Source organism: Schistocerca gregaria, chromosome X (assembly GCF_023897955.1).
Source record: "Schistocerca gregaria isolate iqSchGreg1 chromosome X, iqSchGreg1.2, whole genome shotgun sequence".
Lineage (NCBI taxonomy): Eukaryota > Metazoa > Arthropoda > Insecta > Orthoptera > Acrididae > Schistocerca > Schistocerca gregaria.
Window position 1 is genome coordinate 255738915 of NC_064931.1, and position 144179 is coordinate 255883093.

The following is a 144179-nucleotide window of genomic DNA, read 5'->3' on the forward strand; positions in this document are numbered from 1 at the left end:
CTCTGCCATAATCCTGGAGCATTAACTGTTGTACAAAGGCTATGTGAGCAACAACCATCCAAATTCCCAGCGTTGGGATTAACCCATTTCCAGTGATGCCGATCGTCTCTCCATGTAGCTGCCCAGAAACCGTCAACTAGCCATGCTGGCCACAGCGTGCCCTGTGCCTACCTTCATTCAGCCATGCAACAATTCATTTCTCCTCAATGCCATATCTAGGTGGATGAATAACTCGCCCACACACACGTAACTTCACAAACTATACCAAACCGGCAATCATGGTAGACACCAACCAGAAGGCAATTGGCGTGACATTACAAAAGAGGATAAATGATGACTGACAACCTTTGTCTTTTTTTCTCGCCTCTTGACAGAAGCAAAGCATAAATTGAGCGCTACAGATGGTAAATTACTAGCCATTGACAAAGCGGTAAGTTCTTCAAAGAATACCTGTACGGCAAGCACTTCGCAATCCATACAGATGATGCACCTCTTACAGTGTTCTTTTCTAAAACAACAGACCTAGCATCGGCCTGTCAATGTCGCATAGCGAACTTCATAGCACAGTACCCCACAGACGTTAAACACATAAGCCGCATGGATAATGTTGCAGCTGATTATTCATCACATAGTTGTGCCAGCATCAAGGCGGTCTGCTGGGAGAAAATAGCAGCTGATCAAAAGGAAGACTCTGAGCTGGCTCAGTTGTTCGCTAATCAATCTAATTATTGTTAGGCCTTCGATCAGGAAGGAAGACTTAGGTTGTTCACTGGCAGAGGTGATGTCTGGCGAGCAAGTATGCCTACCTGCCTATAAAGTGACCGACAAACCTACAATCCTACCGTCTGAGGAACACACGCCCAGTTTTGGTAGACAGTTGAAAGAGAGAATGTCACGGACCAACATAAGTCCTCCGCAACATAAAGGCAACAAAGCAGTTTTCATACACAAGAATCTGGTCATATCAATACACGTCTGGCTATGGGATGACACCATGCATCCCCTCTCTGCCAACCATAAACAGGTCCGTTCCGATTGCAGCACAAATTGCCAAATGACTGCGTGATAGACTGGAACAGAAATCATGAAATGGAGCAGCTGAACCCTCTCACCTCAACGCACAGAACAACGAGACTGTAAGTGCGGCTACTAAAAATCACCACCTTCATGGATCACACAGACCTCGGGCTACAGACCACACCGTACCACATACAGATCCTCGACCTATTGCTCCAGTGATCACATGGGCCGGAAGAACCATTCGCCACCAGTACCTGGACATAGACGGCAGTAATATGTCTCATGTGTTTTATCTTTTGTATATACTTCTTTGTTTTATTGTGCTAGTGCTCGCTGTCAATATGTTTTGGCACTAATCCACCATGTTTGTAATTTGTGCTTTAGTGCAAATATATTAAGTTATCTTACAAGTGTGGAGATTATTCTTTCTCGCCATCAGTTCTGTTTAGTTAAGGTAGATAACTAAAGACTAATAGAAAATCCAGATCATATAACTTAGTGAATGAACGAGTGCAGAACTTCCGCTGGTTTCGAAAATTTTGGATCTCTTCTGTATATCACTCTCTCAAGCTAGATTCACACACGCAACCAATGTGATGCTACAGCTTGTGGCTTTCTATAGTGGCATCGTCAGGTACCGTTCACATAGGACGCCACGAATTCTACATAGTTGTACAGCTTTCAACATCGTGTCGACTGAGAACAAGTGAGTAGGTATTAATGTTATAGTGCAGATTACAGCATTACAGCTGTGACAAGAGTTAAATAAAAGGAAGACGAAACCCAAATGTTATAACCAACAATATATTCCGCACAGTTCTAAATCAGGGACCAAAAGCACATTTACAAAAGAAATAACATTCAAAGAAGAAAGTGCTGTCTGCTATGGCAAACTAACCAACAGCTGGCACCTAAATATCATTTGTAGGCACATAACTCTTCTTAGAATCTCATTGTATTCGTTAATGTAGGTCTCACAGATCACGAAGCTCGTACGACTCGTTTTTTTTGGTAACTTATTACATTTATTTGGGTAGGCCTACATCGTCGGTTTACAAAAGTGCACACACATACACACACAGCTACAGAAAAATAAACATATATTGTTGTTAGTTCCAGAAGCTGCGAAAGTGTACCTGCCGACCACTCTTTTAGTTGGTTGGTTGATTTGAGGAAGGGGACCAAACACTGAGGTTACTGGTCCCATCGGATTAGGGAAGGAAGTCAGCCATGCCCTTTCAAATTAACCATCCTGGCATTTGCCTGAAGCGATTTAGGGATATTACGGTAAGCCTAAATCAGGATGACTGGATGCGGTTTGAACTGTCGTCCTCCCGAATGCGAGTCCAGTTTGCTAACCACTGCGCCACCTCGCTCGGTGCCACCCTTTTGACTTTTTTCGGTAATAAGACGAAACCACAGCGAACTGTGACAGAATGCCCGTATTTCGAAATACAGCCACCAGGGAGCAGTGGTGGAAGGAAAGTGGCGTGACAAAGTACAACCAAGTCGAACATTTTGTGTCATGACAAAGGATGCATTTCGTAAGTTGCGCCACTAAAAACTGAAAGATCGCGTATGCAACTGCTGTATGCCAGTAGCTGTGCGACACTTTTGTTGTGTTTGTGAACCTGGCTTTACGTTATTTCTTTAAAGTAATTTATATTATCAACATAAGATCGATATAAACCCTGCAGCTCGAGATTCTGGTCGTTGTTCACGATTGTTTGTTTCTATTGGTTGTTCTGCTATTTCTCTCTGACTCAAAACTCAATATGTCGGTATACATGATGGGAGTAGTCAGGTGTCGGATAGGTGGGTAGTGTACTGGTTGTGGGACTTTCTTATAAGGGTTCAGGTGGTGGTAACTATTTGTTGATAAATAAAGTGTGCACATTACAAAGAATGGCAAACAAACTAAGCGGGGATGTCAAAGGTTAGTGTTCTAACTCTAACAGCTATGTGTTTTGTATATTGGCGGGCTGGCCCCTCAGAAAATACACATTTAATATGTCAAAAACCATAGCACAAGTCCGTTTATAACCAGTGTACAAATAATTGTCATCTTGTGCGTAGAGTTCGTTAGTTCAGAGTATTTACTTGTGCATATTCTGCTGGTTTACGTGATTAGCATAGAGGTAATGACATTTGTCAGTGACGTTTATAGTATAGTTTGAAGACATGTTTACCAGCGAACGTGTTTTCTACTTCATATTTATTTACATTTTGTGAAACCCCATCAGAGATACAAGATGAGAGTCGGTACATAATTTTACCGAAAATTTACATTACTTAGCTGCATGTATCTGGAAAACGCGTAAACTGATACAAATCTTTTTTTATATCACAAACGATAATCGTGAGTGAGAAACGTCCAAGAGTAAATGTATTGAGGTTTTGATGTTAGTGTGCATGGCTGCTTCCCAGGGTGTGCCGATGTTTTGCCTTCGTATTGTTATGTCCGTAATCAAACGTTAGGTATAAGTTTCAACAGTATGAAATCGAATAATAAAAAAGTGCATAATACATGTCTGTAAAGACTTTATTTATTTATTCCTTCATCCAGTCATATAAATTCTCCATTGTATTTATGTGGTCAAAACAAACACTATTTCTTTAATATTTATACATAATTTCACAAACACCCATAAAAATATAAATTAAACTAAGTAACTTGTAGAATGTATACACAAAATCAATCCAAAATTTTGCACACATCCTTATTGAGATCGAAACATGTTTAAATCCACTTTTGCAAGTTCACTTCTGCAGCTGTGCACTGAACCATACTGATAAGAGAGGGGGGGGGGGGGGGTGTTTCAAAGTGATAGTCTTCATAATGGGGCATGGGACTGGATTCAGGATATGATGCCTCCCCTGCCCCCCCCCCCCACACACAACCCTCCTCCTCCTCCTCCTCCTCCTCCTCCTCCTCCTCCTCCTCCTCCTCCTCCCCCCCCCCCCCCCCCCCCCCATGCCTGCACTTCAGTAAGAATAATCAAGAGCAGTGGGCAACTGTGACACAGTAAACGTGACAGTAAGTTACATCTGGGGAAAGGGGCGATACAGTAAAAGACTGAATCATGGAATCCTAGGTTCCATGCCTGTCTGCAGCATCATTGTGCCTGGAACATATTAGAAAGAGCAACACCAGGATATTCCATTCTTTCTTTCATTGACTAGAAAGTGTACAGTTCTTGTTTTATGGATGCCCAGATATCTTAATTTCTCCCGCTGTCTAGTTTGCATGTAGGCATAGTCTTTTAACCTATGTATAGAAAGTGAAACTAAGTAACATCTAAATTTATTTCTTAATGTGGGTTTCTTTTCTGTGCAGTCTTTTCCTTGTGGTCTTTAATTGGATAAAACACACCAAACTATTAAGCGTACTTATTGTTTACTTTAAGCACTGGAAACGTGTATATGGTTATTTAACTGAGCAGTACAGTTTATTTTCAGATGTATGATTTTTTTCATTTTTTGCAGTTGTGTGTATATGGTGTAAGGCAAATATATTAATTTGTACAGTTTTATTTGTATGTACGGATGTTGTCTAATTTGCATTTACAAACAAGAGACAAGTTATTCTCACTGAAATATTTGTTCAGAGGCTGCTGTTCCAATTACACTTCAGTGTCTCCTTTTTGCTATGAGTGAAGCATTGTCTACATGAATTACTAAATTGTCATTTATGTTGGCATTCCATTGTAATGATTATTACATTTGCAAGCATAAAAAGCTCAAAACTCTCACATTTATTTATTTATTACACCATGGATCCAACTGAGAGAATTTCACATGGATGTAGTGTGTGTCAATTTTTATTTTGTCAATGACAAGTATGTATACACTGTGTTTACAAGTAAAGATTAGAAAGTTATGTAACTATTACAATGATCCATAACACAATATGATGAAATGAGAAACCTTAGGCCTACAGACTGCAAGGCTTAAAACATGTTGTTGTTTTGTTGTTGTTGTTGTTGTTGTTGTTGTTGTAGTCTTCAGTTCTGAGACTGGTTTGCTGCAACTCTCCATGCTACTCTATCCTGTCCAAGCTTCTTCATCTCCCAGTACTTACTGCAACATACGTCCTTCTGAATCTGTTAGTGTATTCATCTCTTGGTCTCCCTCTATGATTGTTACCCTCCAATGCTAAATTTGTGAACCCTTGATGCCTCAGAACATGTCCTACCAACCGGTCCTTTCTTCTTGTCAAGTTGTGCCACAAACTTCTCCCCAATTCTGTTCAATACCTCCTCATTAGTTATGTGATCTACCCATCTACTCTTCAGAATTCTTCTGTAGCACCACATTTTGAAAGCTCCTATTCTCTTCTTGTCCAAACTATTTATCGTCCATTTTCACTTCCATACATGGCTACACTCCATACAAATACTTTCAGAAATGACTTCCTGACACTTAAATCTATACCTGATGTTAACAAATTTCTCTTCTTCAGAAACGCTTTCCTTGCCATTGCCAGTCTACATTTCATATCCTCATCAATTATTTTGCTCCCCAAATAGCAAAACTCCTTTACTACTTTAAGTGTCTCATTTCCTAATCTAATTCCCTCAACATCACCTGACTTAATTAGACTACATTCCATTACTTTCATTTTGCTTTTGTTGATGTTCATCTTATATCCTCCTCTCAAGACACTGTCCATTCCGTTCAGCTGCTCTTCCAGGTCTTTTGCTGTCTGATAGAATTACAATGTCATCGACGAATCTCAAAGTTTTTATTTCTTCTCCATGGATTTTAATACCTACTCCAAATTTTTCCTTTGTTTCCTTTACTCTTGCTCAATATACAGATTGAATAACATTGGGGAGAGGCTACAACCCTGCCTCACTCCCTTCCCAACCACGGCTTCCCTTTCATGCCCCATAGTAAATTAAATATGAAAAGGTCATATAACCCAGAGAGTTAAATATAAGCAGTTAACACTATGTGACATGCATGTACAGCTTAATGTTCAGTTTATGTGATAATACATCTTATTTTATTTTAAGACAGTTTCTCACTGTGTTTCATAAACTCTTCCAAACTGTAAAATGACATGGCTAAAAGAAATTGCCCCAAAAGCTCTTTAAATGTATATTTATTGGCTATTTCACAAATATCTGGAGGAAGAGCATTAAACATCTTTATACCAGAGTAATGTACACCCATCTGCACAACCTTCAGTTTTTTACCTACAGTATGGAAATCATGTTTCCTCCTTGTTTTGTACTGATGGTATTCACTGTTACATTTGTATAAATCAGTGTTTTTACTTATGAAACACACAAGTTAATATATATGTTGAGAAGTAGTTGTAAGAATTCCCAGATTCCAGAATAGGCTTCTGCAACTGCATCTACACCACACATCACTCTTACAACACACTTCTGAGCATTGCTTATTTTCTTTGCAAGAGGTTGATTTCCCCAGAAAATAATTCCATATGCTATCGAAGAATGGAAGTAACCATAGTATGCTGCTGTTTTAATGCTTAAGTTTGCACTGTCAGAGATGATTCGCATTGCAAAAATTGAAAAGCTGAGTTTCTTGTAAAGAAATAAATTTAAAATAAGGTTATTGATAGGAATTGCCTGTGTAAGCTGGCTTCTGTAATTGAGTTTTGATGAGAAAAGTGTATAATCTTCTGAAAATAATGTTTCTTTTTTTCCGTGAAGAAAGTAGTGTAACAGGTGTTAATTAAAATGGACTTCTAAAACCACATCAGGGTAAGGGAGTTAAGATCTTCAACCTTAATGATAAAATTCTGAGGTACAAGTAGAAAATGGATTTACTATTTATTGCAGAGCAAGTAATTGTAATATTTAACAAAGTGTTTAAAAGGTAAATATAGTGCATCGGGTATTGCACAGATGGTAATTGGTGTTAATGAACATCATTGTTATGAATTCCAGATTTGTTTCCATTCTAAACTGTAACTCAGAATCTTTTTGACATTAACATTATTAATTCAGTTTTCTAGAAGAAACAAAGTTGCTGAGAGCAGTACAGTTGTATTAAGCCTATGTTTATGAAACATCAGTATTTTTGCATGATTCATAAAAAAACCTTCTTCCTTTTATTGTAATATTTGGCATAGGTAACATAGCCATAATATTACTTAATTCTGGATAAGAAACATAATTTTCTTTTGGTTTAATTAATGTTTTAATGCTTTCTCAAGATTGTGAAAACATCTTCATGTCACAGTCTTCATCCACAGCACCTTGTCACACACCAACATATTTATATTAGTTTAGATTCCTTAAATTCTCTTTGCAGCTTGCAGCAGCAACTTAAACTAAAACAGTCTGCATTCACTTCCTCCACTTTTACTTTGCCAAACTCTTCTTCACAATCCACAATCAGAGTAGACTTGGGTTGTAGTGAACCCTTGTACTTGCACTTAGTTTCTCAACTTCCAGGGCACAAATACCAACTTTCTTTACTTCTGACAGAGATGCATTAGATATTGAGATACTTTTCACATGCATCTTAAGGTAAGCATGGGAATCTTCTGCTGATGAAACAATAATTCTTCTACATTTCACAGCCATCCAAACACTATGCTTTACATTGACACCAATCCCATCCACAGCAGTATGTGTCATTGTTTCAGTTTGCTGATGTGTGTATGGTTGCTTGCATCATGTGAAGCAGTCAACCAGCCATGTACCCACAAACTGCCACAATTACACTTACTATAACAAAGAATTAAAATGCAATAGAATTTCCTATTCTTTATCGTGCTTACCCCTTAGACTTCAGCAATAAAAATTGTACTGTGTAAATGTTGCTCATTGTATAAAAATGTAATTTACAATGTTCATTTGCACAGCATAAGTTATTAATGCTCAATTTCATAGCTCTTAACCATTGTCACTTCCATACAAACCTATGCCATCATAACCTTTAATACTGTAAGATTGTGTAGTTTAATTATTGTGTATAATACTGTGCATTGCCTAAAATTCAGTTACAATGTTAAAAAATGTTTGTTGCCCAACATAAATGAAGAGTGCTCAGTTTAACAGTTTCTCAGCCAATCTCAAGACCTCACTAAATTTAGCATTATAACAATTGAAACTCTAATATCGAGTAGTTTAATTATTTATTGTACTTAACATTGTCCATTGTGCAAAATGTAATTTCAACATTAAGAAACAAGTTTGATGCACAAAACACTATGCAAGTGGATTGTATCTTTGCTTAAGATTCAGTTACCTTAGAACTAGTGTCCCATTCAGACACTAGGCATTTGTTTCCTGAAGATGGCTCAATAAGTCGAAAACTATTTTGAAATAAACGAAAACAATGTACTTGTTATTCAACCTTAAAAATATCTCTTCTGCACATTGGATCTTTTTCCAGATAAGAGATTTTTGACTAACTTAACATCCTGTCTGCCAGGTGTGTGCCCACTAATTTCATCACTGCAGAACAACTCCTGATTGGCTAATTTGACATTATCCATCAAAGTTGATAATTTGCTGGTTTTGCTGGGGGCTGAAGGCATTGAAGGTCCAAAAATGGCAACTACAATTTTTTTTAAGAAATCTAGTTACTTACTGGGACTAATTGGAAAACATTTTTAGCTTTATACGCTGCTCATCCAAAAGACTGAGCAGAAGTCCTAATAGATGAGGCAGAAGTGTGTGCAATTCAAACTGCACCTTTTTTTCTTTTTATGCCTATGCAGCCTTTCTCTTTCTTGAATCTACCTATGCAGCCTTACTCTTTCTTGAATCTGTCTTCTATTTTCTTCTTCAAGCTTACCCACATTTTCCTTAGCTTTCAGTCTTCTAGCTTTGTCACATTCCTTTTCTTTTTCTGAATATTACCTCCACTTCACTGGATCAGATTTCGGCTTTCCCTGATACTACACCATTTGGTCAGAGTTAACAGCTATTGTCGAAGGCTCCATTTTATTAAAATGTAATGTAGCAGACCATTAAAATAAAAAATATGCACATTGAATTATTCAGTTATTAAAATTTTAATTAAAATTTAAACTAATTAAATCATTATGTAATTCAGCATAATATTTTTAGGTTATGTAATATTTTATCTCGAAACCACACATAAATGCTATGTGATTCTCAGTACAAAATTTTCTCAACAATCTTCTCTGACTTACTGATGCTGTGAAATAAGCACTGTTACAGCTAGTTTGGGTACAGGGCAGACAACATTGTGGTATGTTTACAGTTTGAAATTAGTTTTAAAGTTAGTCGGAAGTCAGTAAGTGCCCTTAGTATCTAACACTATGAGTATAGTCTCAGTAATTTGCACTCAGTTTTAAGGAAAGGCTATTTTTCCGTGCCTCTCAATATTTATGATGAAATATCTACTAAACTATCTAACAATGAAAACAGCAAATTGTTGACAAAATTATTTAATTGGATAGATAAAAAATCTACTCACCAAGCGGCGGCAGAACTCACAAGTAAAAAATGGTTGTAAGTTGTAATTACCAAGCTTTCGGAGCCAGTGGCTCCTTCTTCAGGCAGAAGGGTTGAAGGGGAAGGAGGAGGGGTGAAATAAAAGGACTGGAGATGCCTAGGAAAAGGTGTAGATTTTGGGAAAGTCCCCCAAAACTGTGGGTCAGGGGAAACTTACCATTCAAGATGAGAAGGAAGGGCTATCTGTTGTGCAGTGATAAATTTTTGCAGGCTCTGAGCTATCATCTTAGTTTCCTTCCAGATGATGCTGTTATTTATCATGTAGTAAAGTCATCAGAAGATCAAATCAAATTGAAAATAGATTTAGAAAAGGTATCTGTATGGTGCGAAAATTGGCAATTGACCCCAAATAATGAAACCTGTGAGGTCATTCACGTGAGTGCTAAAAGGTATACATTAAACTACGGTCACCTGGTAAGTCACCCAGATGTAAAGGCCAGAAATTCAACTAAATATCCAAGAATTACAATTACGAACTACGCAAATTGGAAAGAACACAGAAGATGGTATTGGGAAGGCAAACCAAAGACTGTTTTTTAGAGACTGCCTACACAACACTTTTCCATTCTCTTTTTGGCGTACTGCTGTGCAGTGTGGGATGCTTACCATACATGTTCAACGGAGTACATTGAGAAAGTTGAAATAAGGGCAGTATATTTTGTATTATCGAGAAATAGAGAAGTGTGTGTCACAGACATAATACAGGATTTGGGGTTTCCATCATTAAAACAAAGATGTTTCCAATTGCAGTGTGATCTTCTTGTAAAATTTCAATCACCAACTTTCTCCTCTGAATGCAAAAATATTTTTTTGATGCCGATCTACATAGAGAGAAATAATCATAATAATAAAATAAGGGAATCAGAACTTGCATGGCAGGATATAGGTGTTCGGTTTTTCCCACACACTGTTCTTGTGTGGATTAATAGAGAATTACTGTGAAGGTGGTTGGATGAACCCTCGGCCCGGCATCTCAGTGTTATTAGCGGAATAGCTATCCAGATGTTACAGTTACATATTTTGTTGAAATCTGACCAAAAAAGATATATTTTTCGTAATTAAAATACTACATATTTTTTAAAACAAAGCTTATTTGGAAGAAGTACAGTCTTTAAGCTATTTATGAACAGTTTGTAATTATGTAAGTCAGTTTGAAAAAACCACTCACGAAGGTTCACTTTGAGGTGGATTGGCTATATGGGAGAAGAGGATAGAGAGAAATGTTCAACAAGTCATCAGCTTTGGCCAGTGATGTAATGTTGATGGCTGGAGTCACATAACCTTTTGGATAATGTATTCAGTTTTGTTTTTAGTTTGTGAAGTCAACAAATGTGATAGTAAAAAACCTGATTGTGGTGTCAGAATGATCTGTTACTTAGCCCACTTGGAAATTCGCCAGCAACATCATATTGTAGCTACCATATTTTTTACAGTATCTTTCTCGTGTTTCTTATGTCACTGGTCGAAGCTGACGACTCTTATCAGACATTCCTGTGTATACAGTGAAGGCATGTAGTTGACATATAGAAAGGAGGAAAGGTGTCATGGAGTTGATCACTGAGGTACACCACACTTCACTAGCTATAAATGAGAGGGCACATTTAAAGTAATGTCATTCATTTTGCATCCAATTGCTCTTAGTCACATAGATGATTTTAGGCTGATAGCCTCTTTGCCCATGATGCAGTAAAAGTTTATTTTGTTTATTTTATATTGTAACATACATGACAGAATACTATTGAAAGGTTAGGGAAAACTTGAGACACTCTTCTTACCTTATTTAATGCATCAGTTACCTTAGCTATAAAGTTAGCTGTTGTGGTTATTGTAGATGTATGTTTTCTAAGGTCATACTGTGTCTTGTAGAGTAGACCAATGTTATTTCACGTAAAATCTAACGTACTATCATTCAAGACATTTCCCACAATAGACAATACAGATGTAATAGTAATTGGCCTGTAAGTTTCCAGATTATTCTTATCACTGGCCGTGTACAATGAGGTGATAAAAATTGTGGTTTACGTCTTAATATCGTGTCGGACTTCCTTCTTCCGGCGCTGTGGGGCATGGACTCGACAAGTCATTGAAGTACCCTGCGAAAATATTGAGCTGTGCTGCCTCTATAGCTGTCTAACATTGCAAATGTGTTGCCGGTGCAGGATTTTGTGCACAAACTGACCTCTCAGTTATGTCCTGTAAATATTTGATGGCATTCATGTTGGGGGATGTGGGTGGCCAAAACATTTTCCGGCCTGTTCTTCATACCAGTCGTGAACATTTGTGGCCTGATGACATGGCACATTGTCATCCATAAAAATTCTATCCTTGTTTGGGAACATGAAATGCTACAAATGGTCTCAAAGTTGCAAAACATAACCATTTCCAGACAGTGATCGGTTCACTTGGACCAGAGGACCCAGTCCATTACACTTAAACATGGTCCACACCATTATGGAGCCACCACCAGCTTCCACAGAGCCTTGTTGGCAATTTGGGTCCATGGCTTCACGGGGTCTACCCCTAACACTCAAATCCTACAGTCAACTCTTATCAGCTGAAGTCAGGATTCACCTGACTAGACCACAGTTTCCTAAGGTCCAGCTCATACAGCCACAAGCCCAGAGGAGCCATTGTAGGCAATGTTATGCTGTTAGCAAAGGCCTTTGGTTGGTCGTCCACTGCCGTAGCCCATTAACACCAAGTTTCACTGCACTGTCCTAATGGATACATTTGTCGTATGTCCCACATTGATTTCTGTGATTATTTCTAGCAGTGTTGCTTATCTTTTAGCACTCGCAACTCTACACAAATGCCACTGCTCTCGGTCATTAAATGAAGGCCACCGACCACGGTGTTGTCAATGGTGAGAGGTAATGCCTGTAATTTGGCATTCTCAGCCCACTCTTGACACTGTGGATCTCAGAATATTGAATTCCCTAACAATTTTTGAAACGGTGTGTGCCATGCATCTAGCACCAGCTACAATTCCATGTTCAAAGTCTGTTCACTTCTTTCGAGTGCCAATAATCGTGTTGGAAGCATTTCCACATGAATCACCTGAGTACAAATGACAGGTCCACCAATGCAATGCCCTTTTAAACCTTGTGTATGCAATGCTACCGCCATCTGTATTTGTGCATATTGCTATCACTTGACTTTTTGTCACCTCAGTGTAAATAGGCACAACCTTATTATTTTTCGGTTATTTAAGAAATATCCCATTTTTCATAGTTTAGTTTATCAAATCGGAAATGTGTCTGACTGACCATGAGCACAACTACATTAGTAGGTTTTCCACAAAAATCCTGAGTGTTTTTGGGCATCTGTGTGTGTTTTAAGTTTGATACTGGTGATTCATTTGTTGGCCACAGAAAAATGTATTCTCTGACAACGAAAATGTTCATATTCCTTGATTTGTGGAAGCTACTGGTATCTTTTATGAATTTTTGTTCTACTTCAGCATAGTGTTGATTAAAAATATTCCTGTCATTTGGATTCCTGCCTGCCTGTCCCTGGTATTCAATTACTGCCCCCTTTCATATCAGAAAATTTTATCAGAACATTTTCTGTATGCATTTATGGGAGTGTTTATATTTATATGTCACATACAGTCTTGGAGATATTACTCGAATCTGAAATTTCATTTTGGTCAAAACTGAATTGGGTTTCTCTTATTAGCCAACAGTAAGCTTTCTTGTTGTTACAAGTGGGCCGTTCCAGACTGAATGCCCTTGTGATCACCACCTGACGATCTCTTGTCTGAATAAGATTTAGCATTGATGTTTCTTACAGAAAAAACTAGGCTATGGACAACTTAAGCTCAAGATAAACAAAATCCTATTTTTATGAGGATTTCAGTAGGGGGCTGCAAAATGTTGTATGAGCTTAACAACTACTATGGGCACATTAAACCCAGCTTAAAATAAAAACTTTTTGTGCCCATTGTACTGTTAAAATTTCAAGGTTGCATTATACATCATTTTTATGGTACATGGAATCAATTTTTATTTTTATTTATTTATTTTTTTTGGGGGGGGGGGGGAGAGATCAGTTGCAATTTTTAAGCCATTTTGTAACTGCAATAACTTTTTATAAAAAAGGAATACTGGGTCCCCTTTAGTAGTCTCCAGAGAATTTACCTTGGAAAAGGTTTTATATAGATAATTTGCGCTTCCTGCCATTTCCGCACATCAAACTGTATTACAAATAATCTGTCGTGGAGTGATGTTTAATGCAGTCTATCACTGAAACTGCATAGTTTTGTAATACACAAGCATAAAAACAAAAAGCTCCAAATATGTCACATTAGTGTCATCACTGAATTCAAGATGGCAGCTGCTAGATTTGCGTTTGTTAACCAATCACAACACAGGAAACATGGTCACATCAGCCAGTCATAGTCTGCATTTATATTATTGCTCGTCATGAAAATTTTGGCATCAGATTTATGCATTTTAGTGGTACATTTCATATTGATAAATATTATTACCTCATTTTTCACTAAATAGCTCCAGTATACAAACACAGCATATATAAGTACGTTTTAGGGTAGGTCAGGTGGTTGACAGTGTCCCGTAGAAGGAATCATAACCCCATACTTCCAAGTAAGAAGGTAGTGTCTTTACAACTACACTGGTTGGTTGCCACATAAAGTAGTGTGTTCCCTTGATTGTAAGCAAGTTGCACCATGGTGCCCTCAGGACCATAGAACACCCACATCTCTATGTTCACCCTTGAGCCCGTCCAAAAAAACAGTGTCAACAAAACACACTCTCTCTCTCTCTCTCTCTCTCTCTCTCTCTCCCTCTCCCTCTCCCTCTCCCTCTCCCACCCTCCCTCCCTGAGTGAGTAAGTAAGATGTTGAGCTCAGGAGAATGTCACTACATTACTGTCATGCACTGTTGATCATGGCATATTTGCTATTGATGTGACAGTGTATTATATTTGTCCTTTTTCATTACTAAACCCTAATCTGAGACCTTTAAGCAATCTTTGATTGTGTAATATGCATTACTTATTAAGCATGTTTAGCTGCCTTTTGGAACATATGTATGTTAATCTAACTCATCTCCCAGGGCAATTTATTAAACAGTTTAACTCCCTGATTTAATGCTGTTTTGTTTTTCTTGATAAATGCAAGTCCAATATGGCTCTTGTTCTTTGATCACTTATAGAAGTGCTAGTGCATTACTAAGTAATGTTTTCCCTGATGTGCAACCAGGACTGATAGATGTACTAATCTGGTGCAGTAAGTATACCAAGTCTTTTGAACAGTGTTTACAATGAGCCCAACTACTGCTTTCAGTTATTATTCTGATGTTGCTTTTCTATGATTTGAAAACGATGTCCATAGTTTGCACCTTTGATCCACAGAAAAGAATCCTTAGCAAAGAACTGAATGCATGGCTGAATGGTTCCTCAGGTAAAAGTGCAGTTAATGGTGTCAGCAGCTTTTCTGTTGTTTGCTGCTGTTGGTAGCAGTTTGTGGGATAACTCGTGGGAAGTTAACGTGACAAATCGAGTCAAATGTAGGAAGTGAATCTCTCATAATTTCCTATGGTTCATAAATGGTTAGCTGGTATTTTGTTCTATCCAAGTAGTATGAACCACATTGTCAGAATTTTCAGCAAAAGTGGAAATAAGGCCTAAAAGTAGATTTTTGCAATGACGGATGTTCATATCAGGCTGTGCGGTTATGGCAAGCATATTTTCACACTGAGATTCACTGGCTTCACCAGTTCACAGCCAGATTGCCCCACCCCATGCTAATTTAGGAACCAGGCCTCGCTAAGGTCAGTCTGTCAGAACATCTACTTTTTTTCTAGTCCCCAAAGAAATACAAAAATATGTAAGCAATCTTAAAATTCATAATAGCCAGACCAGTAAAAGTTATTGTGGCACACACTATATCAAAAGGAAATGTAATCAATTCATGTATTCTGTCAAAAGAAATCATTAGATTCAGTGATTCTCACCAATTGGCTGTGACCAACCTGAACAATTTGCCAGCATCAGCACACAACACAAGAGTTTTCAAAATTGTTAGTGCACTTTAGCCAGATGTCACCAGATGTCAGCTCTTACAAACTGCTGCTGGAACACTAAGCTCAATAGTATGCTGATGACAATTTAACTGAAAACTAAAAACTTTTTCTGTGTTATATTATCTAGAGGTATGTCATCTATGCTTGTCCCTACAGTTCTTTTCCTTTTTTGTGCAGTGAAGCTTGCAATTTGTTTCCTTTATGTTCACTCTTAATTTTTTATATACTGGCCACTTGTAAGCATCCTTGGGCATTTGATTTAAGTTCTCTATTAGGAGCTACAGTGTTTCAGCATTGATTATGGTGTTACTGTCATCAGCAAAAAGAATTTTCTCTCCACATCTTATACCGTCTGGAAAATCACTGATATACGCTGAAGTGCCAAAGAAATTGGTATAGGCATGCATATTCAAATACAGAGAGATGTAAAGAGGCAGAATACCATGCTGCGGTCGACAACACCTATGTAAGACAACAATTGTCTGGTGTAGTTGTTAGATCGGTTACTGCTGCTACAATGGCAGGTTATCAAAATTTAAGTTAGTTTGAATGTGGTGTTACAGTCCCTGCATGAGCACTTTGACACAGCGTCTCTGAGAGGTTGATGAAGTGGGGATTTTCCCATATGACCATTTCACAAGTGTACGTGAACATCGGGAAGCTGGTAAAACATCAAATCTATGACATGGCTGCAGCTGGAAAAAGATCCTGCAAGAATGGGACCAACAGCAACTGAAGAGAATTGTTCAATGTAACAAAAGTGCAACCCTTCCACAAATTGCAGCAGAGTTCATTGCTTGGCCATCAGCAAGTGTCAGCGTGCAAACCATTCAATGAAACTTCATCAACTTGGGCTTTTGGAGCTGAAGGCCTACCTGTGTACCCATGATGACTGCACAATACAAAGTGTTACGCCTGGCTGGGCCTGTCCACACCAACATTGAACTGTTGATTACTGGAAACATGTTGCCTGGTCTGATGAGTTTCATTTCAAATTGTATCAAGCAGATGGATGTGTGTGGGTATGGAGACAAGCTGATGAATCCATGGATCCTGCATGTCAACAGGGGACCTTTCAAGCTGATGGAAGCTCTGTAATGGTGTGGGACGTGTGCAGTTGGAATGACATGGGACCCCTGATACATCTATATATGACTCTTGACAAGTGACATATGTGTGTTTATCCTCTCTGATTACCTGCATGCATTGATGTCTATTGTGCATTCCGACACACTTTGAGAATTCCAGCAGGACAGTGGAACACCCCACACGTCTAGACTTGCTACAGAGTGGCTTCGGGAACATTCTTCTGAGATTAAACACTTCTGCTGGCCACCAAACTCCCCAGATATGAACATTATTGAGCATATTTGGGATGTCTTGCATTGTGCTGTTTAGAAGAGATCTTCACCCCCTCTTACGGATTACGGATTTATGGACAGCCGTGCAGGATTCATGGTGTCAGTTCCCTCCAGCACTACTTTAGACATTAGTTGAGTCCATGCCACGTCATGTTTTCCGCACTTCTGTGTACTCGCGGGGGGCCCTACACGATATTAGGCAGGTGTACCAGTTTCTTTGGCTCTTCAGTGTATAGTAAGAACAGAATTGGACCCAATAAACTACTTGAACACATGTGTTTGTATGTTTCTTGTCTGACAATTGGCTCACTAAACATTTTATCATTATCAGATGTGAGAACAAGCTCTATATTTTACACTCTGTTTTCCAGGTAAGACTGGATCTACTCATTTGTTATTGCTCTTATACCGAATCCTTTTAGTTTGTTTAATAGTATTTTATTTTCAATAATGTGTGAAGTCTTGGACTAGTCTAAGAATATGCATGTTACAGTTCTGGTTGTCAAGTGCTTAAAGTGCCACTTCCGTAAACTCCATAACGGGTGATATTGTTCCATGCTTGATTAGAAAGGTGATGTTTATTCATGTAACTAATTATTCAGTATATGACTGATTCTGTTATTTTTGAGAATGCAAGCAGTAGTGAAACTGGCCAGTAGTTGTCAGTATTTCTGTACTAGTTTACATTTCTTTAGTAAAGACCCAACTGGTGTGTGCTTTAGTTACCCTGAAAAAATATCTGAGCTGAAGGGGCTCATTTATTACCTTCGTTAAGAGAGTGTGTATGCTGGCTAACCACAACTTCAGAATGGAGACATCAACCTTATCTACATCTGCTGACTTAAAAATTTCTGTATTGTCTCTCTCTTCTGAGAAACATCATTGTGCTTCCAGTTTAATTCATTGTGGGTCCCTCATGCGTTTTAGAAATATTTTGGTGCAGCTTCTCTGGAATACCACAGAAATAGTCATTTACAAAATTTGCTAATTCCATGAGAATTTTGTGTTACACTATTCCATTTTTGATTTGCATGTTTGTGAGAAAAGTTACAAATAATACCAACAATAATGAAACTCTAACATTCCACAACACTTTCTCACTATAAATTTTGCTTCTTTTTTTCCTTTTCTGGAAAAAGCTACTCCCAAAGCTATGCAGTGTATACTACTAACACCTTATCCTCTTTCTGAGCTCATTATAGAGGGGTACTGACTCAGTAGAAAATGAAAAGTTGCAATGTACAAAATTACAAAATTATAGTCTGTTTACTGTTATAAAATAATGTGTGTAGTGTGTGCTTTGACTGGGGGGGGGGGGGGGGGTGAGAAATAAATGAATAGTGTAGCATTATCCTGTTATCATTATTACATAACTTATTTATAAAACAGTGTTATACACTATGGTAGCACTGTTTTAAACAGTTTTGCTATTTTGCAGGTTTTACCAAGCCTTTCTTTAGCCTTATTGTCTGTCAGTAATGATCAGAAATGCCATCATCTTTTATAAATACTATACAATTTTCCCTATCAGTATCTGTAAGTACATGGTCTAAGATTGATGCTGAACTTTTTGATGGCCTTGAAGCAGTGTTCCCATTTGTACCATGCTAAAAGTATTCAGGAAGTTATTACTAATGTCAACCTCAACATCTGTATAGTCATTTCTCAACCCAATATTATGATGTTTAATGTTTTCATCAATTGAGAACCCTACATCTTCTACCGGTTTGCATCATCACTGGATGTATGGCAAAACACGTCAGTTAAAAACAAATCTCATTTTCCTTTTAAGCTGGAGAAGCATAAAGAATGTCACAGTGAAACCACCCAAACAACTATTGTAACCCGTTCTTGAAATGAACATTCTACATCCTTATTCTTCAGGTCTACTTATGTATTTCTCAACATAGTCACCTCAGTGACAAACACATTTCTCCCAACAAGAGACCAGTTTGCCAATACCTGTAACTTTATGTGTATGTAGTGAGTTAATCAGCTGCTTAGAATTGGTACGAGTTGATGTGAATTTGTTTGTGCTGTGGAGTGCTAGCCAGAGGGCCCAGGGTGCACCGCAGCCAGTCCAGCAAAGCATCTGGTATCGTCCGGCACAGATACAAAGGCAGTTAGCATGGCCGGAAATGTGAAAATTGCCAATGCATGCAATTTGGATGGTCATTGCTTGTTTAGCTGAAGAACAGGTGATGCATCACAAAAGGTGGAGTGTCAGCCCATCTAAAATATGGCTACTTGCAACTCTTAGAAGTACTATAATAAATAACAGTCACATGTTAAAGCAACCCAGATAATTACCGTGGTATCTCTCTCTTAGACTGCACATACAAGATTTTCTCCAGAATCTGTACAAGAGGATCAAAGAACAACTAGAGGAAGAATTAGGTCAATACCAAGGAGGCCTCAGACCTTGGAGGAACTGTGCAGAACAGATCATCACTTTAAAATTAGCCATAGCATATTACAAGAAACGAAATAAACCTCTTGTAATAACCTTCGTGGACATTTAAAAAAGCATATGTCTGCATCCATAGACCTTCAGTGTTAAAAACCTTAAGAAATTTCAGGCTCCAACCAAAATTAATCAGATTTATAGAAATCACCTTAACCTACACTGCATCAAAAGTCAGGTTCAGGGGTGAACACTCTGAACCATTCATCGTAAAAACAGGTTTAAGACAGAGATTGCTTGGCATGCCTGCTGTTCAACTGTGCTTTAGAATACATAATGAGGGAATGGTACAAGACTAACCCAAAGAACATCTGAATTGGAAGGCCCAAAGACTACATAAGTTTAAATTGTCTAGGATTTGCTGATGACCTTGCTCTCTTGTCCAACAGTATTCAGGAAACCAAACAACAAATTATCTCACTATAGAAATAGCACAGAAAATTGGTCTTGGATTATCCTTTGAAAAAACAGTTATCATGTTAACTGACCCACCACTCATAAACAAAATTGACATAGGAAACCAAGAAATCAAAATTGTAGATAAATTTAAATATCTGGGAGAAATCATAACATATAACCTCAATGAAAAGACAACATTGACAAATTGACTAGAGCACAATATATCACCAAGAACACCCACAACAAAACGAGCCTGTCAATAGCAACAAAATTAAAACACTACAAAACAGCCACTCGACCAGAAATAACACACACAAGTGAAACCATCTTCAAAACTACTAACACTGCACAAATAGACAAAGTACTCAAAATAGAGAGAAGAATCATCAGAATGTGCATCAACAAATCATACCAGAAAAATGGACACTGGAGAGTAGCTACAAATGAAACACTCTACAAGGAAATAGAACTGGTAATGAGTACAATCAGAAAGAAACACATTTCATTTTTTGGACATCTAATCAGAACATCAGAGAACATGATCATCAGGAGAATAATAGAAAAATTCTGGAATAGTAAGTGCAAACTTAAGTGGATTACACAAATCAAGGAAGATGTGGATGAGCTACAGATTACATTGGAAGACCTAAGAAACAAAACTAACAAAATCAGGAAACTCACAGACAAACAAACCGGACTGCAAACAAGAATCAACAAACAGGCAATAGGAAGGGTGATTTCCGACGAAGAAAGAAGGATGAGATCTGAGAGAATGAAGTAGTACTGGGCTGACAGGAAACTGAAATATTCTTTGTATAAAGTTGGCTAGAGTGGTCCGATAATGGCCATAAACTGTAAATAATAATAGTAATAATAATAAAGCAAATATGAATGCATGGATGATTTTAGAAAGTGAGGCACATTCAGTGAAACAATAATGTTTTCAAAATCATAAAAAATACCAAAGATAATAACTGACAGTGTCTAAATATTGTCATAATGAACCTTAGAATTATTAACTTTTAAACACTTCATGCTATAGCTATCATCCCGGCACACTACGTATCTGTATCTATTTTATTTATTAATTAATTACATTTTATATCCCTTTTCATTATGCGAATGTTTTCCAGAACTTTGTATCATCCACAATAACATAGCAACTGAATGCAGCATCTTAGCAATCACTATATTTAAATATAATTAAGTTGATAGTGCAAAACAATGATAATTTAAGAAGTGGTCAGTCACATGTGTTAGCTAACAGCACTATTGAAAAGAGTGCTAAGACACTTCTATCTGGCAGACATAATTGTTTAAATAATATTTACCAACAATTTTTTGTAATTTAACATGAGTGCACTTGGGCAAGAATGCTGGCTTATTTTTTGATGAGAAAATCCTTATTTAATTATTTGTGAATGGTCTAATTGTGGACAAATGTTTATAACATTTCTTTTATTGCAATATTGTTGTAATGTATAAGTTTAATGCAGAAAGTGGTCATGTTGAGTCAGAATAATGTCTGTAGAGCTTTCAAACTGTGTATTTTGGTGGGGATGGCCTTCAGCCAATGAGAATTAGGCAGTGGCAGAACACAACTGGAGTAAATTGGAGACAGACACTGTTACAGTGGTGCACTGACAGGAGTGATTGAGGACACTTTATATCAAGTACTTAAGGAAGGTAGACCTGCTTGTGGATGTAGTGTGATATTCGGTCATGTGGGTGATAGATTCTGGGCAGTGCACAGCTGCTACAATACTTTTAATTTTTGAATGGACCCTGACTTTTGTGAGGTCGTTATGTGCTCCAGTGCAGAACCCTTTAACTTATCAACTTGCGTTATGGAATTGAGAATAGACGGAGTATGAGTTTTTACTTGTTAGCTCTTGCGTGTTATTGTGTAAATTGTCATATTGAACTCTCAATTATTTTGAGCTGGCAGATATTTCGTGTATTGTGATCATGAAATGGATTTAGTTTTTTGGCTGTCTTGGATGACAATTTAGCTTGGGAATTTTGCTACCATACTCATAACACTCTCAATACAATTTTGTTGCATCTGGTAAGATTATTTTTTGTCTGTATTATTACTGGTTATTTTAAGACCACTTTCCGTGTATTTGTGATGTACTTTCTTAATAAACATTATTCATCAGAATTCACTGATGATGTCTACACCAGTTTCTGATGTTAGAATAGAACTCTTTTTTTATTAAGTTATTCACTTATCTTTTATTTAAAATTCTGTTTATTTTGTTAATTTGCAATTCTAGTCAAAGCATAGACTTTTGGACTGCAGGATCACAGCTACAGTTTTTTATTTGTTGGGAGTTAGCTGTTGAGAATGGAAGCAAACATGCAGCTCGACCCTATCATGTTATTGAGCTACTGATTTTAAACAGAGACGTACATAACCTAGTTACCCTAAGGCTTGAACAGAATCAGGTAAAGTTGCAGTTGGTTTGCCCATATGGGCTGCTGATTAGGAAAGCTACCCAGTGAAGTAGCCACCATGCAACGTCGCATACCACCAGTGTAGAGTGTTTTACTTTGTTGACAGAACCACAAACTGGTGTTCAGAAAGATGGTGGTTCAAACTCGCATCCAGCCATCCTGATTTAGGTTTTCCATGATTTCCCTAAATTGCTTTAGGCAAATGCCGGGATGGTTCCTTTGAAAGGGCACGGCCGACTTCCTTCCCCATACTTCCCTAATCCGACAGGACTGATGTCATCACTGTTTGGCCCCATCACCCCAAATCAACCAACCAACTAAGTTTTCTGTTAGTGCGTGACAGGCTGTAACAGTAATATCAAAAAGGAAACACATTTTGATATAATGCAACTATTTAAATTTAATCACATACCAGTTTCCTGCTTTTTAATCCAACATGTGAAGTGGAAAACTAGTATTTCATCTAATGTATTAAATAAGATAATGTTTAACAGAGATGTAATGAAAGTTATTCCTTGCCTTTTCAGATACTTCAGATTTACAGAAGGAGATGTGCATGAGTTCACTGAAAAGAGCATTGGATGATGTAGAATATAATTCTTGTGGAGCAGAACCATTGAGAAAGAAGACCCGGTTACCTGTTTTAAAAAGGCACATACGGAGCAGCACAAATGGTAAAAAAGCCAAAGTAGGTGCCCGTACTCACTGCAGATTACAGAATAATAAGAAACATTTTCAAAAAGCTCCTCCAAATCATTCATCAAATGGATTGTCATGTACTGCAACCTCACAAGGTTCCAATAATGAACATAAAACAGATGAATCTAGTGATCTTGCCATTAAAAAGAAGCGAGCAAAGCGTTCAGCAGATTCAGATTCCTTGCCAAATCACACAACAGAGGAATCAGACATAAAAAAGCGTAAAGTTGACCAAACAGCCACAGAAACAGAATCAGAAAATTGTCAGGATTCTGCCAAACCATCTAATGAACAGAATACATCAGAGGCAACATGCAGTACATCACAGCGCACAGAATCTCCAAAATTGGTTGCGCGTTTGTGTGGAATTGCAGATTATATGAGAGTACAGCAGAATTACACTTTTCGGAAGAATGTTGCTTTTGCAAGAAAAATTTTCGTGTATTCAAGTGATGGATCTGAATATGATTATGATAACAATGGTACTGGTGATAATGACGACGATGATGGTGATCTGTATGACGACGATGATGGGGATCTGTATGACGACGACGATGATGATGATGATGTTGACAATGATGATGATGACGATGATGATTATGAAGATGTTGACCCGGATGCAGAAGTTGTTTCAAAACGACTTAATTTACAGATTGCTGATTTCTTCAAACTGCACCGAAATCGTAAGTGCAAATGTTTTCATTGAATTTTTGTTTTCTGCACTTGTAGTCATGTTCCGTTTTGGACGTTCAAGTGTGTGTGTGTGTGTGTGTGTGTGTGTGTGTGTGTGTGTGTGTGTGTGATAGATAAAACTTTCCTCTTACACTGGATTATGAAAATATCTTTCTTAAAAGTACATCATATGATTTACACCATGAATTCAACTCCCTTGTTAGCTATTTAGACGGCAGTTTTACATCTGTGGAGATAAATTATTTGCACATCAGTAATGATTGATTGCTATATTACTATACATTTTATGGATTCCTGAGGCAAAAAACAGCCAAATTTGTATCTGATGTTTCAGACTTCCATCCCTACTTTAGAAGCAGTTACTAATTATGAACTTTTCAGGTTGATTTTATGATACTTCAGTATGACCGAAAATATGTCTCTTCAAAATGATAGATCTCTCGAACAACAATATTTTTCTCACAAGCACATTGGTATAACTTTACAAATGTCCTTTGAGATACATAGGACCAACATGAAAGAAATGGAACATTTTTATAAAGATGTAAAACGTTTAAACATTGCTAGCATTAGCTAGGACAGTTGGTAGAAAAGCACAAGGTTGATGGTTCCCTTCCCAATTCTGATCCAATCCCAGAAAATGCTCCATTTCTAACAAACTCATATTCAACAGAGTATTAAGCTCTTATCTTCCTTCCCTCCAATTTCATTAAAATATTTGTTAGTGCTACTGCAATATTATGCTTGCTTGATACTCAGTTGCTAGCAATGTAACACATCAAGAAAAGATGACACTTCAATTGCAGAAAATAAGAACATTCATTTGTAAAGTATATTTGATACATATATGTGTAAAAATTGATTTTGAAGTGTTGAGTGAAGGATATTGTTGCCATATTCTTCACGGAAAGGAAATGACCATTGTGTTAAAGAAGTAATATATGGCAAGTTTACTGAAATAAAACTTGTCTCACAGCCCATATCTAGTAAGAAAAATTTTGAAGACGATCAGAAATATAAATTTAGCTGTAAGTTAGTAATATTTTCTCTTACGTTACACACACCTGCTTAATAGTGTGTAACACTCCTTTCACTCGGGTTGATCAGGACAGTGAGACACAAAACAAAAACAGTTGCAGAGCCATTCTGATCCATGATAGGTCAGCCAATAACTCAAGAGATGGGTTGCCTCAAGGACTTTCACATTTTGCTTGAAGCTGTCTGTAGGACTGATGTGTTGAATAGACATTACATCCCTGGAGTGTTCTTCAGAACACTTTCATACAATGCAGGAGAGAGGGGCTAGTACAGTTGGTTTATTAGGGTACAGGTGGCCTGCAGGAGGCACCCAGGCAAACAGGTGGAGGGAAAATATGATGAAATAGTAGATTCTTGAATTATCTGCTGCTGAGGGGTAATACCAGATGTATCAAAAGACATGTTTCATCCTCTGTAATCACTCCTGTTTGAGTACACAACTACCATCTGTCAAGATAGTGCCATTCCAACAAATTGAGTTCTTTCTGCTAATGTGTGCCTTGGGTGACATACATGGGGAGGTTTCTTGTACACTCCATAGTAAGGATATGGTGTTGATGGTACGGCTCTTCACCAGTTGTAGGGCATTAAGTTTATAAGTGATTTGCTGAACTGTGACTCAGCTATGTGCTGTTACAGTACATAGTATTCAATGCTGACTCTGGTCGTGAACGTATTGCCCACAGCTATTGATGCTATCTCAGGGGTTTTTCTGTGAATATGGGTACTGATTGTGACATATAAGATGATTAGTGGCTGCAAGACATTGGTAGTGCAGTATCCCATGCATAAGCCATCTATCATACGACACAGTCCAATGTGTTGATATTCTGTGTCCTGTCCATCCAGTGCTAGACTGTCACCATGACAATCAGTGCTAGGTCCGACAGCATTTCGGTCACGTGACATACACAACTATTCTGTTCACCATGAAGACAAGAGTTCCCTCTCAGCAGCTATCTCGAACTTGATTATTTGTGAGTGTATAGTGTAATTTCATGGTACACTGACTGGGAAAATTAGTTCTGTAAGTGAGACGCAGATGTATGTCAACAGAAAAAGAAATACCAAATAGTAGAGCAGCCATTTGCCTTGGTGATGGCATATCTGGAAATAACCATCAACCTGGTGTAACAAGAAACATGATTCATCCAATCAGGCAATGTGTTTCCACTGATTCATGGTCCAATCACAATGATTCCAAGGCCACTGCAATTTAAATTATTGGAGTCCTTGGGTCAGCATGGAACAAGTAGGGGTCATCTGTTGTGGAGTCCGATGTTCTCCATTTGCAGCCCATATCATCATTAGGATTCCGTTTCATCCGTACTCAACTTACATACTTTCCTTATTGTGTCATGGGCCCCCAGTGCCATGAGGTGGTGATTAGTTTCTCAGTGGGCAGTGGGCATAATATTTCGGCTCATCAGTGCATACCACAAGCAATAACAAACCCATCTCTATAGTCCTGTAGAAGTGCACCTAAAACATCTTCCATATCTGAAGATTTCTTTCTATTGAGAGTGACAAGCTGATTTCTGTTTGAAAACCCTAGTGTTTAGTCACAAGGCAGTCCCAACATTTCATTGCCTCATTCTTTTTTTCCCACAGAACAACAGTGTATTTAACGCTTTTCTTTTTAAAGGAACGCAGTATTTCAAATGGCTCTGAGCACTATGGGACTTAACATATGTGGTCATCAGTCCCCTAGAACTTAGAACTACTTAAACTTAACTAACCTAAGGACATCGCACACATCCATGTCCGAGGCAGGATTCGAACCTGCAACCGTAGCGGTCATGCAGTTCCAGACTGAAAATGCAGTATTTACTGGATAGTACTTACTCATATTTCCTTCTTCATCCTTGTCACATCTGTACGTGTGATCAATCTCCTTAATAGGATGTAAAACCCTAACCTTTCTCATTCCCTTACTTTTTCAGTCCCCTATCCCTATCCCTTCTTCTCCCCCTAACCTCATATAGCTTTTAATTCATTGACTTCTAGTCTTGCTCTTCTTACTCCCATTTTAACTTCATTCAGATTATGTTTTTTAACAAAACTCTGTCTTTGTTTAAACATTGGGTAAAACTATCTGCTTTTGTTGTAACTTTCTAATGTAGCTGTTGAAACATGGGTCTTTCCCTCTCTCACAACCTTGCTTGCCACCTGTCTTTTTGTAGCATCCTTCACAATGCTTTATAATGATTGCCATTGGTCTCCCACATTTTCAACTCCAGATATGAATTTTCATGTAGGCTCTGCAGATAATCAACAGTCAGTTTCTAATAGCACTATGTTTTCCTACATCCCTGAACATCTCTGTCAACAGCCATTGTCATTGGCTCACACTACCTTACAGCCACTATTCCCTTCTCTACAGTAACTGATGTGAAGAGACCAGGTCAGTTTGTTACTTGTAGATATGCTGCCAGCCTGATTCCCAAAATATTCAAGGTATTTTTCAGATGAGCCAATATTATGTGATGATCATCTTGATTTTCCACAGCCCCAAAGATAAAAAAAATACTATGAATTGGCATGTGAATGCTTTTTCTCAGATTCAGGTGAATGACTAGACAGTAACTGAGTTTTGGAGTCAAAGTTAGTTCTTGTTTTTGTTCTTTTAATCATGACTTACATATATCAAATTAAAGAGAGCCTCTTATTATGTTGACATGTTGAATAATCGGGTCTTAGGCTTGTTGTTCGCATCGGGTATTTGTATGGCATGAGCCACTGTCTTCTTCAGGTGCTCCCTGAGACAGGTCCTTGGGTGGATGAAGTCCAGCATTTATGCCTGGATGGTGCTAGGTGCTCAGTTGTTGCTTCTCATCACATCAGGTGCTCCGTCTGTGGTCTGTGCCTAGCAGGGGTAGCTCTAGTTGTCGTCTCTTGCTGCTGGTGCTTTGGGCACTGTCCGCATCCATCTCAGCTGTCCTCTGGTGCCATGTCCATGGTCTGACCGTTGCTTGTAAAATATTTTTCATGCTGGTGTCAGTAATTTAGACATCTAAGGATCATTTTACAAATATATGGGATATGTCAGCTTAGTACAAAGAAAACATATGTCATATATACAGTGATAAAAATACACACTTTTTTAATGAGAAGAGGACAAGAAAAATATTTGGCCACAGTTTAGTTGAAAGAATCATAATGGCATTTGTCTGAAGTGGTTTAGGAAAACATAAATCGGTATGGTGATAGCACGAGCCACCATCTTCCTGATTCTGAGATTGTGTCTTAACAAATGAACTACCATATCTCATTGAGTTATATACTACATACAGTTCTCTTGTATTTGCACATATTTGAAACAAGTTAGTTTAATGTAAATGATTATACACTGTTAATGTAGTCTCTTCACGGTTTTCACTGCCCACAACCCCACACACACATGCAAATGACTTAAGACCATGCCCATGCTGCCACGTCTCTGTTACATCTCCATGTCTTCCTTTCCGTCTTTCTGAAAAACCAAGTGAATGTCCATTCATGGAAGGCATGATGTTGCGTGGTGAGACATAGGTGTTATGCACTAACGATCACCCTTTTTATTACTAATTCATACTCTTGAGATCTCTAATGTTTAATTATGTTGTATCCAAAATTTAAGAGATAGGATTTGGCTGCATTTAAAAATAAATGTATTTTAGTTATCCCTTTCATCTTTTGGGGCAAACTATTTAAAAATTTTAATCTGTGATAGAAAATGCTTTAGTTATTATGTAGATATTTTTAATACACACAACAGAAACTACCATATATCTTAACTGTTTTAATGCATGTAGGTAAATCTATGTTGTAGCTGCATTTGTTTCAAGAGTGGTTAAAGTATGTTCTGCTTCAGTTGTAGCTGCAGATTTTTATTAAATTACCATGTGTTTTTGTATTGATATGAAATAAACACTGTAAGTAAACTAACATTTCTGAAAAACACTTATTTGGTCAGAAATATATTCAACCCCCCAGAAATAAATTATTTGGCTCTTGGGGGCAGTTTAAGGTGTTCCTGGTATTACATTGTGTGCAAATAAATTCTAGTCTGTTTTGCAGTTTTGCTGGAACTGTAACAATCTAAAACTTGGCATGGAATGAGATTGTCTTATGTCCCAGAGTATTCATTATTTTTAAGATGTCCAGCATAAGTGGTCATGGAATTGGACATCATTAATAACAATAATAATACAAATTCTGTACATTGTTTGATAGGACAGAGCTACTGATCACAGAAAAGCATATTACTGTGACTGTTCCTGTAGCATTTTTATGAAATATTGTTTTTATGTAACAAAGGATTTAGAAACAAATATATATAATGAACTTGAGCATGAAATGTCTTTCAGACCGTATCCATGTCCTGTTAAAATTAATATTAAGTAATGGAGAAACTAAGACCATGAATAGTATTTGATACAGAAATGGGACAGCTACTTCCAAATTGCTGAAATATAATTCTGTGCTGAATCATTTATAAGAAACTACTTATCTACATGTCCCCGAGTGAATATACTATACATATCACATCATTCCAAGGAGATAAAATAACAAATTACAAAAACACCATACAGGTTTTGCAGTTACAGGAAACAATTGCGCAAATGGCTGAAGGGGCCTTGAATTCTGTCCTTCATTGAGTGTCTTTTTAGGAGCCATGATATAAATGAATTTATTGTGCTAGTAGCTCAAAGTTCTCTGTTTTCCCCCCACATGGAGTCTTGTGGGGTTATTGTAACACATGGTGTGTGCCCCATGCCATACATGTGGTATGCAGTGTTCTAGAACATGTAGAAGTAATTCAACTACCTGTTCTCAAAATTCGTATTTTATGTCAATACTGAATGCTACAGTAGACTTGCTCGTAGAGTATAATTCACGTCATGCTAGTTTGCAAGAGAGGAAGGTAAGCCAGACCAAGATCAAATCCGCGTGGCACGGTAACGATCAAGGATGTTGCACTGGCCAGCCTTAGTGCGGCTGTTATGCAAGTTTCCACACTCCCCCATTTACCCCTTTGAATGTGCCAGTTGATAGTATTGCTCCAGTGCACTGGACACTTATTGCTTAGGTTCAGCTGCTGAGAGAGATTTTCAGCAATGTCACATTATTTCACGTCGTCCTGTACCGTTTGTTTTAAAACTACCTCTGTTTCTGGGAAATTTCACTTTTGCATGTTTTTGATAGCAGTAAATAGCAGATGCATGAACTCTTTCAATTGTTCATAATTGTATGCATACAGCAATTTGCAAAGCACTCACTAGATATTGGTTTTTCTGATGTCACTGTTTTAACTGCTTCTGTTTTCTTACGTCTGCCATGTGCAGTTTCTTTATCCCATACGTGACTGGATTTAAATTGGCTGTCCACTTAACATGTTGTTAAGCAACAAAATACATGCTCAAGTTGATGCTGTGTTTACTTTCAAACATCCTAACTGGAAGTTTGAAGTCCCCTGGTCAGATACACAATGGATATTTAGCTTTAAAAATTGCTAATATGACATTCTTTTTCCACAAAACTTTCTATGTTATCAGTTCATTCTCTATAATTACAAAATTGGGATGTTGTTATAACCTTACTGCACAAAATTTTATACACCATTTCAAATGAGCGCACTCGTCACATTGGAGTGCTGTGGATATTGTAGAACTGGTACCAGGTGGTCATATGACCCTCCACTGCTGACTTAAATCATGGGGGTGAATTAATGTGTATGTGCCATTTGGTTGTATGAAATCAGCTCAGAAAGATGGGTCAACACATATGCGTGACAACTGCAGAAGGGAGCTATTGTGTTTCGACTTGCTCATGATAACAATGTGAGTCAAATTGCCAGATTTTTTGGTGTATCTAGGGAGACAGTCCGACTTAGAGCAATGGTGAACCTCTTGTAGCCATGCAATACAGTGTAAGAATAGTGGTCTTAAAAAGGTATGAACTGATGAAGACCGTAGAGATGAATGGCACATCAGTTACAAACCCGGCAGGAACTGCTACTGTAAGTGAATGCAGGTCCATCTCAACCAGTTTGTGAGTGAATGTTGCAAAGGTAACTGCATGCGATGGACATTTGGAGTCAGATACCTTGCATGAGACCATTGCGTTACCGAAAGTAGGTAGTATCTGGCTGGAGGCTTGTGGTGTGGTCTGACAGTTGCGATACTGGCTCTTTTTGTACGATATGAGGTATCAAGTGCATTGACAGTCCAAGAAGGTGTTTGATATGCAGTTGGTAGTATGTGTAGTTTAGAGCAGAGTTAGTTCTGTGATATTTTGGAGGTATTTTAAAAATACTGTGACTTGGGCACACTCAGTCCACACTCCCTCTCCCCCCCCCTCTCTCTCTCTCCTGGGTTGATGAACACTTGGCCTTTCTGTTGCACTTTGACTGGCTCCCTACATCACCCGATCGTAATCCCATGTAATATAACTACTACTGTTTTGAACAACAGGTAAAATGTAGCAAGCAACATTCTCACAGTTGGGATGCTGAGGGATCTGATCATTGATGAATGGTTTCAGCTGGATATTGCCACACCTGAAGAAATTCGCGAACTCTCCTGCTGAGGGATCTGATCATTGATGAATGGTTTCAGCTGGATATTGCCACACCTGAAGAAATTCGCGAACTCTCCTGTTCGCTGAATTGAGGACATTGTCAAGACTGGAGGCAGAGTTGCACAGTATTAATGTGTTTCCTTGGGATGATCAGTTGTTTGTTTAGTTTGCTTATTAGTGCTATTAACATCAAATGCACTGAATGTACTTTTATAGAATTTTCTGGGGTTATTCATTGGAACTCTCGGTAATGCTAAGTAGGAGTGTGATTAGTCACAGAAAAATTACTTATGATTATTTGAATTTGATATGGGCTAGTACGGTACCGCATGTATTTCAGTATGCGAGTGACAGACACAGGATGCTCCTCACCTTTAGGGTTAAAGTTGTGTTTATGGTTGAGTATGCTACGCTAAGTATTTTGAGACCAGTTACCAAAGTTTAGGAATGAATATTTCAGGTAGTATAGCTCTTGGGTGAGCAGTGCGTGTAAGCTGCTTATATTTCATAACAAACAATTGCCTGCCATATTGACATCAGTGATGCTACCGTGAAAAATAATACACAGTTGTAAGTGATATGTCTATGATAGAGTGAACTACTGAGAGTATTAATTGTTGCAGCAACTCATAGATATGCTTTCAATGTTTGGTACAGCACGTTATAGTGCTCAGAATAATGAATAAATGCACAGATCAATTTTCACAACAGTGTGAAATGGGCACACTCCCAGTTGCAAGAAATTAATTGCTGTTTGTAGACACTTACTAGAAACTGTGTCATTCGAGCCAAAGAGAACTGGATATGGTTATCAACAAAGAATTGTTCACACAGCAGAGTTTGAAGAGACGACATTGGATCATGTGGAAGAAGATGCGTCAATTTCTACCTATAAACTTTTGCATGAAATGCAAGGAATACTGTGTGGACAGTAATGGTGGAGCAGTAAATGCATCCCTATCATAAAAATAATGAGAAAATTATTTTGAACCTTGATTCAGTTCTACCTGGTGTACATCATTTGACTTTGCCTAATTGACTCATGGGTATGAGACTACGTAGTCACAATTCTTTTTTTGTTTTGTTTTGTTTTTCTAGCATGTAGCATGACTAATTTTTCTGGCAATGCTCTGCATATACATATGTGAAATGACAAGTTGCATCTTAGTTTGAATTTGTATGCAATATTGTAGATCTGACTTGTGTCTGTGCATGTCAACCTATAGGTAAAATTAAGACGAGGGCATAAACTTTAATTGTGTCAAATGGAGTAAAACACTGTGGTGTTCCAACCAACCTTTGAACTGATGACTGTTTCACTTAGTTACTAGTTGCCTTCGCTGAGAATTACATTGGTTCAGAATTATATATTTGATTTCAGGCTTTGCTGACAACCTGTGACAATGTGAGGTTTATGACCAACATTTTGTTTTTCCTTTCAAATGGTGCCTTGTAGGGATGAATCAAACATTCTTCAGTTATTAAGAAATTCTGAAAGTGTGGAGGAATTTTGAGACCAAGAATGTGAGGACAACTGTGAATGCCTGAATTGCGTAGAATAATCCAAAATGAGATTTTGGCTGAGCAGTGCAGCCGTGTGCAATATTTGGTTATTTGTCACAGTATTAATACTGATTATGAGTAAAATGCCTTTCCTACATCCACCCAGTGTTAAAGGAAAAACTTTCCTCACTAAAGTAATACTGTCACATCTAAGCAGCCAATGCAAATTAGCACTGTGTGATCTAATAGGGGATAGTAGCTGTGGTAAAATTATGTATTGATTTGTGATTCCTCAATCAGATAATATAATAAAGTGCATAACAGTGTTACATAACAAGAGAGATATCCACAGTTATTTTCGTAAATTGTGTGTGATGACTGCATTATTGTACTAAGCAAGACAATAGATTACAGAAGTTAACAGACAGTGCTCACATATATTATTTATTGGTTAAACTGATCTCAACACTTAAGTCATTCTCAATAGCCCATATTACTTCTGAGCTGGTGACTACATCAGTATGTAGTGGAAGTGTGCATCTCCTCAGGTATCCTTCTAGAGTCCTCTCTGAAACTGGTGTAGATGAACACTATTGATAATTACATAAGTAGCGGAGCTGGCTTAGCTAATGAAGAATATATGTGTACATTGACTGTTAATCTCTGCAGTCATTTAGTATGCTCACTGGTGCTCTATGCCACTAACATGGCAAATATGAGAAAGGCAATCATCATACAAAATTTTCTGACCACAGTGTTATTAGAATGACTTTTTTTTAGTATTCAGTACCTCAGTTGGTAAAAAACACAACTGTTACAGTATCACTTTGTTCTCTGGGCAGTTTGTCGGATTGTTAATTTCCCTTTTTGTCAGTAATGCATAGAGGTATCGAGTTGAAATTCATGTCAAGTAGTCGTGCCTGTGGCCTCTTGGTGATTTAAACAATTTATGCTTTTAAAGTCATTGCAATAAAAAATATGGCCATATGTGTCACATATTTTGATACTCACAAACTCGCTTACCAACATCTATAGATGATCTATCTATATACACACACCAGGCCTGGTCATCTAGCAGTATGGTGTGTGCTTGGAAACAGAGAAGCCAAAGAATTGAATCTCAATTGAACTTCGAATTTTTCACTCTTTGTTTTTCTTGTCAACAGTGTGAGGATTTACCAGAAACAACAGGTGGTTCAGATTCCAAGTGAAACTGACGGTTCCTTTTTCCTGGTTGGGTAACTGAGGTACATTAGTGACATGCAAGTCACGAAAGGGCATCCAATACAAAGACATGCACCAGGCCATAGAGCCACATGGAAATATTATTATTATTATTATTATTATTATTATTATTATTATTATTATTATTATCATTATGCACAACTAAGTCTTTAGGGAACCCTCAGGGTGTGAGTCCTACTCACACTTTTCCAGTTTTTTTAATAGTAATCACTAAATTCATGAGGAACAAGAATTTGTGAGTGGGTTTTGCTATGAAATTTTTGCTAGACTATCATGTATAAGTGTTGGCAAGTAGAATACTATAATAATGGTGGTATTTGTTGTGTTGCCAATGCCTTGCTTTTATTTTGGCACGTATTCTTCAGCTGTTTAGTGATTTTAAAATTTCGGAAATTGGTTTCTCTAGATGGTCAATCAATCAGGTCTTGTCAGAATTCTAAAAGCAGCAGCCACTAAGTTGCAAAGTGTTCGGATAGTAAATTGTCATTAGGATTGCTCTCAAATAGCTATGCAGTCCATTACTGATGATCATGATCAAGCTGTAGTTGGACTCTTCTCTTTTAAAGTGAGATGAAGTTTATCGGCTCCACAGTGTTGCATGATGGTTCATTGCGAATGATCGGACTTCGAGTATCTGTAATTTTCACCAAACTTCTGTGAGACGAGCAAGGAAAAGACATATGTAGAATTTTTAAGCTAAGTGGACAATACTGTTACACTCTGTAAGAGAAAGTGCAATAGCTACAATGTTATAGCATAGCATTCTTGTCAGCCTGTCAAAAGGAACAGTTTTATGTGTCACATGTTTGGAGTGCAATCATACTTTTTCCTGGCAATTAGTGTGATAGTCAAGTGCAGTGTGATCAAAACATGATGTCAAGTGTTTGATCATGGACAGATTATAGGTGCCCAGTGCATAGAGCACTTGATCTCCTAGGTCATGCAAGAATTGGACTTTTCATCTGATACTATGGCAAGGGTGTGAGGAGCTTGAGCAGCAGCAAATTACTGCCATCAGTCGACTGTTGCAAATTTTAATTGGAGGTAAACAATCCACAATGGAGCAGATGACTAAGGGTGCATTTATGCTTCTCACTGCTCACCGTTTGTCCCACTGCATCTTACCAGTCCATTTAACATGCACCATTGCTGCTCGCCACGATCCTCGCCAGACGATAATATCAAGCTGGTTTGTGTTTTGCGCTGTCACCATTGCCGTATGCCCTGAAGCTTGAGCTGCCATTGGCTGCTTCAGGATCACTCCAGCGGCACTGCATTTGACTCTTCTAGTGCTGTGCTTTATATGTGAACAGCTGCAGGGGGATTACTCCTGGTGGCAGGGAGCAGTGTGGTAGCAATGTAAATGTAACAATGATACCAGCTGGCAGTGACATGAGATGTGCCGGAAGTGTATAGCAAGGTGCTAGCAGCATGGGTGCAGCGTAAATGTACCCTAACAGATTCACTAGTGGAAGATCACCATCAGTGAGCTATTGTACAATCCAGAACCACAATCCCACTGTGTGGTTTAGAATTCATCACACTCAAAGTGTGTCATTACACTTGCAGGACACAGTGTTCATTATCAGTACAGAAACACTGCCAGTGGATGATCGAAGCATGAAAAAATGGTGCCTGTACCAGCAGTCAATGGAACTGATGATACATGCTGATGGCTAGGTATTACTACCAAGCAAGGTGGCGCAGTGATTATCACACTGGACAGGCACTCGGGAGGACAAAGGTTCAAATCTGGATCTACCCATCCTGGTTTAGATTTTACGTGATGTCCCTAAATCAGTTCAGGTAAATGCTGGAATGGTTTCATCAAAAGAGTATGGTCAGTTTCTTTCTCCATCCTTGAAACCATCTGTGCTTGTGCTCCAGCTCTAATGACCTTGATATCGACAGCGTGTTAAACCATCATCTTCCTTTGTAGATATCAGTAAATTGAAAACCATTTGAGTTGATGTATATCTCTTGACAGTAGGATACTGTTACGGCAGATAGTGGAAGTGTTCTTATGTGAGGGATATGTACATGTGGTGAAGTAGGGAACCAATAAATTCAACAACAGTGTGCACAAGCCCATCACTCCTGAATTGTCATAATGATTTGAGGAACACACAACACCTATGTGGGTGTTTGCATGCATCCTCCCTCCTCTTCCTCACTCAACCACCCTCTCTCTGTGAAGCACTGTGTGTCAATCCTAGTGATCGTACATGGTACACACAATCAAGAGATATGTATTCACCGTAGAGCCTGCTCCAACCAACTTCCTTGACTCTTGGACAGTGGTTGACTTGTAGATTAGTATGGCTGTCTGTGCTTTCATTGTCTGATGGAGACTGTATATTGCCACTGTCATCAGGTGATAATAGGTTGCTGCATTATGTGCTATTATGTGTTTCATGAGTGTAAATGGTAAATCATAAGTTTTCTCCAAGACAGAGCTTATCTTCAGGAAATATAGCTTTTAAAAGATATGTAAGAAACATAATATATAATGATCAAGAGTGGAACATAGATTAAGGGACATGATTGAAATATTTCATCTGTTCAGAATATATCACCAAATTAAATTAGTTTCTATTTTCAATAAGGGGACTGAAGCACTAACTAAAGGTATCCATTGAAAACACTGGGTTTAATTCTAAACTGCCTCGTAGGACTTAACCGATGTTGTATCCACATTTGCATCGAGTCTTGTCTGGAAGGTAAGGGTGAGGCTTAGCTGTCCACTATTGATTTATTACTCAGTTAGTCTGGTTCAGATATTGCTAGCAGTTTATACATTATCATATAACCCAGTCTTTTCACAACATTTTTAAGCAGATTGACATAGTCCCGAAAGCCTATACTGTAATACAAGAGAGAGATGCCACATGCCAGTCTTATAGTGCATGCAGAATACCATGGCTGGTAGATGCACAGATATCAGGTTCTGCATAGGAAGAGTGGTAGTGATGGGAGTTATGGACAGGTGCTGTAGGGGAAATGTCGAGTGCTGGAGAGGAACTGCCATTCTAAACTGAAGCCTATGCTCACATTAATATTTAAGGGGTGCCCCTCCAAACTCACACTTTCATGGTGACCATTCAAAACGATCTACTGTCACCTCTGCTTTGGTTAATATCTAAAAAGAATTTCGCCAAAAATGTAGTGATTTATTTTTGCCTGGCTTGATAACCATTTGTAACTCTCAGAGAAGCATCATGTGTGGCAAATTTTGAGTAAAACCCACACATTGCTGTGGTTGTCATGTTAAAATTTGCTTCTTTTGCCAAAACACAGTGGAGTTTACACTGTCTCACATCACTAATATGTTGTGCAGACATAGTTGCGAAAGAATTGTGAAAAAGAGGTTTATTAAGTGAGAAACTGAGGAAAAGTAAGGTCATTAGCTTAATAAAAAACACATTCTCGGTACAAAATAAACTTGTCTTCATTTATGTTGTTCCAAAAACTATGGCATTTCTCGTTTCACCCTTAGAAATTGCATTCTTTCATAGAAAAAGTCTGTAGTTACTGGAATAACACGGTAGATAATAAAGTTTCGCAAAATAACCATATGTCAAAATACTCTCCTCTTTGTGTGCTATCATAAATCTCATTTTCATATCTCAGACTGTCAATGAAATATGAGGAATGGTGTGGATATTTCACTCTAGCTTTATCACTGGTGTGGCATGATCACAACCGAGTGTGCTACATCAGATCAATTTTCTCGAGATTGGTGACAGATAGAGACCTCCACCCAAGTCTAAAGAAAAATGCAGTATGTTAGCTAAATAAATACTGTGCAACATATTATGCAATATGCACCAAACGCAAAATCATAGCGACATCTATTTTTCATCGCAAGCTTTTCAAATTTCGCGCAGTGTCTTACTTCCACGTAAATATCAGAATAACTATGACCATTAACAAAATGATGGACATGTCATCATGAACGTGACATATAAAGCTATAAGTAAACAACAAATTATTTTTTTACTGAATAGTTGTGTAAAATTGTTTGAGAAAGATTGCTGGGCGTGCACCTCAGATCTGTCATCGCTGGCCTGCCAAAAGGTTTCAGACACTGTCGGCCTCCCCTTCCGAACAAATGAATGAACTTTCCCAGCGCTTTGGACAAAAACTAGACACTGCGCATCACGCACCGTATCCTGTGTGGGCCGTACACAGAGATTCCCATCATTAAACAGCAGCCTGGTATATAATTTTAAGCGTAAAGGTTTCTTAAAACTGAATTTTTCAGAATTTTTAGGTAGACCAATTGGATATTAGCAAAAAAAAATCTATTAGCAAAAATGTCAACTAAAATTTACAAATTTCTTTGTTTCCACTATGCATTTTGGAGAATGGCCTATCACTAGAATTACTTTGAAGAGAGATCAACATAGATCTTCATCTTTTTCTGTACTATTTGTGGGTAATCTATGGAACTGCCTGGGAACAGAAACATTTTAATTCTGTGGATCTGAATATTTCAGTTACGTCGGTTGTTGCATTTGTGTGAGTCTATAAGTAAATATCAGTATAAACAACTTTCAGTGGTCACCAGCTTTTTCCAGAAACATACTCACTTTATGCATTTCTCTTTTTTAAAATGACATGTTATAAATTCTGTAGTGAGGTGCAAATATAAAAAATACTGCAGTTAGTAGCAGAAAAGATATGAAAAAAAATCACTTTTTACTCATGAGTGTTTGCAGGGGAGGTTTACTGCCCCTATTATGCTTTCCATGTGGCTAATTGATCATGGGAATAAACATGTTAAAATTGACTGAACACTGTTACTTTCTTTGTGCATATTATAAATTGGGGCTATAAATAACATAATTTTTTGTGTGCTTCAGTGATTAAGTGCCAGACTATCCATCCAAAGATTTTGGTAATTTTTGAGAACATTTTTCATGGAGAACTGTTGTTTGGAAAAAAACTACTTTTAAAAATGAGCACACAAAGTCTCAACCACAAAAAAAATTATTTTGTGGTAACCAGTTTTGATTAGTTTTTGACCATCTTCAGACCCTTATACAATAACAGTAGGCAGTGGCAGTGAACGGAGTGGGTGATGTAGCTCCTCAAAAGTCAGCTGCTCATTTGTATAACTTCACAAACATCAACTGAGCAGTTGATGTTCGTGGAGCTATAAAACCCACTCCATTCACCACCACCGCCTTCAATCATGATGGTCTGAAGATGGTCAAAGATTTTGTGTTTCATACCAGTCAGTGTGGGATTTTTGTCTGTCATTTATCACTTGTTTCTTCATGTTAGAGTTGGGCTCACACAAATGCAGGTAAAGAGGTAACGGAGAACATATATTGCAGAAAAAATGATTAATCATGGTTTAATATCAAGCCTGTGTAAGGTATACATTAGTTGTTTTCTACAGCTTGTGTCTGTGTGTCTTAGTGTGCCTAGTGGTTGGACATGGGGATAATGGTACTGATGTTACCTCGGTGTTTCATTTCTCATGTGTGCGCCTACTGCAGATATTTTGAACTTTTTAATTTTTTGCTATCTGTGCTGCTATATTTTCTTTAAATCTGATAAAGTATTTACCTGTTTGAGGAATATGGGAGTAGTCATAATCAATTTATTTGATTATTTATGTGCCTGCATTTTGTACTGTGTTATCGTTTTGCTACTATAGGGTACTTTCTGCTCAAGCTTGTTCTTGATAGTGAAATCTGTTTTGAGGTTTTTGCATTTTAAGACATTGTAAACTTTATATGATGATTTTATCACAAGGATAGTGCCCCAGCTCGAATGGCTAAATCTGGATAAAAATGATTGTAAAATATGGAGATGTGTTTATTCTGCTACTCATCAAGGTAATTTATCTGTATAATTTTGCGTCTGCATAAAATCAATCTTGGTATGTTAGCAAATTTTAAATTCGTTACAGTAGCAAAAGTCAGTGAACATAAAAGGTGCATAACACAGTTATGACCAACATATTCACATAAGTCATAAATGAGATTTTATACTGCAAAAAGTTAAAGATTTTCTTGAAACAACATTTGAAAAACATGCAAGCCATTTTTTCCAAAGTGGAAGTTATTGTGTGTTGCATGTTCTTGTCTTGCTCAAAATCAAAGTGCAATGGAAGAGTTTCAGTAAAGTGGTTAAAACACAGCGTAATGGAACTGTATGCTCACTTCACAAAGGAAATATGGAGAAATGGTGTGTAAAGAGCATTAGTTTAATATTGAAAGCCACAATGGCTACATTTGTTATAAGATGATGTAACAGGAATATCCAATTCATAACCAGATATTCACCACACACATGTTAACGTAGCTTTGTATATTGGTGCAGAAAGTGGGCTGTAATTGACAAAATGAAGATGTAAGATGAAACATTGATTGTGTAATATGACATGTGGTTTGACAATTTGCAAGATGTCTGGCATGAAGTTTGTACTGTGCAAGGAAATATGACCATCTGTTATACAGTATTGGTTCTTCAGCAAGAATTGGAGAGATCAGTTTTCAGATAACGATAGATGAATCATTCTGTGCATCATATATTGTGGTGCTGCCATTTTACATACAGTGAGGTGGCAAAGTGAGAGAAAGGGGGGGGGGGGGATGCTGCTCATTAGCTCTCAATAAAGCAGCTATATCTTAGGTGTGTTAAAACTAGATTATTTATTATGCTAGCAACTGGTATATAGTAACAACCCGTGTGGTTATATACACATTATTGTTACTTCTGAGGTACCTATGATGTAATTAAAGAAAAAAGAACTGTATGTGTGAAGCCTTGGTCCGATGTAAGAGGGAGCCTGTAAGCTGCCACCTTTTTGTATCAGTTTGCTGGAAACGTTTCAGTCTGGCTGTCTGATATTATTAAATACAATGGACATCTAGAGTAGCCAGTTCCTTGAGGCGAAAATTACTCCCAAGGTACATGTGTCAGTAATTACGTTCTCAACCATGTAGCCTGAGACACATGCCCTATCTGCTCCATTCACATTAACACAAATCGGTCCCAGCCAAAAGTTATGAAAGTGGTTTAGATTATAAATTAGATAGCACATTTCATGGAACACTCAATTTTATTCGTTCCTTGATAGCAAATAACTACAAAACTGTTTCTAACTGCACCTGCACTACACTTGCATATACTCATCATTCACAATATAAAATGAGTTAGCCATTGCCATTCTTCCTCTGTATGGTCACCTTTTCAATAATAAATGTTTCATAATTGACAAATTAATATTTTTAACACAATTCCCATAGTTGCACTCTCATACATAATTGTGTAGGGCTCATGTGGTGGCTCCAGGTATGACTCAAGTGTGACTGACTCACTGCCTCTCGCCAAGCGATCTCTAGGTGCCAACTCACACCTTCCAAAACTATGGGGCATCCCTGTCAGCGCTGCCTTTGCGCCATAGCGAAGAGGCACACTGTGTGTAGTCAATATGTGTATGGGGGCAGATACGATCTTTCAAATGCTGGATCGATATTTTTACCCTACATCTCAAACTAATTTTTCAAAATCTGTGTGCAACAGTGATTTTTAAAAGAGAAAGAAATTCCCTTCTTTACTGGAAAAGAAACTCGCCACTAACTGTATTTAATGAAAAATGGCAATACTGTCCCCACCTTTAGATCGTATCACTCTTCAGTAACAATAGATTTGTTTCATACACTCTCCACATGCATCCATACCTGCTAATTTACAAATTTTTTACAAAGTTTGAAATACTTGACAATATTTAATAAAATCAGTACATTCTTTTCAGTGTGATATGTCATGAGTCCAGTTTCGTATTTATGGAATACTTTCAAGCTGAAAAAGAAGTGTGCAAAAAATATTGAAATTTAAAAACAAGTCTACATCTACATTCATACTCTGCAAGCCACCCAACGGTGTGTGGCGGAGGGCACTTTACGTGCCACTGTCATTACCTCCCTTTTCTGTTCCAGTCGGGTATGGTTCGCGGGAAGTACGACTGTCTGAAAACCTCCTTGCGCGCTCGAATCTCTCTAATTTTACATTCGTGATCTCCATGGGAGGTATAAGTAGGGGGAAGCAGTATACTCGATACCTCATCCAGAATCGCACCCTCTCGAAATCTGGCGAGCAAGCTACACCGTGATGCAGAACGCCTCTCTTGCAGAGTCTGCCACTTGAGTTTGCTAAACATCTCCGTAATGCTATCACGGTTACCAAATAACCCTGTGATGAAACGCGCCACTCTTCTTTGGATCTTCTCTATCTCCTCCATCAACCCGATCTGGTATGGAACCCACACTGATTAGCAATACTCAAGTATAGGTCGAACGAGTGTTTTGTAAGCCACCTCCTTTGTTGATGGACTACATTTTCTAAGGACTCTCCCAATGAATCTCAACCTGGTACCAGCCTTACCAACAATTAATTTTATATGATCATTCCATTTCAAATCGTTCCGCACGCATACTCCCAGATATTTAACAGAAGTAACTGCTACCAGTGTTTGTTCCGCTATCATATAATCATACAATAAAGGATCCTTCTTTCTATGTATTCGCAATACATTACATTTGTCTATGTTAAGGGTCAGTTGCCACTCCCTACACCAAGTGCCTATCCGCTGCAGATCTTCCTGCATTTCGCTACAATTTTCTAATGCTGCAACTTCTCTGTATACTACAGCATCATCCGCGAAAAGCCGTATGGAACTTCTGACACTATCTACTAGGTCATTTATATATATATATTGTGAAAAGCAATGGTCCCATAACACTCCCCTGTGGCACGCCAGATGTTACTTTAACGTCTGTAGACGTCTCTCCATTGATAACAACATGCTGTGTTCTGTTTGCTAAAAACTCTTCAATCCAGCCACACAGCTGGTCTGATATTCCGTAGGCTCTTACTTTGTTTATCAGGCGACAGTGCGGAACTGTATCGAACACCTTCCGGAAGTCTAAGAAAATAGCATCTACCTGGGAGCCTGTATCTAATAATTTCTGGGTCTCATGAACAAATAAAGTGAGTTGGGTCTCACACGATCGCTGTTTCCGGAATCCATGTTGATTCCTACAGAGTAGATTCTGGGTTTCCAAAAACGACATGATACTCGAGCAAAAAACATGTTCTAAAATTCTAAAACAGATCGACGTCGGAGATATAGGTCTATAGTTTTGCTCATCTGCTCGACGACCCTTTTTGAAGACTGGGACTACCTGTGCTCTTTTCCAATCATTTGGAACCTTCCGTTCCTCTAGAGACTTGTGGTACACGGCTGTTAGAAGGGGGGCAAGTTCTTTCGCGTACTCTGAGTAGAATCGAATTGGTATTCCATCAGGTCCAGTGGACTTTCCTCTGTTGAGTGATTTCAGCTGCTTTTCTATTCCTTGGACACTTATTTCGATGTCAGCCATTCTTTCATTTGTGCGAGGGTTTAGAGAAGGAACTGCAGTGCGGTCTTCCTCTGTGAAACAGCTTTGGAAAAAGGTGTTTAGTATTTCAGCTTTACGCCTGTCATCCTCTGTTTCAAAGCCATCATCATCCTGGAGTGTCTGGATACACTGTTTCGAGCCACTTACTGATTTAACGTAAGACCAGAACTTCCTAGGATTTTCTGTCAAGTCGGTACATAGAATTTTACTTTCGAATTCACTGAACGCTCCACGCATAGCCCTCCTTACGCTAACTTTGACATCGTTTAGGTTCTGTTTGTCTGAGAGGTTTTGGCTGTGTTTAAACTTGGAGTGAAGCTCTTTTTGCTTCCGCAGTAGTTCCCTAACTTTGTTGTTGAACCATGGTGGGTTTTTCCTGTCCCTCACAGTTTTACTCGGCACGCACCTGTCTAAAATGCATTTTACAATTGCCTTAAACTTTTTCCATAAACACTCAACATTGTCAGTGTCGGAACAGAAATTTTCGTTTTGATCTGTTAGGTAGTCTAAAATCTGCCTTGTATTACCCTTGCTAAATTTTCCTCCCTTTTTTTATATTCCTATTAACTTCCATATTCAGGGATGCTGCAACGGCCTTATGATCACTGATTTCCTGTTCTGCACTTACAGAGTCGAAAAGTTCGGGTCTGTTTGTTATGAGTAGGTCCAAGATGTTATCTCCACGAGTCGGTTCTCTGTTTAATTCCTCGAGGTAATTTTCGGATAGTACACTCGGTATAATGTCACTCGATGCTCTGTCCCTACCACCCGTCCTAAACATCTGAGTATCCCAGTCTATATCTGGTAAATTGAAATCTCCACCTAAGACTATAATATGCTGAGAAAATTTATGTGAAATGTATTCCAAATTTTCTCGCAGCTGTTATGCCACTAATGCTGCTGAGTCAGGATGTCGGTAAAAGGAGCCAATTATTAACCTAGCTCGGTTGTTGAGTGTAACCTCCACCCATAATATTTCGCAGGAACTATCCACTTCTACTTCCTACAGGATAATCTACTACTAACAGCGACAAACACGCCACCACCGGTTGCATGCAATCTATCCTTTCTAAACACCGTCTGTGCCTTTGTAAAAATTTTGGCTGAATTTATCTCTGGCTTCAGCCAGCTTTCTGTACCTATAACAATTTCAGCTTCGGTGCTTTCTATCAGCGCTTGAAGTTCCGGTACTTTACCAATGCAGCTTCGACAGTTTATAATTACAATACCGATTGCTGCTTGGTCCCCGCATGTCCTGACTTTGCCCCGCACCCTTTGAAGCTGTTGCCCTTTCTGTACTTGCCCGACGCAATCTAACCTAAAAAACTGCCCAGTCCACGCCACACAGCCCCTGCTACCCGTGTAGCCGCTTGCTGCGTGTAGTGGACTCCTGATCTATCCAGAAGAACCCGAAACCCCACCACCCTATGGCGCAAGTCGAGGAATCTGCAGCCCACACGGTTGCAGAACCGTCTCAGCCACTGATTCAGACCCTCTACTCAGCTCTGTACCATATAAAATCGACAAATCTATAAACGGTTTGTATTCTTAGCAAAGTACTTTATTTGTAGACGAATGCCTTAATTGCATCATAACAATCAGTCATATTTAATGTAAAAAATTTTTAAAAAACCAATAAACATGAGAGAGATTTGACAGTTCAAAAACTTTTCTGAATTTTTGGTCTTACTAGAACAGAATGCAATACAAAACACTAAAGTGATTCTCAGAATTCCAAATGGTTTTTTTTCTTTCTATGGGCTCTGATTGACATAAACGGCAACATAGACAAACAGAAATAGGAAATTTTCCGGTTTGCTGTAAAGAAAACATGACAAATACATAAAAAGACCATATTTGTGCATTTGTATGTATGTCTTTGCAAAGCATAGTAAACATGGAGGGAGGGAGCAAGTGTTATGAAAGGAAGCGGGTGGGCGCGCGCGCGCGCGCACACACACACACACACACACACACACACACACACACACACACACACACACACACACACTCTCTCTCTCTCTCTGCTTGCACTCTGCTTGGTCGCCTTGGGTTGGCATTGTGTTACAATACAAAACACCTCAGCAGCCAGCTCCTTCAATTATCTCCTGAAGTCTCATCCACTGTGTAATTTGTCACTTCCTTACGTCGTTCGGCTGTGCCATGCCGTTGTGCCATCAGACGCAGCACACAGACACCGTCAGCTCCCAGTGTGAAACAAAATATTCCGTACGAACTGTCAGCTCTTGGGGCTAACACGTTATTGTTGCTCCCACCTGCCACCCACTCTAACAAGTGTCACAAGTGCTATGCCTGCCTATTGCTTGACATCACTGTGCTTTAAAACACAACAGTCTAAATATTTGGCTGCATAAGCTTGCATTCACAATACACTAGTGTAACAATATGCATTAAACACTTCCTGTATTGTTTTTAATCATAATTAGTATGTCCATAGAGCTTTGTCTTTCTGAAAAGAGTTATTTCATGACAACTATGTGTCACTGCTAATTACAGTTTACAGTCACACTTTATTTATAACGCTAATGGTTTTCACTGCTCTGCTCCTCTTTCTCTTTAGAAAGAGACTGTTCCTTGGGAAACTATTTCTTCACATTTTAAATGCGTTCATTACAATAAGGCTACTACTCCTGCACTCTTTAAGATCCAAAGTACTTGGATGCTTCAAAGAGAAAACCTCATAGGGTCCCTTATATACATGGCAAAACTTTTTTTCTTCTATTTATCATCCTTTTCTATTGAACGTGGGTACATATTAACACAAGGTCACCAACCCTGTACACTATAGGATGCACAATCTTGTCATATTGACTTTCTTGTGCATCAGCTCTCCTGATAAGCGTTTTCAGCCTTTTAAATGTTTTCTTCCCACATCCCAGGCCTATATCTGGATATGTATGTTGGTTCTAAACCATATTGCTACAACACGTCGATCCATACCTTACTAGTGGACTGATTCCCATTGTCACTGATTATGCACTTTGGCATGCACACTATATGAAAGTAGTGCTAATTTTTCTGCCATCTCGTTGCCTTCCTCAAAGAGTACAAACACATGTATCAAGAGAATAAGTAGATTGCCACTAATACACACATCAAAAAAGTTTTGCATCACTCCGGTTCTGAGAGTTCCAGAGCCTGTACAGAAAACTGGAATAGAGATCAACATAAACATTATTTCCTCCCTTTTTATTACTCATGAAAACCACACATTGCATGTTGTACCACCATACAGTGAGACCTTCAGAGGTGGTGGTCCAGATTGCTGTACACACCTATACCTGTAATACCCAGTAGCACGTTCTCTTGCCTGTATTCATTGTGACATACTATCCAGAAGTTCGTCAAGGCACTGTTGGTCCAGATTGTCGCACTTCTCAAGGGCGATTCAGCGTAGAGTGGTTGGTGGATCACGTCGTCCATAAACAGCACTTTTCAATCTATCCCAGGCATGTTCGATAGGGTTCATGTCTGGAGAACATGCTGGTCAGTCTAGTCAAGCGATGTCGTTGTGGTGAAGGAAGTCATTCACAAGATGTGCACAATGGGGCACAAATTGTCATCCGTGAAGACTATTGCCTCGCCAATATGCTGCCGATATGGTTGCACTAACAGTCGGAGGATGGCATTCACGTATTGTACAGTCATTACGGTACCTTCCATGACCACCAGCGGCATACATTAGCCCCCGTAATGCTACCCCAAAACAGCAGGGAACCTCCACCTTGCTGCACTCGCTGGACAGTGTGTCTAAAGTGATCAGCCTGACTGGGTTGTGTCCAAACACGTTTCCGATGATTGTCTGATTGAAGGCATATGCGGCACTCATTGGTCAAGAGAACGTGATGCCAATCCTGAGCGGTGCATTCGTCATGTTGCTGGACATATCTGGACCGCACTGCATAGTGTTGTGGTTGCAAAGATGGACCTCGCCATGGTCTTCGGGAGTGAAGTTACGCATCACGCAGCCTATTGCGCACAGTTTGAGTCATAACATGATGTCCTGTGACTGCGCGAAAAGCATTATTAAACATGGTGGCATTTCTGTCAGGGTTCCTCCGAGCCATAATCCGTAGGTAGCAGTCATCCACTGCAGTTGTAGCCCTTGGACGGCCTGAGCGAGGCATGTCATTGAGAGTTCCTGTCTCTTTGTATCTCCTCCATGTCTGAACAACATCGCTTTGGTTCACTCGGAGACATTTGGACACTTCCCTTGTTGAGAGCACTTCCTGGCACAAAGTAACAATGCAGACACGATCGAACTGCAGTATTGACCATTTAGGCCTGGTTGAACTAAAGACCAAGCTGTGTACCTCCTTCCTGATGGAATGACTGGAACTGATTGGCTGTCAGACCCATTCCATCTAATAGGCGCTGCTCATCCATAGTTGTTTTCATCTTTGGCCGGGTTTAGTGACATCTCTGAACAGTGAAAGGGACTGTGTCTGTGATACTTTATTCAGTCAATGTCTATCTTCAGGAGTTGTGGGAACTGGGGTGAAGCAAAACATTTTTTGATGTGTGTAGATATATAATTAGACCACTAGATTTCAGGAGTGGGCCAAGAAGATCCCTTGCAGTTCATTCTGTGTGTTTCTTTTCCAGTACGGCATGCAAAGACCCTTTGTGCTGTGCTGTAGTAGTCTTCATTTTACTGACATATCTCTCAATTTGTCAACAGTTTCCTTATCCATCTTGTCATGTTGTAAAACCAGCAATCTCACTGTAACTTTCTGTGCATTTCCTTGGACCAAACTGTCCGCAACTGAGATGGATATACCATATGACGTCATTTATAATTTGTTCCAGAATGGACACCCTCCTTATCTTTTCATCTACATTGTTACCATCACGCAAGAGGTTATGTGCCTCGATCTTGTCTTCCCCAGGTTTATTGTATTTCCTTTTAAGTAGCAATTACTTTTTGTTCTTGTTTTCTCTCCTCTGGTGACCTTTATTATTCTGCATGCTGACCCTTTGTGTGAAACCCCTTTTGTGAGACAAATACTGTTTTCCTTTGGCATTGGAGGTGCAGAATGTTCTTCTGATCCTACCAGCATTCGACATAGTGCATCTGGCACTCTCCACGAAATTCCTGCCTGTATTGAACGCTGAAATCAAATTCTTGCAGAGCAAGCATCCACCTGATTAATCTATAGTCTGCATGTTATCATGAAATACAAAGCCTTGTGATCCATTACTACAGTAGATTTTCGTCCAGCTAAATAATATCCAAATATGGTGAAACCATACACTACTGCAAATGCTTCCTTCTGCGTTATTGAGTACTTCTGTTCTTGTGCATTCAACACCCAACTACCGAAACCAATGACTCTAATTACTTCTTTTTCTTGTTCCTCATCTTTTTGATATAAATGGACCCCTAGTCCATAATCCAACATGTCACACCCTAAGTAAAACATCTTTGACATATTGGATGAGCAAGTATTGGAGCATTACAAAGTTTTTGTTTTGTTTTTTCAAAATCTACTGTACACTCTTCTATGCAGGACTATGTTTCTTTCCTTCAACAATCTATGCAGTGTGTCCCACTATTTAATGTTTGCTCACCAATGAATCAGTGGTAGAATCCACAGAGACCAACAAAACTTTTCAACTGCTTCCTGTTTCTTGCTGTCAGCTTGTCAAGATCAGCTTTTATTCCTTCTGGCCCACTAATGTGCCACAGGATAGGTATTTCCAGTCTTCCAAAGTCTGACCTATGAAAATTAATCATGGCACCTGTTTGTTTATATCTTTCTAATATCTCCTCCGGAGTACTTAAGTGTTCTCCTATGTTGCATTGGGTACTAACATGCCGTCTATGTAGATTGTAATTTTCTTCAGCGAATCTTCTCCTAGCACTTGGTCTAGCGTTCTAATAAAAGGAGAGACAGGTATATTCAGTTTGAGAGGCAGCACTCTATATTGATAACATCTCCCCCCACCCACCATACAGAAATGCTGTAAATGGTCTTGACTCTGGGTCTAGCTATATTTGATGACCTCCAGCTGTCATATCCAGACTTGTAAATATCTTTGCTTCTTTAAATTTCTGCAACAGTTTGTCAATGTCCCTTGTTCAAATACCCTGTTGGCTTGTCATGCATCCAACACAAGCCTTACACTCCCATTCTTCTTATCCACAATAACTTTTGGGCTGTAGTATTGACATTCAGCTCTCTCTATTACTTCATTTGTTAGCATCTTCTGTAATTCCCTCACTACTGCTTCTTTTCTGGCATGTGGTATTGGATAAGGCAGCTTAAATATAGCTTGTGAGGCTTTATTTTTATACAGTATGCTGGACCTTTTATTATTCCTGGTCTATTTCCAAAAACTTTTCAGTATCTTTTGGTTAATTTGGATAGTGTTTGAGCTGCTCTTCTGTCAATATTCCTAATCCCATGTATTTTGCTGCTGACTTCTTCCCATGTGAGTTCACTTTTTGCTTCTGTACTGACAGGAACTATACTCTCCTGGCTATGGTTTGCTAAATTTTCCTCTTTCATTAAACCTTTACAGGTTGTTACTTAGTACGTGTGGGAAAGACTTCATACTCTATATACTCTCATTGAAAGTTTTCATTTTGTCTTTTTCTCCATCACGAAATCACACCTAATTTTCTTATAATCCATTTCTACTTTATGCTCCGTCAACCAGTCTGACCCTGTAGTAACTTCCGCTCGTAAATTAGCAGGACTTCTACATCCATCCTATTTAAATATGACTACTGTATCCAGCATATTTACATCTCCTCCATTCTGAACTTCCAACATTACTTGACTGTTTATCATTTTCCCACATTCCCCAACTACTCATTTTATTTTGAATCCACTAACTGGTAAGCTCAGTATGTTGCTACCTGATTACAAGAGCTCAATATGTACATTGTTAGCTATAGCACATTGCTGGCTTCCCGAACATACTGAAGACTTAATTACATGCCCAGATATTTTAACTTCAGTTATCAGAATAATGACCACCTTACCTTTTACTACTACATCTTCTTCAAGTAGATCTTATTTGTCACTTAGTTGTTCAGCCTTTATTGCATAAATATCTCTTTCTTCTCCATTCGTGTTTAGAGGCCCCGCGATGTATGTTTCAGGTCAGGTCACTCTTCCATTCTCGGCAGGTTCCATTCCACCTCTTTCCATTGGGTAGTCTGGCTTCTCAACATGGCTAGCTGACAGGTCCCACCTCCTGCATTTTTATAGGGTATTTGTTCGATCACGCTTAGATTATGGCAGCGTGGGCTACGGATCGGCCCATCCTTCCTACCTCCGGATGTTAGATGCTGTCCATCACGAGGGCATTCGGATATCGACTGGAGCCTTTCGGACTAGCCCAGTTCAGAGTCTGTGCGCAGAGGCTGGTGAACCACCACTCTGGATTCGGCGATGTATCGTTTGGCTTGACAGGTGCTGAAAATCTCAGTGTCACCTCAGTTATTGGCATTTGGTTCAGTGATCCAACCTTCGAACGACTGTTCAGGAATTGGCCCCAAGTGACTCAGCCATTTAGTATACATGCTACAGATTGTCTCAAAGATATGGATCTTTCGAGCATGAAAATACACGCCCAGGGATGGAATGCACTGCCACCTTGGTGTCGTCAGAGGCCCAAAGTGATTTTAAGCTTGACACAGTACACAGAAAGTTGTACCCCAGATTTGGTTTATACAACTTTGTTTTTGTCTATTTTAAGTATGTACCATAGATTTATCATTATTTATACAGATGGATCCCAGCATAGGATTGCTCTCGGTTGTTCTGCTGTTTTCCTTGATAGGGTGTTTAAAGTGCGTCTTCCAGAACAATTTACAAACTATGATGCAGAGTTATACAGCATTCTGATGGCACTGGAGAGGCTTCACAGACATCACCGTATGAGTTTTCTTGTCTGTTCTTACTCTCTTAGTGCGCTGCAGGCACTTCACCAAATGTATCTGGTAGACCCACTGGTTCAGCTCATCCATGACTCCTTACAGGGGCTCCAACACAGTGGTAAGGTGGTGATGTTGTGCTGGGTACCTGGCCACATTGGGGTACAGGGTAATGACATGGCTGACAAAGCTGCCAAGGAAGCATGTTGAGATGGTGCTGTCTATCTATGTCCCATCCCATTGCATGCCATTATCTCATTTTCTGACAGATGCGTCATGCGTCAGTGGGAGACTGAATGGTTGCACGTGACAGACAACAAACTGCGGTTGCTCAAATCGACCAAAAAGGCTTGGCAGACTTCATGTCAGCCTCGCCGCTGGAGGGAGGTTTTGCTTACCAGAATGCGCATCGGACATAGCCCTTTCACACATGGCTTCCTCTTCCAGTGGGAGGACCCACCATTCTGTGAAGTTTGTGGCGTGCTGTGTTCAGTTCAGCATATTGTGGCTGTGTGTGTACTGATATTAGGGCAGCCATCGGTCTCTCTGGAGATCTGCCCACCATCTTTGCAGATACTGATACCATTGTTACAAGAGCCACAGAGATGATTCCATAGTAATAAAGCTTCTACGTGTTGTGGTATGGACGGTGGCAGTTGTGGAGAATGTTTCATACCTTTGTCTGGCATATCTCAATGGTTGCAGGCAACTGCTTGGTGCTGATACTGGGGTCACTGTAAAAGGTCTTTTATCTCCACTTTCAAGTGGCGAAACATTACTTAGAATACATTTCTGATTATATGCACATATGACCTTTTTTTGGTTCTTTATCCCGTGAGGAATTGTTTCTTGCAGCTTGTCCCCATTTAGCGAAATGACCCTGTGTAATGTAACAAAGTACATAAATGCTAAATGTCCAAATTTTCCAATATGATTGTTGGTTTGTTTATTGTCACAGACAGCTAAAATAGATAGTTAACAGAGGCGTGTGTTTTTTATATTTGAAATTACCAGATCATTAAATATAAAATTCAAATTTAGTTTTGCAAAGAGGATTGCAGAAAATAGTTTTGTTTTCTTCAAATAGCAATAACGTTTTTCTGTTGGAGAGTTTTTAAGAAATCAAAAAAGTTAAATTTACATGAAAATGAGTTCTCCATAATTCTCCATAATTTGTTTCAGCATTTTACCACTGCATAACTTTATCTTTATTCATTTTCATCTTATTTGTGATTTCTATCTTGAGTATTTGTTGTTGAAGTAGCAATTTGCCAGTCCTCAGTATGGAAGAAAATGTTATTTTTCCATTTGTCTTTTTCTAGATCATGGTCAGTCAATTGTTAATCCTCTCAATGAAATTAGTACATTTCTTACCTTGACACACTTGTTTTGGGGAATTATAGGGAGGCAGCATAGGCTGGATTTTTGTCTAACATGCCATTTAATGTTACATTGCTGTGTTAAATATCATCAGCAGACTTTTCAACTGGCATTTACTTACTTTTTGTTGCAAGCTGTCGGACATGATATAATTTTTATTTTAAAATATATTATCCTGTTCTAATTTCTGGTGTGAGCATATTGCTTTTTGTCATGTTTCAGGTGAGCCTAGTGCACTGAACGCATCAAAGCCCCAGTCTGGGGAGGTGCGAGCTACTGAGCAACGTCAGACAACTACATTTGGAATAGGCTTGTTCTGTAAGCAGCCTATTATTAATACTTACTTTAATTAGGAGAGAACCAGCAGTGAAATGTTTGAGCATTGAGAAACTTGTAGAGGCAAGATATTTTCTGCATAAGTACTACACTTTTTTTTTTTTTTTGACTATGCAAGCATATAATCCTTTTATTTTGTTGCAAAGCTTTAATGATACATTGCAAGTAGAGAGCTAACAAGTATTTTAGAGAACTGCCTTATGACAACTGTACACATAACTTAAATTGTAAGTGTCTCCACCTTTCAGATCTAAAATATGGCACCAAGTGAGATGACACAGAACTTGGAATCTTGAGTTGGAGTTCAGATCCCAAAGTGACCATTCAGATTCAAGTTTTCTGTGGTTTCCCCAAGTTGATTAATGCATATGTGTAGACTTCTTTTGAGATGGACACAGCCAATTGGCTGTTCGGTACTCAAGTCTGAGCTTGGACTCCATCTATACTGACAGTCACGTAATAGGACACCAAATCCTAATTTTCCTTCCCCCTACCAACCCTCAGCCCCTCCTCCTCCCCCCCCCCCTCTCTCTCTCTCTCTCTCTCTCTCTCTCTCTCTCTCTCTCTCTCTCTCTCTCTCTCTCTCTCTCTCAAATGTGGCAGTGTCAGGTATCGCATATTGCACAGACTGAGCTATCCCCAATAACCTTGCCAAACCAGAGCTATTTCTGTATGGCTGCCTTCTATTGGGACCAAAATAACCTTTCAGCCAGGTTGGGTAAGTGATTGTGTATAAGAAATTCTTGTTAGAGCTGTCAGAAGTATAATCCTCATTGTGAAAACAGGTAACCTTTGTTTGTTCCAAAAATTTTCATAAACCTTGACAGGAAAAAGGATAAACTTCATAATAAGCTTTGAACAAGAGAAAAGAGTAGCACAAAGACATTGCACGTGATAATACTGTGAGGCAAGAATATTAAGAAGAGGGCTGTTTGTGTGTTGGCATTTAACGTCTCTCTTCTACCAAACCCTTTTGCAGTAGATGTTATGTGCCCCACATTAAGTCTTGTAATCTGTGGACATCAACACTATGGCTGTTTAACAGTAGATGTTTGGCTTTTGTATATTAGCAAAAAATCTGTCACTACTCAGGAATGGGGGAATGCTGCAATTGCTTGCTTAATTTGTTTGGACTATTGAAATAGTTATCTATTTCTGGAAAAGTTTTGTTCTAGAAGTCAAATTTATTTGTATGCAGTTCGCACAATAATATGATGTTAATTTTCGTTACATTTTGCTTATGAGTTCCTCTTTCTCCATGTGTGTGTGGTATTTCCTGTTTCGGTTGAATTCCTTCCCCAGAGTGAAATGGTTTTCAGTATATAGTGCTCAGATAACTGAAATGGTTGTGGCAAGTGGGAAGAAGACCTGAAGCTCTATGAAGTGTTACTTCCTTTGTATTTCATTACATAGTACTCTGCAATAGAAATCAGAAATTTCAGAGTTGTCTTGCTGCTGTCTAATTGCTTGTAAATTACAGATGAATTTCATACCACCAGTTTAAGCATTAAAAAAATATTATTTTATCTCATTGTTTGGTGGTACTTGATACACTTACATTGCTGCCTGCTTGACCCACACCTTATATTGTGTGATTGCAACAATAAGTGATGCAGGTTTCTTGATAATTTTCCCACTCTGTTAAATTTCTATATCATTAATTGCAACATCCTTTTTGTCCTTCCTTTGTAATACAAGTATTTTTCCCCCTTCTGCACACAATCTTTTTTCTTTCACCTAGTCTGTGTTTCAGAGGGAATATTGTATATCTTTACTTGACAGTTTCGTCATGCATTACAAATCTGTCGATTTTGTTTATAGCCGCCCCTCCCCCCCCCTCCACACACACACACACACACACACACACACACACACACACATGGGCAAAACTGAGGACTCCGAATATGTTAAAGAACTTCATCTATTCTATGACAAAAAACCACACAGGTTACTGAGGTTGCCAAATTTGCAGCATAGTCAGTTATACTACTATAATCATTAGTTCCAAAAATGCCTTTATATGGTGAAGGAATAATCCACTCTCTTATATGAATATTTTACATTACAGGTTAGATGTGGCTATGAAACGTTAAAAAAGAATAACCGAGTGGAAAAATACATTTTATTAATTATAAAATGTTCAAATCATACTGTACCTGTTTTTCAATGACATATCATTGCAACATCACACTTCATAAATGCAATTCCTCAACAGTTATTGACATTTATTTAACTGATGAGCACTAAAAAATTTCACACATATAAAAATGTGTAACTAATAGGTGACATCAGGTTATATATGCAATGTTACTTAACAGTTTTCTGCTGAGTAGTTGCTCTCTAAACAGCATCTCACATGAGCAAAGCAGTTATGACTTTAACTTGATGTTACTTGCACATTAGGTAATTGGGCTCTACATGGCTTTGTTTAAAGGGAATATATCAGTGTAACCATTGAGTCAAGCTCTGCATGTGTGCTTTCATGCCAAGCTGTGATCCTGTAGTCAAATACTCCGTGCATTGGCTAAAATTATGAATTAATAAAATACACAGGAAAATTAAATAAAAGATAAATTAATAAACTGATTCTATTGTAGTATCTGTAAGTTATGTAGATGACAGAGAATTGTGTTTAATAATGTTTATCCACTGAAGTACAGCTCAAGTAAATGGAAAGTGGTGCTACAATGGCCAATTAGAATACAGACAAAAGTAACTTTATCAAATGCAGTAGTTGCATTGAGAGCATTACGATAATGGTAGCAAAATCCCCAAGCTAAGTAGTCATCCAACACACCTAAAAACTTAAGTCCATTTCATGATGACAATACATGAAATGCTCAGCTCAAAATAGTTCAGAGTTCATGATGATTTAAAAATTAATACATGTGAGAGAACATGTAGGAACTCATACTCTGTCTACTCTTGATTCCGCAATGCAATCGGAAAAAGTTAGTGTGTAGTAGTGGCCATTCACAGCCCAGAATCAATCACCCACTCGACTGAAAAACACACTATATCACCAGCAGGTCTTCCATCTTAAAGGAAAAATTTAAAAGTGTCTGGAATTGCTTACTTGAGCACACCACCCAAAAAAAATCTCTCTCCACTTGACTCCATTGATGTTCTGCCACTGCCCGCTTCTCCATTGGCTGAAGGCCATCCCCACCAAAAATGCTTCATTATTAAGTTCTCCAGAAATGATTTGACTCAACTTGACCGCTTCCTGCACTAATGTAATACATAATCAACAATATTTAAATAGAGAAATGTTGTAAACATTCGGTCACACCCTGAACGTTTACAATAAATAAAGATTTGTTCATAAATAAATAAGCTAGTATTCTTGCCCAAGTGTGCTCATATTAAATGACAAAAAATTGTCATTAAATATTGTTGTAGCAATTATTTATGTCTGCTTGATAGAAGCATCTTTCAGTTATCATTTCAATAGTGGTGTCAGGTAACACACGATTGACCACTTCTTAAATTGCCAGGTTTTTAGTGATTGTAATCAATAGTTCAATAAACATCTCGCAAATAGTAACATATGCAAATAAATTCATAAGTATGACAATCTGTGAGATACTCATGCTGCATTCCTTTGCTTTGTTATTGTGGAGGATACAATGTTCTGACAAACCTGTGCATAATGAAAAGAGATCAAAAATGTAATAAATCAAGAAATAAAATTGATACAGACAGGTACAATAGGTGCAGTGCGGTACTATCATCTGAAATAATGTTTGTTGAAGTCACATTAAGCATTTAAAAGTTTTTAATTCTGAGGGTTATCATGAAAATATTTTATCACTGTAATATATTAACTTCTGTATTTTTAAAGGTATTGAAAATATTGTTGTGTCAATGGATGCACCTCATTTTTCTGAAATTACGGGTTTATTCAGATTTGATTTATTATGTAACTGTGCCAATGGCCTTGCCACAGTGGTAACACCAGTTCCCGTCTGATCAGCAAAGTTAAGCCCTGTCAGGCTGGGATAGCACTTGGATGGGTGACCATCCTGTCTGCAGAGTGCTGCTGGCAAGCAGGGTGCATTCAGCCCATGCGAGGCAAACTGAGGAGCTACTTCATTGAGAAGTAACAGCTCCAGTCTCGTAAATGGACATATGACTGGGAGAGCAGTGTGCTGACTACATGCCCCTCCATATCCACATCCAGTGATGCCTGTGGACTGAGGATGATATGGTGGCCGATTGGTACCATTCGGCCTTCATGACCTGTTCAGGCAGAGTTTAGTTTTTTACTTCTGTAACTGTTATTGATTGTTGAATTCTTAAGAACTGTAAGAAGCCATCTATCAGCTTTTCTGGCTTTCTTAAGTGATTGACCGTCATCCAAATTCCCTGTACCAGAATTTACGCATATCCTGCCCTTCGCTGACATTTTTGCACCTGGGCTGACCTGGAGTAGTTGCTGCAACTGGTCAAGCTTCAGTGCTTTGGCTGAGCTGGTCAAGCCCCACCCTGAACCCCAGGGCACTAGCATTCAGCCAAACACACCAGTTCATCTTATACCAGTTCTAGGTGGCCAAATAATTCAGCTACATACACATAACTTAATAGGTGGATGCAGAAGTCTCTGATATGGAAGACTGAAATTTTTAAAAATTCATTTCTTTTGGAAAAAATGAGGGTGCTTAGTTCATAACTTCCTGTGAATTTCATTCTTCAGATGACAGTAGATGTCTGGTGTGATTGTTTCACATTTTCTAGGCCAGATAATCAATAACAGCAACACTTGCTGCTAGTTAGTTACCCCATACATCATTGGGTGAAGGTTCAGTTCAGACTGTGCATTGAGGCCTCAGCAGCAACTGACTGTTGAGGAGTAGTGTACCTGGTTTTAATGTCATTTAACAACTCTGCACAAAAGTAACAGAGAGCAAAGACAGGCACCAATGGATGTGAAGGGTTGTGTATTTTCCATGGGGCTTATAGCGAACTCAAGAGTTTGTGATGTTGCCAGTTTCTGCAGAGTGATAGAAACTGTGAAAAATGTGTGCCTGACGTAATGATAATTTCCTATGTAATCTGGGAAACTTTAACTTTCACTGTTGTTTGCTGTTAATCATTGACTGATGGCTATTGCTGTAATTCACTTTTAAACGATATATCACTGGGGATTGGAATTATTTTGGTATATTTATGTGATATGTTTGCTTCAGTGTATTGTGTTCAAATGCTCTCTCCATGTTTCTGCCTGGCTCTGCTATACTCTATTAACGAAGTCCATCAGAATAATCATATGAAGAAACCTACTTCAGTGAGCTGAGAATCCGTAATAAACTACTCCCTGTACCTCAAAGGCTGTATATTATTAGAATAGAAGCAACAAGGAAAACAGTATTCAGTTTCTTCATTATAAGAATTTAGAGGGGAAAAAAACTACATACAACTTGCTAAGCACTTTTGCAAGTCATCCATTAAATTTTGGGAATGCAGTCACATAAAATTCTTACTTTCTTTCTATCTTTCCTCCCCTCCTCCTCCTCCTCCTCCTCCTCCTCCTCCTCCTCCTCCTCCTCCTCCTAATATTTCGGTCGTATATATTCTGGTTGTCTTAAGAGAGAGCCGGCTTTAGCTACAGTACTGTACAGTACTTGTTCCATTGTTTTAAACCACATGAAATCAGCTTTATATGGCTGAACTCCCGAAATTTAATGGATAAATTATTACACTACAAAAACATCGAGAACCGCACATAAGCAATTTCTTTGAGCACCAATGTAACCTAACATATTAGTCGACTCTCTCTCCAATGGAAATCGTTATGCTTGAATTGCAAAGCACCCTTGTTAAAATAGTAGTAGTGCATGGTGTTTAGATGTAATGCATACAGAAATCTATGTCATTCAGCACAGGGAGCTTGACCAGTCTTTGCTCTGAGAATACTTCAGAAACTGTGGGTCATTTCAGGTCACCAGCAACAGGCATCGTGGCTTAACACCCTGGATTCATAAGGCTGTCAATAACTGGCAACATACAGACCGTCTGCTACACCTCAGTTTTTTTGGCTAATTCAGATATGTGGAACCCTGTCTGAACTGACTCAGCTGCTCATGGGACGTTGGTGAATACCACATTTACTTCCTGTAACGCTCACAGTGGTTCGGGTGGCTCATCGGGCAGTATTCTCACCTAAGCAATCGAGAGATTTTGCATGGCTGGTTAACCAAAGAAGTCTCAACTGTAAAGAAAATAAAACATCCAATGGAAAAGAATGTATTTGTTGTGATTAAATGATAGGAATGTACTTTTGAACAGTTGTCACCTTTCTTGCGTCATAAAGAATAAACGAGACTTGGTAGGTCAATAAATCGAAGAGGCAATATAACAGTACACTCCTGGTCAAGACAAATAAAAGCTGCCTAAAGAAGAAAGCTTAAAAGCAAAAACCTTCTATGAGACTATGACATATTACTGATCTACAAACTGCTTTATTTGCAGTAACAGATTGTTACAGCAAGAACAAGAAAGGAAACTGTTGGTGTAACTTGTGTCAAGAACATTGTGAAGGGAGTAAACAATAACTTAGGAAAGACTGCTGCTTTGTTGTTATATTTAATACACTGAAGTCACCAGAATACATTGCAGTGGATCTAATTTGTTAGAATCTCCCATATACATGCCCAGATTAGTGTGCAAAGGGCAGGTGACATTTGGTACAGGCAGTACAGCCACCACTGAAGCAATCCAGATTGAAGCTGAAATTATCATGTCTTCATTAAGAGAAAGGAAATCAAGGTTACTCACAAAATCTAGTATGCTAAGATGAAAAAGTGTAGTCCATTGTTGGCACTCACACTGACAGGTAATAAGTGCACTATGACCTGCACCTGTACATGCTACTGTAAATTTGCACTTCTGATTCAACCAACGAATACTCCTAGAATGAACTCAGTAAGAAGGAGACTGTATTGGTAATGAGAATAACGCATCCTCCAAACAGGTAGACTAATAGAAGGTTAGTAACACCACCTCACCAATGTCTTCAAATTCAAAGCAGGGGATCAGGAATAATGAGCCTGCTTCAAAGCAGTCAGGCCATGCTACCTTGCTCCTGTCTTATGGAAAGACAGGAAAGAAAGAGAGTTCTCACAAGTGCACCACAAGGTTGGCTCCCATACTGCAGTGGGGCATGAAGAAGTTCAGGAAACATATGGATGAATTGAAATGTCAAGCACAGGGAAGACTGTTGTATGTATGTTTCCAGGAGACAAATTTTAAAGTTTCTGAAGTCATATTCTGTATCTAAACACTCTACGAAAAGGAATGCCGCAGCAGGAGAGAGCTAAAGGAGGAATGACGAATTGTGAAACTGATGAACACCTCATCTCGTCTTATGCCTTACCATCAACTTACAGACAGCTGCTGCATCAGTGCATGCAGATCATAGCGTGCCCATATGTTCTTTTACCTTACGTGAGCTTATGTTACTTTCCTTGATCAAGATCAAGAAGCTCAAATTGAACCTAATCATACAGCCACCCAACCATTCCTCCCATATTGTACGGGATTCAGCAACCACTTACCCTGGGGGTAAGCACAGGGAGCTTGTTATCACCAGAGACATGTTTATTGGACATAGGCAGATAGGCAGAGCAAACACGTCAGCCATGCCATGGGATCATTCTGTATCATTTTTCTCTCTACACACACACACACACACACACACATTCCGTCTCTCTCTCTCTCTCTCTCTCTCTCTCTCTCTCTCTCTCTCTCTCTCTCTCTCACTCTCACTTACTTTTTATAGATGCTTTGCAACCACCACCTTACCTGAAGACGTCAGCCAAACATAGTAGGTGCAGGATAAAGTAGCCAAAATGGGTGCTCAGGTAGACAAATTGGATACTGCGCAGTCAACTTGCTGTCATTGAACATCACAACAATGTCTAGGATGGGTGGGTCATATTAACAAAATAAATGACTACACTGCTCAAGTATCCATTCCACAGTTTTGCTGGACATCTATGAAGGCACCATGCCGCTGGACAATTAAAAAATGCAGGAAGTGGCTCTGCGTAAATTTGAGAGCCACCTACAGAGGAGCTTAAGCCTTTTAGAAAATGAGGGAAAATATTGTTGAATTATTAACAAGAAAGACAACAGGTTGCAACTTAACTGGTGTGTGTGTGTGCTTTTACTTTGCATTAGTGTAGATTATCTAAACTAGAAAACAAATTACAACACACAAGAGTGGTGATACACTTCACACACTCACAGTTGAGCAATGCACAGCTCAATTTGAAATACTGGTTAGATATTTATTTATTTGTCTGTTATTAGACAGACAATTTTAATGTAACAATGTTTTAAGTAACAGTCTTTTACATCACATTTAAAATTTTACCATGTTATTGCTAGAAATTTCCACAGCACTGTCAGATTGATGTGGTGTGCTTGGGACTGATAAGAAACGCTAGACACACTCTATGTTATACAAATCTGACCTTTTTTCATACACTTTAACAATTTGAGAAACACAAAATATTGAATTTCTATTATCATCTTAGCTTAATAATTAAAGTAATTGATAGGTTTGAACAACATATGGGGATGATGAGATTTACTGTGAGCATTCAGATTCCTTAACACTGTAAACCCACTTATCAGCTACAATTTATGAAGATGCTTCTCGAAAGTATCCTTAGGTAAACGGTGGTAGCTTGTTATATAGCTTGAGTCTTATGTGTATAAAACTGCTTTGCATCTTTCACAGCCTTGTAAATTTTACATCTAGCTTATTTCTGTTTCTAGTTTTGTGAGAAAGAATAGCTGTTCAGCAAGGTAAAGTATTTATTTGTGGAAAAAGATATGTTTTAAAATAAAGTGAAGGTACAGTCAAGATGTGTAGGTCTTTAAAATGCGTTTGACATGATTTTTGTCTTGTAATTCCTGTGACTGCTATTATAGCTTTCTTCTGCCAAGGAAACACTGTTTGAGGAGCAGACGAATAGCCTCATAGTTTTATTGCATATTGCAGATGAGACAGAAATAAGGCATAGTAATAAGATAGTAGTCATTGTTTACTGACTAATGTTTTTAATTTGCTTCACAAAAAGGCTACTCTAGATAACTTGGTGCATAACTGTTCAGTGTAGCTTTTCCAGGTCAGTTTTTGATTCAGGAGGATTCCGAGAAGTATTATAGAGTCACATTCCTGTACTTCTTCATTTAGCGTGTGCAGGAAGAAGCACATAGTTTGTCTTGCTATTGCGTCGGATAAGCTGCTTATTGTTGAGCCCTATGGTGGACTTTTCAAGTATTGCTCTTTTCTTTCTCACCTCCTCCTAGTCATTATCCACTGTCATCAGGGTAGTGTCATTGGCTTATATTATGGACTTGTGAGGCAAGGAAGTAGGAAAGTCATTCATGTACACCAGAAAAAAGAAGGGTGCAAGCACCGAACCTTGTGGTACACCTGTAACAACTGGTAGGGCATTGAGCTGATAGTTATATACTGTAACCACCTGCATTCTGTTAGTGAAGTATGAGCTAATTTGTAAAAGTGTGTTATTCTTGATACCATAGCACTCTAGCTCACGTACTAGTATTTCATGTGACATAGTGTCAAATACTTTACTCGGGTGTAGTAGTAAGGAACAACTGAAGGAATTTTTCTGAAAACCTTCAAGAATATCAGTAACAAGAGTTTCTACTGCATTTATTGTAGACAAACCTGGCCTAAATCCAAGGAGCAAAGTGGAAAGTAGATTTAATCCTCAAAATAGTGGAAAATTTGTAATTTAATACAACATTCTATTACCTTGGATGTTATAGGTATGAGCAATATTGCACTGTAACTTTCAGGTCTCTTTTTATCTCTTTTCTTACAAATTGTGATAACAATAGTGGCCTTCAGGATCTGAGAAAATTTTCCTGTCTTAAATGTATTATTGATCATAGAGGTAACAGGGGCGACCATAATGTTGTAAAGACGGCATATTAAGTTACAGACAGGCTGAATTAAAAGACAGTTACACATTGTCTTTTGGCCACAGCCTTCGTCAGAAAAAGAAATGCACACCTTTCTCCCACTCACTCACTCACTCACTCACTCAAGCAAGCACACCTCATCAGACATGACCACCAACTCCGGCAGGTTGGACCAGCTCTGGTCTGAGCGGTCAGAGTTGGCAGTCGTGCGTGCAAGGTGTATATACCCCAGGACAACTGGGAAATCACAGAAAAATCTGGGAATTTTTTCATCTCGGAAAAACACAGGCATTTTTAAGAAGTCTATTACATTTTTATAATTTTGAATCATAAGAACTGATACTGTAACAAGGAATTTTGCTGTAGCCCATAACTGCAGAATAATACTGCAACTATAAAACTTAAATGAGACAATAACACTAAAATAAAAATTTTGTTGCGGAGAAAACACAGTGCACACACAAGCGTCTGCTAACAGCAAAATGTGTCAAAGGCTTTAGGACAGAGACTGTGCAATATGCTGTAACAACAAACTGCTTTTGATGAACATGACATCGCAAATGTTACATGAAGACCTAAGTGTCTTTCTCATGAGCCTTGTGTTTACAGAACTATAGGTCAAGGGGAAATATTGTGAATGGTGGTTTGAGGATTTTGCGTTACATGTGAGAATGTGTGAAGAATTTCTTAACTCATAGAATGTTTGATTCTCACTCAAAAACACTGTGAGGACAACTCACTTAGAAAAATTTCAAACCCAGAAATTTTACTGACATATTTGTTTTTGACTAACTTCAAGGTTAGTTTTGCATATTTGTTTTAGTTCTTTCATAGATTACAAATTATGCAGTGATGACAACAAAAAGTATGATTATCCTTCAAAAAAAAAAAGTTGTGAGGTAAGTTCTTGAGCAATCTCACACACATTGGCTTTTCTATGGAAAAATAGAAGTGCTCGGAAGCTACCATGCTGTATTTGGTTAAATTCATATTTATACTTTTGTAATACAAAAATATGCAGTGTACATGTTGGTGTACATCAAAGATCCTTCCAAAACAAGCTTTTTTGCAAAGTTTTGTTTTGTAACGTGCCACGAAGGTCTACACCGGTCTATAAAATTTTTACCGCTCAAAGGATTAATAAGATTTACAGCTCTGAGGGAAAGTATATAGTCACTTGCCATGGAAGAAATGTACTTTCACCTGGGGTATGGCATATTTTCACCCACAAAAAAAATTATTTTTAACCAGGAAATCCGTGAAAAGCAGGGTGATTTGTTTTCCTCGTCTGCGTGTACATCCTGGCGTGCGAGCCAATCTGAGCTGCCAGAGTTGGCAGTCAGGGGTGTGTGTGTGTGAGGAATGCCTGCTTATGTGGATGAATGGCATGTGTTTCTATTTCTTTTTCTCATGAAAACTGTGGCCAAAAGCTAATGTGTAAGTGTCTTTTAATTGTGCCTGTCTGCAATCTAACGTGTCATATTTATGGTAAGTAGCAATCTATCTTTTCCTTACATTGTCGATATTCCAACCTGGATTTTCCATTATTTAAAAATTTTGTTGTGTTTAAGGTGCCATAGAGATCTTCACTGTAAGAGCTATGTAGGTTTGTGTATAGTTTGGTAGGTAATTCACTGTAAGAGCAATGTAGGTTTGTGTATACTTTGATAGGTAAACTATTTCCATTTGAAAGATAAGTTATTTGAGTCAGATATGTTATGGGAAGTACTTCTAGAAGTTGCATCATTTGTGTGGAAGTAGTAGGAGCTTCACACTTAGTGCTGTTTACAAAGAATTCATTTAGTATTTTTGGCAATATTGGAGTTGCATGTCTGTTTTTAAGGGTCCCAGCTATTGTGTTTATTGCCTTCGAGGCAGCTTTACATTTGTTGCTGGAATTTTCAATGAAATCGTCATTAGCTTTCTTCTTTACTGTCTGTATTTTGGTCCTGTATTTCATCATGGCTTCTTTGAACCTGTGTTTCAATTCTAAGTCACCAGTTTTAGCCATTTTATGTAGGGCAACAACAATGTTTCTCTAGTTATGCAGCTCATGTGTGAACCAGTTGTTCTGCTTTATCTGTTTGGTGCATCATCTATTTTCACCTTTTTAGTTACTTGTGGGCAACAGATTTGAATTAAGTTTGTTAGTATGTAAATAAATAAGCTTAAAGCATTATCATTGTTGTCTCAATTATATAGGCCTACTCCATCCCACTTGAGTCCTGTCATTCCCACAGTACAAGATGTTTTATCTTAACAGGTTTTGAAAAATGGTGACAGTGAGTTTGTATGTGTAATGTCAATATTAATATCACTGACATATGTTATCTTGTGGTGCCAATATTTTGCCAGCAGATATGTATTTAGAATCTCCATTTGGTCAATAAACTGACTCATATCAGAGACTGTGGTGCGATAAATAGAAATAAGCACCAACTTTGGTTTTGGACATATTTTTGCAACAATTTTAAAAAGTTGTTTCTTACAAAACTGATCAACTTTTTGTGTTATGTATTCAGTGTAAAAGTTTTTGCTTATTAAAATATCAACTCCTTCATTTCTGCTTTTGCTTTTACAGTGTGAAATTGCTAATTCATATCCTTCTGGGATATGCAGACTAGTTTCTGAAGGTGTAAGCCAGTGTTCATTTGCACAAAAAACATGGTATAGAGGGCTGAGTGGAAACACCTCTGTGTGAAGACAGGATAGCTCTTGGGAGTCTGTGAAGCATCAATGACACTAGTAAAATTTCATTAGAGTTCAGTTATTTATTCACAATGGTTACAAGTCGTCATACCTTCACACCAACCTCGGCTGTTGCTCATTCAGCTGCACATTGGATTCTAGCTGACGTTTGTCATGTCAACTTAGTGTTTGTATACCCAGGAGATTATGTCAGCAGCCCTGGCACCATGGTGGACTGCTGGTGAGCAGGCACAGCCACTGTCCAGTGTGAAATGGTTCTCGAGCTGGCTGCTGGGGTGTACTAAATCTCACTCTGAATTCTATGATGGCCTTTGATGATCCAATGGTGATATACCTGGTGTTGATGATCTTGTGTTCAGTTGATCTCCTCCCTACCTTTGGTAGGTGTCAGCATCTGAAGGTGCCTGTGTGTTGAAGAGGAACATGGATCCTAAGAAATCACCCTTTTGCTGGCTTCCAGAGTGATATCCGGTATTGGCAGCCCTCTGGGATGTAGTGTTGTCAGAAGAGAGTCAGTTTCACCATCAGTAGATGGTAGACGGTGAGCAGCATGAAGTTCATCAGGTGAAGCTCATCATTTTCAACACATCTTTAGTTAGTTTGTAGAGGGTGCTGGAGCATCTAGGACATAGATTCACTACAGTTTCGTAATCATGGAATTGAGTACTATTATTGTGAATAATATAGATCCCAATGATCAACTCATGATGAGGCGCGAAGTATTTAAAAAGAGCTACGATGAGACTGTGACGTGGGGCTTGGTTCATAATGACTGAATGTGTCCTTATTCTGCTATATTCACTTAACTGCTGTGTTATCTTGTGGTGCCAATAATATAGATCCCAACGATCAACTCATGATGAGGCTCGGAGTATTTAAAGGGAGCTAGGATGAGACTATGACGCAAGGCTTGGTTCATAATGACTGAATGTGTCCTTATTCTGCTATATTCACTTAACTGCTGTGTTGTCCATTGCTATTTGCTGCTCTGAAAGAGATACAGTTTCTTGCTATGTGTCTTATGAGCTAACAAATATGGATGTCTTGCTTTGCTCGGTTTTCTGTCGCAGTCTCATTTCTGCTGAATGAGTACCCTTGTTCGGCAGACATTGTTGTCAATCTGACCACCTTGCGACATACTGGCTTTCTTCCTGCTTCTGCCTCTGTTTCTGGCATGACTTGAGTTTGCCTGTGTCGATATGAGTGAGTTTTAATAAATTTTTTATTCTAAATTCTGCCACTTATTAGTCTGTGCTGCAACATGTCACTCTTCTTTGGAAAAAATTGTTAGGGATTTTCCTTTTATTTCACTTATTACTAATTAGTGTATGCCTGCCTTGTATTTCTTTTTTTTTTTTAAGTTACTCTATAACTGTTTTCTGGGTTGCTTCTCAACCTAAGTCCTGAATCTTAGTTAGCTTAATTAATCTACTTTGTCATTCTGTCTTGGTTGCATACACTATTTACACTTTCCACTTACATTACTTATTACTAGTTTGTATCCATTCCACAGGTATCTGATGGATGGTGGCCTCATTTGAATGAGATATCTTACGCTTTACACAAAAGTAAGTTGCACAAATGAACACTTGAACCAAGATTATGCTTGTCGTTGATACACTGAAAATAATTGTATTTTGTCTATGTTTCTCACGCTATTGTATCACGTGTTGTATTATTTGACTGACTGAAATGTGTCCTTTTCTGAAGTTAATTATTCGTCTAGGTATTGTAGCAAAGTGGAAACTAAGGTATTGCTAATAAAAGTTAGGTTCTGTTTAGGTAATATGTGTGGTGGTTCCTCCGGACAATACAACATTGGTCAGAACACTTTAATCATTGTTGTGTCCATGATGGTAGATGGAAGGTGAAAATGTGTTTCTCCTATTTCATATCTAGTTCCATTAATTAACGATCTATTGCCCTGCAATTCTAGTTTCGTTATCCTGGTTGGTTTACAATTTTTATAGCAAGTGATAACTACTGTTTATGCAAGAAATCCATTTATCTCTAATTTTCTGGAATTTTGGCAGTGGATCTAAAACTTTTTTCCTTGCGCTCTACTGCTTCCATTTTTCCTAAGAACAACTGCATTTCACTTGACAGATTGTTCGTTTGTATAACCCTTGTTGGACAAATAAAAACATTTTGCCTAATCCAATCTTTTAAATCTACTGCAGACGTAATGACATTAGCATCTCTTTGTCTAGAAAGTAATAATATTTTTGGAGTTTGTATGTGTATCCATTTTGCAGTTGCGATCCATTTAATGGGATATAGATGAACATTGTAACACTGGTATTGTGCGTTATATCTACTACTGTGAATTGTATTTTATTATGTAACCTGGCTTGATCAGTATGCACTCTTACATTACATACATGAATAAATAAAACTATATTCTTACTGGTTATAGGCATGACATGTTGTAGTACCTCTGGAAAGTCTTTTTGTGCTTTCTGTAATATCATCTAAATTTAATGTGGATTTAATAACGTTGCACTCAGTTGTCCATGAGCAGCATGATGGACTGCTTCATGCAAAGTTTTGACCTCATCCTTATGTTGCTAAGGTTTGTAACAATGTAGCTGTTACATCTGGTGTGCTTAACCAGGTTTTTATTTTCTCTAGGTCACTGTTTAAGACAGTCCCAGTGTTCTGTGCATATTGTTCTAATTTTATTGTTAAGTTCTGTACTGTTTCAGTAACATTGAGTATTCCCTTCCTCATGTTTCCTATGCATGTTGTGTGCCAATCTGTTTTTGCTTTCGTATCCTCTGCTAACTCACTAACTCTTGTACATTGCCAGCTGTGCTGTTTAAATTTTTCATCATCCACTGTTCCAAACATTGTTTTAAACAGTTTCCCTCCTGCATCTCACCAACCTTGTTTTTTAGTAATTACCGTTCATTGTGCCATTTCTGTTAACTGTTGCAACTGAGTCTTCAATTTCTCATATGAGAGTTTTAATCCCAGATACTCATTCTGCATATCTTCCCATAATCCTTCTGTGTCTACTCCTTTTTGTAACACTGTAAACCTATCCTGTAGTCTTCGTACATCATTCCATATTTTCCAAATATTGAATGTAAACACTATTGTCCGTCTGTGACTCATTAGTAGAACATACTTTGTACAGAGGCTGATTCCATATCACACCTCCTCTGCAATAGTATGGGAGTACTAGACTCAGAAAAAGTTTAGCGGATAACATCTTCGTAAGCCATCAGAGAGAGAAGGAAGTGCTGTCAACCATTCCCTCCTTTATACAAATACATAAATACAGAACATGACCAGTAAAGAAAATTAAGACTAACCTAAGTAACTAACAAATACCATATGGACATTTGCATGAAATTTACGCTATTTCCTAGACCTAATGAGGTAAGGTACATTGCCTAATGTTCCTTTTGCTTTGGAGATTCTTCTTTTTCTGCAACAGTTGAAGGAATGTGTGCAGTGCATCAGTCTCACCTGTAATCAGTGTGACTCTGCTCACATGGACTACAGGAATTCCAGTTGACAACTGTAATTTTATGTTGACTGATGAGGTTATTTCGATAACTTGGTAAGGTCCACGATATTTCATTAAAAACTTTTTCATTTTGCCCTTTGGGGTATATGGATTAGCTAGTAACGCCCACTGTCCTGTTCCGTATTGTGGCAGTTTACTCATTCATTGCCCAATATGTTACTGGTTCTCTAAAGCTTTTGTGTTGGCATGCTTTACCCTTTGCCAAATTTCTCTCACCTTCTGCACAAAATTTTTCACTGATTCACCCTGTGGACCCAGTTTTGGTTGAATTACATCAAAATGTGATGGCATTTTTCGTCCAGATACTACCTCGTACAGCAAGAGGCCAGTTCCAGTATGAACTTTTGAATTACATGCACTGAGTAACTTCTTAACTGTTTCATTAGGTCCAATATAGAGTTAGTGCCCTGGTCAGTGATAATGGTTTCTGGCATGCCAAATTTCAGTAACCAGTTGTTTACCATGGGGTGCGCTACTCGTTTCTGATCTGGGATGGCTACCATAACCAAATATCGTGAGAAATGATCTTACATCGTAAGCACACATTCATTACCTGCCTGTGTTATATTGAAATGTTCGAAAATATCAAATCCTAGCATAGAAAATGGTTTGTCAGCTTGTGGTTGTGTCTGTAACTGAACTTTCTGATGATTTGAATCTGCTCTTTGCACATGTGAGATGCTGTTTCTTACATATTCTTCTACATCACTGCAATGCGTTCTCCACCAAAATCTTTCGGCTACATGTCTGTCAGTTGTTGTTTTCCCTCAGTGTGACATGATAAGACATGGTTGTGTGCTTGATGCATTACTTCCATTCTCAGTAATACAAGAGCTACAGTGCAAGAACCACACTTAGTAAATCTGCACAGTAAGCCTTCTTGTGTTTCAAACTGAGGTTGCGGCTGAAACAGTTGATACTCACTGTCAGGTGATTGTGCATTTATTCAATCTGTGTGGCTTCCATCTACCACTTGTAAAACTGTTATTTTCCTACTTAGGGTCTCTGCAGTCGTGTGTTTCACTCCTGGCTTACTTCATAGTTGAACTCACATGATTTTAATGCCTATTTCGTTAATGACTTTATGGACCTTTCAACCCTAACGACCATTTTAAAAGACACATGGTGTGTAACCATTTTGAATTTCTGACCATACTAACAGTGACAAAAATAAGGGAGTCTGTAAATAACCGCAAACTTTTTTTTTTCCAACTGTGAAATAAATAGTTTGTCTTATTCAATTGTCTGGAGGCATCTGCTGTGAGATTATCTTTTTTATCAACGTTATGTCTTAAAATACAGCCCAAAGCATTGTTGGAGGCAACTTGTGGAAGTATGAATTCTTGTGCAAAGTCAAGGAATGTTAATGTAGGATCTGATATTAATATTTTCTTGAGCTTGGCACCTGATTCTTGACACTGTTGTTTACTGAAAACAAACACCTTTTTTAGCAAATTATCTAAGAGCTGGGTAATTTCAGGGAATCCCTTCACAAACTTATGATAATAACTGCATAATCCGATAAACAACTGTAATGTTTAGTAGTATGTGGTATTGGAAAATCATGTACGATGGAAGTAAGTCGAGGATATGTCCTCACTCTGTCTTGTCTGATGATGTGCCCACTTGTGTCTGAGAAAAATGGCATTTCTCCACGTTAAGTGTAAATACTTCACCCAGACGTTTAACATAATCTTCTATAGTTCTCGTTGAAATGATTATATAATCAAGATATACCATACAGATTATTGGGTTTAACCCACGAAGTACCCCATCTAATAGGTGCTGCAATGAAGCCAAACCATTTTTCAATCCAAACAGCATTCTTTGATATTGGTAACGACCTGAAAATGCTGTGGAAGCTGTTTTGGTTCTATCTGCAGGAAACACTTTCAGTTGGTGATAACCATCTCTAACATCAATCGCTGAAAAACATTTATACCTTTCTAGGTTGTCTAATGTATCCATGATGTTCAGGATCAGATACACATCTGTTGTTTTTTGTGTGTTCAGGTAATGGTAATCACAACAAAACTGATATTTTCGAGTACCATCAACTGACCTATTTGGTACAATAACAATATAACAATGCACAGTTCAGTTGGTGACACATTAGGAGTCAGTCTACCATGCAACACCTAAACATTTACAGCCATTGGACTCATTTGAAAGAAGTTCAGTTGTGCACTGAGAAAGATTAATTTTTGCATGATGCCTACCCACGAAGTAAAGTCCATGAATCACAGAATACAGTTGCCCCACAGTTGGCAACACTTCCGCGTGATCATGAAACTCTACAGTTCCAGTCCTAAAAACAAGCTGCATTGTCCCCAGTAATAACAAATCATTATTTCCCACTCCATGTAAGCTATACCTGGAGGTCACTAGTGTTCCCCTACCCGTGAGGTCTAATACTGATTGCAGATACATTTGTACCAATATCGACTAAAAATGTATGTTGTTTACCATTTACAAAGCTCATCAAACAACAATCCATCTACACATTAGTGTCTGCAATATTCTTTGCTGGGAATGTTTTCTGACAGGCAAAATACGCTTGTTCATGTTTAACATTTTCCGTTGCGTCTTTCCATTACACAGCTTCCTATTTCCACACTCATTTTCTAATGGACGAAATGCCCACAACTGTAACAGTAGGATTCATTGCATTTTGCCTTCTAATGCCCTTTTTTCCCACAATGATTTCTTTCCAGAAACAAAAATTTGCTTATCATTGTGTACTTGGGTAGCAATGTCTATTTCCTGTAAATGTGTGTTGTTGCTGAATCCTCTGGGTGTTCTGTTAGTACTCTTTGCAAAAACTCTGCAGGAATTCCTAGAAAAAACACATTGAAGGCTCTGTTTTCTGCCTCCTTGAGTGTGATGTGATCCGCTTGGACTCCATGTCAGCTCATATATGTGCACATTTACTTTATGGATTTTATCTGAAAAAGTGTCCACCTTCTCATTTGCCTTTTGTGTCATGCCACCCAACTTTTCTCTAAAAGACCTAGCACTATTCTGATTACAGTGTCTTTGATGTAAACCTTCCACTAAGTGTTGAAATGTATTTGCCCAGCATTTTGTAGTACATCAAGTATGTCTTGGCTGAACCCATAAGATGTAAAGTGGTCATCTACAAAGTAGTGTTATGTGACCAATTACTCAACCAATTACTCATCCTGGCCACATCCAATACATCATTAATGAACACTGTTATGTCATCTGTTGTTTTGGTGGGGAAGGGTGTGATTAGGTTAGTTGCTCAAGGATATATTGAAAACTGGGGCTTTGCTACTGGAGACTTAAATTCATACGAACCGACTGTGACTCTCGCTCAGACCAAAAAGATTCTAATTGAACCATCAATTCATCATGGCATAACTTTTGTTGAGCATTTTACTGTAAAAACTGCAGCACTTGCTCTGTCAGAGTGATTATGCTATCGCTAATAAGTAGTTCACTTAGTGCCTAGCATTTTCGTGTAATTTACCACTAACTTATATTTATTCTGAAAATATGCTCCCAACAGAGCAACATATACCAAATGAGAAAAATACGACTTACAATGTATGAACCTAGACTCAACTACTACTTTTGCCTATCAGCATCCAAGAGACTCGCAACACTTGTATGCTGCATGACTATTTCTACAAGTAGAACAAGTTACTGATATGAACTTACTGCTTGGTTCACTATGACCTGCTAAATTGCAAATAGTACATCTCACTGGTACTAAATGTCTTTTTACAATTTCGTATCACTAAAGGTGCTTTTTTGACATGTGTCCCCATCAGCATGCCTAAAATTTGCCATATAATAACCAAAAAAGGTAAAAAAATCTCTTTTTTTACTTAATGCACTGCAGTTACTGCTGCGATGTGACATATGCAGACCAATTCCTCTGAATTCCAGATGTTGGGTTCGAATACTTCTGCCAAATCCACTAATGACAGCTACGGAGACCATGCTTCTGGCACCAGTTTACAGAGGACCAAGCAGAGACATCTCTGTGTGGAGTCAGGATAGCTGTTTCGGATCTAAGAAGTGTCAACAACATTAGTAAAACATTATTGGAGTTCAGTTATTTGTTCGCACTGTTTAAGAGTCATTGTCCATTTGCATCAGCCTCAGCTGTTGCTCATCCAGCTGCACGTTGGATTCTAGCTGACTTCTGTAGAGTCAGCTCAGTGTTTGCATCCCAAGAGAAGACATCAGCAACCCTGGTGACTACATGCAAGCAGGCGCAGCCAGTGCCCAGTCTGAAGGGGTTCTCTTGCTGGCTGCTGGAGTGTACTCGGTCCCACTCAACGCTTGATGACCCACCCACAATGTTGCTGGTGCAGGTAGTTGGGTGGTCAGTGATCTCCTCCCTACCCCTGGTAGCTGTCAGCACCTGAAGGAGTGTTGAACTGGAATGTGGACCCAAAGAGCCCCTGTTGCAGGCTTCCACAGTGAAGTCTGGTACTTGCAGCACTTTGTGATGTGGTGTTGTCAGAAGACAGTTTTTCCATCAGTAGATGGTAGATGGCAACCAGCATGAAGTTCATCAAGTGAAGACCATCATCTTGAGTATATTAATGGCTAGTTCATAGAATGTGCTGGACATCTATGTCATAGATTCACTACAGTATTGTAATAATGAAGTCTTGTGCTATTACTGTGAATGCCTTCAATCTCAATGATCAACTCATGACGAGAGCTGGAGTATTTAAAGGGAGCTATCGTGAGGCTATGATGCAAGGCTTGGTTCATAATGATCGAATGTCCTCTTTATTCTGCTATATTTACTTAACAGGCTGTTAACAACTGCGCTGGTCCCTTGCTATGTGCTGTTATGAAATAGACACAGTGAATGCTAATTAAAATGCTTGTCTCGCATTGCTTGGTTTTTCTGTATATCCTTATTGGGCAGACAGTGTTGTCGATCTGTCCTACTTGTGACATACTGGCTTGCTTCCTGCTTCAGACTCTGTATCTGGCATGACTTGAATTTGCCTGTGTCAGTACGAGCGAGTTTTAATAAAATTGTTCATTTTTCTACCCCTTACTACAATGTGCAACAATAATAGCATGTGTTTGAGTTCAGGAATTAATCTATTTTGTTTCCGACTGTTTGCCCATTGAGATGCATAAGTAAAATTCTGTCATAAGTAATGATAGGTAAGCAACTTAATGCATCTGTATTTACTGTTTCATTGACATTGGCTGGGGCGTGATGGTCCATAAAAAATCTTCATTGCTGCTCCTCCTCACATCCCTGCTACTGATAGAATAATAAGAGGTAGCACTATCCTTCCTCTTGGCTACTGATGTGACTGTATCTGCAATTCTGGCTGGTCTACTGCTGTTGCATTTTGTTGAGCTGGTTCCTCTGTTGGTTCAGTAGTGGGTTCTGTATGTGGTTCATACCACTCCAGTTCTACCACAATCTTTTGGAACTTAGTTTTAATTGCGTCACTTATCAACTTTCCTAACATGGAATATCCTTTACTGTTTTGGTGAAATTCAAGTCTGAAGAAACATGCTGTATCAAGTTTGCTGACTTCTAGTGCTCTAACATTACTGAACATCTTACATGGGCTTTTGTTTTTTATTTATTCTGTGAATTTCTTTGTTTACAGGTGAGCATCCTAGCATTTGATATTAGTGGCCGAAGTTTACGAATATGATATTTGTATTAAGTCTCGAGCTGTTTAAACAAGTTCATTGCTCTGTTTTTGTAAATGTCATTTGCTGCAGCAAAAATCTCTACACTGTCCACTTCAGATGGTCATTTTTCACAACACTTCTTGTCACTTCTTTGAAATTGGCACCTGGCCTTATCATACCTGTTACTGCCAGTGAATTACTAATGCATTTAAGTTCTTGAGAAAGTCCCTTCGTGTGGTTGTCTCAATATACATCAATTTTTGTTTCTTTCTTCTTCCCAGCATGTGTTTCATTTTTATGTACATTTTTTGTCTGTCTGTCTGGGTCATTCTTCATGGAGATATTTGTAGTACCAGTAATGGTATTGTTCATTTGTCATGTTATCATTCTGTTGTTCAATTCTAGACGAGGAAAAACAGTTTTATCATTGTTCATTTCGCTGCATTTTTCTTTGAGCTCAAGAACAGCGAACATATCTGTGACACACGATATGTTCACACTTCTTGTTTTGTTTCACACACCATTTAGTGACACACTATTTGTAGGTCAGTGCCATGTATCACTATATACATCTGAATTGCTCGAATGACAGTGGTCTTTAAGAGGTAGCTTCTGCTTTAAATTTGCATCTTTTTACTTGGACAACTGTATTTCTTTTTTAAGTTGTTGATTTAATTTTTAAGTCCTTTTGTTAACTCATCTTTGTCCCTTAAATGCTTTTAAATTTCTCATTTGCATGTTTCTGTAATACAGTCTGACATGACCACACGAAATCATTTGTTATAAATTTTATGGACACTTTTGAGCGCGCGTGCCCACCCACCCACCCACCCACACACACACACACACACACACACACACACACACACACACACACACACAAACACACAGAGAGAGAGAGAGAGAGAGAGAGAGTCACTCTTTAGACTTATTACCAGTATTAATTTCATTTTTTTTCACTATTGTTTTCACTTAAAACTTGAATCTGTGCTTTTTTTTGCAAAAATTGTAAGGTTGATCCATGCATAGTCTGCTTTCATGACCAGAAGCTAAACCTGCTGCAAAACTTGTATGAATTCAGATAAAATACAAGTTGAAATAAAATAATATATTAATAAAAATGACAATTAAAATGGCAGTCCTACAAATGTGCATTTAACCACAAAATAATAATAATAATAATAACAAAAATAATATATTAAATACACCAAAGATTGCATGATTGCATATTTAAAGAGGGTAGCAGATTCCCCAGATACTGATTAAACATTACCAAATCATACTATAAACAAAAAATATCTAATATGGACCTCCATTTAGAATCTACACTGTTCACAAATACAGTATACAGTATATGTTAAAAAAAGCTTATTTCCCTTCCGGTCTCTCTCGGACCATATGCAATGTCATATGTCAATTGAAACATTAAATTTGCACACACTTGCACAATATGAATCACAAATATATTTTTGTTGATACATGATAAACAATAAAGATGACCTACTCAATAGAAGTCTCTCTTTGTGCTGCATTTAATGGTGGTTTTAGGTTTTATGTGCATGTTATTACTTTCAAATGAGTGTCTTTATTATAGGTCAAATTAACATTTCATTACTTAAATAACATATCACATAATAAACTATTCATTGTTACATAGGGAAAGGTGCAAGGGATTTCATGTTGCATTCATTTTCTGTGTAAGTGTGGAACATGTGATGCTCTGACACATTTACCTGTTCTTCAGTACTGGTTTGTTAAGATCACTTGAAGTGCTCAAAAGTTATTAATTTTTAATGATTTGTTCATTATCATTCAGCTATGGTGACAATGTGACTCCTATAGTTTTATTGTTGTTGTTGTTGTTGTTGTCTTCAGTCCTGAGACTGGTTTGATGCAGCTCTCCATGCTACTCTATCCTGCGCAAGCTGCTTCATCTCCCAGTACCTACTGCAACCTACATCCTTCTGAATCTGCTTAGTGTACTCATCTCTCGGTCTCCCTCTACGATTTTTACCCTCCACACTGCCCTCCAATGCTAAATTTGTGATCCCTTGATGCCTCAAAACATGTCCTACCAACCGATCCCTTCTTCTAGTCAAGTTGTGCCACAAACTTCTCTTCTCCCCAATCCTATTCAATACCTCCTCATTAGATACGTGATCTATCCACCTTATCTTCAGTATTCTTCTGTAGCACCACATTTCGAAAGCTTCTATTCTCTTCTTGTCCAAACTAGTTATCGTCCATGTTTCACTTCCATACATGGCTACACTCCAAACAAATACTTTCAGAAACGACTTCCTGATACATAAATCTATATTCGATGTTAACAGATTTCTCTTCTTCAGAAACGCTTTCCTTGCCATTGCCAGTCTACATTTTATATCCTCTCTACTTCGACCATCATCAGTTATTTTACTTCCTAAATAGAAAAACTCCTTTACTACTTTAAGTGTCTCATTTCCTAATCTAATTCCCTCAGCATCACCCGATTTAATTTGACTACATTCCATTATCCTCGTTTTGCTTTTGTTAATGTTCATCTTATATCCTCCTTTCAAGACACTGTCCATTCCGTTCAACTGCTCTTCCAAGTCCTTTGCCGTCTCTGACAGAATTACAATGTCATCGGCGAACCTCAAAGTTTTTACTTCGTCTCCATGAGTTTTAATACCTACTCCAAATTTTTCTTTTGTTTCCTTTACTGCTTGCTCAATATACAGATTGAATAACATCGGGGAGAGGCTACAACCCTGTCTCACTCCTTTCCCAACCACTGCTTCCCTTTCATGCCCCTCGACTCTTATTACTGCCATCTGGTTTCTGTACAAATTATAAATAGCCTTTCGCTCCCTGTATTTTACCCCTGCCACCTTTAGAATTTGAAAAAGAGTATTCCAGTCAACATTGTCAAAAGCTTTCTCTAAGTCTACAAATGCTAGAAACGTAGGTTTGCCTTTTCTTAATCTTTCTTCTAAGATAAGTCGTAAGGTCAGTATTGCCTCACGTGTTCCAACATTTCGACGGAATCCAAACTGATCCTCCCCGAGGTCTGCATCTACCAGTTTTTCCATTCGTCTGTAAAGAATTCGCGTTAGTATTTTGCAGCCGTGGCTTATTAAACTGATAGTTCGGTAATTATCACATCTGTCAACACCTGCTTTCTTTGGGATTGGAATTATTATATTCTTCTTGAAGTCTGAGGGTATTTCGCCTGTCTCATACATCTTGCTCACCAGCTGGTAGAGTTTTGTCATGACTGGCTCTCCCAAGGCCGTCAGTAGTTCTAATGGAATGTTGTCTACTCCGGGGGCCTTGTTTTGACTCAGGTCTTTCAGTGCTCTGTCAAACTCTTCACGCAGTATCGTATCTCCCATTTCGTCTTCATCTACATCCTCTTCTATTTCCATAATATTGTCCTCAAGTACATCGCCCTTGTATAAACCTTCTATATACTCCTTCCACCTTTCTGCCTTCCCTTCTTTGCTTAGAACTGGGCTGCCATCTGAGCTCTTGATATTCATACACGTGGTTCTCTTCTCTCCAAAGGTCTCTTTAATTTTCCTGTAGGCAGTATCTATCTTACCCCTAGTGAGATAAGCTTCTACATCCTTACATTTGTCCTCTAGCCATCCCTGTTTAGCCATTTTGCACTTCCTGTCGATCTCATTTTTCAGACGTTTGTATTCCTTTTTGCCTGCTTCATTTACTGCATTTTTATATTTTCTCCTTTCATCAATTAAATTCAATATTTCTTCTGTTACCCAAGGATTTCTAGCAGCCCTCGTCTTTGTACCTACTTTATCCTCTGCTGCCTTCACTACTACATCCCTCAGAGCTACCCATTCTTCTTCTACTGTACTTCTTTCCCCTATTCCTGTCAATTGTTCCCTTATGCTCTCTCTGAAACTCTGTACAACCTCTGGTTCTTTCAGTTTATCCAGGTCCCATCTCCTTAATTTCCCACCTTTTTGCAGTTTCTTCAGTTTTAATCTACAGGTCATAACCAATAGATTGTGGTCAGAGTCCACATCTGCCCCTGGAAATGTCTTACAATTTAAAACCTGGTTCCTAAATCTCTGTCTTACCATTATATAATCTATCTGATACCTTTTAGTATCTCCAGGGTTCTTCCACGTATACAACCTTCTTTCATGATTCTTAAACCAAGTGTTAGCTATGATTAAGTTGTGCTCTGTGCAAAATTCTATTAGGCGGCTTCCTCTTTCATTTCTTAGCCCCAATCCATATTCACCTATTATGTTTCCTTCTCTCCCTTTTCCTACACTCGAATTCCAGTCACCCATTACTATTAAATTTTCGTCTCCCTTCACTATCTGAATAATTTCTTTTATTTCATCGTACATTTCTTCAATTTCTTCGTCATCTGCAGAGCTAGTTGGCATATAAACTTGTACTACTGTAGTAGGTGTGGGCTTCGTATCTATCTTGGCCACAATAATGCGTTCACTATGCTGTTTGTAGTAGCTTACCCGCATTCCTATTTTCCTATTCATTATTAAACCTACTCCTGCATTACCCCTATTTGATTTTGTGTTTATAACCCTGTAGTCACCTGACCAGAAGTCTTGTTCCTCCTGCCACCGAACTTCACTAATTCCCACTATATCTAACTTTAACCTATCCATTTCCCTTTTTAAATTTTCTAACCTACCTGCCCGATTAAGGGATCTGACATTCCACGCTCCGATCCGTAGAACGCCAGTTTTCTTTCTCCTGATAACGACATCCTCCTGAGTAGTCCCCGCCCGGAGATCCGAATGGGGGACTATTTTACCTCCGGAATATTTTACCCAAGAGGATGCCATCATCATTTAATCATACAGTAAAGCTGCATGTCCTCGGGAAAAATTACGGCTGTAGTTTCCCCTTGCTTTCAGCCGTTCGCAGTACCAGCACAGCAAGGCCGTTTTGGTTAATGTTGCAAGGCCAGATCAGTCAATCATCCAGACTGTTGCCCCTGCAACTACTGAAAAGGCTGCTGCCCCTCTTCAGGAACCACACGTTTGTCTGGCCTCTCAACAGATACCCCTCCGTTGTGGTTGCACCTACGGTACGGCCATCTGTATCGCTGAGGCACGCAAGCCTCCCCACCAACGGCAAGGTCCATGGTTCATGGGGGGAGGATAGTTTTATTATATATATAATATTCAAGAGTCATTACATGCACCTTAGGACCATGATTATGCTGATGTGGTTGGTTTTGGGATATGACGAATGTGTGAATTACTATTTAATTTCAAAATATTTAAGAATATCCATTGTCTGCCATGCTGCTGAAGCCACCGTTCTCAGTGTCTTTACATTCCTCCACATGCTAGTTCTTAAGCCAACTACTTCACTGAACTCCACCAGACTGTGATAAAACTTGGCTTCAGAGTGTCCCAAGTTGCTCGCCATGGCTGGCGCCCACCTGGCCCTGGTCACTATGACTGGCTCATCCTCCACGGGCTCGCTACAGCCCAACCTTGGCCTCCTCAGGCAAGCCAAACTTAGAAATCCACAGTTTCACTGATTTTATACAGCTGATAGCTTGTCAGCATACCTTTTATGTTACAAGATCATGACAACAGTTCCTGAACATGTTTGCATGTAGAAAGACTAGGAATCAAACCCCATCTAGCCATGAAAATTTGTGGTTTTCATTTTTTCCTGAGTCATGTAAGGTAAATCGCAGGCTGGTTCGTTTCGTAAAGGATATGGCTGCTCTTCCTTGCTATCAGCGTGCAATCTGATCTTGTTCTCCATCTCTAAGGACCTTGCCATCAGTGGTATGTTAAACATTAATCTTCCTTCATTTTTAACTGTAGAACAGTTCCTTACCTGATTCAGTGTGATTTCAGGAAATTTGTATCCATCATTTATAACCTGAAAACTTTTATTTTTCCCTCATATTGATGTGCGAAATTATTATGTCAGGCAGTGAAAAAAAAAAAGAAAATTGTTTACATTGTGACAATCCTAGATTGTCCTCTCAACCACAAAAATGCTTATGTGCATGGAGTGTAGCATAGGTTTCGGCCACAAACAAAATGGCAATAGATCCATCCATCTTACTCCCTGCATCTGGTTCTGTTGGATTTCTATCACTTTTGTAGAGTGAAAAGAAGTCTGAAAAGAAAGTATTCAGAGGTATTATGTGAATTCAGATCAAAATTACCATTTGCAACAGACAAACTTTCAGACAAGCTTATATACAGTTTAGGGCAACAGGGTAAATACTAAGGCAATTATACTTTTATTGTAAGTTCCCCCTTCTATATGCTACATTCATTCTTTAGTTCAGTTTTGGGTACTTGCACTGTTATGGAAGTACTTCATTCTTCTGGGAAATCTGCCAATGTTTAATGTCTTTTCTACATTATTTAACCCCACACTTTGTTGGTACTGGTTGTAGTCACAATCTACCTCAGCTGAAACTTCTTAATTTTAAGTGGTTTCCTAAAATACTGATACCTCATACTGTCATTGAGTATACAGAGTTCCACAAACTGCTTCTATTTGTGGAGTCATAGAAGTTTAGAATATGATACCTGCATGTATTTCATGTTTCACATGTGGTGGCAACAAAGTACATACAATTTACAAAGTTAAGAGTGACGATCACTGGTATACTCACTACAAAATTGTTGAAAGTGCTCCAGAAAACCTCAGATAAGTAGCAAGCTGAAAGCACTTGGGATCATTTAGAAGCTTTAAGGCAGCAGATATCATTAATTTTCCCAACAAATTTTATACCCAATTAGAATTAATACATCACAGAACAGCTTTCTACCATAATAATCAAATTTGACATATTTCAAAAATTATTTTTGCAGAAGTGTTGCGTAAATTAATCATCTGGTCCTAAAATCAGCAATATCAGGTTAAGCAGGTACCTGCACATTTCATTTCATATTTACAAATTCTCCATTGCGTCATTCATGGAATGATTACAAGTCCTAATATACTCTGTAATGTGATTTTCCGACGTGGTTTTTGCCATGTAAACACAAACACCTCACTGGTTGCTTGCTTGTAGTCAAAAATATACACAGCTGGGAAGAAATAAAAAGGTCATAAATAAGATTACCCATACTAAGTTATGCAGTGAATATTGTCTCTGCATGTGTGTGAACCATATACAGAAACTGGCTACTTCACCTGTACCAATGCACATGTGACAGATGGCCTGGCCCACAAAATTTAGCATATGTACACTTACTTGCTGCTTTTGTTTGCCATTTTTCTTGACATTAGCAGAACAGTAACAAATTTTACTATCCTTGGTGACGAATGCTTTTATACATCAAAAACTGTTTTTAATGAGTCAACATAATAGTTGTTGAAGATTATTTGAGTACGTAAGTTGGGTCAGTACGTAAGTTGGGTGAGTCATCAGCATAATAGCCAGGCGATTAACCCATGTCACTACTGAATCAAATTGTAGAGGGTTATGTAGTCTGGTGTGAAGGAGATAAAATGCAGAAAATATTGCCACATGTGGCTTAGTGGTTAAATGGTAGTCCAATTGTCAGACACTGGTCCTTATCACTTTTCCTGCTCTTGTGGATGGCAGTAATTTTCATTCATTTTCTAAATACATCTGAAGGACAGAATAAACTCCAAAAGGAAGTCATTGAAACTGATGTTGTGAAAAATGGCTTGTGTGTACTGCAATCGGGTAACTAATTTTCAACCAAGGGGCTTTCCATTGTTATCTAGCTCACACAATTAGACTGGTTCACTACACTATTGATGCATCTATTCTAAAATCTTCAGGCCATGTTAGAAGACACCCTTTTCCACATTGACCAACGGCCTTGCCGCAGTGGTAACACCCGCTACCGAGATCACCGAAGTTAAGCACTGTCAGGCTGGACTAGCACTTGGATGCATGACCATCCGGTCTGCCAAGCGCTGTAGGCAAGTGGAGTGCACTCAGCCCGGGTGAGGCAAACTGAGGAGCTACTTGATCGAGAAGTAGCAGCTCTGGGTCTCGGAAACTGACATACAGCCGGGAGAGGAGTGTGCTGACCACATGCTCCTCCATATCCGCATCCAGTGATGCCTGTGGGCTGAGGATGACACGGTGGCCGGTCGGTATCTTTGGGTCTTCAAGGCCTGTTTGGGAGGAGTTTAATTTAGTTTTTCTTTTCCACATTGGAGTGAGGATGGTGGCTGAGCAGACAAGGGTAGGCTGGCAACATGAGTGATGCACAACACTGTGTAGAAAACCTCATATTTGTTTGTGTTGTAGGGATCAAAAGCAAGAGGTATGGCTGAACAAAGCAAGAAGAGGTTTTAGCCAGAGTTCCTTAAAGAGATAAATAATTTTCAGATATCCAATCTGTAAAGGTAACCCAGTAGGGATTTTTGGTGTGGAGGGAGTTAATGGAACCATATATGATTTCGTTTCAACCAGATGTGAAGTAGCCTTTTCCCCATTTGAAAACTGGTTTCTTTGTGGTTTCAGGCAGGTATTCAATCATATACATTAAAAGAATGTGAGTGTGATAATTTGAAGTCCAGTTAAGGTAGAAAATTCTGTCAGGGTTCTAAATGAACTAACACTGACAGAACCCTACTAACTCATGAAAAGAGGCAATTCAGATCTCTCTTCCCGGTCCAAGGCCATGATATCTCTTTGATGATGGTAGACTTCACTGTCACTTAGATTTTGAAGCATTAATCCAACAATTAATACTCTGTTTCAACCTCGAGGTAATGATACTGAATGGTAAAGTCACCATTTACGGAAATCCTGGAGACATAATCTCAGATTTATATGACTATGTTTCTACAAAGCTGTCCCCAATACCAAGATGGAGACTTTGCCTATTTTGAGCACTCTAGTGTACATTTCAAGTTTTATTAGAGTTAAATTTTCCTTCAAATTTGAGGTTCCTTGAGACTGACTGTATCAGTTGGATAGGGGAATTAGCAGGAAACTGAGGAGACTTCATTGAAGTCCATAGTTTGGACAATTGTGAGGAGTGATGTAGAGAAACAATTGCAAAATGTAAATTACTTTGGCTGGATTGAGCTTTCCTTACAATTTCAAACAATAATATTTCACAATCATAAACAATGCATCACATCAAATGATGTTGCAGTGGCCATGATTCCTGTGTCTATGGCTAAGAGCATTGTATTCATGGAGAAATTTTCAAGTTCTGGAAGTCATTGCTTTGATTGAACCAGTCTACTGTGTCCTGCAAATGCATAGATAGTGTCCCTAAAGGGTCTGGATGTGCATTCTGGCACTAAGGGCACAAATAAGGTGTTTGGTGCATTTGAGACACCAGCTTGGCTGAAATTTTTGTGTTCCGTAGATGACATCCCAGTAATGCTGAATGTATCAACTAATTTTAAAGATTACTTGCTTTTGCTTTCAAAATGTAACTACATGTTAACCATTTACCTAATAAATTTTAAATGATATTCACACAATACTTCATCTGTATCTAAAACAAATTAATTCTCTCTCTCTCTCTCTCTCTCTCTCTCTCTCTCTCTCTCTCTCTGAAAACTCATTGTAGTAGAAGTACTTGTCAAACAATAATTCTCAATTTATGTTTAATATTGTTTTTATTTTCTGTCAGCAGAAATGTGATCAAATATTTTTCCTCGTTATAAAACTGGGTTAGAAATAAAATGACTTGTTTTTTTGTATGACACAGTGGTAAGCCTAAGACTACTGATTCAAAGTTTTAGGTCTGATACCTGGTCAGTCTTGTGATTTTTATCTGTCATTTATCATTTGTTTCACCGCAATCAATGTTTAAAAAAAAAAGTTATGTCACTGTAGTTCAGAATGCACATTAAACTGTGGGTCAAGGATGCTCATACCCAGGGGCAAGCACCCTTCCCCCCCCTCCCCCCCAAAAAAAAAATCTCTAAGGGAAAGGAAATATAGTGAGGTGTTTTTCTTTCAAGAAAATTATTTAAAAGTCTGCAGTGTGCAAATTTTTAACAGGGTCGGAACTGGAACTTTTTAATGGTTACTTACGAGTCACCATTCGTCTTCCAAAATATTAAAAATACTCCATAGCCCAGGTCTATACCCCATACCCCTACAGACTACAGCATGGACACCCTTGCTGTAGGTCACTGTATAATGGGTCAGTCAGTCAGTCAGTCAGTCAGTCCAAAGACTGAAGGAAGACAAGTTCATACCAATTTCAGTAGGACTATGCATAATAAAACACTGTGGTGCTGAGGACGGCTTTGCTTTCCCCTATATTTTTTATGAAAAATTTGCAAATTAAATGAATGTTCTGTTGCTATGTAGAGTCATAAAACACTGGCATATTGCATCACAAAAGACATCACTACTTTCATATAAAATTTTTAAACTTTCGCTTTACCGTTATGCCACTATGTTTTGAGTAAAAATTAACACGACATTCTTGCTTATGTTTAGAAAGACATAATGATGGTGCATTTTAATTATAAGACAATTTATCTAGTCTTGCCTTATGAACTCAGGTGGGCTTAAGTTCATATTTCACAGTAATAATCAGTGAAAGGATTTTAAGGTGCAAATTGTGGACAGAAAAGGTTCTGAAAATACATACAGAAAGGTGTGAAAAAGGGTGGTGATGAAATTATTCTATTCAAGTTTAAACCAGCTGCATGAACTTCCTTTGTCTCATTCACAGGGTTCTGTTGTACTGGATTACATGCATTATTTCAATGTTTTTGACACTAAGTCACTGGCACTTCGAGCTCAGTAGCTCATTATATGTGGAGAAACTCTGCTTATCATCTTCAGAAACCAATGGAGCTTGTCTTGTCAGTACCTGCAAAGGAAGTTCTCAAAGTTGCAAAGGTTTCCACATCTGGATTGTTCTTCAAATTTAATTTTAATTTGTCTTTAGAATATCCGTGAAGGGTGCTCTGTACATTCATTAACTTCTACCACTGCTCCTCCTGCTCCTCCTGCTCCTCCTCCTCCTCCTCCTCCTCCATACCTTCTTCAAAACTCTGAATTACATCAGTCAAATATTGTAACCACACACTGCCAAAAAGTTCCAACTCTAGGTCTTTGTTGTTTACTACTTGTTGGGCCTGCATGATGGCTGCTGCATCCACGAAGTGTAGGGCACGTATGAAGTGTTTCATTTTATCAAAGTTTTCACACGAGAGAACTGTGCACCTTACACCAGTACCCCGTCTTTGTGATGACAGGAAACTATGGAAGGTTTGTTGATGCAAAGTTTGACAACTGGGAGCCCTTACCAAAATGATTGTCACAGCAGCAATGAAGCCATTTATCATGCAGTAATTTTCCCTAATACTTTCTCAAACACGGTGTAGACTATGTGCAGTAAATGTCACAAGGTTGAGTTTGTGATACATACCCTTCAGTTGTTGGAAATCCAGAAGCAGTGGTCAGTCACCACAAGCCTAACTTTTTCGTAATGTATGCCCCTAGGCACAGGTTCGTACATGAATCATTGAATGATTACTTTATCATCCATTCTCAAGTTGGTACATTTTAAAAAGCATAGGTTTTACCAATTCAGCAGATAATGGAAAAACCAACATATTCAAAATATATGTTTGCAGCTCATCAGTAGTTTCACCTAAAATGAATCCCAATTCATGTTTGCCAACCACTGCTTTCTTTTTCTCTAAAATGTTGTCATAATTTAGGTGTTTGTAACTTTGTCAGAGTGCTCTCTCATCTGATATTGACCTTTGTGTGTACTTGCCATGAAATGGTCTGAATGCAGTATTGTTTACCTTATGGATTGGAATCCTGACTGGATTAATACCATGGCAAGATCTGCACTTAACCCATTCAGTGACTGCTGCTTTTCAGATCATGAAGTGAAGGAGTGTACCAGAGTAGTTTGTTTCAATTCCAGCTTGTGAAGTTCAATTTTTTTTTTAAATGTTTGTTGCTCTGGATGTGGTGATTTATTCTCTTTCTTTGATGCCTATCATCAATTGCAATATTTACTTCACAGGTGGCACATTGCAGAATGATGCCATCAGCTTCAATAAATTGAGTCTTGAACTCTTCTGAAAATGCACACAATTTCTCCTTCTTAACCTTCGACATGATTTTTTGCCTTCAGGACCTCGGCATTCATTTGCTGGGTAAGCACTTGGTGACCTGGGGACTGCTGAGCTCCCCAGCTCAGGTAAGTGCTGCCAGTGTCCCCTGTCACCATAAGCTCTATGCATGGTGCAGCGTGGCAGTGGAATGTTGTCTCTCTCAGGGAACAGGGATCGCCTGGATCATGAGGACACAATAAACCTGTATTAAAAGCCCCTCAATCTCAAGGTTTGCTGTGCGGTGATGGAATGCATGGCTGTTGAGGTGGAACACTCGTTAGCGGGCAACCACTGGGGAACCTGCGACGCCTCAGTTGTATACGGCATACTGGAGCATGCCGGCCCTGTCTGAATGGACCCTTGTTTCCCTAGCTAATTGTGGGACTGAGATGGAACCCTCGAAATCATCTTCTCCTTCCACCAGGAAGGGTGTACCACCTGGGAGTATTAACACCCATTTATCCAAGAGAATGATAGAGGCTAGTCCTCCTGATATTAAGAATACTTCGGCCTTCAGTAACAGAGCTCATGGAGTTGTGAATAATAAAGTGTCTTTGGTGATAAAGAGGAAGGAGGGGACATTTGAGAAAGTGTCCCCCTTCTATATCCGTAAGAGTTTGCAAGGTGTTGCTGGCACTTCAAAATCTATATAACAACCGTGTAATGGCTCATTGTTGGTCAAAACTAACAGGTCAAAGCAGGTGCAACTTCTTAAGACATCGCAGAAACTGGGTGAATATGACATCATTGCTGATATGACACCTTTCTCAACTCCAATAAGGGAATTTTCATGTGCCAAGATATCATGGACATGGGCATAGTGGAACTGAAACAAGAATGGGCATCCCAGGAGATAGTCGATGTGGAACAAAGAATGCGATGGACTGATGGAAACACGGAAAAGTGCCACTTTCGTTGTCACATTTAATTCTCCAACACTGCTGGAACATATCTACATCTACATCTACATCTACATCCGTACTCCGCAAGCCACCTGACGGTGTGTGGCGGAGGGTACCCTGAGTACCTCTATCGGTTCTCCCTTCTATTCCAGTCTCGTATTGTACGTGGAAAGAAGGATTGTCGGTATGCTTCTGTGTGGGCTCTAATCTCTCTGATTTTATCCTCATGGTCTCTTCGCGAGATATACGTAGGAGGGAGCAATATACTGCTTGACTCTTCGGTGAAGGTATGTTCTCGAAACTTCAACAAAAGCCCGTACCGAGCTACTGAGCGTCTCTCCTGCAGAGTCTTCCACTGGAGTTTATCTATCATCTCCGTAACGCTTTCGCAATTACTAAATGATCCTGTAACGAAGCGCGCTGCTCTCCGTTGGATCTTCTCTATCTCTTCTATCAACCCTACCTGGTGCGGATCCCACACTGCTGAGCAGTATTCAAGCATTGGGCCAACAAGCGTACTGTAACCTACTTCCTTTGTTGTCGGATTGCATTTCCTTAGGATTCTTCCAATGAATCTCAGTCTGGCATCTGCTTTACCGACGATCAACTTTATATGATCATTCCATTTTAAATCACTCCTAATGCGTACTCCCAGATAATTTATGGAATTAACTGCTTCCAGTTGCTGACCTGCTATTTTGTAGCTAAATGATAAGGGACCTATCTTTCTATGTATTCGCATCACATTACACTTCGCTACATTGAGATTCAATTGCCATTCCGTGCACCATGCGTCAATTCGCTGCAGATCCTCCTGCATTTCAGTACAATTTTCCATTGTTGCAACCTCTCAATACACCACAGCATCATCTGCAAAAAGCCTCAGTGAACTTCCGATGTCATCCACCAGGTCATTTATGTATATTGTGAATAGCAACGGTCCTATGACACTCCCCTGCGGCACACCTGAAATCACTCTTACTTCGGAAGACTTCTCTCCATTGAGAATGACGTGCTGCGTTCTGTTATCTAGGAACTCCTCAATCCAATCACACAATTGATCTGATAGTCCGTATGCTCTTACTTTGTTCATTAAACGACTATGGGGAACTGTGTCAAACGCCTTGCGGAAGTCAAGAAACACGGCATCTACCTGTGAACCCGTGTCTAAGGCCCTCCGAGTCTCGTGGACGAATAGCGCGAGCTGGGTTTCACACGATCGTCTTTTTCGAAACCCATGCTGATTCCTACAGAGTAGATTTCTAGTCTCCAGAAAAGACATTATACTCGAACATAATACGTGTTCCAAAATTCTACAACTGATCGACGTTAGAGATATAGGTCTATAGTTCTGAACATCTGTTCGACGTCCCTTCTTGAGAATGGGGATGACCTGTGCCCTTTTCCAATCCTTTGGAACGCTTTGCTCTTCTAGAGACCTACGGTACACCGCTGCAAGAAGGGGGGCAAGTTCCTTCGCGTATTCTGTGTAAAATCGAACTGGTATCCCATCAGGACCAGCGGCCTTTCCTCTTTTGAGCGATTTTAATTGTTTCTCTATCCCTCTGTCGTCTACTTCGATATCTACCATTTTGTCAACTGTGCGACAATCTAGAGAAGGAAGCACAGTGCAGTCTTCCTCTGTGAAACAGCTTTGGAAGAAGACATTTAGTAATTCGGCCTTTAGTCTGTCATCCTCTGTTTCAGTACCATTTTGGTCACAGAGTGTCTGGACATTTTGTTTTGATCCACCCACCGCTTTGACATAGGACCAAAATTTCTTAGGATTTTCTGCCAAGTCAGTACATAGAACGTTACTTTCGAATTCATTGAAAGCCTCTCGCATAGCCCTCCTCACACTACATTTTGCTTCGCGTAATTTTTGTTTGTCTGCAAGGCTTTGGCTATGTTTATGTTTGCTGTGAAGTTCCCTTTGCTTCCGCAGCAGTTTTCTAACTCTGTTGTTGTACCACGGTGGCTCTTTTCCATCTCTTACGATCTTGCTTGGCACATACTCATCTAACGCATATTGTACCATGGTTTTGAACTTTGTCCACTGATCCTCAACACTATCTGCACTTGAGACAAAACTTTTGTGTTGAGCCGTCAGGTACTCTGTAATCTGCTTTTTGTCACTTTTGCTAAACAGAAAAATCTTCCTACCTTTTTTAATATTTCTATTTACGGCTGAAATCATCGACGCAGTAACCGCTTTATGATCGCTGATTCCCTGTTCTGCATTAACTGATTCAAATAGTTCGGGTCTGTTTGTCACCAGAAGGTCTAATATATTATCGCCACGAGTCGGTTTTCTGTTTAACTGCTCAAGGTTAAAAATATTTCACTGGATTCTTTGTCCCTGCCACCCGTTATGAACGTTTGAGTCTCCCAGTCTATATCCGGCAAATTAAAATCTCCACCCAGAACTATAACATGATGGGGTTCCTGTGGCTTAATTTTCAACCTTACATACCAAACTGTATGTGATGCTATAAATGCCAGCATTTTGGCCATACAACCATGAGTTGTGGAGGTGAAGTGACTGCAGAAAGTGTGGAAAAGCAGCTCATGAGCTGGAACTGTTTGCCCATCTCCAGTGATCTGCATCAACTGCTCTGGGAACCACCCAGCCTGGAGCTGAGACTGCCCTGTTTTTGTTGAAGAACGCAAAATACAGGAAATAAGTGACCAAGCAGATCCCGTATGCCAAAGCCAAAAAAGAATATAAGGCGATGAAACCCCGTCTTTGCCACCTCATTTTCTTCCATGGTCACAACCAATTCTGGTGCTGCTGGCTTAGATATTTGCCACTGGCATCGAAGGAACTCTCAAATATTTTAATCTTATATGGCAGACAGACAACTTCCCCAACTCGTTAAGGAAGACAGTTCTGATATCTCTTCTGAATCCAGGAAAGGATCTTTCATCTCCCAGTAGTTACAGGAGTATTGCCTTAACCAGCTGCATAAGAAAGGCCCTGGAGTGAATGGATAACCACCATCTGGTCTGGGTGTTAGAGACCAGACAACTCCTTAACCCCTCTCAGTATATATTCCAGAGATTTCGCTGTACTGTCAACATCCTGGCACTGCTAGAGGCGGCTGTTCAGCAGTCTTTCCTACACAACCAGCACTGTATTGGTATATTCTTTGACATCAGTAGGGAATACGTTCCTACGTGGAGACACTGTATTTTTGCACAACTGCATCAATGGGGGCTTTCGTGGCCACCTCCCCATCGTCATACGGTTCTTGTCTCAACAGTTATTTCGGACCTTGCTGTCAGATCGTTTTGAGCAGGAGAATGGTTTCCCTCAGGGCTGTGTTTTAAGTCTTATCCTATTTGTCATAGCTATAAACGGTATTACATCTACGGTAAGGAGTTCTGAAAGTGCTCCTTATTTGTGGGTGATTTTACTGTTTTCTTTTCCTCCACCAGTGTTACAACAGCAAATTGTCAGTTGCAACTTATAGTGTGGAGGTGGGAGGAGTCATCTGCAAAGGTGGGTTTTCAGTTTTCCGCAGATAATTGTGTGTGTGTGTGTGTGTGTGTGTGTGTGTGTTTATTTTAATCTTTCTCGTGGTTATTTTAATTTGCCTGACTTGCCTATGGGGGACACCATCCTATATTCTAGAGGCTCACTTTGGTTTCTGGGCCTCATTTTTGACACAAAATTGCCGTGGTTGCCACGTCCGAGACACTTGAAAGCCAGAATCCTCAAGGCACAGGTCTTGGGGAACTGACAGGACATGTCTGCTCCAGTTTTATAGGGCTTTCATGCGTTCGTGGCTGTACCATGGGTGCATGGTGTATGGATCAGTGAGGCCTTCATATTTGAAAATCATTGACACTGTCCACAATGAGGGGATTCCGCTGGCCATGGGTGCTTATAGGACCAGTCACGTACCCAGCCTCTGGGCTGAGGCCTGGGAACCGTCACTTACCATTTGGCGGCAACTCCTCATGGTATGTAAGGCATGTAAGATCCTCACAGCTCCAAATTCACCTGCACACCATACTTCTTCAATGAGCCACGTGCCTTACTGCCGTTTGGGATGCTAGAGTTACTTGGCATGGAGCAAGTACAACCCCAAATCCTGGGTTTTAACCGTTTGCTGACCTGGTTACTGCAGAGGCCCAGTGTCATTTTAGATGTAGCACAGTACAGGAGAGATTGGACTCCTGCTTCTGTTTTCAATTCGATATTTACAGAAATTTTATATGTGCACGGCCACTGTGTAGCTATTTTTTATGGATGGGTCTAAGCAGAGGGACTCGGTTGCTCTATCGTTTTCCCAGATTGTGTCCTCAGGATCTGACTGCCTAGGAATTTACTATCTTTGACATGGAATTACATGCAGTCTTGTGGGCACTGTAGCAGATGAGGCATTCTTCCAGTGCCAAATTTCTCGTCTGTTCAGATTCTCTGAGTACCCTTTACTCTCTCCAACGTTTGCACTCAGCAGATAAAATCATCCAGAATATCCAGGATGCCCTCCTCCAACTACAACAACTGGAGAAGGAGGTGTCTTTTTGCTGGGTACGTGGGCACATGAGAATTGTGGGGACAAAAGGGCAGATCAAGCAGCCTAAGAGGCATGTCGTGATCCTCAGGTATTTCAGTGTGCCATCTCCCTGCATGCTATCACCTCGCTGTGGAGGTACAAGGTCATGCGTCAATGGGAAGACGGGTGGCTGAAAGTGAGTGACAACAAGCTCTGTGTAGTAAAGCCCACAACTCAGCTGTGGCGCACTTCCTTCCAACCACGTCAACAGGACGACGTGCTTCTTATTCGCCTTTGCATAGGCCACAGCCCCGTGACATATAAATTCTTACTCCAGCAAGAGGACCCTCGAATGTGTGGTGTTTGTGGTGTGCAGATCACTGAGTGACACATTTTATTGAACTATGTTTTATTTGCCAACCAGCAGACTGTGGCGGGTTTGCCGACAGATCTTACCTCTATTTTGAGCAGTGTTCCAAGGGATGTGGTCAAAATTTTAAATTTTTGTGGATTGTCCAGCATTTTTAACAAAATTTTAGAGTGGTGTTTTTAATGTGTCAATAGAATGACTGGCTCACCCAAGTTTTTCGTAAGTGGTCAGCCAGTCACATTTCTCTGTCCTTCCTTTTAGCTCTTCTGTGTTTCTTTTCCGTGTTTTAATTTCATGTATAGATTCTTTCTCTCCTAATTAGTTTTGGTGCATGTGAGATAGTGAGTGTTCAGTCATTTTGAGTGAGTGTACAACAATTTTAGTTATTTTAGTTTATCTTCACATTCGTTTCTTTGGATAAGTGTAAGGCTGCTGATGACCTCGTCTTTGGGTGCACATAAAATCCAACACACACACACACACACACACACACACACACACACACACACACACACACACACGATTTTGTTGTGAACAATCTTTTGTGGTAAAACACTAACACAGCGAATAAGACAATACACAGTTGATAGTGGAACCATTAAATTCATGCTAGCTGTAACTGAATTTATGTTTCAATTGTTTCAGCATCAATTTTATTTTATTTCACAGCTGCAGATTGATCATTGTTACTGAGGTAGACTGTCATTACTGAGGCTGATCATTGTTGCTGGGAGTATGAATGATTACTGGTGCTTCCCGTAAATTATATTTCAAACTTTTGGGCCATTGTTGACTTTTGATTGAACAAATACTTAAAATCCTGTTTAGGAAGAGAAAAAAAAACCGTTGAACCTATTAAAAATAAAAAAAGTTGCAACAAACTGTGTTTATTTAGTTTGCTTTTCATGTTCCCAGATGCATATATTGACCTATCTGTGAGATATAGCTATAGTTTTGGAAAGGTGTTGCACATTAAAATCCGTCCTTTAATAGTAATAATACTTCCCACTGTGTAACAGATTCCAGATAGCATTGATGTATTCCGTCTACCCAGATAGAAGCACGAAGGTATGCAGATAGATGTCAATTTTTTCATAGCCCACAGTTGTCGTGGATTTCATTGATAGTCAATTTTTTTGTGTTTGCTGTCTGTTGGTTCTACAAACTGAATGGGAGTGGAAGAAAAAGCAAAAAAGCGTTAGTCATAAGCTGCTACTCTGCCAATATTGAATTTTATGGAGGAGGAGGAAATCAGTGTTTAACGTCCCGTCGACAACGAGGTCATTAGGGATGGAGCGCAAGCTCGGGTGAGGGAAGGATTGGGAAGGAAATCGGCCGTGCCCTTTCAAAGGAACCATCCCGGCATTTGCCTGAAGCGATTTTGAATTTTATGTCCAATGTGAGAGGTGCTTGTATATTGTCTTGGACTCCTAATTTAAATTTGATTATAATATAAGCGCACACTAAAGGAATAATTTACACCAGGTTGAGATTAAAATGACACTTAAGCACACACAGCAAATGTTTCCTAGATGTTGTTACAAACATTGCACATTACTGTGAAACATGAAGTGAAAGAGTTCATAAGTTATTGGTCAGTGACAAAAACAAACCTTTAATTTACTGATAAATAAGCTAAAGAAGTGCACATATACAAAATACACTGGAGTCAAAAATTAAAGCAACAAACTGCTATTGCCCGGTCCATTGTCTAATTCATGATATAGTCATACAAACTGTCTACAGATGTCCGTACAATTGTGTCCTGCAAGGAACATGGCATTCCAGTCAGTGGACAACTACACCAACAATGAAGTCATGACAATGTAGTGTTTACCAGGTAGACCCACATCCACAATCACTGTGCACATACCATAGACGGTGCAATATGCACAAATATTATGTCTACCAGATTCTCTGTGGTGGAGGGCCATAGGAAGAATGGAAGCAGGACAGTCGCAAAATCATGTGGAGCGGTGGCTTAATGTGACTCATTCTGTTATTTCTTGAATGTGGTGACAGTTTGTAGAGACCAAAACTGTATCCCGAAGACGAGGGCAGGGCCAACCATGTGTGACATCAGAAACAGAAGACCATTATTTGGCTATAAGGGCAGAATAGTACCGCCGTTGCACTGTGAGGCAAATTGGCATCTGATTTTGAAGCTACCAGTGGACATGAATCGAGGCAAAAAACATACAGAAGGTTTCGGCAGAGTGGTCTTTACTGTTGAAAACCTGCTGTGTGTGTGTGTGTGTGTGTGTGTGTGTGTGTGTGTGTGTGTGTAGCTCTGATGTATCTTCACAGAAGGGAATGTCTAGAGTGGAGTCATCAACATGCCACCTGGATGTTCAAACAGTGGGCCAATATTTTTCTCACAGATGAGTCCCGATTTAGGTTGGACAGTGTTGCTTTGTGGATTTGTATCTGGAGGGGATGTGGATCACTATTTTGGGACACAAACATTGTGGAAAGAGACTTATTTGAGTAGGAATGATGTGGGCAGAGATTACATTGACCACTTGAACACCTCTTCATGAAATTGCACATGTGGATCGGCAAAGTTAAACTGGTGTCAGGTATCGTGATGAGATTTTAGGACCTCAAGTGCAATTGTTGTGGGATGCTGTTGGCCCAGACTTTGTATTAATGAATGATGATGCTCGAACTTATAGAGCATGGGTGGTTGATGTTTTCTTGTAAACGGAAGGTACTGTATGCATGGCGTGGCCTGCTCACTCCCCAATTTGAATCCAATACAGCACGTCATGGATGCCAAAGGGAGATGGGTTTCATCACATAAGCATTCACCAACCATTCTTTTAGACTTGCGAGCAGCTCTGCTGTAAGAATGGGCATTATTGACTCAACATGAAACTGATGTCATCATTCACAGCATGCTCCATCCTTATCAGGCCTGTATTGCTGTCAGAGGTGGCCACTCTCCATACCGAGCACATTAACCAGTTGTCAGAATGTGTGTACATATCCTGTAAGTTGGAAAAAACTATTATTTTTGTTTACTGTTATGTATGTTGCAGTTCCTTACATTCTGCATTTGTTACATTGTGTCTACTTTACTAACATCTTTTTATATTATTTTGAGGCAAAATAAATGCAACTGTGCAAAATTTCTGTTTGTTAGTTTAATTTTGGGGACCAGTTTCGTAGCTGTAGTTGGAGGGGTAAAACAAAGAAATAATTGGAGCTATGGGTAAAGTAACCTCTCCCCTTCCCCCCCCCCCCCCCCCCCCCCCCAATTTCTAACTTCAACTGTATCAGAGAAACAATAAGCTAAAACATTGTAATTATTGTACTCCTTTTTGTCACATGACAATACATAAAACTTGGTTAATTGAAACAGCAAATATTTTGTTCCTTCCAAGGTTTTTGAGTGTACTGTCATATCCAGTTGTTGAAAGTCCATGATGGAATCATCATCACCTGATGATGGCGGAACAGTTCCTCACTGAAATATTATATATCTTTGACGATTAGATTTAGCAGTACACCAGGGAACCTTGGAAGCAGTATATACATTGGGACAGCCTTAGATCACAAAGATTTTGTTTTTTATTTCATTGTGCTTGTTTTTGGGTGTGTCATACCCATGATCAAGCTTAATGCTCTGTTTGATGGATGGGTCACCATAAACCTTACCTCATACACTCACTAAAGAATACGATCAAAATTTTTTGTACACAAAGATTCAAACTTCCTATACCTGGTTAAAATGTCTCCTCACTAGTGGTCATGGCCACCTGGGGGGAGGAGGTTTGAGGATATCTTTCCAAAAAGACTATGCATGTCAGGCCCCATGTAGCTTTCACTACAGTCCAGAAAGTGCTTAACTTTGTGTTCATTGTGCACACTTGTTGCTTTAGTTCTCCATGAAATCTGATCTTTGGAAAATAATTCTGCCATCAGAAATTACATTGGTGCCAACAATGAAATGTCACTTGCAGTATTGTTGTTTCTATCATGACATATATTGTAGGGTGTACTCCAGTGCAGACTCTGTGTCAAGTGCCTGCTTTGACACGCTGCTGTGCGTGAATTTTGTATCTCTGTTCAAATTGTTAACACACATTCCAATTTCTGCTGCTTCTGTGGTGAATGGGTCCCCCATTTGTTTGAAATGTAAGCTAAAATCCATATTTGAACTAACAATATTTTGTGCTTATTCCTAATGCTCCATTCAGCAACAGCATATCCCTGTACTTGATGGGGTGCCACCACTGCTCTTTACAACTCTGGGAAATGTTTTGACTAGATTAATCCCATGTCTGTTTAAGAATTGTCCAACTTTACTTGGTGTTGCTCTTCAGAACAGAAGAAGCGACATTCGATGACTGTCACTTTCCTAGCGTCGACGATGAGGTCACTCATATTGCAGACGTTATTCTTACAGCTGCGGAACGTTCAATACCTCGCACCTCTGAATTGCCCTGGCAACCCCCCAGTTCCTTGGTGGAACAAGGCATGCCGTGACGCAATACGTGAGCGGCGACATGCTCTTCGCGTTTTCAGACACCATCCTAATTTGGCCAACTGTATCTGCTATAAGCAGTTCCGTGCGTGATGCCGTCGCACCATCCGCGATAGCAAGAAGGCGAGCTCGGACTTCTTTACTAGCTCATTTAACACCTTCACTCCCTCCTCGGAAGTTTGGAGTGAGATTCGACGGTTATCTGGCGCGCCTAGTTTCTCCCCGGTCTCTGGGCTCACTGTTGCGCATGATACATTAGTGGACCCCGTCGCAATTTCTAACTCATTGGGTCAACGCTTTGCTGAGATTTCGAGCTCTTCAAATTACCCGCCAGCGTTTCCCTGAAGAAACGTGCAGCGAAAGTGCAACCTCTTGCTTTCTCCTCTCAAAATCAGGAAAGCTATAATACTGTTTTCTCCATGCGGGAACTCCAACATTCACTCTCTTCTTCTCGCTCCTCCGCCCCAGGACCGGATGGTATCCACATCCAAATGTTGCTGCATTTATCATACCATAGTCTGCGTTACCTGCTTTGCATTTATAATCGAATTTGAACTGACATTACTTTTTCCAGACGATGGCGGGAAGCTATCGTCGTTCCTGTTCCGAAACCTGGAAAAGACAAACATCTACCCTCTAGCTATCGCCCCATTTCTCTGACGAGTAGTGTATGTAAGGTTTTGGAGCTTATGGTGAATTGCCGTTTAGCTTGGTGGCTGGAGTCCTACAGTCTTTTAACACCTGCCCAATGCGGTTTCCGAAAGCATAGTTGTGCAGTTGACCATCTTGTTTCTCTCTCCACTTGTATCATGAACAATTTTCTCCGAAACGCCAAACAGTAGCAATATTTTTTTATCTGGAGAGAGCATACGATACCTGTTCTCTTGGGGCTTTCGAGGTCAGCTGCCCCTTTTTCTTCGCGAATTTATGGCAGAGTGCACATTTAGAGTGCGGGTGAACATTACTCTCTCCCATATTTTCTCCCAAGAAAACGGGGTACCCCAGGGCTCCGTGCTAAGTGTTGTACTGTTTGCCATTGAAATAAATCCAGTTATGGATTGTCTCCTTCCTGCTGTCTCGGGCTCCCTCTTTGTAGATGATTTTGTGATCTACTACAGCTCAATGGACCAGCCTTCTTGAACGGTGTCTTCAAGGATGTCTCGATCGCCTCCTCTCTTGGAGCATCGAAACAGGCTTCCGCTTTTCTCCCAGTAAGACCGTTTGTGTTAATTTTTGGCGTCGTACGGAGTTTCTTCCACCTTCCTTACATCTAGGACCTGTCAACCTTCCGTTTTCGGACTTCGCTAAATTATTGGGTCTTATGTTTGACAGAAAACTGTGCTGGTTCTCTCACATTTCCCATCTCTCGGCTCGCTGTCTGCGATCCCTCAACACCCTCCGTGTCCTGGATGGCACCACCTGGGGAGCGGACCGAGTGGTCCTTGTCCGCCTCTATCGCGCCTTAGTGCACTCGAAATTGGACTATGGAAGCATAGTTTACTCCTCTGCTTGGCCGTCTATTCTTCAGCGTCTCGACTCTATCCACCACCGTGGATTACGTTTAGTGTCTGGAGCTTTTTACACCAGCCCTGTGGAAAACCTTTATGCTGAGCCTGCTGAACCTCTGCTGTCCAATCGGCGAGCTGTCCTTCTGAGTTGTTATGCTAGCCATCTGTCTTCCATGCCTGCTAATCCGGCCCATGACATTTTTTTTGACACCTCCTTGGATTTAGGGTATGCAGGCCGCCCTTCCTCCCTACTACCGCCGGGAGTCCGTTTTCGTCAACTGCTCCATTCTCTTTCCATCTTTTTTCCTAAAACTTTCTTGACAACTTGGGGTACAGCACCGCCTTGTCTCTGTCCCCGGACCTGCCTGCTCCGTGACCTTTGTCAGTTTCCCAAGGATGGTACCCCTTCACTTGTTTATCATCGGGCATTTGCTGCTCTGTGTGCACAAATGAAGGAAGCCACGTGTATTTACACTGATGGCTAAAAAACATCATTTGGTGTAGGGAGTGCCTATATTGTTGACGACACCCCAAATCGATTTCGGCTTCCCGACCAGTGTTCGGTTTATACTGCGGAGCTTTACGCTGTTCTCCAGGCTGTCCAATACATCCATCGCTATCAGCGGATACAGTATGTTATCTGTTCAGATTCTCTCAGCTCTCTCCTCAGTCTCCAAGCTCTCTACCCTGTCCACCCTCTGGTCCACCGGATTCAGGACTGTCTCCACTTGCGGGTTGTCTCTGTGGCGTTCCTCTGGATCCCAGGACACGTTGGTATCTGTGGAATTGAGGCAGCCGATACAGCGGCCAAGGCTGCAGTTTCTCTTCTTCAGCCAGCTATTCAGATGATTCCCTTCGCCGATCTATGGAGTGTTTTATGTCGTAGTGTTACTCTTTTATGGCACGCGCATTGGTCGGCACTTCCCAATAATAAATTGCGCGACGTGAAAGCTCTTCCCTGTGCTTGGACCTCTTCCTCCCAAACGTGTCGTCGGGAGGAGGTAATTTTAACTAGACTCCGGATAGGGAACTGTCTTTTTAGCCATCAACATCTTTTAAGTGGTGATCCTCCCCCACTCTGTCCCCACTGCTCTCAGCTGTGGATGGTAAGACACCTTTTACTTGAGTCCCTCTATTTTACTCCGTTACGTGCCCATCTGCAGCTGTTGCTTGATATATCTTCCATTTTAGCAGATGACACGCACTCAGCCGATTGCGTTCTCTAGTTTATTAGTGCCAATGAGATGACGTCAGTCATTTGAAGCTCTTTTTGGGTACAACCAACACACTTCTATAGTGGTTATTTAAGCTTTCCTTCTGTTTTTAGTTTCTCCAATTTTTTGAGTTTCGTTCCTATTGCAGCTGGTTTTCAGTTTCTTTTTTTTTTTTTTTTTACCTTTTCCTAAGTCACAGACCCGGCACTAATGACTGTAGCAGTTTTGCGCCCTAAAACCATTTAAAAAAAAAAACAAGAAATATCATGTGTTGATTGTCTAAACTCAGATTTACATTTTCTGGGGAGAGCTGGCTTGCTTTCATGTTTTTGATACCAGTTTTATCTGAACACAGTTGTTAGGTGTTTTATTTTTGCAGCATGATGGTTCTCATCAGATGTGTTTCTGACTCTTTTAGTGTGTTCAACACAGCATTTGGGAAGGATGAAAAGTGTGTTCGTCCTTCTCCATTTCCATAGAAAACTTTTATAAGATATAAGCTGTTCATGTGGTCCATGAGGCCAAATCAAAAATGTATGACCAGCATAATCATAAAAACAAAATAGGACAAGTGTAGGAGAGCATTGTTTAATACATATTCTTCAGAATTATCCATGAAGAAATTGACCACAGCTAGTAACAAAGGTGAGAACATGGCCATTCCATAAGCCATATCATATTATTTGTCACTATACAAAAATTAAGTGGTGGACAACATGTCAGAATAATTTGACAGTACCTCAAGGATAGCAGTTGGTGTGCAAAATCATTCATTATACCAAACAGACCTGTAAGAAAATTGCTGTGTTGGAGGCTGCCATCTTCTTGCATCTAGTAATGTCATTGTTTAGATGGACATAGTGGAATACATATAAAAGATAATGGCTGGAAGAGAGAGAGAATAAACTCTTCATTTGTTAACCTGACCACTGGCATCCTTCGTCCCGCAGATGCAACAAGGTTCACCTCGGTGTTAGACACTGTTTCAGAACCCTCGGCTCCCTCCTTCAGCAAGACCCACCACTTGTGTGCTATAATATGATGCCACGATAGCATTGCATAATATCTTAATAGGATGTGGTGTGTGTGCGCCTAGCAGGTGGCATGAAGTGGTTTGATAGGAGACTGACTGTGTGATTTGAGCAGTGACTCTGTCAGTATTAAACACTTCAATTTTTGTGAGTGAACAAATTTTATGCCCAGCATCTTAGAAAGGGCAACTGAGTTACTTTTGGCCACTTAAATGGTAGTGCTTAAATATCGTAAGCTATTTTCCCCCCTTCAATATTATAATTTAATGTTTAAGAAAATACGTTTTTAATGTTTAACAGCTAAGGTGCTGTTTATTTACTGGTTGACTGGTTTCAGTCTTTGCCCATTTTCACAAGTCACCTATTGCAGAGAACAGAAATTATTATGAGTTGTTGCTTAAAGTGTGGATAATAAAGGCATCAGTGATAAAATGGTTCATATGGTAACTGCTTGTGTATTTATATTTAGCAGTGGCAGCTAGTGAGTATACATTTTAAGTGTTCACAGATTTTTGGATAGCATCTGCTATAGAACAGTTTTGATTATGACAAATCTATGCAACTGCACCAATAATAATAATAATAATAATAACAATAATAATAATAATACACAACTTTTCTGATGAAAGAAAAATAGGTTTTATGAAATTTTGTTGTTTCGTACGTAATTAAGTGCAGTTTAGGGTTTCGCTGCTTTCTCTTTCGCATTTTTGTGTAAGTGGGCATTTTCATGCCTTTTTATTTTTTTGCACATATTTACAAAATCCGTGACATCAGTGTTGGACAAGTTAACTTCTCGGCTGAAAATTGGACATTCTTACTCCTTCCACTTTGTGTGCACTTGGTAAATGATTGCTTGTAGTCGCATTTATTTGATTTTGTCACTTTTTCCACCAATGGATGTGGTTAGGGAGGCCTTAGTTCCTCTGTGCCTAACTTTTCCTGGTAATTTACTTTTCCTGGTAATTTACTTTCCTGTTAGCACTTAAAATACATTCAAGAGAGTTCATGTCGACGCTGCACACACAATTTGATTCCCACACAGTAAACTGCCATTTGTGAAAATGATTAAGTTCATGTAGTAATTCAGCCAACATGATCACTTGACTACAGGCAAAAGAAACCTACAAATCTGGTGTACCCTCCTGTAGGAATCCAAATGGGTTACTGTATGATTATATCCAAAACTAAAGATGCTCCAATTCATCTATAAACCCATAAAATATGGTTTTCTATCAGTATAACTATAAAATATACTGATGTCTGATCTAATTTTACAAGATAGTGAGTGAATTGGCGTATCTGAGGAGTGTGCTACCAGTGGGATTTATGCAACGCGAATGGGGATAACAGTCTGCTGTAGTGTGCTTCCACCTACTGGCATTGATGTAAACTTCTGGTTGAGTAGTGAGAGCTAGCTGTTCACGCCATGAACTGTGAGCATCCTTTATCGTATCCATATGTATTTAATCCATTATGTAATTACGTAATTCCAGTTATGCATGCCCAAAAGCTCAATAAAACAAGCACAATTGAAGGTGTGCTCATGACTCTGATGCCAAGTTTCATGGAGTCTAGAGGAATATCAATGTAGCGCAGTGCAGATTTAAGTGCCGTGTATTTCAGATCACCACATCTATGTTATGCTTAACAGCAGTCAAAGAGATATAACAAATAAATCTGTAAGGTATCAAAAGTTAGGGTGTTCACGTGCTCTTGTGCTCTTACCCTGCAGCTGCTACTAGTGTTCAGAAAGTGTTTGGTGTGGCTATTTGTATTTATGTCATTACACTTAACAATATCTTACATCTGCATTGAAAGAAGACATTGTGGTAGTTATCCCTTACAGTATTATGTTAATATATGTGCATAATATATATTTGTCCTTAGTTATGGTACCTGCATTATCCAGCATGACATGATCCATGTGACAGTGATACTTCATATACAATGGAGAATTTGTTCCTATTGGATTACGTTGCGAGTCATGCTGGCTTATTTATCATAAATGTTATCATAAGTTTGACAGAGATTGATGCAAAGAATTTTAATTCAGTGTGAACACAGTGTTCCATCATATTACAGTTGTACAGTAAATTTTAATTTCCTTTTCAGCTAAAAATCATAGCATATGAAAGGCACTCCATCCTGTGCAATAATCACCAAATATGCGACCACAAATGATTCCTAAATATCTTCAATAGCACCTCAATCATTATTTGAATTGTACTCCATCCTGCCTTAATCATTTATCAAACATGAGGCTACAAAATACGAGGGTTGACTGAAATGTAATGCCTCCAGCTTTGTAACTCTTCAACAGTTGACAGCATTGGTACATGGTAGATATTGGCTTCTTCCGTAGGATCTTCCCTACAGCTCCATTTGGCAGGAAGTCTTAGTATTGAACGGTTGTGTTGTTATAGTGTGAAGTATGGAACCCTGCGCAGACGGTCGGTCAATGCAATTTAAACAACATGCAGTCATTGAATTCTTGACAGCAGAAGGTGTCACCCCCAAAGGAGATTCATCAGAGAATGAAACCAGTTTATGCTGATTGTGTTGATGTGAGTACTGTGCGTAGTTGGGTGAGTAAACTTAAAGACGTTGAGGCGGGAACATCTGGCCTGCATGGCAGACAAAGCGTTGGACGTCCTGCGACAGCAACCAGCGAGTTTCACAAGCAAAATATGTGGACAGATTGATTCAGGACAATCGTCGTACCACTCAGAGAGAAATTGCAAGCACAATCGGCATTTCACAAGAACGTCTGGATGACATTATTGCTTTGCTTGGCTATTGGAAGGTCTGTGCATGGTGGGTACCCCGGATGTTGACTCCTGAAATGAAAATGCACAGACTTTGCCAGGAACTCCTATCACGTTACAAGAATGAAGGTGACACCTTTCTCCATTCAGTTGTGACAGAAGACGAAACATGTGTACACCATTACGACCCGGAGACGAAACGTCAGTCTATGGAATATTGACACAAAGACTCATCCCAGAAAAAGAAATTCAAGACACAGACCTCAGCTGAAAAAATCATGGCCACAGTGTTCCAGGACACAGATGGTGTTATCCATGTTGATTTTGCTTCATTGTGGAACAACAATAAACTCAGAGCGTTACATGACTATGCTGCAAACTCTGAAACAGGTAACAAGGGTCCGAAAACAAAAGGGAAATGTTTTCCTGCAGCGTGATAGTGCCAAACCACACACTTCACATGCCACTAGAGACTGAATCTCACCACCGTACGGCGTCCTCCATAGAGTCTAGATTTAGCACTGTCTGACTTCCATCTGTTCCCAATAATGAAAGACGATCTGCTGGGACATCATTACGCTTTTGATGATGACGTTGAGAGAACTGAGAGACTGTGGTTGCAGAAGCAGTGTGTCGACTTCTTCCGCGACGGCTTCAGAAAATATGTTCATCGTTGGCAGAAATGTGTCCAACTACCTGGTGATTATGTGGAAAAGTGAATATTGGTAATTAAAGATCACATTCTAAGGATTATTTCTACATTTGATTTATTAAAATTTTCCCATCCAAACCCAATTAACGAAGGTGGAGGCATTACTTTTCATTCAACCCTCGTATATAAAATGATTGAGGCCATTTACAAAAAATGTGTTGAATCATACAGTAAAACCATTAACAAATAACAATATATATTTCAGTGCCTGATTGCTGGTGGCACTGGTCTTTCCTTCAGTGTACACTGAAAATTATGACTGTGTATAACAGACTAGTGTAAGTAGACTCTGTTGGCTTATGAAGGAAAAGACATGTTTTCTCTTAAATAGTGCTAAAAAGGAAATGAAGATTTATTGTACAGCTGTGATGTGATGGAAAACTGTGTCGCACTGAATATAGTCAGTGATATTAATACAATCACAAAGTAAATTGGAGGTATCATGTATTATATAAAAGTAGTCATCAAATAATTGACAGCATCTTCGATGTTAAACATTTAAAAATATCTTTTCTTCTGTATTTGAAATCTTCATCACGTGCCATTCTGAGAACATTTAGATTCTAATTTAATGTATTTTTTATGTTGATTATGTTTGACTGAAGTATAACTAAAATTTTATTCTGCTGTCAGTACTCCATTATTTTCATTTTTAACTCATTTTTTTTAAAAAATATTATGGACAATAGGGGCATTTTACTCTGTAGACTTTTGCATTTTCTTACAATCTGCCAATCTTTAATATTTTCTTACAATCTGCCACTCTTTAATGCATTGGAGGGTGAACTAAATGCTGTAAAACCAATTGGCAGAAATGAACATTTAGTCACCACCTTCAATGCTGTGTCACATGTCACAAAATATTTCCATTCATTCAGGCCATTTACTAAGGACATTTTGAATTGTACAGTAAAAACACTCACAAGGAAACTAATATTACTGATTTCAAATTTTTATAGAATTATTACACATTTTGTGCCCACCTATAGTGACTTTTGAGGATCAAACAACTATTGCTTAGTAGCTGCCAAGAATCTCCTAAGCTGTGACTGTGTGAATTCTGTGCGAAGGAAAATTTTGTTGTAGGGAAGGCTTGGGGGAACAGACCAAAGATAGAGGGATCTATGGCTGTAACTAATAATACTATTGAAGAAGGCTGTGGAACAAGGTTTTCACAGTAAAAAATGGAAAAAGAGAGATGAATGCAGGAACGATATCTTCGATTCCAAGTTTGTAGAATTTATCAGACCACTTTAGCTATTTATGTCCTATGTTTCAGATGACCCAACATTGCCTGGGGGTTCTGGTGCTGCTGCTGCTGCTGCTGCAGCAGCTGCAGCAGTAGCAGCAGGATTCGAACATGATGAGAATGGCAATGATGCTGAAGAATTTGATAGAGCAAGTGCTGCATCAAACAATTTGAAGCATGGGGTTCCTTGGTGAATTTTTTTTTTCAAGGAATAATCAAACATGACACTTAAATTATGAGTATTATGTAAAATGTGCATGTTCCTAAGTAATCAATCAGTTTGATGTTTATACGAATTTAAATTGTGGAAAGAAAAAGAATATATGTGTTATATCGCAATTTATTTTTATTGAATTTTAATTTTAGTTTTTATATTTTATTATTCCCTGGCTTATAAATACTCGGCAACAGATATCGCACCGACACTGTCTTTTTGTTGCGTGGTGCTCAGTGGAGGTGCTACTTTTGTACTTTCACTAAAGTGTAAAAGATTATGGTTAAGTTATAAAACTTGCCGTCCATGCATAATTTTCTGTATGCTGACTGATTGTTTTATATTTTACATTTTTTCATTTCCCTGACTGAACATTTAGTTGATAATTTGTATTCAGTTTCCAGATGTTCACAGTTTGAACATTAAGTTTCCTATCATACTATGGTTCCCAATGTTCTACTGTTTATAATTTAATAATGTTAGTTATGTGAATTTCTTGACTGTATTTTTTTGTATTGTTGTAAATGTAATCAAAAGTATTAATAAAACCAATTTATGATTTGGATTTTACTTATATCTCAATTTAGTTGTCACTAATTTGTAAATATGTATATTGTGCCTCTGAGTTGCATGTTTTTTTTAGCAAGAAAAAAACACACACACACACACACACACACACACACACACACAGAGAGAGAGAGAGAGAGAGAGAGAGAGAGAGAGAGAGAGAGAGAGAGAGAGAGAGAGAGAGAGAGAGAGGGGGGGGGGGGGGAGGGAGAGAGAGAGGGGGCGGGGGGGACATGCTTCTTAGTTTGAATGAAAACCACACCAAAGTGGGAGGAGAGAGTGCAATGTATGCAGGCTATTGCCACATATCCTTTCAGTATGTACATTAATTGAAGGTATTTATGAAATGCTTCCTTTTTTTTTCATCAGCTCCCCCCCCCCCCTCTCTCTCCCCCCTGTCTCTCTCCCTCTCCCTCTCTCTCTCTCTCTCTCTCTCTCTCTCTCTCTCTCTCTCTCTCTCTCTCTCTCTCTCTCTCTCCAGTTTAGTCCAAACTACATGTAACTCCTGGCAAATCTTCAAATTATTGAGAGGGGAAGGCAGCATGAAAATTCCATGGCATGGCCAGGATTTGACACTCAAGACTAATTTCCAATTTTATCTGCATTGAATTACATACACAGGTCCATTTCCAACATTAATATTGTGAAGTGTAAATGTCAGAAATACTTAACTCGGTTATCACTCTGATAGACATAAAAGACAGAATAATAAAACCCTGACCCATTCTTGAGCGTATGGTACAGACAGTTACTATTACATTGTAATCTGAACATGTCCTGGAATTTTGGAGAGTGAAGTTGATTATGTGTGAGTGTCTGAACTTTGATAATTGTCACACGATCACAAAAATAACACTGCTCTGTGTATCTGTGCAGCTTTGCAAAATAATTCTCTGAAAATAAAATAATAAATTTTCACTCGAGGGAAGAATGGAACCAAGGACTTCTCATTCCGCAGCTGGTCACGCTAACCATAGGACCACGGTGCTCCTGAGCTCACACTATCCTAGGTGTTGCCTATCTTACGCATGTACTACTCAGTCTGTATATTTTGCTTATTTTTTTCATAGTTCCACACAACTTCTTCCTGTTTTCTCAAGTGATCTGTGTTCAGTTTTCAAGGCCTATCCACTGTGCCAACTTTTGAGGGGGTGCAATGGGGAGGTTGCCTTGTCAGAATCTATTGATCGAAACCACGCATGTATATTGTCATCTAGAGTGGTTGAAAAACTAAGAGTCATTTGACTGAGGGCAATAAATATGTGCTAGATGTGGAAATCAGATAGGTGTGGGTGTACATGGTACTAGTGAATTGTATTCGTCTGAGTGAGTATGTTAATGAAAAACTGAAATTTGGTAGTGGTGATGGTAGGATTTGGTTTCATCTGGGTTGTTTCTTTGGATTTCGACTTGGCATTAATTGTGGCCAGTGACAAAATGTACAGAAGTATTTGTGATAATATTTTAGACAATGGTATGCTTCCCTTGCTGTATCATTGGTTTGTAATCACTGCTTTTCAGTATCAGCATAGTAATGAATGGTCCACTTGCTCAAATCTGCTACCTGAATTTCATCGAACATTTTTGTGCTGAGCTTGTGCCAGATGAATTGGCCCAAGAACCTGGCAACAAATAATCACTATGTTTTGGCAAGAAGGGAGGAAAAATGCTATCTACAGCATGTTAGACCTTAATGCTGAGTTTTCTCCAAGGATTAAACACTGTAGCAGTAACGAGAGGTCTAACATGCTCTTGGTTAAATGGCTGGTGTCTGAAATGAACTAATGAGAGATTTTTTCCACATAATGTAGCAGGAACAGGGCCACGAGAAAACTGCAAACAAAATTATAAAGGAGAAAAAAAATATTGTAAAAGGAAGCAGGTTGAATAGTTAATAAAATTTTCTTGTATGTGTTGCAAACCCAAACTGGAGAGAGAATAGGAAATGTCTGAGGACCGGAGAGTCAAACAGTGATAGGCACAGGTCTAGTAGGGATTGGCTCCAGTGTGTGGATGGGATCACATTTTGATTTTGTTACTACCCTCCCCTCTCCCCTCCCCTCCCCCCTCGTCTCTGCAAATTTACTTGAGGTCACCCACACTTGTCGCATGTGTTACAGGTGCATGTGATTTTAATAACAGTAAAATGTTTCAAAATAGTAATAATAATTTATTTACCTGTGCTTAGTACATCATTTTAATTTAACATCCAAGAAATTGTATTTCAGACAAATACAGCTTTGGGAAAGTGTTCACCTAAAAATCTGAAGGAACATGTGTCATGCAGCTAGAAATAAAGTTGTAACAAACTCTCTCAACTTTTATAACATGATAATTTACTAATATAAAATTGGTAGTGTACTTTCAAAGTTATCAATATTTCACTTACAAGTGTGACTGAGAACACAAATCTGAAGACTTTGGCTATATGATCATATAAATTAGGGAAATCCTATTTCGTTCAGTAATTTCCACCTATTTTCTGGACAGTAGTCTTTCTGTGCCTCCCCCTCCTTTAGAGGAGGCCATTTTCCTTTCTGGATTTCCTTAATCAACTTTCTGTGGTTGGACAGTTCTACCTTTCGGCTTCTCAACTCTGTTGGATTAGTTATTATAGTTGTTGTTGGCAGGTACAGTCAGCCTAGAAAAACATAACTAATATGTTACTGGTCAGGTCTTAAGCCCATCAATGTGGGCAGGCTCTCACACAAGCAATTGAAAAGCACCACATATGAAATTTTTCTTGTAATTTGCCATTTTTGGACACACTGTTTTCATGCTGCTTTATTCTCCAACAGTTAGCTGTGGAATTTGGCAATTGATTTATGTAAAAAATATAGATGTTTCCACTGAAATGTGATTTGGGGTGTGTAATGACCACTCCCTTCTACATGGGGTCCCAACCTGGTTTGTGAATTAACTAAAACAATTTTTTGCATCAAGAAATTAAGCATATTCAGGTGTTTGTTATGTTTGAGGCATTTCCAGCAGTACTGGGGCACAATTGAGCTCACTGAATACAATTTTTGTTACCTTTTGTGCTGTCTGTATAGTGTCTTGACTTCAGTGCAATTTATTACAGTTTTGTGTACATTTAGGAATTATTTAGAAAGGGCCGTTAGAAAATTCATGAAAACTGGATGTGTGCTTGTAGGATAATAAGACCTGAATGTCTATCGCTGTTACCAGAACACAAAAAGTACCTTTTATTGCTTTTATAGAGACAAAGGAGAAGAAGAAGCACTCTGGGAAAAAATTAATTGTCCCCAGGGGACATCACTGTTATGCTGTGTATCATCTCCACCACTGTCCTTGATAAAGTGCCCAGTTTGCCAAGGAATCCAGCTGAAGCCACTCACTGATTAGATTCTGCGGAGCTACGGAAGTGCAGGAATGTTGAGTGCTACAGTTCACCAATTGTTCTGAATAGTCCCATATATTTTAAAATTACATGATTTAGCAGGCCAGTTCAGAAGCTGTTGGGTGTCAGAGTGTTTGTGAAACCAGTAATGTAAGAAGGCAACCCTGTAAATATGGCTGGAAAACGGGAGTGTGCTCAATATGCTCCTCATAAAGATGCAAAAGAGAGGGCATCACTTGGTCCCTGTGAATGCTGAAATAAACATCCTGGTGTATGTTCAATCACCTGAATGAGAATGTGGGAGACATGGCACAAAAAAGATCCTGAAAACATCACAGAAATACCTTCAGCCTTATGTACCCATTTGTGCATGGCAGGTCAAATGGGGCCGTCGGTGGCTTTGATGCTGTGCATCATTAGGAAAAAGGCAGAACTGTGACTCATCGGAACACATTACAGGATCCAGACATCTGTTGTCCCACTTGTATTTAGCTTGGTGCATTGAAGACTGCTGTTTTACGTACGGCTGTGGGGCATTAGCATTCCCTAAGTACACAACTCTGAAGTTCATTTAATGTAATTCCCGTGTTAGTGTTCACTTGGAAACATATTGAGAAGGACCTGCATTCACTGACAACAATAATTCCTGTTGGGTTTGAAATCAGTGAAAATGCACTGTAGATTTCAGAAAATTAAGCAATAATTTTTTGAATGCAGGCTTTTTTTTCTCAGAGAAACAGGAGGGATAGGAAAGACATTTATAAATGAGATTAACAAACATGATATAGACAAATAGGTGGTGCAGAAGGTAAAAATGGTAATGGGTTTGTTGACTTTGGATAGGATGGAGTACTGAAGCAGCAATAATAGATTGAGTGTGATTTGAGAAGGGACATTTTCCATTGTAATAAGCAATTAGGAACTGACAGTATGTTTGGAATAAGCTGAAAGTTGAAAATATGATATCATTCTCAAAAAATACAATGATTGCCATGATCAGAACAGGAAGTAAAATCTAGACAGATGAATTTTGAGGAGATGAAACAATCTCTTAGACAAATTTCCACAAGAGAATGGTATCTGTCAGGGATTCGCTTCAACTTTCATGTTGTTTGCATTTGCAATAACCCGTATACACTCCAAACTCAGAAATTCTACGCAATATTCGCTGTATGTAGAAGACTTTTCAATTTTCTATTCACCCTCTACCCTTGGAACAACTCATTTACTGCTGTTGAAACTTAGGGTGCTGGAGAAATTGATGAAGGCAGTTTTAGTAACTGAAAAACGGTGTGTGTTTCCAGAATGAGATTTTCACTCTGCAGCGGAGTGTGTGCTGATATGAAACTTCCTGGCAGATTAAAACTGTGTGCCCGACCGAGACTCGAACTCGGGACGTTTGCCTTTCGCGGGCAAGTGCTCTACCACTGAGCTACCGAAGCACGACTCATGCCTGGTACTCACAGCTTTACTTCTGCCAGTACCTCGTCTCCTACCTTCCAAACTTTACAGAAGCTCTCCTGCGAAACTTGCAGAACTAGCACTTCTGAAAGAAAGGATATTGCGGAGACATGGCTTAGCCACAGCCTGGGGGATGTTTCCAGAATGAGATTTTCACTCTGCAGCGGAGTGTGCACTGATATGTGTTTGTTTTTGTGAATACACAATTCCAACCAAAGTAAAATGTATCCAATTTTAGAGAACCAGTAAGGTTCCAGGACTTCATATGTAATAAGAAACTGATGTGACTGGAACACATGAAGGATCTGAAAGTAACATAATCAGAACACTGAGTATTTTCAAGTGTCTGAATGGAAAGGGGGAGGGGGGGCCTGGCAAAGAGATCACATTTTTCTGCCGGGATGCAGTGCATGTCAAGGGCATCAGATAATCCAGTGAGGACTTGCAAGGCAGCTGCTGCGCTATCCTCCTACACTTTATGATATCCTGTTGAGGAGATACATTGTATCTGACTGAATAAAACAGTGGATGTAAAGTCAACAAGAAGGCCATATGATACTTCTCTAAAGCCAAACAGATGTGCTAAACTATGAATAGGGCTCTGCTTGCAGACTTCTACATCTACAAACAGCATTTTCTTCCAGTGAGGGAATGGCTGTCATACAGTGCATGTGGCAGGCATTAAACTGGTTCACAGCAAACAATAAATTGTAATTTAGATCTCATGAAGGACACACATTATGCAGTTTTAAAAAAATGAAATTATCTTGTGGCAACAGAAACAGACATTACCACTCATGCGTGGAATGATACACAATGGCAAAATTTTTGGAATCCCTGAAAGATAACAATCTGAAATGAAATTAACACACAAACAATTTTCATTGTGATTTTTGGACTTTGTGGTTTTTCTCATAAAAGTGATAGCTTATTTTGCATACTTTCACTCCCTGATATCTTTAGCGTTAATACAGCTGAAGTAAAGAAAGTATTTATCCTAGAAAACTGAAGTGCCAAAAGATTCTGCAAAGTAGATAACTTTATATCTTGTAGCAGCCTCTTACAAGATCTTGGCATTCTTACATGCACTTCCCAGTACGTATACTCCAAAGTTTTGTGTGTTGCTAGTACTAAAACTAAGTACGAGTTATTTAGGGAATTCAAAAAGTGAGTTACTGAGTTACACATGTCTTCCCACACTAAAGACCATTGTTCAACAAGAGTGGCGCATTACCCGAAGAGAGTACATGTTTCGGGTTTCCTGCAAAGACAGTTCTGCTGCAATATGGATATCAGCTGCATCACAGTGTGGGAGTCTTAACTGCCCTGCAAATGGAAATGTGCCCCAAAGTTGAAGCATGCAGGACAGTATTCTTCTTGTGTGCAAAATTTTTAAATTTCTCATGGATTCACGGTGAAATTCTGACAATATATGACCAAATACGGTGTTGTGTTCAGCCGTAAAGAAATGGTTTCAACAATTTGACCAAGGCTTCACAGACATGGTTGATGCAGTATTCAATAAAAGTTTCTTTACCTGCCACAGTAATGTGTAACTTACTTTTTGAAGTCCCCTCATAAAGTGAGATTTGTGAAGCCACAATAGAAGACACAATATATTTTCCACTTATACTGTCTTCTTTCTAGAATTCAGAGTGGGGTTCTGTATTCTGATGAAAAAGTCTGCAGAAGTTTCCTTTGATATAGAGCAATTGCGATTAATTGGGAGCCTATGTAAATTCATAAGATAATTAAAAACACATTATAACCATTTATTTTACTAATTATTTAAGGCTGAATACTAAATATTCCTGTTGGATGCATGGCAAACAGTAATGTTCATTGTCAGCTAACTTTTATTCTTACAGTAGGTAAGCTTGTAGTTGTTGAAAGACATCTTGTTAATGCCTTGAGCTGCATATAGAATATGTAATTTCCACAGTGATATTTGGGCACAAAGCCCATTGTGAATGTCATATGTTACATAGCTCTATATCAGATGACATGCATGTCAGTTATAAATTCTCTTTGATGTCATTTTTTATGTTGAGTTCACAGTACACAGTTCATCGTGCATGCTAGTTACAGCAATTGCATGTTAAACAGTGACATTTCCTGGTCTTGGACAAACATCAGTGTAGTCATGTAAACATTAATTTAGCAGTAATAGATAATGAACCAGTATCTAATAACTTGAAAAGGTAAAGCTATTTTTCCAATAGTAACTTCTTTTCTGCTAAATTTTCCTTATTAAAATCACCCTGTGTAAGCACATATAATAGTTCTGGCTAACATCTGTGCTCCTGGTGCACGACCAGCACCCCCTCTCCACCACCAGTGTGCTCTTCAGAGAAGGTGTATGTGGAGTGCCTACATTTTGAAGGTTGCAGAATATGGGATACAGAAGACATGTTTGTATTGCAACTTGACTGTTTCTACGAGGCTGGTACTGCACTTCACTCTTACAACCAGGGTTTTATCAAAATAATTTATTTTCAACTTTTCATCTTTCTTCTGTGTATCTCACAATTGGAGGAGTATGTTAGGTAACAATAATATCATAGCAAAGCTACACATCTTATTGTTTAGACAAAAAGCTTTGTGTCCAAGCTATATATGTCCAAAAGTCTATATGTAACTGAATTTTACACTGTGTGATATATCCAAAACACAGGCTCCTGATACAGCCAAATATATGAAATTTTGTAGTTAAAACTCTGTTCATCCTAAACATTTGTTGGGACTATATGCATTTAAAAAATAAGTAAGTTTGCATATGTAAGATGGGCCAGACTTAAGCAGCTTGACTGTCCAGTTGAGGATATTATTATTCTTGTGATAATATTTTATAAAACTTGCAAATTCCAAGGTGTAACAAATAGATCCTAGAGCAGAGTATTATGCTGTAGGTCTATCTGCTGAAGATATAATAGTTAGGTACAGAAGCAGCTAAAAGCAAAAACTGTCTGACAAGTCAAATGCTGTCATGGTTGAAGATGATACAGACTTTCCATATGTTAAGTATTTTCTGGCCATTATCTGTAGCTCCTCTCTTCTCAAGGAAGGTTGCAATCTTCTGAGAGGACAAGTTCACCATGTTGTCTTTGTGGCAGGTGTTGTAATAGAGTTGTGATGAATTTTTTTCACAGTTCACAGCAGTATGGTGGCATATTAAGCACTTACAAGAAGACACGAGTGAAATAACTCCCTTTCTGCAATGAATGATGTGGCTTCTGAACTCTTTGGACAGGGGCATAGATGATATAGTATTCCTAATGCAGAAAGTAAATCATATGTAACACCACTCATGTTATGATCATACTGGTTGAAACAGTACAAGACAAGGACATCTTATTTTGCCGATTGACACAACAGTTGAAATGCTTTAGTCATATCCTGCTTCAACCTTCCTTTTCTTCTCACCTGTCTCCTCTATTCCTGTACATGTTCAACATACTGGGAAGTAGTGTGGTGGAGTGTTTGTACCTATGAATAACAGTTTGACTAGATGTGACTATAGCATCAGTCATCAATGTTAATGTTATTTTTTCTCCATGTTCTTGAAAGTCTCCTTCATTATATTTATGGAACATTTTGTATCAATGCTAATAACCTAGCTGTCAGGAAACTTGAACCTACACCCAGTCATCCTGTCCCAAACAGTTAGTCGTATAGAAGGAAACGTATGAAAAATTTGAATGACATTCAGTTAAAAAGAGCAAAGACAGTTAATGAAATTATTGCTTTTAAGTAAAATCAGTTAATGAAGTTCTGGAGTTTATAGAGACTGTTTATGAAAATGAGAAATAAATGATCAAGAAATAAATCATTGTGGTCTGAAAAATTACACAGAGCACGAATATGACCCTAAGGTAACATAGAGGTTTTTTTTGTTACTCTTGCTCTGCAACTTTTCTAGTCTCATTTAGGGCCATTAATTATTATTTACTAATCATGGAATCTGGTAAGGATTCCAAGGTTTTTCTCACTTTCTTACACTCATCATCATCATCATCTCCAGTATTCTTTCATCTTTTCACTATTTATCCTTTTTCTGTCCTCAGACCATTTTGACCCTGTCTTCTTTTCGCTCTTGGCTTGGAATCCTTCCATTTTTAACACTTTCCTCTTGAAAATCTCTCTTTCTTTTTCGTCTTTTCCACTTATGTCGTTTCTTTCCATATCTTTCCTAGCTCCTTGAAGCCAGGCTATTGTTGACTTCTTAGCCCCAAGATTTTTTTTCTGTTTGGTTAACCTGTTGCTGTTCATTCAGTATAAGTGTGAAAAAAATAGCAGTCGCCTCTTTTGTAGTGTTTCATTTATGTCTCCTATGTTGCGATAAACTTCTCCATTGCTTCTTAATTTCCATACCTCTATTTTTTGGTGGCCCAAGCACTTTGAATGATTTTTCTTTCTAAGACTTCAAGGTTGTGTAATTTGTAGTTCAGTACTAAACATTCACTTGCTAAAGACATTCTGGTTTTACTACTGTGTTGTAATGCTGTATCTTCAAACTTTTAGACAGACACCTTTTGTTGTAGACATTCCTAGTTATTCCATAAGCTCTCTCCATTTTATTTACTCTTTCTTCTACAGGAAATTTTTCTAAGCCATTTTCTTGTATAATTTCTCCCAGATATTTGTATTTATTTCTCCTCTTTATCTGACCAGTATCTGTTGCTAGGGATTTTGGAGCAATTTTTATATTTTGTCACAAATTTTCTTTTTTCTAATGATATTCTTAAACCTGCTTTGTTGGCTATTTCTTCTATGAGATTGGTTTGTATTCCAGCATTTGTTAGGTTTTCAGAAAGAATGGCAAAATCATCTGCAAATGCTAAACAGTGAATTTCAATACCTTTGTTTTTAGTTCCCAGTCTGACTGGTGATAGCTTCTGTTCTTTTATATTTTGATTCCATTCTCTTACTATTTCCTGTAGTACGCAGTTACAGAGGAGTGGAGACAGGCCATCACCTTGCCATACACCTGTTTTTACGTTGAATGTCTTCGATATTTCACCCCAAAACTTTACTTTTGATTTGGTGTCTGTGAGCATTTCACGAATAAGGTTTGCTAATTTAGATTTGATGCCAAATTTTCTGATCACTTTATCTAGTGTTTCCATATCAACCAAATCAAATGTCTTTTTAAAATCTATAAATGTTACAACTACACTCCTGGAAATTGAAATAAGAACACCGTGAATTCATTGTCCCAGGAAGGGGAAACTTTATTGACACATTCCTGGGGTCAGATACATCACATGATCACACTGACAGAACCACAGGCACATAGACACAGGCAACAGAGCATGCACAATGTCGGCACTAGTACAGTGTATATCCACCTTTCGCAGCAATGCAGGCTGCTATTCTCCCATGGAGGCGATCGTAGAGATGCTGGATGTAGTCCTGTGGAATGGCTTGCCATGCCATTTCCACCTGGCGCCTTAGTTGGACCAGCGTTCGTGCTGGACGTGCAGACCGCGTGAGACGACGCTTCATCCAGTCCCAAACATGCTCAATGGGGGACAGATCCGGAGATCTTGCTGGCCAGGGTAGTTGACTTACACCTTCTAGAGCACGTTGGGTGGCACGGGATACATGCGGACGTGCATTGTCCTGTTGGAACAGCAAGTTCCCTTGCCGGTCCGCTGTGCCGTGCGTGTGATCATTGCTTGTACAGCCCTCTCGCAGTGTCCGGAGCAAGTATGGTGGGTCTGACACACCGGTGTCAATGTGTTCTTTTTTCCATTTCCAGGAGTGTACTAAGGCAAGGTTAACAAATAAGATGGAAGAAAGGAAACAGAGTTAAATTGTGGTAAGGATAGCATGAATTGTTCAGCTAGTGTGACAGATATACTGTTTCAATGCTGGACGGAAGGAAAACAGTGGGGATTTACCAAAAGGAAAGCTATGCCAATGCAGATAAAGCTTTAATCGTCTGTTGAATGCAGAGTGGTTTAGGATGAGGTAGAGATTATGTGTACTTTCTTCCTGAGTCAGTCATTTCTGAAATGGTGTAAGATTTAGTGTTATGCATAGATACAGCCAAGATCCTTTTGTGAATCCAATTTTGTATTCTGGTTGTAGAATGATGATAAGTACTTAATATAGCAAGTGAGTTACTGAGGATTCCCATGACTAAGCATGCGAAAATAATGTCACCTGTTAGTGATATCGACTAACTAGGTATAGGTAGAACTGATGTGATCAAACAACTGAATGTTACATACATATTTTACATTTGCATTCATCGTGAGTAAATAGTGCAAGATGTGATTTTCTGCCTGCCATGGTTTGTCAGCACACCAGAGGCCTTCGAAACAGTTGAACAGAAGTGCTTTCAGGGTGTGGTGAAACTATATTGATGCACAAATTAGAACTTATGAATAGTTGTCCTTGTTCAGCCTGCCTGGCATCACAAGACATGAGAGGATTTTCAACACAGAGAAAATCCTGATTTTCAAGGTGTCAATCACATCGACACTACAGGAAAGACCTCAGTGCTTCTAGTGCCAGAAGTTTGGGCACATACCCAAGGACTGTGTTGACAGTCAACATTTTGTGAAGTGTGCTGGTGTACATGATACACACAACTGCAGCCGTGATTGCAAGAAATTGCCTAAATGCTGCAACTTTAATGGTCCTCATGTAGAGGCTGCAAGGAATTCCAGAAATGGTTCCATGAGTAGCTTTAAATGTGGTCAAGGAAGAAGGATGAGATAGGAGGGTGAGTAGTCTCACACAGAAAAGATGTATCTCATAGGGAATGAGCTGATGTGCAGTTCCAAGTCAAGCCACTAGGGAGTAACAGTTGCTGATCCTTGCTTTTTGTCACCACCAGCCTGCCACCCAGCAGAGGTGGCAGAGGGAGCGGGGTACGGGATAGGGTGCAGACTATGTTGCACAACTGGCCAAGAAGCTTCCATCTCATGAGTCAGCATGTAGCTACAAGCCGACAGCATAGGGCTCATAGCGACATTGACGCCTGCGATCATCACTCCACTGCCAATCATCAATGCCCTCCAGCACTCTTGATATTGCAGATGGACTTGCAGCCTGTATCCTGCAAAGAATGAATGCTGTAGAGGTGGGAGGGATCTTCTTCCTGACATAAAACCAGAGCACCAGCAACACAGAAAGTGTCTCACAGACCTACACATCAGAAGTCAGGTAGCATCAGACAAATCTGCTGAAACAGATAACCACCAGCACCACAGAGTCACTGGACATGTGTGCCCTCATAGTCCCTTCTTTTGGCTGCCAAACCTGTTTAGACTGTAAGTCTTACCTTTTGAATTTTTTGTCATCTCATTCTCCCTGCTACCTTAGCCCAGTTTAATCTTACTTCAATCTAAATAAATTGTCAGAACATATAAAAATCATTATCCAATCTCAAATCACCTCAAGATGATATGAATGAAATATCATCAGACAAAATCCTTCACCCACTAGACTGCCATTATTAACTTAAGTCGTTGTTTAGCAAAATATATATAGTAACAAGTCAGTCCGCAGATATGATCTGAGGCAATAATTATGCCACTAATTTCAGTGTCTCTGATGCCACTTTGTGTCAGCAGACTTGGAAAGAGAATGTGCTACCTGGTGTGGTTGGTGAAGTATGACGATATCAGACTACCTATTGTGTACTATGCAAAACTGATATTTCACACAGATACAGAATGGTATCAGACATTTGCTAATTTTACTATTTCAGAGGGAGTCTGTAACATAGATTTGACATTTTTGTTTAATTGTCATTCCGTTCACAGACACATATACCATGTGGCAGGTGGAATATCGATAAATGGATCCCATTTTATGGTTAGCCAACTACCAGCAGAACAGTACACTCATTGGAATATGTGCCTATAGAATGTGAATGTGCACTAGTTGGTATAAAATGAAAAGGGTTTAAAACACCATTTTATGCAAGAGTTTTCAGAATACACCAACATTATTTCTAAAGTTTTCACTGGTTTTGTGCCCAGTAATTTTTGAACTGCCGTATTCCACTGTTCCAAAGTTTTCAGCATGATCAAGTGGTGCACATTGTTTAATTTTTCATTATTTTCCAAGCTGAACACACCAGCAGAGGAACTATTACTTTGAGGTTTGTTATTTGACAGCAGTTTCCATTAACTTCTTAGTGAGACAATAAGAAGTTCTGTTGAGTGGGTATTATTATTATTATTATTATTATTATTATTATTGTTATTATTGATGTATTATTATCATTATTAAATAATTGTGTTGACTCCCCACACCACATCAAACCAGTCTTAAAGTGGATGACTGCAGCAGCATAGTGATATTATTTCACCAAATATTGGGAGGTTAAAATATAAAATGGATGACCTTCTGATTTGTTTAGATCAGTGGCAACCTACATATCATGTGTATGCCCTATGTGTTACTGAACACCATTGAAATAGGAATGCTGTGCACGTAAATGAACGCTGTTTGGTATATAGTTACTGCAGGTACTGGAGGTGATAATGAAAGTTTACTTATCCTGCATACACAATATAGCAGGAAAAATGCATGATTAAATTCAGAGTTGATTAGTGGTTACACAGAATGCAAAATTTTGTACGCAGAGCTGCCACCTGTGGCAGCAATGATGGCTCTAATCTGACTGTCATTGAGACAAACTGAGCTCGGATGACAGATACAGGTATGTCATTCCATGCTGCTTCTGCTTTATCAATCATAGTGGCTGGCAAATGGTGGTGTGCCAATCTCTTGGCAACTCTAGACCAGATGTTTTCAATGAGTTAGAGATCTGGAGAATGTATTGGCCAAGGCAACAGTTAAACACCGTCTGAATCGAGGTATATCAGGACAGCATGGGCAATGTGCAGTTCGCATTATCTTTTTAAAAGATAATGTCGTGGACCTCGAATATGGGCAGCATCACCAGCCTTAACGTGTCATAAATATAATGGGTGCTGTCGAAATTGCTGGCTATACAAAACAGTGGTGATAATTTTATGTACCCAATGGCACCCAATACCATCACGCCTGGTGACAATGAAAAATGCAGTGTGGCAATGTTTTTTCACCTCGAGACTTCCACACATAGATATATCCATGTGTGATGCTGAAAACAGGACTAGGTTTTGTCTGAAATTGTGTTATGGTGCCACTCTTGCATCCAATGTTGTTGTTGGGTGCACTACTGTTGACGTACCTCTCTGTATGCTGCCTTGTGTAGGAGAGCTGCAATACTGGTTGCAGTACTGGTAGTCCACAATGCTGTAACATCATCACACTATCCATGTGTATACTTATCTCACTGCCATTGGGCCCATTCCTTGACTTGAGGTATGTGACATGCTGTACAATCCTGTATGGTTAAGCAGACAATTTATCTGACCTTTCAGGCTTTAGTCATGTGGGGCTGATGTGATCTTGCATGGCACTGAATATGGCCCTTCTAGACCCATCAGTTCCATGTTTGTGTAACAGATATAGAGGTTCCTTACTGATATGAGCAGCAATATTACAGCCTACATCCTTATGAATCTGCTTAGTGTATTCATCTCTTGGTCCCCCTCTATGATTTTTACCCACCTTGCTACCCTCCAATACTAAACTGGTGATCCATTGATGCCTCAGAACATGTCCTACAAACCGGTCACTTCTTCTAGTCAAGTTTTGCCACAAATTTCTCTTCTCCCCTGTTCTATTCAATACCTCCTCATTAGTTATGTGATCTACCCATCTAATCTTCAGCATTCTTCTGTAGCACCACATTTCGAATGCTTCTATTGTCTCCTTGTCTATACTATTTATCGTCCATATTTCGCTTCCATACATGGCTACACTCCACACAAATACTTTCAGAAATAACTTCCAGACATTTAAATCTATACCTGATGTCAACAAATTTCTCTTCTTCAGAAATGCTTTCTTTGCCATTGCCAGTCTATATTTTATATCCTCTCTACTTTGACCATCATCAGTTATTTTGCTCCCCAAATAGCAAAACTCCTTTACTACTTTAAGTGTCTCATTTCTTAATCTAATTCCCTCAGCATCCACGCTCCGATCCATAGAATACCCGTTTCTTTTTCTCCTGATAACAACGTCCTCCTGAGTAGTCCCTGCCAGGAGATCCAAATGGGGGACTATTTTACCTCCGGAATATTTTACCCAAGAGGATGCCATCATCATTTAACCACATAGGAAAAATTATGGCTGTAGTTTCCCCTTGCTTTCAGCTGTTCGCAGTACCAGCACAGCAAGGCCGTTTTGGTTAGTGTTTAGTTTCCAATATTTCGAATTGTCTGATTCAGAAGTAGAAAGAAATTCATGAAAAGGTAACAATTACAGTGATACCCACAATGTGTAGTGTTGCGCCAGATAATTTTCAGTTGTTAATGAAACAACGTGATGCATTACTGAACTTCTCAGCTTCTAAACAGAATGAAATAAGATAAAATGGAGATTCATATTTGTAGAGCAGAGCTATTCTAGAGCTTCAGGTTTATTTCCATTGGGAACAGTGTGCCCCACAACAGTATTAATGAGAGCCAAGATAGGAAAAAGGGCAGCAGCGGTTGTAAATTTTTTAAATCTGTTTATTGCAGATTTATTTCAGCTACCTTGTAGCTATCTTCTATGCATCATATCCATGTGATGATGACTCATCAAAAATATAATAGCACATGGCATGGTACCAGTTGACATTATGGATAACAAAGTGATGTTTGTTACCTCCAGTAGTAAGTGGTACCATGTGCCATTATATTTATCATGAGTCATCATGACTTAGATATAATGCTACCCAGTAGCTGAAATTTATCTGCAAGAAACAGATTTAAAAAATTATGAGCAATACTGCACTTCCTCCTATCTTGTACTTGAGAGCTGCTCTATAGTTCTCTGCTATTTCATATAATCAAACTACCCTCATACAGTTTGCAACTGTAGTAATGGGAACTAGCAGCAACACCTTATGGAGACATTGATAATGTTTTATGGAGACATTGAACCTGCAAAGTCTTACAGTTAATAATCTCTGAGGTCATGTTGTTAATCTGGTGATCCATGATATAAATAGTATTGCCATGAGACTGCTATCAGAGGTAATTCCAAGTTGTGACATAACCCACAGGATGACAGCTTGTCTACCATCCACAGACAAACAGCCTCACAGAAAACTTTAATAAGACATTGGCAGATAAACTCTGAATGTGTGCTGATGTGAAACAGGGAGATTGGGATACATTACTGCCTGCTCCATGGTCATGAGACCAAAGTGACAATGGATACATTGTTCCCTTTTTGGCTGGTCAGTACTCAGATTGACTATGTGAAACACTTCATTATCAGGGCTAAAAAAGCAAGGTAGCTGGCTTGAACATGAAGCCTGGACATTCAGGAAAAGGCAGAGAGCACTATAACACCAATCACCAGCCAGTGCGATAAACCTGAGTGACTTGGCATTGTGGAGAATAGGACTATCAGAAAAGTTATGCAAGTGCTACTTTCAGCTGTACCGTATCCTTTGTCTCTTGTTGGACATCACATATAAAGTCAAGGATTATGACCCTCCATCAAGGAGGCAAAATTGCATAGCTATCATCCATGTTCATCTGAATCATTACTACAGCCCAGAGGCACAGGTCAGTGGTGGGTGGTTCAAAGACGATCACTGCTCATAATAGTGAAGAGGATGTAACAACATGACCAGAATGTTAGGCTATACCAGTTTCACTACACAGAGGACCAGTGAAAAGATCCAGATCCAGGGTGCTGCAGTTGGCTCCAATTATAACTTCTGAAACAGTGGGTGACTGTTTCTCCAGGAGAGGGAGCAATGCCACAAGCATTGGTGCATAGAGTGTGGCTTAGTTATTGGCTGGTGTGATGTGGATCATCAGTTACAATGTGACCACCAGCAGTTATTTGTTATTTAGTATTTATCATTTATGAAAGGTTCTTGAAATATTTTATATTTGTAATTTTTGTATTTTCTGAAAAATTCTATGTTTGTATAAGTACTAACATTCTAGACTATTTGATGTTTGTACAAGTAACAGCAGTCTGGAATATACAGTGTTTGTATAAATACCAGCATTCTGGAATATTTGATCTTAGTATAAATACCAGCATCCTGGAATATTCAAAGTTTGTATAAATAGCTGGACTCTGTATTCAGGAGTTCAATTCTGTTCTGGCTGTACCTTGGTATCAATAACAACCATTCTATCAGTGTTAAGGGTTGTATTTGATTGATGACCCTGCCTTCGAATTTGGACCTGATTATGGATTTTTCTTGACAATATGTGAAAACTCAAATGGGTAATAAATAAGAAAGAAATTGAAGAATTCAAGCAGTATGTATGAAATACAGACTAGAAAAATGCACACAGTAGTACTGGTTCATATACATGAAGAATATAGTGCATTCTTTTCAACATAGTCATATGCTACTTTGAGAACTGAGGCTCTAATAAATTAACCTGTATGCCTAGATCAAATGCTCCTGAAACCCAAGTTCCAAATGGCATCATAATGTCACACAAAACTAGTAGATAGCTTTGTATGAGGTCAAGGCACACTTACAATGAGAGGGTTTAAATCACATTAAACCATCGGAACACCAAAATATTTTCAGTTTCAATAGAAAAGGTAATTAGCTTCTTTATCAACAAGTTAAGAACTGTTTGGAACATAGCAAAAATGAGACAGGAAAATCTGACCATGGAAATGAGGATATTTCTTTAAAAGAAGCTGCGCAGAGACTGTAATGATTTAATGTTGTAACAGAAAGGAATCTTATTCAAGGGTAAACATGTATTCAACAACTTATCACACATGCTCAAGTTTAGGATTCGATCCTGCAGTGGGTCACAGTATATTTGTAATGTAGTGTGACTTTGAAACACATTTTATCAACAGCATCTCTGTGTGGAGAGGGGAGAGGGTGGGGAGAGGAAGGATAACATCCACATACCCTGCAGATTTGCTGTTGTGGGTTTGCTAAGTCTACCTGTGTACTCTCAAACAATGTCGGATTTGCTATTGACAGCAGACACAGTCAGTCTGTGAACTGTTATCTTGTCTTGGAAAGAATGTTTCCTGCTGCTAATCAGGCCACAAGCCCATCAACGTGGATTAGCTCTCAGGCAGGTAACTAAACACTATTCTGTCTTAAAAATTATTTGTAATTTCCTTCCATTTTTGAGACCTTTATTTTCCATGCTACATTATTTTTCAAAAGTTAGCTGAAAAATATATGCAAAAATTAAATTCTTACAGTAAACTGTTCTGTGGGATGGGTCATGACCCCACTTGATCTCCCCCCTTGAATTCACAAACGCTATCAGTGTTATCTTTCTGTAATTATGTGGAATACACTTCTTTTCATTGCTCTTAAAGAAAGTGCACTTCTTCTACTTCTTACAATACTTCAAAGATTCTTTTCCTCAGCAACTATTGAATATGAGCCACAAAAATAAAAATAAATGAAAATTAACTTACCAATAACTACATAAGATGTAATACGAACAGCGCACTGTTTTTTCGTAACATGTAGTGTGTACACTTCTCTTCATATACTATATTATGAAGTAAACCTTGGCAAAATATATATTCTAACAAGAAAACAATGAACATTTTAACTAATCTTAAGTAATATTTTGGTGTTCCATTATGTCAATCATTAACTGTAGTTTGGTGGTAAGTGGGAAACACATACTTTTTTTTTATTTTTCAAAGTGAAATGAACAATTACACTCATAAATAAAAACATAACTACACATCAGGCCTTGAAGACCAAACAATATCAACATGCTGCCATGTTGTGCTCAAGCTATGTGGCATCACACGTGGTATGGAAGGGCATGCCGCTCTCCCAACTGTTGCTGATTTTCAGACCATGGAGCCATTATCTCTTAGTCAGGTAGCTCTTTGATTTGCATCATGAGGCTGAGTACTTCCTGTTCCAGTTCTCCCACCAAGGAAAAATCCATGTCTGTACCAAGAATTGAACCTGGCTTCTCTGAATGAGAGTCGGACACACTGACCAGTCGGCTACGGAAGCAGACAACATGAACCAGAGACTAAGGGTTTCTTTATTTTTTATTTTCATATTACACAAATAAATACTTGGATGATTTTTGAAGTCTTTCATAGGTTAGTGTGTTGATATTCCAACACACAAGTCATGTTCCTTTATACATATATAAATATGATAATAAGGAAAGGTGAATTGTGTGTGTAAATAAATTCTTGTCCCACGAAATTCGAGCAACACCCATGTCGTCACTGCACAACACCATCTGAAAATGTTCATGGGCCAAAACTGGATATTAATACAAAATAACTGTTGAAGTAAGTGTTCTGCTAAATTAAATAAATTATATTGGACAAAGTAGTTCACACCTTCACCACACACCGTCAGGTGGCTTGCGGAGTACGGATGTAGATGTAGATGTAGAAGTATGTGTCACTACATTTCACATGGGTTGACAACTGTTCATTATTCTGATTTGCATCTAATATACTTATAAACAAGTCAACTTTGAAACAGCATCTTCCATACAGAGAAAAAAGTGGAAAAGGGTGGAACAACAGGAACTGGCTGCATCTTCATCATGCTGTCTAGCTATCTAGGAGTTTTTTCTGAATCTTTTCCAATACTGCCTCACCATAGCTTTCATTGGAAGTACAACCATTCAGTGTATGAGGGCTAGATGAAAATTTCTCAATCTTGTGGTGAAACACTCAAGTTTATACAAAAATTGCACTTATTTTTCAGATAGTCACTTTTTAGTTAACAGTTCTTTATTGAAACTTTCTGAGTGAGATTACATCCATGGAATATGATACCAGGAAGTCTGTGGAAACTCATATATGACTGCTATGATGTCTCCATTGGACTCAAAATATTTTCCAGCCACAATTTTCTTTAAATGCGTGAAATGGTGGAAGATAGAGAGTGTGGGGTCTGATAAACAGAGAGGATGTTACAATGATTCATACATTAAATCCACCCTTTCTCCACTGGCAAAACACGTTTGTGTACAGAAGCAATTCTTAATATGTTTTGTTTTATAATCCAGGTCTTTTATCATGTATTGCTCCATCCATTTTGTCCAGAAGACATGTATAGAGTTTAGCAGTCATTTTGTGTCTTTCATAAGCTGATCAGCAATAATAATATTTGATAATTAACTGAAACCCTGAGCTGCTGACAGGTGTTGATATATCTCGATGGGGAAAAGATACAGGTTCTCACTTTTCCAATCAAAAAATAAAAATATTGCTGCAAAATTCTTGTGAAACTTGCAAACAAAACACTGCCATCACTTCATATACCCTGCAGTATAGTACCTTTGTTGTGTCGATACTTCTTTACTAGTATTCATTTTTGTATGTTCTTTCTCTGTTGCCTTTTGATCACAGTAAATGCAGTAAAAACCTGTTGAGCAAAGAAGAGAATTGATAGAAAATGGCTTGAGCAGAGAGGCAATATGAAAATGTCAAAATACAGGTACTAAAACTTTACTGATTTAAAACTATAGTTAATAAGCGAGAACAGTATTTAAACATCAGTGTAACTTTTTTGTGAGAAGACATGTATATCTACCTAACAAGACAACTGATAAACTACACTGTGCTCAAATATTCAATTGCAAATAACATCTGAAAACAAAGCAATTTGGAAGGCTGTAAAACAAGAAACACGGAAACAGAATCACAATAATTTACAGACAGGGGTAAATTGGTAAAACAAGCAAATGATGTGAATGGATATTTATCATGTATCGCAAAGGAACTATAACAAAAATTCCCAAACCCAATGTTGTTCCAGTAAAAACTTATGTGGCAAGTACAGTGATGTTATTTACAACAGAGTACAGAGTAAGGAAAGCACTATTGTATTGTATTTTTTATTGGTCCTGTTGTTTACATAGCAGCTTATGCATAAGACATTGGACATGTCAAGTTTTAAATATACAGGCTGAAAGTCATTTCATGGCATACATATTTAAGGTTACAATAATTGACTTTACATATAAGTATTTATATAACACATTTCATAAATTTAAATATTCTTCAATGGAGTAAAAGCAGTGATGCTGTAAATATGACTTTAGAGATTTTTCAAATGTATTGACCTCAGTGATGGCTTTTATGTTTTCAGGAAGTTTGTTATAAAGCTTAACTCTCATGTGAAAAGTACCTTTTTGGCACAGTGCTGTGCTGATTTGAGTCATATGTAAGTACAAATTTTTTAAAAAAGTGAGTCATCAGATGTAGATGAAGTGTCAGTTGTGTACTTAAAGAAAGCATAAACAGTATGTAAGCCCTGTTAACTGACATAATAAATGAGTCTTTCAGGTCCCATGACTTTACAGAGAATCAGAAACAGGCAAAAGTTGTGCCTCTGCTAAAGAAAGATGATTCAGAAGATGTAGAAAACTACTGACCTGTTTCTCTTCTTTTGTCATTCTCAAAAATAATAGATTCCACTATGCAAGATAGGCTAATGAATTACTTGAGCAAATAAAACCTCTTCAATGAAGTACAATTCAGTTTTTGGGTAATAAAAATACATAACCAGCTGTAGCAAAGTTTAAAAAGACATGTTACATGATGCACTAAACAAGGATAAACGTGTCACACATAAATTGTTAGACTTATCAAAAGCTTTAGATACTGCTGACCATAAAATTCTACTAAAAACTAGAATCATTAAGAATCAGAGACATTTCCAATGACTGGTTCTGGTCATATCTGAAAAAACAGGATACAAGCAGGAGAGGTTGTGTAGGCTTCAAAGGAAGTAAATTTTTTAATGAAACTTTTATCAGATCCCAAGTGAATTAAAACAGAAGTCTCTCAGCACAGTATCTTAGGAGCTATTTTGTTTTTTTATGTACATCAGTGACTTCCCAGACAGCGTTAAACATGGGGGAAAATTCATTTTGATGATGACAGCAACATTTCAATCACAGATAAAACACCAGAACCCATAGCAGAGAATTCAAATGAAAATATAAATGAACTTTAGAAATTGTCATCATCCAATAAACTGACGTTGAACCTAATGAAAACAGACAAGATTAATTTCCTCTTAAATGAGAAAAATAATTTTATAAAATTAAATGTGGATGAAAACAACATAGATTGTGAAGGAAACACAAAACCTTTAGGAATTAATATTGGCTCTCACCAGCATTCTATTCCTACTCCCTCAGAATCCTGGCTTTATAATCCTATCTTTAGTTATGGAATCATTTTTTGTGGGGCCCCATATACAAAACATAGACACAGTGTTCAAACTACAGGCAAGGGCTCATAGAGTAATAACTAAAAGTAGTAACCAGGCTTCCTCTAATCATCTGTTTAAACAATTGGAAATTCTAACTGCACCATGGAGTACATCTACACCTCTGTCATGTGTCAAGAAGAATATCAGCCATTGCCACACTCAGAGCATCAGTGGTTACATCCCTGTAACTGTGACAAGAAAGTTTAAAAACAGACATGTTCATGTGCACACATTGTGTTGTTACATTAGGAGCAGACGCAACCGGTCCAGCAAGTGTTTTAACAGCCAGGAGGGTGGGTCATCCTGAACCAGGCAAAGCTCAAGAACCGCTGGAGTCTCATGGTGTCAACAGTAGATGACAGCTCCCTTTGAGTCTCAGTAACTGGCAGACACTATGAGTATAAGACTTATCAAGTCCACAGGACAATTGCTGACAGGCCATCCTCGGTCTGGTCACTTGGTTGGGTAAACTCAGGCATCTTAGCTGCCATGACTGAACTGCATATCCAAAATAAATATAAAATAAGACTAAAAAACTTGTTACAGGCAAGCCAGTAACATGGTTACAAAGACAAAAAGAAGATGAGTGTAAGGGGGAAAATTCACCCTCAATCTAAATAGTTTTTAAGTTATTCATGTTAAATGTTTTGTTTAGTAAATGAAATTTCAAAGTTAATGTCTCAACAATGGCTTAAGCAATTTCCACAAACAAAGTGTCTACAGATAGGTTTCACTGAACACTACCAGAGTGTCATAGTAGATTTTTTAAATAAATGTTACCTATTTTGAATTACAAACTGGTATGTGCATTCTTGTGTAAAAACCTGAATTTTTTGTATAGATAATAAATAAAACATTAAAAGTAACATCGGGAAGTAGAGTTGGACAGAGGTAATTGAATGTACTTGTTTTTAAATGATTACATTTATTAGTAACAGAACAACATGAAACAGAGATTACCTTGACAAAATTATTATCTCTGAAGAAACTATTTAATGTATAGAAAAACCAGGAACAGAAATAGAAAGCTAAGGAAATTTACATGCAGTTTGACATATAATACATGTACATAACATTAAATTTGTAGTTTTTAAGCACTGGTATGTTGTGAAAGTTGGAAATGTGTGCACTTGACTCACGTCAAAGCGAGGGTTTCAATAGGAGCAGCCTTTTTGTGGGGGACACTATTGGTCCAGGTGCAGGGCCAGTGGGGTTTGAGAACTGGAACAGACAGTATGTATATGCAGCAGTAGGTTGTATTTTGAGTAAGTCAAAATACTACTAAGAGTTGAATCGAAGTCTTGTGATATTTGTGTATGTTGCTGGTGAATACTCTGAAATATTTTCAACATGTGGGCTTTGAATGTTTTATGGTAGGTCATCTAGCCTGAACTCTAAAACTTTACTGTGCTTATTATTGTGAATGATGTGTGCTCATCATTTAGTTAGTTTGCAATTTGAGATTATACTTGCGGTAAACAGACTTTGATTATTTTCTGAAATTTCCCTAGAGGTTTAAATGAATGTGAGCTGCTAACCCATTTCATTTAAACTCTCACACAGACATTGATCAATTTGATGATAAACCATTATTAACTCATGGTAAGTGTTAGAGTGATTGTGTAAACTCAGTTTTGTTAAAAATTTAAAATTCTGTGAGTAGTGAACGTTATTTTTCACTGCAAATTCCTGCATGCATTTATTTTAATTTCTATGACTGGGCTTTTTTTTTAAAAAAAAAAAAGAAAAGGGTTAATGTAACAAATGCGGTGACTGAATCTTAGACTTTAGTGCAACTGACTTTTGGAAACCCAACCATGTGTTCAGAGGCTTATAAACATTGACATCATAACTTACAGTTAAGAAGTTTACCGAACAATTATTTTGTGAAATCAACTTGACAGCCACATTTTCAGCATTCCCAGTTTTTACCCATATAGTCACACATGTTGGTCTTGAATGGAATCAATAAGTTAACAAAGAAGTTTTGTTCCATCTCATCACATAGAACAAGTCCCCCTATATGAATAAAAGTTGGTAAGGCTTTAAGCTGTGACTATCAAGTTGATTCCATAAAATAATTGTACAGTAAACTTCTAGTACATGAGGCCCCCCCCCATGTGCTTCCGGATGAATAATTAATTGTAAGTTAGATAATCACTGTTTATGGGATGTCCAAATGTATGGAAAAGCCAGCTGCACTAAAATCCCAACCACTGCATTTGCCACATAAACCCTAAAAAAAGTTCAGGCATAAATAGGTTTTCAGGCGAGTGATGGAAAAATATTTTCCTCATACATCTGATTTAGAAATTTTGAGGACATTGTAATCTTCTTATCATTTCCTCATACTCCTTTCTACAGTGCACTTTTACTACCCTGTTAATGTTATAAACTTAAACAAGCTAACAGTATAATTCTAATAAAAGTGGTTTTTACATTTCCAGAGTTTATGTTTTCACATCAGTTATGTTATTTTCTGTCGGTCCCGTCATATGCTCTATTCTCCCAATTACATTGCCTGGCAAAAATAGTAATGAACCCAAAAAAAGACGAGGAAATGACATGAAACCTCACAGTTTGGGAGGGTATGTGAAATTATTTCCTTGATTACAAAATCAGGTCAGATTTACAAAGAACTTGGTAGCATGAGGACACTTCTCAATCTACATCTACATCTACATGATTACTCTGCAACTCACAGTAAAGTGCCTGGCAGAGGGTTCATCAAATCACCTTCTGGTTATTTACTTGCTGTTTCACTCTCGAATAGTGCACAATAAAACAAACACTTAAATCTTTCTGTGTGAACTCTGACTTCTCTTATTTTATTATTATGGTCATTTCTCCCTATGTAAGGTGGCACCAACAAAATTTTCACAATTTAAGAAGAAAGACGGTGGTTGAAATTTCATGAGAACATTCTGTCACAATGAAAAGCTCCTTTGTTTTAATGATTGTGTCCCTATAGTAACCAAGTAATAAATGAAACTGATCCAAGTAACACAAATATGGCTTTATTCATAAACACCTGCACAATAATGGAATAAGCCTCTCATGACTCCACACATAACAAGACAAAAGAATCATACAGATGGTGCAATATAATTGATACAAAGAACAATTGATGTGGTCAGTACAAACTAAAAGGAAGTAATGAGACTGAGTGAGCACTGCTTCCTGTATATACAGGCATGAGTTACTGGTAGATGGTGCAGTTGAGACCGTTCTATGTTCACACTTTCTACAGGCATCCTCTAGTGGACGGCTTGTGCTGCTACAGTTCGTGATTGATTTAAGTGAACACACATGGCAGCACTACACTCAGCGCACTCACACTCACACACACCAGTAGCAGGGTACAGCACACCTCTCCCTTGCGTGAAGAGGGCGCCCAGGCAATGAAGAAGATGCCTGTGGCCCAACGAGAGACACATCCATTGGAACTGGAATAGTGGCAGCCAGTGCCATGGCGGGAATGATATGATATGATGGGTGGGCACCAGAGTATATGGCCAGAATTGCAGAGACACGGACTCACCTGAGGGTGGTGGGTCCTAGCTGCACCCGATGTCAGCGTTGGGGAGGTGGTTGCTATCACCATCTCTGTGTCATCATAAGCAGGCAGGTCCCAGTGTGGAGCAGATGGAGATGGACCCACTGACGATGATGGCTTAGGTGATGATGGTTAGGGGGCTGGTGGAGGTGGCCTGACCAGAACAGCAGGCTGTGGCAATGAACCCAGAACTAGAGACAGGCTGACACTTGGTGCCAGGTAGCTGGAACCTTGAGTCACCGCACATGAAGGAGGGAACTAATGGGATAGGGGTGCCTCCACAGAAGGCAATCAACTGGGGTGCATTATTGGAAACTAACTTACAAGGCAACAGAAAAAAAGCCTGAAAAGCAAAATAATTGTGACCCCAGCCAATGTGGACACACATGAGAGAATATAAGAAAACCAGGAAAATGCATCCGCAACCAAGAGCCAATAGGAATTAAAGAAAGGACCCGCAAAGACAGACGAATGCGTTCCCATGGCTGGCGTGGAGCGGACAAGTGGGACAGAGACGCCCTGGGAGTTGGCATGTTTATATGTAGGTCAAAAACGGATTTTGTAATTGTAGCAAGGCAAGAATAGTGCCTGCATTGTAGGTGGTGTGCTGCCTTGTCACGCAAGGAAGTGTGGGAATTAAGCAAGGAAGACAAGGGTTTACTGTAAGTAATAAGGGGAAACTGGTAGCCATAAAAATAAATAAATAAATAAAACATGAAATTTGTGGAGAGCATTGACTTTGGCAAGTGCCTCTTTTTCCACCTGGGTGTAACACTGCTGGACCAGAGTGAGAGATTTAGAGACAAAAGCAACATGTGTTTAGAACTTTTGACATATCAGTGTGATAGTATTGCACTGAGGCTGTACTGTGAGGTGTCAGTTACCAAAATTATATGCTAGTCTGGAGAGAATATAGCTAAACAAGGAGCTGAAAGTAGTCTGGATTTGAAAAACATGTTTGCAATCTGGGCTCCGGTAAAAAGGTACATACTCATGTAAAAGACATGAAACAGGTGGGCAAATGTGACCACCCCCAGATGGAATTTATTGTAGTAGCCTGTCTTCCCTAGGAAGGTCTGAAGCTCCTTTGTGGGTGAGGTGTGAGGCATATATGTAACAGTGGAGATGTGGTATTGCAGAGGGCAAACCCCATCTTGCAAGATCTTGAACCAAAATAAACAATAAAAGGTTGGAAAAGCTGAGATTTCATGAAATGAGGTTACACTGTAAACCTGCTGACTGTAAGACAGAAAACTAAAGTGCACAAATTTGTCAAGTGATCAACCATGGAGGAACCCATGACAACAGTATCATCCAGATGATTAATACAACCCAGGACAGGCATAGTCAATTCACTAGCAGTACCAAGTTACACCACCCCTAGAGATTGAAGTTTGTCCAAATCTGCTTTCACTTGACCTTTCAGGGTGACAGGAATAGGACATGCATGACAAATATGAGGCTGAGCTGTGGATTTAAAAGAAATATAAGCAGAAAAGTTCATATCTCACCATATACCTTCCAAAAGAAGTCCAAAAACTGCTCACTCAGTGTTTCCAAGTTTGAATACGATATCTGATTGGACGCATGGTGAACTGCATTGGTGATACAATATCCAGATGCCTGAAATACGTCCACCCGAAACAAGTTCTCAACACTGGCATCAACTGCCACCAATAATGTAATGGAACAAACCACTGATTTCTACGAGACAGATGCTGTAAATTGTCCCAACAATGCAATGTTCTGTTTGTTATTACTGATCAACTTCCATGTGACTAGTGTCAACAGTGGTGAGCATAAACTCACATAGGTTATACAATCCAGTAATGTCTGTGCAGCACCTGTGTCAATCTGTAGCCAGAGCACTTGGCAAAAAATACTTAACTGGATGCATAACTTGGGAGAAGTTGCAAGCATTGGTGTCACAAAGTTCACAATCGTGTCCATATCCTGAACAGCCTTCTGCAAACAATACATGGAGGTGGTGTGGCCTTTCTTCTGGTAAACCTTACAAGTAGCTGGACAAAACAGAAAGGACAAAATGGAGAAAGGACGCTGATGCTGCCACTGTGGCAGTCTTGGCTGCTTGGGCTGGCCTTGGTCTGCTTAACACTGGGCCTACATGTTTACCACTGCCACTGCCATTTCCTCATGCAAACTGTCAGTTGTCCTAGTGGGCACATATTGTGACACTACTGCCACATTGTGCCAGTGCCTCAATTTGGTCACCTGCTGCCTGAGAAACTTCAAAAGATTGTGCTATTTGCAAAACTTCTGCCAATGGCGGGTTTTCACAAGGTAAAACCTTCTAGCACACTTCAGTGTCCAGAGCTAACCAGATAATTGCGTGGCCCACCATAGGGTCTACATAAGAGTCATTATGGGCATCAGTAATGACCTGACACTTATGCCTAAGGCCATGAAGTTTGGCTGCCCAGGCCCCTTATGACTGGTTTGGTTTCTTGTGGCATTGGTAGAATTCAAAGTGCACTGTTATGACATGTGTTCATTTGTGATGGTAGTTGTACAATAAACTGCACATTTGATCAAAAGTAAGAGCTGCTGGTTCTTGTAAAGGGCCAGCCTGACACAGTAATTGATACATGTTTGGTGAGAGAAATAAGGCTTTGCACAAATTCGAGTCTGTTGCACTGAAAGCCAAAAAATTCTGTCTGAGTCTTTTTCTATAAGCTTCCCAATCCTCAGCTGAATCATCATGCAGAGGAAAAGTGGGTGAGTCAACTGATGGAATGGTACCCTACCTGTTAATGGAAGCTGATAAAGTGATCACTGCCAAAGTACACTGTTCATTATGCGCTGGTTGCACGATGTCCATAATGACTAAACCTGATGAAATCACAGTTAAAGACTGCACATGCACAAACCATCCCATCTTCATCACCCATCACATAGTAACCAATTAATACTCAAAACTGATCCAAGGAACACAAATATGGCTTTCATCATAAACCTCTAAGCACTAATGGAATAAACCTCCTGTGACTCCACATGTAACAAGACAAAAGAATCATACAGAAGGTGAAACACAAGCTATACAGAGAAAAACTGATGTGAACAGTACAAACTAAAAGAACGTTGTGAGAGTGAGTTAGTGCTGCTTCATGCGTATGTTGGCGTGAGTCACTGGTAGATGGCATGGCAGAGACTGTGCCGTGTGCACGCTTCTCACAGGTGGCCTCTACTGGGTGGCCTGCACCGATACAATTGGCAGTTGATTTATGTACACATATGCGGCAACACTACACTTGGAGTACTCACACTCACACGCGCTAGTCTGACCTTATGCTCACTCATCAGTGAGGTTGTCAAGTGCTCTAATAACAGGATACAGCAAACCCTAATTTGTGTATCATATCCATGGCACTCTCTCCCCTACTTTTTCAATGTCCTCCATCAATTCTGTCTGATGTGGATCTCGCACAGCAGTACTCCAGTAGAGGGTGGACAAGTGTAGTGTAAGCAGTCACTTTAGTAGAATTGTTGCATTTTCTAAGTGTTCTCCCAATAAATCACAGTCTTTGGTTTGCTCTTTGCCCAACATTATCTTTGTGATCATTCCAATTTAAGTTATTCATCATTGTAACTCCTAAGCATTTAGATGAATACAACCTTTAGATTTGAATGATTTATCATGTAACCAAAATTTAGTGGATTCCTTTTAGTACTCACATGGGTGACATCACCATTATTTAGAGTCAATTGCCACTTTTTGCACCATGTAGATATCTTGATTAGGTCCACTTTAAGGTGGAATGCCTGTGTAGCTGAAGAGGATCAAGAGTAATGTTCAATAAATTCTCAGCTTTGGCCAGTGATGTAATGTTGATGGCTGCTGTCACATCACTGTTTGGTTTATATATTCAGTTTTGTCTTTAGTTGGTGAAGCCAATAAATGTGGGAAAAAAACTGGTTGTGGTGACACATTGATCTGTAGCTTATCCAGATGTATAGGTTAGGTCAGAAGGTGACAGTTTGGTTGTGAGTTGGTGAACCCAATAAATGTGATACTAAAAAAAAAAACCTGATTGTGGTGACAGACTGATATGTAGCTTAGACCATTTGAAAAATCACCAATAACCTCACATTAGTGTCACCGTTTTCTTTATGGCATATGTTGCATGTTTCATATGTCACTGATCAAAGCCAACGACTCATATAGAACATTCCTCTACATCCATTGAAGGTATATTGTTGATGTATAAAAAGGACAAAAGCGGTCACAGAACTGATCGCTAAGGTACACCACACTTTACTACCTGAAAACTGGCGTGTACATTTATAGTCATTTCATTCATTTTAAACTTTATTTTCACTTGCTCTCTCAGTTACATAAGTGGTTTTATGCTGTCAGCTGCTTCACCCATAACAGTTTGGTTTTTGTGTTAATATATTGTGGCATACACAACAGAATACCATTGAAAGGTTATGGAAAAATTTATAGACTCTTCTTAGTTTATCTAATGCATCAATTTCATTAGCTGTGAAGTTAGCTATTGTGGTGATTGTAGACATATATTTTCTAAGGTCATGCTGTGCCTTGTAGAGTAGACCAATGTTATCCTTTTCTGTAAAATATTATAAACTATCATTCAAGACATTTCTCACAATAAATAAGGTAGATGTAGGAGTAATTGGCCTATAAGTTTCAGGATTATTCTTATCACTGCCAATGTACAATGAGGTGACAAAAGCATGGGATACCTCCTAATATCATGTCAGACTTCCTTTTTGCAGTGTGGCATGGACTTGACAAGTCATTGGAAATCCCTTACAGAAATATTGAGCCATGCTGCTTCTATAGCTGTCTATAATCATGAAAGTGTTGCCATTGGAGGATTTTGTGCATGAACTGACCTCTTGATTATGTCCCATAAATGTTCAACGGGACTCATGTCAGGTAATCTGGGTGGCCCAATCATTTGCTCAAATTGCCCAGAATGTTCTTCAAACATGAACAATTGTGGACCACTGACATGGCACATTGTCATCCATTAAAATTACTTTGTTGTTTGGCAACATGACGTGCATGAATGCCTGAAAATGGTCTCCAAGTTGCTGAATGTAACCATTTCCAGTGAATTATCAGTTAAGTTGGACCAGAGAACAAATTTAATTCCATGAAAACACAGCCCACACCATTATCGAGCCACCAACAGCTTGCACAATGCCTTGTTGACAACTTTGGTGCAAGGCTTTGTGTGGTTTGCACTACACTCGAACCCTACAATCAGCTCTTACCAACGGAAATTGGGACTGACTTGACTAGGCCATGATTTTTCAGTTGTTTAGGGTCCAAACAGTATGGAAGAGAGCCAAGGTGAGATGCTGTAGGTGATGTCATGCTCTTAGCAAAGGCACTCGTGTCAGTCATCTGCTGCCATAGCCCATTAACGCCAAATTTTGCCGCACTATCCTAATGAATATGTGTGTCATATGTCCCACATTTATTTCTGTGGTTATTTTACACAGTACTGCTTGTCTGTTAGCACTGAGAACTCTGCACAAATGCCGCTGCTCTAAGACGTTAAGTAAAGGTTGCCAGCCAGTGCGGTGTCCATGGTGAGAGGTAATACATGAAATGTGGTATTTTTGGCATACTCTTGACACTGTGGATCTCAGAATATTGAATTCCTAATGATTTCTTAAATAGAGTGTCCTATGCTTCTAGCTCCAACTACCATTCTGCCTTCAAACTGTGTTAGTTCCTGTTGTGTGCCAATAATCATGTTGGGAACCTTTTCACATGAATCACCTGAGTACAAATGACAACTCTGCTAATGCACTGTATTGCATACCTTGGGTCTGTGATACTACCACCAGCTATTTGTGCATATCACTATCAATGACTTTTGTGACTTCAATGGATACAACTTTATTATTTTTCAGGCATTTAAGAAATATCCCATTTTCCATAGTTTAGTTTACCAAGTTAGAAGTGTGTCTGGTGAATGAGCACAATATTGTATTACATTAGTAGATATTCCACCAAAACACTCTGTGTTTTTGGGGATTAGTGTGTGTATTATGTTTGTTACTTGTGACTTATTGTTGGCCACAGAAAAATGTATTCTGTGATGCAGGAGATGTTCACAGTCCTTGATTTTTGGAACCTACTGGTATCTTTTATGAGTTTTTGTTCTACTTCAGCATAATGTTGATTAAAAATGTTCATGTCCACATTTGGATTCCTATGTTCCTTTCTGTCCTTTTCCAGTATTCTGTATTCTGTTAGTACTCCCTTTCCTTTCAGAACCTTTTCTATATTCATTTATGAGACCCGATACAGTCTCAGTGACATTATTCAAACCTGAAATTTCATTTTGGTAAAATCTGGGGTGAGTTTGTGAGTTTCTGTTATTAACCAACTGTAAGCTCTCATATTGTTACAAGCAGGTCATTCCAGACTAAATGGACAATCTCTTCTTCTTCGTCTTCTTCTTCTTATGCTGTGGCACTACATCTCATGACAAGCCTTGGCCTCTTCAACTATCTCCTTCCATTTATCATGATCCCTTACTAGTATTTTCCAGTTTCTGTAGCCCATGTTCTGAAGGTCTTCTGTGATTCCATTCACCCATCTAGTTTTTGGTCGACAACATCCTCTCTGTCCACATGGCTTTCCTTGTAAAATCTGTTTTGGTATTTCCGTATCATTCGTCTGTGCCACTTGTTCAGCCCACCTCAGCCTGGATGGCTTCACAATTCTTCTAACAGGCTGATCTTTGTGGATGGCATACAACTCATGGTTCTATCTCCCCCTCTGTCTTTCCTTTCTGCAAATGGGGCCAATGATCCTCCTGAGCATCCTTTTCTTGAATGAAACCAACAATTCATCATCTTTTGTTGTCAGTGCCCAGGTTTCAGAGGCATATGTAAGCACTGGTCTGGCCACTGATTTATAGATGGTTAGTTTTGTGGTTCTAGTCAACAGCCTTGAAGATAGAAGTTTTGTTAAGATGAAATAAGCTTAGTCTCTGCTTTATTTCATAGGAGGTATCATTTAGACTGGCTACAATGGAACCCAGGCACTTGAAATGATTGACTCTTTCAAAGGTATAACTACCCATCTTTTTTTTGGCTGGCATGTTCTCCCTGTGCACTTTCCCCTTAGCTAGGTATTTTGTTTTCTGCTTATTGATATTTAATCCTGTATTCCTGTGGGCCTGTTCAAGTGCAGTGAATATCTCTTCAATTGCCATAAGAGTTCTTGCTACTACGTTGATGTCATCTGCATAGGCCATTACCTGCACAGATTTATAAAAAATCATTCTCCTATTCAGATATTTGCTTCTCTCATCATCCAAAGCAGCCTTGAGTAGGAGACATACCAGCACATCCCCTTACCATATTCCATCTTATGGACAATGTTCCTCCAGTTTTTATGCTACCTTGTATTCCTCTCATTGTCATTCTTGCCATCCTTATCAATCTTTTTGGAATGCCCAATTCACCTGATCGAGTTGCTCTCTGTCTATACCACTGTGTCCTGCTTTAAAATCAGTGAAATAATAATATATCCTGATCCCATGTTCTTTCTTCTTCTTCTTCTTCTTCTTCTTCTTCTTCTTCTTCTTCTCTTCAGAAACTGTCTTAGGGTAAATATCTTGTCAATAGTTGATTTACTGGAGATATATCCACATTGGTACGGCCCTGTTTCCCTCTGTATTATTGGAAGGAGTCAGTCGTACAGTATGTTAGAGAGGATTTTATATCTCAGAGTAAGCAATGTGATCCATCTGCAGTTACAACATGCCATTTGGTTTCCTTTCTTCACAAGTGGCATATAATCCTCCCTTTCCATATTTGAGGCATTTCCTCTTCTTCCTATATTAGATTAACCAGTTTCAGGATGTTTATTTCCAATTCAGAGCCACCTTGCTTGAAAAGTTCTGCTGGAATGTCATCCATTCCTACTGCCTTGTTGTTCTTTAATTTCCTCATTGCAGTTTTCACATCTTCTGAGTTATGTGGGTTAACACTGTTATTTGGGTCCTCTTCCTCCTGTATTTCTGTTCCATTCCTTGGTGCAACTGGTCTGAGATTAAAAAGTTTATTAAAGTAGCGACGCCACCTCCTGCATATCTCATTCTCTTTGCTTATAATTTGGCCCTTATCATCTTTTATTGAACTTGTTCCACCCCTGAAAGGTTTCTGTGCCTTTTTCACCTCTCTATAAAATTTCCTTCCCTCACTTGCACTTCTCAGAAGCTCCATTTCTTCAATATTTGCCTTCATTCACTCCCTTTTTTGTTTCTCTTTGATGGGTTCTTTTTCATTTCTCCATTTTTATTTATATTCTTCAGTTGCCATCCTGGCAGAATGTGGTTGTAATGTCTTTCTATATGCTTCATTTTTCATTTGTTACTGTTTCACATTAGGTATTGAATAACGAGGTTCTTGTTTGTCTTACACTGTTCCAAATTATCTTGCTTGATGCTACCTGGACTGTCTTTTTTATCATTTCCCATAGATATTCAATGTTGTTGCATTCTCCAGCGTTTTCATGTTTCTAAATTATTCTCTCCTGGTATCGTTCCCTTGCTTCCTCTGATTCTAAAGCTGTGATGTTATGTTTCTGTGCCATGGGCTTGGTTAATTTTAGTATGTTAGGTATTCTTACCCTCACCTGTGCCCAAACTGGGTAGTGATCCATGTCTATATGTGGACCTCTTAAACTCCTTACATCCAGTAAGTCTGACTTGTGCCTTGCACCAATTAGTATATGATCAATCTGATTTATCATATTTCTGTCTAGTGCTGTCCATGTTTCCTTATGTATTTCCTTGCCGGGAAACAATTTTGAGTCTACCACCATGTTTCTTGATGTTGCAAATACACTACTGGCCATTAAAATTGGTACACCATGAAGATGATGTGCTACAGACGTGAAATTTAACCGACAGGAAGATGATGCTGTAATATGCAAATGATTAGCTTTTCAGAGCATTCGTACAGGGTTTGGTATCAGTGGTGACACCTAAAACGTGCTGACATGAGGAAAGTTTCTAACCAATTTCTCATACACAAGCAGCAGTAGGCCGGCATTGCCTAGTGAAACATTATTGTGATGCCTCGTGTAACTAGGAAAAATGCGTACCATCATGTTTCCGACTTTGATAAAGGTCGGACTGTAGCCTATCGCAATTGCAGTTTATTGTATCATGACATTGCTGCTTGCATTGGCCGAGATCCAATGACTGTTAGCAGAATATGTAATCGGTGGGTGCAGGAGGGTAATACGGAATGCCGTGCTGGATCCCAACGGCCTCGTATCACTGGCAGTTGAGATGACAGGCATCTTATCCACATGGCTGTAGTGGATCGTGCAGCCACATCTCAATCCCTGAGTCAACAGATGGGGATGTTTGCAAGACAACAACCATCTGCATGAACAGTTCGTCGATGTTTGCAGCAGCAGGGACTATCAGCTCAGAGACCATGGTTGTGGTTACCCTTCCACTGCATCACAGACAGGAGCGCCTGCGATGGTGTACTCAACGATGAACGTGGGTGCATGAATCCAAGCTATGTTTACAGCATCATGATGGTCACATCCGTGTTTGGCAACATCGCAGTGCACGCACATTTTAAGCTTGTATTCGTCATCGCCATACTTGCGTACCACCCAGCGTGATGGTATGGGGTGCCATTGGTTACATGTCTCAGTCACCTCTTGTTCGCATTGACAGCACTTTGAACAGTGGACGTTACATTTCAGATGTGTTACGACCCATGGCTTTTCCCCTCATTCGATCCCTGCGAAACCCTACATTTCAGCAGGATAATGCACGAATGCATGTTTCAGGTCCTGTATCGGCCTTTCTGGATACAGAAAATGTTTGACTGCTGCCCTGGCCAGCACATTCTCCAGATCTCTCACCAATTGAAAAAGTCTGGTCAATGGTGGCTGAGCAACTGGCTCGTCACAATACACCTGCCACTAATGTTGATGAACTGTGGAATCGTGTTGAAGGTGCATGGGCATCTGTACCTGTACACGCCATCCAAGCTCTGTTTGACTCAATGCCCAGGCATATCAAGGCCATTATTACGGCCAGAGGTGGTTGTCCTGGGTACTGATTCCTCAGGATCTATGCACCCAAATTGTGTGAAAATGTAATCACATGTCAGTTCTAGTATAATAAATTTGTCCAATGAATACCCGTTATCATCTGCATTTCTTCTTGGTGTAGCAATTTTAATGGCCAGTAGTGTAGTATAGACCTTGTCCCATTATCAATACTTATGGCATGTTTAGTATATAAGGGGCGTTCAAAAAGAAATGAGCCAGAGACATAGTTACAGAAACCAGTAACTGTATGATAGACATATTGACCCTGGCTGTTTTTAGAGACTTGTCCCACAGTGACACAAGGCGGTGAATGGCTGTCTCATAAAATTCCTGGGTCTGCAATGTTAACCAGTTCTGCATGTACAGCTAGACATCGTGGTTCGTGGTGAATCGTTTGCCCCTCGGAGCCTTTTTAAGGGGACCAAAAATGGCGTAATCACAGGGAGAGAGGTCCGTACTGTATGGATAGTGGCCGAGAACCTCCCATTTGAATTTCTGCAGTAGTGCCGTGACTATGTTGACCATATGAGGCTTTGCATTGTTGTGAAGCATAATGAACCCCATAGATGAAATTGCCCGGTCATTTTGAGTTGATCCCTTGGTGAAGGCTGGTCAAGGTTTGTGAGTAATTCTGGTCATTCACTGTTGTCCTGTGCTGCAGGAAGTGAGACAGAAGGGGGCCATCTTAGTCAAAGAAGAATGTCAGCATAGGAGCAAACGATTCATCTCAGTTGTCGCCTCCCTTAGAAACAAGTGCTGTGATTGGCGATAGCACTCCTGTCATGTCTCCAAGACAGCACAACCACACAAACATTTTGAAACACATTCAAAATACTGGATTTACCTTTAAATAACTTGAAATTAAATAAATATTCCTATGGCTGGACCATAAACATGCTCTAACACACATTATTAAATACAAAAACAAATTAAATAAACATATTTCAAAGAAATAGAACAGAAGTAAGCCAGTAGCCTAATGTGTCTGTGCTTTCTAGAAAACAGTAAATAACAGACCAATTTTTTCATGAATAGTATATATCGGATATAAACAAAGACATACACTCCCGGAAATTGAAATAAGAACACCGTGAATTCACTGTTCCAGGAAGGGGAAACTTTATTGACACATTCCTGGGGTCAGATACATCACATGATCACACTGACAGAACCACAGGCACATAGACACAGACAACAGAGCATGCACAATGTCGGCACTAGTACAGTGTCTATCCACCATTCGCAGCAATGCAGGCTGCTATTCTCCCATGGAGACGATCGTAGAGATGCTGGATGTAGTCCTGTGGAACGGCTTGCCATGCCATTTCCACCTGGCGCCTCAGTTGGACCAGCGTTCGTGCTGGACGTGCAGACCGCGTGAGACGACGCTTCATCCAGTCCCAAACATGCTCAATGGGGGACAGATCCGGAGATATTGCTGGCCAGGGTAGTTGACTTACACCTTCTAGAGCACGTTGGGTGGCACGAGATACATGCGGACGTGCATTGTCCTGTTGGAACAGCAAGTTCCCTTGCCGGTCTAGGAATGGTAGAACGATGGGTTCGATGACGGTTTGGATGTACCGTGCACTATTCAGTGTCCCCTCGACCATCACCAGAGGTGTACGGCCTGTGTAGGAGATCGCTCCCCACACCATGATGCCGGGTGTTGGCCCTGTGTGCCTCGGTCGTATGCAGTCCTGATTGTGGCGCTCACCTCCACGGCGCCAAACATGCATACGACCATCATTTGCACCAAGGCAGAAGCGACTCTCATCGCTGAAGACAACACGTATCCATTCGTCCCTCCATTCACGCCTGTCGCGACACCACTGGAGGCGGGCTGCACGATGTTGGGGCGTGAGCGGAGACGGCCTAATGGTGTGCGGGACCGTAGCCCAGTTTCATGGAGACGGTTGCGAATGGTCCTCGCCAATACCCCAGGAGCAA

General features: G+C 39.1%; 1 protein-coding gene across 4 annotated transcripts; it reads left to right on the forward strand.

Moving 5' to 3' along the window:
• The first annotated feature begins 2645 nt into the window (after positions 1-2645).
• LOC126298654 (myb-like protein O) lies at positions 2646-106459 on the forward strand. 4 transcript variants are annotated; one of them, XM_049990069.1, is made up of 5 exons: positions 2749-2835; positions 22744-23598; positions 52886-52981; positions 67185-67239; positions 105706-105797. In XM_049990069.1, the coding sequence occupies exons 1-4, from the start codon at positions 2796-2798 to the stop codon at positions 67190-67192; spliced, it is 999 nt and encodes a 332-aa protein (XP_049846026.1). In that variant the 5' UTR covers positions 2749-2795; the 3' UTR covers positions 67193-67239; positions 105706-105797. The 4 variants fall into 4 exon arrangements, with proteins under 4 accessions (XP_049846024.1, XP_049846025.1, XP_049846026.1 ...); XM_049990067.1 differs by lacking the exon at positions 67185-67239 and having other exon boundaries at positions 2646-2956; positions 105706-106459; XM_049990068.1 differs by lacking the exon at positions 67185-67239 and having other exon boundaries at positions 2737-2835; positions 52886-53062; positions 105706-105792.
• The last annotated feature ends 37720 nt before the right edge of the window (positions 106460-144179 follow it).

Bases quoted from the DNA above. Each gene is read 5' to 3' on its own strand.
- LOC126298654 (XM_049990066.1), top strand. From the start codon at position 2,796: ATGTCGGTATACATGATGGGAGTAGTCAGGTGTCGGATAG. The intron at 23,599-52,885 runs GTAAGTGCAAAT...GTCATGTTTCAG, and splicing joins CTTCAAACTGCACCGAAATC to GTGAGCCTAGTGCACTGAAC. The intron at 52,982-105,705 runs GTAAGCAGCCTA...CCTATGTTTCAG, and splicing joins ATTTGGAATAGGCTTGTTCT to ATGACCCAACATTGCCTGGG.